Raw genomic sequence first — 122,563 nt, forward strand, 5'->3', positions numbered from 1 at the left:
CAGACATAGTTAGGTAACTAATCAAATCAAATCTCGATAAAAAATAGGGTTAATAAAAAGGGAAAAATTCTTAATGAATCAAAAAAGGGTTAAGTTGTAGGTTAACATTAAGGAGAAAATCAAGAAACAATAATTAAGGCTCAAAGGGGTTTACTAAGGGTCAAATATATGGGTAGGCTTTTTATAGAGTAAGTGGGTTAAAACCTAAGTGCCTTTATCATCTCAGTATATCAAATCAAAGGTGTGGTCTTGATATGCATAATCGAAGCAAGTTCTAGAAATAGCAAATCAATGTTGACACACTCATAATCAATAAAATAAGTGAACAAGGAAGATATATGCTCAAAAAGGCGCAAAATCTCACAAAAATTATGGGTATTTGATGTCAATCCTGTAAACTTAGAACTTTAAGATAATACCTCAATTCAGAGGAACAACCTAGCAATTTTAATTCTAAAAAATTTAACTTATCATGCTTGATTCTCTATTGCCTTAAAGTTAGACAATCAATGCACAATTACCTATGTTTTGATTCAAAACATATCAATAAAAATCAGAAATCAATCAAAATTCATTCTAATAGTGATATGAGGGAGTTATTTGAGAACAAGACAAAATTCAGGGATTTTCAAAGAATCATATAAATAACCTCCCCACACTTAAGATGTACATTGTCCTCAATGTACAAAGATAGATAACAAAAGACGCATAATATCATAAGAGAGGGAGAGAAGCGAAACTGCCCTGATTTTTTTGGATGGAATCCTTGGAATAATGAAAGTGAAAATCGTAGATATGGCCATTAATGTGCATGAGTTGGAGCTACTATTAAGAAAATAAACACAATTGTGAAGAGAATTAAAGGGTTACTCGATAATAACTATAAAGATAAACATAGTTTAAAAATATAAACGACAAGTCTTTAAAATAAACATAAAATAAAAATAAAAATAAAAATAAAGCGAAAAAATAAAAGATAAAAAATAAATGGACTCAAAAGTCCCCATCGGTAGATGGATCTTGAGGTGGAGGTGGTGGTGGAGGCGAGATGTTGAAGTGCTGGCAAATCTACTGCAGAGTCGCCTCGATGCTATCGAACCTCGTAAAATACTGTTGCTCGAAGTGAGTGAGTCAATCGGATATATCGGTCAAAGTAGCTGTAGGAGGTCGGTGACTCAGTGGTGGCAGTGGGTATGGGTCCTTGTGAGGGGGAGGGCTTATCCTAGTCATCAGAGTGAACGAGTCTGTACTGAGCGGGTTCGAATCCACGGCGACGCTCTATCATCCTCATGTGGATCATACTAGAAATTCCCTGAGGAGATATTTGGCCTACTAGTGTGAGTATTGATAACATCTCTAGAGTGTCGAAGAGGCCGAAGTGTCGAGTGAGGCGAGTCATGTAACACCCCTATCCCGTAACAATCGCCGGAATAGGTAAGGGGCATTACCAGATAGACAGAACATTTCAGAATCACATTTATCATAAAACATCATTTCATAAGCAATCATCTCTTAAGATTGTCTACGAGACCTGAAATATACTTTTAAGAATAGTCATCACTAAACCAAACCCATTCTAAAATTTCAAAACATAGAAAAATCTTTCAATTTTGTTGAGGTCACACGTCCATGTGACCAGGCCGTGTGCCTTACATGGGCATCAGACACACCCATGTGAACCAGCCGTGCCAAAACAAGGCACCCATACTGACTTTCACCCACGGCCAATAGGCACGCCCGTGTGCTATGGCCGTGTGATACTTAGCTAACTACTGACTTGAGCCCATGGACATATGACATGCCCGTGTCCCCTGACCGTGTGGTACAATGCAGGCTTGGTTTAAGCCAACTTGCCACCCCTATATGAGTCTTTCCTACTAGCAATGTTAAACAACATTCATACAACAATTTTCAACCAATTCCATGCTCAAAACATGCTTCATTACAACTAAATCATCATCAGTCAATAACCCATTCAAAACCATATCAAAACTTAACACATTCATACCATTTGCTAGCCAACTCTCATGGCATAACATATATTTACAAATCAAAACTTAATACATAAACCTTCTAGCCTATACATGCCATACTTTAAAATGTTTACACTTTCAAAAGTACCAAAATGAGTTTGATAGTATGGTGACGATCCTCAACTATCCCTGAGCCTTCAGTAGCTACTATAACTGTAAAACAGACATAAATCACACAGAGTAAGCTATAAAGAGCTTAGTAAGCCAAATACAATTGGTTTAACTTCTAAAGATTATAAGTACAATTCAACCATAAAGATTCATAACTATTTCATAGAATAAGTCATAAGCTTAACCATGCTCCTTTGTTTGCTTATATGTCATGCCTCATTTCCAAATTCCATACATATTTCACAGAGACAAAGTCTTTTATATTCAGAAATTTAATACGATACAAACGTACCTGTATAGGTTATACATACATTTCATATAATCATTCTCGTATTTCGTACTCTATCATCAGACAGTTCCGAAACGATACCGATACTCACAAACAAGTACAATACCAACGTCCCTAACGTGGTCTTACATTTAATTCAATATCGATACCTCTGTCCTAGCCAGGGTCTTACACGAAATCAGATACGATGCTGATGTCCTACATATAGTCTTATACGTAAATATCAATCGAGGCCTGTGTCCTAAACACTGTCTTACACGATATCTTAGATAGATGTCAACGTTCCTTTAAAAGCATACAGAGCTTTTCGGATACCAACATATTAACAGAATTTACTCAAAAGGTATTCATCAGGCTCTCAAGGCCATCTAATACAAATTAAAGTTTTTATATGCAGAATTTAGTCAGTTTAACACGTAATTGTAATTTCACTTACCTCGTACGAATTTCGGACGGAACGAGTCGACTATTCAACTATTTTGGACTTCCCTCAATCTAAGTCCGATTTTATTTGTTCTTGATCTAATACAATTCAAATTCAACCATTCAATCATTCATTTCACTCAAAATAATCCACGAACACATATTTAGGGCACTTTTCATTTTAGCCCTTACATTTTCACACTTTGACAATTTAGTCCATTTTTCAAAAAATCACAAATATGTAAAATTCACCAAGACTATAGCTTGGCCGAATATACATGGCTTCCATACCAGCCCAAATAACATATTTAATTCACAATTTAGTCCTTCAAAACCTCATTTTCACAAATTAGCCCAAATAGCTCTATTTTATCAAAATTCAAGGACAAAACTTATAAATCATCTACCAAGCCTTTATAATTCATCCAAAAACATCACAAAACTCATGATATCAATAATGGCATTTCATGAAATCTTTAATAGAAACAGAAATTCAGACGTGGGTTTTGAAGAACACAAAGCAACGATCACAGAAACGTAAAAATCATCAAAAATCAAGCAAAACAAGCTCACCTATTTAACCATGCACTAGCCGAACATCAAAATGCTTCAATGGCTTCTTCTTTCTCTTAATTTTTGGCTGAACAAGGTGATAATAATGCCACCTTTTGTTTTGTTTTTATTATAATTAACTTCTTTTCACCTTTTACCAATTTGCTCATGGCTTATACTATTAAATTTCTACCAACTAATGTCCATCATTTTCTGCCATTAATTTAAATGGAAAATTTGACATGCAAGGACCTTTATTTTAAAAGCCAAACCAAATAGGTTCTTTAACATTTAGCACTCAACTTTTACACTTTACGTGATTCAATCATTTTTCATAATTAAGCACAGAAACAGACAAATTAAATCACAAAAAATTCACAGATATAAATTCACATATCACAAACACAGAAAATAATATTAAAATATTTTTAGACTCGAATTTTTGGTCCCAAAATAACTATTCTGACTAGGGTCAAAATCAGACTGTTACAAGTCATATAGGGGCCAAGGCAGATGGTGCCCCGCCTATGGCAGTCTGTCTGGTGGCGAAAAGTAAGGGCAATAAAGTATGCCAAATCAAATACATGACCAGTCACCATGCTCCATAAGAAGTAAGCATCGGTGGTGCTAACGACGACGGTACTCTCTCTCCTCCCAGTCAGGGTGTGAGCCAAGATAGCATGGATGTAGCGTAGTGTTGGGGGAAGAGAAGTCAACTTTGAGCGACTTACATCATAGGGAACAGTACTCACCATAAGGTCAGTCCAACAGCAGAAGAGCGAGTGGTGTATGTGACAGTGAAGATGTAGAAAAACCTCGAAAGACATAAACTCCTCCGTGTAAAGGCCCAAAGTAGCTCCAAACTCCGATACACTCATGTGTCTTACGAGTCTACCAAGTATAAAAGTGATAGTACCGGCCTCGTCATGGGTATTCATCACATGCTGTAAATGGAAAGTAGTGCAAAACTCTAATGTAAGCTCCGAATAGATGGGCTCAATAATTGTAAAGAACCAATCCCACGGGGTAGTGGCGAGATGGAATCGAACAAGGTGGGCAAGTTGGACCTGCTCCAAGGTGGCCCAATCAATACAACGACCCCCACCTAATGGTCGTACTCGAAGAAGCTGAAACAAGTCGTCTTGTGGGCCTGAGGAAAATCGAAGCAGAGGGTGACGAGCTTCGGTTGAGGCGTTCGAGGAAGCTGTACTAGGACCTTTCCGCTTTTCTGAAGCGGGAACAGCTACTTTAGATTTTCCACTAGTGTTTGTCATTGTGTGCCTGCAAGAATAAAAGAGTTCATCAATAAATAAGCACCCAAACATGTAACTAAAAATCGAGTCTTGAAAAGTTAAAGTACTCCTAAATAGAAAATTTCTCCAAAACAGGGCGTACAAGTATCCAACTATGTACAACCAAAGCAAAGTCATCAAGAAACAAGGTGATGCAAATAAATTAAATGAAAAGTTCTGACCTATAGACAAATTCATGATGTTCTGGAGGCATCAATAATTATTTGAATAATCAATTCTAATACGAAGCATAAATCAATAGTAAGCACTATATTCTAAGAAACTAAACTAAGAGCATAACTATCCTAGTAGTTGAAAGTAATAATAAGTAAAACAGAAATAAATAACAGAAAGTTAATATACAAGTAATGATAAGAAGAAGTAAATAAAATAAAATAAATATGGAATAACATAGAAAAAAGAAAAGGGTAAAAGGGTATAAAAATCGGCAGTGGAAGAAGCGGTGGTTGGAAGTGGGGAGGTCACCGGGGTGGGGCAAGCTAGGGTGTGGGCTAGTAGAGGGCGTGTGTGAGTGAGATAGAGGTGTTGGTGGTTTTGGTGCAAATGGGTTAGGGGAAACAAGGGGATTCGGGTGGTTGGTTGGAGAGGAAGAAGAGGAGAGGGGTAAGAAAGGAAAGGAAGAGGGGGACAAGAGAAAAGAAAGAAGAAGAGAAGGGTGGTGGGGTGACGATGGAACGATGGGGAAAGGTGGCCTGAGTAGAGGGCTGCGGCGGTGGCTGGTTGGGAGAATGCGAGGAGAAAGAAAACAAAAGTAAGATTAGGTTTTGGGGGGTTAAATGGGACACGGTCGTGTGAGGCCCGTGTTGGGCCACACAGCCATATCACACGCCTGTGTAGCTCATGGTTTACCCGTGTTTGTCGCAAAAATTAAATGCTCATTCATCACACGGCCTGGGACATGCCCGTGTTGTCAGGCCATATGGTTCACATGGCCGTGTTGCACGACCATGTGCCATGTCCTTCGCTTCTCCCATGCCCGTGTGATATCCCACATACTCATGTGTCTAACTTGTTTAGAATTTGAAACTTTAAACTCCAGGTTTCACACGACCTAAGACACGCCCGTGTGTCCAGGCCATGTACTTTCTACGGTCATACGACTTATCGCAGACCGTGTGCGTGTTTATTTTAAAAAAATTTCAGCCCTGTTTTCATACGACCAAGGACACGCCCGTGTGTCCAGGCCGTGTGGGTCAATGTACTTGCATAAAAACACTAAAAATGGATAAAATAAAAAGGTTAGTGTTGTTAGTGCTCTGGTTGCCTCCGAGAAGTGCTTATTTATAGTCTAAGCTCGACTTACAACATATTTGCACCGTTATGGTGGTTCGAAGAGTTGAAACTCCTCATTTCTGCTATCAATCTTATCAAAATAAGGTTTTAGACGAGTACTATTTACCTTAAAAGTGCTGAATTTGGAATAAGTTACCTCGACTGTACCATTTAGGAAAACGTTGAGTACTACAAAAGGGATTGCTCCATTAGGTTCAAAAGTGGCAACACGAGGGTTTGCTTCATCTAACAGTACTTTGTCTCTGACCTTCAGTAGATTCGATTCACCTTTAAGTTTATCATGATATTACTTTGGTTCATCGTGTATTTTAGATTTCTTCTTAACTTTTGTTCGCCATTCATCTAGTTCATCGATTTGTAATCTTCGTTCCTCAAGAGTTGTTCTTGGCTCTATCACTTTATCTCTAGGGATTTCCTAGACAGAAGATTGAGCCAAGATGTTATTCTCATGAAAAGAATTCGTAATCTCATTTTGATCACTAGATAGTCTAACAGAATCACGAGCTTGAAGTTTAATCGTGTCATCGCCTACACGAAACGTTAGTTCTCCTGTACAAACATCAATTATAGTTCTAGCAGTTGCTAAAAACGGTCTACCCAGAATTAAGAGTACATCACTGTCCTTATCCATGTCTAAGACAAAAAAATTGGCTAAGAAAATAAATTTGTCAATTTTAACAAGCACATCTTCAACAATACCCCTAGGAAACCTAATAGTTTTATCTGCCAACAGTATACTCATACTAGTTTGTTGGGCTTCCCAAGACCTAGTTTCTTGAACATTTTATAGGGCATGACGTTAATACTCGCCCCTAAGTCGGCCAAAGTATTATTAGCAGCTAAACTACCAATTAAACAAGGAATAGTAAAACTTCCTGGATCCGTCAATTTACTGGGTAGTTTATTCTGCAAAATGGTCGAGCAAACTGCATTCAACTCTACATGTGATGAATCATCTAACTTCTATTTGTTCGCCAGAAGCTCCTTTAAAAATTTAACCGAGTTGGGCATCAACGAAAGAGCTTTAATAAACGGTAACTTAATATGTAACTTTTTTAAAATGTTAAGAAATTTACCAAATTGTTTGTTTGTTTGGTCTTTCTTTGTCGCTTTAGGGTATGACACGTGAGATGTGTATTCTCTACTTACTAGTTTTTATTTGTTCTGGCTTTCATCCACCTTTTCTTGACTTACCACTGCGTCTTACCTTGGTTCTGGTTTAAGCCCAACTAACCCTTCTTCATATTGAACAGTAATCGCATAAAGTTGCTCTTTTGGGTTAGCCTCGGTATTGTTGGGCAAGCTACATTGTAGTCTTTCTGAGATCAACTTAGCAAGCTGACCTATTTGAGTCTCGAGGACTTGAATTGACACTTGCTGATTTTTAAGAGTTGTTTCGGTGTTTTAGAAACGTGTTTCTGACATCGAGATAAATTTCGTTAGCATCTCTTCAAGGTTCGGCTTTTTCTCTTACTAGTAAGTTGGCTGAAAGCCTGGAGGGGGTGGTCTCTGATTTCCTTGGCCTCCCTATGAGAAGTTTGGGTGATCCCTCCAACCTGCAATGTAAGTGTTACTATAATGATTATTTTGAGGTCAATGATTATTACCCATATAATTTATTTGCTCCTCCTAGGTGCCAAGGTTGAAGGATGGATAATCTATGTTGTGCACTCTTCCTCCAATTGAATTACACCTCATCACTAAATGTACCTGAGTAGAACCATACAAATCATCAATCTTTTTATTTAAGAGTTCTACCTGATTTGATAACATGGTGACTGCATCTAGGTTGAAAACACTGGCTGATTTCGTTGGTTTTGTTCTAATGACTTGCCACTGATAGTTATTCATTGATATATCTTCAATAAATTCCTAAGCCTCGTCTGGTGTTTTGTTGTTTAAAGTTCCACCGACGGCTACATCGATCAGTTTCCTTGTTGAAGGGTTCACACCATTGTAAAAAGTCTGAACCTGTAGCCATAGAGGTAACCCATAGTGAGGGCACCTGTTCAATAAGTCCTTGTATCTCTCCCATGCATCAGATAGAATTTCTAAATCCATCTGCACAAAAGAAGAGATAGCATTCCTCAATTTAGCTGTTTTAGCCAGCGGGAAATATTTAAGTAAAAAATTTTCAGTCATTTGTTCCTAAGTAGTGATTGACCCTCGTGGTAACGAGTTCAACCATTGTTTAGCCTTATTCCTTAATGAAAAGGGAAACAACCGAAGTCGAATGGCATCGCCAGAAATGCCATTAATCTTAAATGTGTCGCAGAATCCCAGGAAATTTGCTAAATGAGTGTTTGGATCCTCGTCCTACAAACCATCAAACTAAACAAACTGTTGTATCATTTCAATAGTGTTAGGTTTTAGTTCAAAATTATTTGCAGCAACAGTAGGTCTAACTATACTCAATTCAGTTCCTGTTCAATTGGGCTTAGCATAGTCATACATAGTACGAGGAGCAAGATTCTAATTCACTAGATTCTGATTCACTTGATTTGTGGCAACCACAGGAGGCAGCGGATTATTTTGGTTTTCAGTCATCTCCTTGGTATTAGTGGTGTCGTTCTCATGCTCTTCCACTATATACCGTAAACTTCCCCTTATTTTTCTACAATTTTTACGAGCTGTGCTTTCAATTTCGCTGTCAAAAAGTAGAGGACCTGACGGGTTTCTTCTAGTCATAAACTATCAAAAACTTGCCAGAAGCAATAAAAAAATAGTAAGGAAAAATAAAAACAGAATTAAATTGCAATAAAAATAAAAATGGCTAAGGTAATAAAAATTAAGTGTTCTTAATATCTTAGTCCCCGGCAACGATGCCAAAAACTTGATGGTCGTTAAACTAACTAAAAACTCGACTAAGGCAAGCGCACCTATCGAATAGTAGTATAGTTATGGTGAGACCAGAAATATCGTATCCAAAAGGACTAAAAGTACTAGTAATTACTATCTTTTTATTATCTAGCCTAAGAATTAAAGGGATGTTTTTAAACTAAGACGAATTATCTAATTGACTTAAAAATACGACAGAGATGAAAGTTGAAAAATACTTTTGGAAAACAGATGGAGAACACAATATCCAAGGAAGAATCCACCTAGACTTCACTTATTACTTCTGAATTAGACGATTTATTCACTTGACTTAATCCGTAGAAATCCTTGATTTATGTTATTATTTCTCTCGAGATTAAAAACAACTGACTCTAGGTTGATTAACTGAAATCTCTTTCTAATTAAAACCCCTATTGTCGCATTAACTCGATCTAAGGATTCCCTTATTAGATTTGACTCTAATCCGGCAGATTTATGTCATCCTATCTCTAGGATTGCATGCAACTCCGCTTAATTATGGGAGATCTACTCTTAACAGGGACTTTTGCTCCACTGAATAAGCACATCAAAACCTGAATTAATATCCTGAAATATTAAAACAAGGATTAAAACTCACAATTAAGAATAAGAACAAGTATTTATCATATAATTCAAATAGTAATAAGATCTGTCTTAGGCTTCATCTCCCCTAGGTATTTAACGACTTTAGTTCATAATGATAGGGGAAAACATCTCAAAATTGGGAAAACAACAAAACATAAAGAAACCCAAAGAACTTCCAAGGAAATTGAATGGATCTTCAGTCTTAAAGTAGATCCTGCTTCCGAGCTGATTCCGATAGTTGTCTTTGAGTATTTTCTGCCTTCTACTCTACGTATCCCCTTTGATCCACTTCTAGGGTGTTTATATAGACTTTAGAATGCTTTAAAACCCTAAAAATTAGACTTTTCTAAGTAGAATTAGACTTGAGCTCGATCGGGACACTGCCGTGTGCCACGTCCGTGTGAAGATGCTCAAGTCGTGTGTAATTCTGAGTTGGTTTTTTGTCGACATGACCATGCTATACGGGCGTGTGGCATGCCCGTGTGTTTCACACAGGCTTGTGGTTTACCCGTGTGAAAGTGCCTAGGCCGTGTGAAATACTGAGATAAGCCTATTTTGTCTGTTTTTAGCTCGTTTCTTGCTCTTTTCACCTTCTTATGCTCACTTAAGTATAAAACTTGACTTTAAAGGATTAGTAGCATCAAATTCACTAAATCTTATAATAATTCATCCAAAAATATGCCAACCATAGGGTAAAAATATGTATATATTATGGTTTATCAAGTACATACTATGCAAATTTGGTAAGCCTCATACACTCATCATTAATAATGCACTCAATTTTTAGCCTCTACAATTAAAGGGTTTTACAAAATATTCATGTTAGCTCTAATACACACTTCTATAGCACATCCTCAAAACAAGCATTCAAACTAAAACAATCAACAAAAATATCTTCGCAACATTAGAGAAAAAGGCTTGATGAGGCTAAAGAAGTATCACTTGAAGAAGTTTTAGGCATCTTCTAGTCCTTACAAAAAACTACAATATAGGCCTCGAGATATATGCCACTTAACCTAGTTTATGACACAAAATAAGTCATACCGGTAGAAATAAAGATCAATACCTTAGTAACTAAGCACATTGCTATTCAGATCAACAATGGCAATCTACTAATCAACGTAGCTCTCATCAAGGAGACTAGAGAAAATTTGTATATAAGCTAGTTCAAGTGTAGCGACCTAATGTTTAATAGTGTCAAAAAATAAGTTTTGGGTTGGATTTCTTAAATCAATCATTTTGGGAAGTTAAATCGAGAGATTTTTGGGAATGGGTATGATAGTGGATTAGGGTGTCATTAGTTACTAATTAGGTAATAATAAGACTATTAAGAGGCTAATTTAAAGAGCTTAGCAATTAATTATGTTTATGGACTAAATTGTAAGGTTAGCAAAACTAGTGGGGTCAATCTATTAATATTAGAAAATATGGTTTAGCGTATTAAAGGTCTTTACATTGTAAATATCTCAAGTCCCTAATAGCAAAATTCCTATTTTTGACTTTGCAAGAGAGCGAACGACTAAGAGGAGTGATTTGTCATGATCATTTTCTCCAGACTTGCAAAAAAATTCTCTCTAACTTTTCCCTCAAAATTTAATCAATATTTGAGTATATTTCAAGATTTAAAATTTGGGAAGTTGATTTTCATTACAACCATTCATTTTAACAAGATTTCTAGATCAAATTTCAACATTTTCTTACTTCTCTTGTTAGTCACATTGGAGGTTTTAGAAGAATAGATGAGTTGAGTTTTTTTTTTATTTCTTTGCAACATTTTGATATTTCTAGTAAGGCAATGTGTTTTCTAACCTTAAATTATGATTTTAAATCACTTTATCTTGATTTTTTATTTTATCTATTTTTATTTTATTTTAAGCACTTTTCAAGTTAGTAAGAGAAAATTTTGATCCATTCATTTCTTTTCTTCTTTTTTTTTTAGCTTGAATCTTGTTAGAAATAAGTTTAGAATGGAGTGGAGTAGTTGAGACTTAAGTTAGAATAAAGTTTTGTTAAGGTTTTTTTGATATTCCATTATTGAGAGCTTGTAGAAATTTAGAGAAAGTTTGTGTAAGAGTTAGTGTTGCTAGTAAGTCTTGAGTAATTAGAAGGTCTTAAAAATGAGTCTAAGGTTAGATTTCATGTTTCAATAAGTTAGACTAGAGTTTTCTAAAGTTTCGACTAAAAGCGAGGAAGTGTCTTGCTATATTGAGATGCATATCTTGAGTAATATTAGGTTATTTTTCTGCTTAATGGTTTTTTTTCTAACTATATTTGTGACACCCAGTTTTGGCAGGTTCTAAATTCTGGCGAGTAGCTGAGAGTAATCTGTGGGGCAGAGCCTATCCGTCTAAATGTTGTCTTGGTGTGTAGGTCAAGTGCATAGTAAATATTAGAATATTATGTAAGGATTGTTCTTAGAATGTATTAAGTCGTAAAGAAGAAGAGTTTGGTAAGAGTGTTGAGACTTTGGTAAAAAGAGGGTTATTGCCAAAGGTATTGTACGCCAGTTCATTAAGTTGTTGTGCTAGTTACAATGTAAGTAAAGTAATTAAGGGCTTTGGTCAGGGTAACTGGATCTTGTCCATATTGAATTTATTTAATTATATTTTCAAGTAAAGCTGTAAGCCACTACAAAAGAAGTTTCTAGAGGAGAGTCATGTGCCTATTTTATCTCTCGACCTCACCGACTAACCCGAGACTCATCAAATTGGTGCCCAATAAAATCCCCTCTCTTTGGTGCCCAATAAAATCTCCTCTCTATCTTACTTATCTTGATTTTCCCTTAGGGGTGTCAATATTAAGTTTTTAAGTCTATTTGATTTAGTTTAATTTTGCAATTTAGTCCCCAAATCTACCTAACATTTCCATCAACCAACCCATAAATATTTAACTACTCATACTCATAGTGAAACCCATAATCAGCAAGGAATCAAATGAAAATGAAATTAACTTAAACCCTAAGAAAATAAATAAAAAACCAAGATTCCTTGCAAAAGTTTGGATACAACAACAATGACAATAAGAAAAGTAAACAAGAGCATTAAAGAAGTGATTTTTAACAAAGAAAATGTAATAAAGCAAAATGGCATTCGATTAATGGATTAGATTGTAACTAAAAAAGATTTTGAAGGAATAAATAAGGAAATAGATCCTAGCCACAATAGTAACTAACTTAACTAACAACAAGAAACTAAGAAACATTAGAAAAATAAGGAAGAAATAAAACCCTAGACTATAAAGAAGAAAACTAAACCCTAAGAGATGAAGAGCATAATCCAAAAAACCTAAAAATTAGAAGTGTATATTTTGTTTCAACCAATTTGGCATATTTCAACAGAGTTCACGCACAAAAATGTTTACCAAATTGCCCCTAAATATCTAATTTTGGTTGGGGGACATGTTGGATAAGGATTGCCCCTATAGTCATTTTTTGTCTCCCTCGATAATGATATCGCGATACCTGGGTATCCGATATTAGCTCAGTCTTGAAACGGGGGTTTTTAAGAGTCTTGTGTATCGCGATGCCACTATAGGTGGCTTTAGTTTCCTTGTTTCAACTATCAGGGGTATTACAACTTTCAGGCTTCGATATCATGATACCTCCCTTCTCGATGATGTTCTCGCTCCATTTGGGCCACCATGGGCTCCCTACATTATCCACCAATATCGTTAGATACTCAAGTTGCCAATTGGTTATCTCGGGTCTCAAAATAGCATAAAATACACACTAATCACTTATTTGTGCAAAAAATTGAAACTAAGTAAAAACACAGCAAAAACATATAAATTGCTCGAAAAGAAGCTCTTCAATTGTATTAAGGGACCTAATTTAACATATCAAATTATGACAAATCACACACATATATATATAGGATATTAAAAAAATGAGACATGTAGTGAAATTGAACTAAGCCACCAAGTTGTTAGGTTTTTCACACAGGAAGAAAAGCAGAACCAAATAATTCGGATGAAATATGAAGCTCTGTCTGAAAATAGAGCAACAAAGTAATAAAATCAGATAAAGTATGAAAGAAGATTGAGCTTCAAAGACTTGAGAATTGCAAAAGAGAACAACAGAAGCAAAAACAAATTGTTAAGGAAGAAAATGAATTTTCCTTTTTTTTATTTCATCCAGCAAAAGTATATATGTTACAATAAAATTGACAGTTACCTAACATAACAGCTCCCATAAATGCTTGTCAAAAGCTTAGCTAAAATTACAAACAAAATGTAGCTGACATACCAACTATCACATTCAAATATTGACCAAATCCGACTAACTTAAAATTTAAATTGCAAAGCAATCAAATCAAGTTACAAATAAGCAAAATGATTCTGCTTCATTTGGTTCAGCTCCAATGTTGGTTTGCATGCTGGTCTGATATTGCATTGCAGGCCAAACCTTAACACTCCTCATTGGATTGTATGCAACAAACTCTAAACTTTCTTCTTAAAGCATCAAATCGTGTAGCACCGAGAGACTTGGTTAAAATATTAGCAAACTAATTTTTTAAGCTGCAATGAACCAGATTTACCTCCCTGATTGTTCAGCCTCTCGAACAAAATGAAATTTAATCTTAAAATGTTAGGTCTTTCCATGAAAAATAGGATTTTTAGCTATAGCAACTGTTGACTGATTATTAACTCTGATCTCAGTAGCTTGAGTTTGTTCTTCATTTAAATCACACAACAACTTTCTAAGCCAAATAGCTTGATTAACAACTGCAGCAGCTGCAATATACTCTGCTTCAGTTGTTGATTGAGCAACAATTTGTTGTTTCTTTGAGCTCCAACAGAAAACCTCTGAGCCAAGAGTAAGAAAGTATCCTGAGGTGCTTTTCATGTCATCAATGGACCCTACCCAATCACTATCTGAATACCCTATTAGTTTGAGCACTTTTTCCTTCTCAAACTTCACTCCATGATCCAAAGTTCCCTTCACATATCTGAGAACTCTCTTTGCTGCTTTAAAATGAACAACATCGTAGCAATGCATAAACCTGGATAGAAGACTAACAGCATACATGATAACAGGCCTAGTAGCTGTTAAGTAAAGTAAGCAAACTACCAATCTTCTATACTCCTTCTCGTCAACCCTCTCTTGATTCCCACTACTAGTCAACTTCTCCCCTTGAGCCACTGGTGTGCTGACTGTTTTACATTTTGTCATCCAAAATCTGTTGTGAATCTTCAAAGTAAAGGCATGTTGGCTAATGAAGATGCCTTGATCAGATGGGTTCATTTCCATCCAAAGGAAGTATGTCATAACTCTCAAATCTGTCATTTCAAAAATTATTGCATTTGTACTTTAAATTCATTGATCAGCTCTTCCTTGCTTCCAGTTACAAGTAAGTCATCCACATAAAGTGAGACAATTAGAAGAGTTTCATATTTTGACTTATTTATAAAAAGTGTAGGTTCACTAGCACTTTTCTCGAACCTGAGCCTAGACAGGAATTCATCAACCCTATCATACCAGGCCCTTGGTGCCTGCTTCAGACCATACAAGGCCATCTTCAGCCTGTAGGCTTTTTCCTCTTCACCATGAACCATGAACCCTTCTAGTTGTTCAATAAAAATCTCTTCCTTAAGGAAGCCATTTAAGAATGTTGACTTGACATCGAGCTGGTGAATTCTCCATTGTTTCTGTGCAGCTAAGGCAAACAGAAGCTTAATTGTGTCTAGCCTTACTAGTGAAGCAAATGTCTCTATGAAATCAATGCCATATTACTGACTGTAGCCTTTCACCACAAGCCTTGCCTTGTGCTTGTTCAATGAACCATCAGCATTGTATTTGGCTCTAAACACCCACTTGACACTTATGACTTTCTTATGACCAGGTTTGTTAACCAATTCCCAAGTGTCATTCTTGTGGATCATATCTAATTCAGCTTCCATGGCCTTCTTCTAGCATTTTCCCCTGGTAGCCTCTTCAAAACCTGAAGGTTCAACTATTGTAACATCACATCTTTGGTAGATATCAGCAATAGTCCTTATCCCTCTCATAGGTGCTTCATCAAAATTATCATCAACTGGCCCTCCTTCAGCTAGTCCAAACTGTTGTCCAGCTGATCTTCTTCAATCAACCTTGCATTTGCATCATTCCCGCTCCAAACATTCTCTTCATCAAATCTAACATCCCTACTCACCAAATCTTCTTTGTCGAGGGATCATATACCCTGTAGCCCTTATTGGTGCTGCTGTAACCAACAAAGATCCCAGGCACAAAACTTTTATCTAGTTTGGTTCTCTTTTCAGTTGGAATAATAGTGTAGCAGATACAACCAAACACCTTTAGGTGTGACACTACTGGTTTGAGATCATGCCAAGCTTCAAAAGGAGTCTTTTCCTTCACAGCAGTAGTAGGAAGCCTGTTGAGCAGATACACTGAAGTATTGACAACCTCAACCCAGAATTTGCTTGGTAGCTTGCTCTCAAACAGTAAGCATCTAGCCATATCAAGCACTGATCGATTCTTCCTCTCACATACTCCATTTTGTTGAGGAGTATAGACTGTTGTTAGCTGATGATGAATTCCAGCTTGCTCACACAGCTTCTGAAACTTCTCAGAAAAATACTCAGCACCATTATCTGATCTTAAAGCCTTGATCTAGAAGCCTGATTGATTCTCAACTAAGGCTTTAAATTTGCTGAATACCTCAAATACTTATGACTGTTGCTTTAAAAAATAAACCCAGCAAAATCTATTGAAATCATTAATGAACAGCACAAAATACTTGTTGTCATTTAAGGAGGAAGACCTCATTGGTCTACAAATGTCAGTGTGAACTAATTCGAGCTTGCCTCGAGCTCTCCATGCCTTATTGACTGGAAAAGGCAGTCTTGCCTGCTTACCAAGCTGTCAAACTTTAGAAACATCATTACTGACTTCAATTTGGATATGCCTTCAACCAAATTCAATCTATCAAGCAAACCAAGTGATTTGTAACTGACATGGCCTAACCTCTTATGCCATAAACTAGCTAAGTCAGTAGCACTAGTATAGGCCTTCTTCTCTAGCTGATTAACATCCAGCATAAAATACCTATAAGTCATAGGCACTGTAACCAGTACTTGACCAAATGAATCCTCAACAACGCATGAGTTATTCTTGAAAACCAGTGAATAACCCTTCACAATTAGCTGACCAACACTAAGTAGGTTTTGATCTATGTCAAGCACATAAAATACATCAGAAATAACTTTATTACCTGAATGTGTGCTGATCACTGCATCTCTTTTGCCTCTGGCCTCAATAAGGTTGCCATTTCCAACTCTAACTTTGGAAGTAAACCTTCTGTCAAGATTCTTGAACAGCCTTTCATTTGAAGCCATATGGTGAGAACAACCACTGTCAACTAACCAGTTCTTGCTGATTTTGCGTGAGGTTGCATAACAAGATGTAGAGAACACATGCTCCTCCTGAGCATGAACATCCTCAACAGCTTGAGCTTGGTTTTGCTGCTAAGTTTGAGCCTTTCCTTTGGTCTTACGCACTTTCTTAACATGACCAAAATGTTTACATTTCCTGCACTAGACATCTAGCCTATACCAGTAAAACTTCTCCAAGTGTGTGATCTTCTTGCAATGAATGCATGGTGGAAACCTCTTATTACCAATATCTCTCTTTGATTTCTCCCTCTTATCGAGCCAAGATTTCTTCCCTTTTTGACTTGAACTTGAGCCTTCTTTGACCTTTGCTTAAAAAGATCCTTCAGGATGCTCTTCCTGCCTATTGGCCCTCATTTGCTCAAGTGCATACAAGGAATTTACCAACTCAGACAGTGAGATGGCTGATAAATCCCTCAAGTCCTTCAATGATGATATCTTTGACTCAAATTTTTTAGGGAAAGTTGTAATGACCTTTTCAACAACTCTGCTCTCACTGAAATCATCACCAAGGAGCCTAATGTTGTTGACTATGGCCATTATCCTATCAGAGTACTGCTTGATAGTCTCTGAATCTTTCATCTTCAAGTTTTTAGAGTCTCTCCTAAAGTTGATCAGTTGTTATTGTCTTGTTTTTTCTGACCCCATAAACTCCTCCTTTAGCTTCTCCCATGCTTGCTTTGGTGAGTCATAAGCCATTATCCTAGTAAAAATCACATCGGATACTCCATTTCGCAGGCAAGCCATAGCCTTATGCTTCTTGGCACAATCCTCACTATGTTGCCTTATCTGTGCAATGGTGGGATTGGCCCTCAATAGAGATGGTTCAACATCATTTTCTACAACATTCCACAAGTCGTGTGCTTAGAGGTATGTCTTCATCTTTAATACCAAGATGTGGTAGTTCCCTCCAGCAAACACAGGTGGTGGTGGTGTAAAACTCATCCTCACAGCAACCAAACAAACCAACAAAAAATAGCTTCTGCTTCTTTTCTCTTTAAGTTTTCTCCACAAAGAAAGATACCAACAACAGAGGCCCTCAAAGATGACAGGCTCTTGATACCATGTGTTGGGTTTTTCACACAGGAAGAAAAACAAAACCAAATAATCCAGATAAAATATGAAGCTCTGTCTGAAAATAGAGCAACAAAGTAATAAACCCAAATAAAGTATGAAAAAAGCTTGAGCTTCAAAAACTTGAGAATTGTAAGAAAGAACAACAGAAGTAAAAACAAATTGTTGAGGAAGAAAATGAATTTTCCTTTCTTTTCATTTCATCCAGCAAAAGTATATATGTTACAATAAAATTGACAGTTATCTAACATAATAGCTTCCATAAATGCTTGTCAAAAGCTTAGCTAAAATTACAAACAAAATGTAGCTGACATACCAGCTATCACATTCAAATCTTGACCAAATCCTACTAACTTAAAAGTTAAATTACAAAGCAACCAAATCAAATTACAAATAAACAAAATGATTCTGCTTCATTTGGTTTAGCTCCAATGCTAGTTTGCATGCTAGTTTGATGTTGCATTGCAGGCCAAAGCTTAACACAAGTGATAGAAATTTTCAAAGAGAGTTCAAAATCATGCACAAGTCACTTGTGCCAAACCTTTTTTCATTAAAAACAAACACTAGCTACAAACCATGTATCTCCACTAGATCATCACATGCCTTAGGAACCTACTTCAACCATCATTATATTTATATAACGTTTCTTCATATGATGCATTGACTGAACTATAATTAATCAAGGCCATTATTTCAAAAGGCTTCATATGCCATGACAATCCATTAGTCGCAATCACTACACATTTTCCCATCCAAAGAAAACCTCCACCTTTAAACAATAAATGAAACCATAATATATACATATTTTTACCCCATGCTTGGCATATTTTTGGATGAATTATCATAAGATTTAGTAAATTTGATGCTACTAAACCTTTAAAATTATGTTTTATACTTAGGTGAGCATAAGAAGTTGAAAAGAGCAAGAAACGGGCCAAAACAGACAAAATGGGCTTATCTTAGTATTTCACACGGCTAGGCACTTTCACACGGGTAAACCACACGCCTATGTGAGACCCACAGGCATTCTACACGCCCGTGTGGCATGGTCGTGTCAACTAAAAACCAACTCATGATTAAACATGGCTTGAGCACCTTCACACGGGCGTGGCACATGGCTTTGTCCCTGTTAAGCCCAAGTCTAATTCTACTCAGAAAAGGCTAATTTTTAGGGTTTTGAAGCATTCCAAACTCTATATAAACACCTTAGAAGAGGATCAAAAGGGGGATGTAGAGCAGAAGGTAGAAAATACTCGAAGACAGCCATCGGAATTAGCTCGGAAGCATGACCTACTTCAAGACTGAAGATCTCCATTCAATTTCCTTAGAATTTCTTTGGGTTTCTTTATGTTTGGTTGTTTTCCTAATTTTGAGATGTTTTCCCCTATTATTATGAACTAAACTCTTTAAATACCTAAGGGAGATGAAGCCTAAGACAGATCTTATTACTATTTGAATTATATGATAAATACTTGTTCTTATTCTTAATTGTGAGTTGTAATCCTTGTTTTAATATTTCAGGATATTAATTCAGGTTTTGATGTGCTTATTCAGTGGAGCAAAAGTCCCTGTTCAAGAGTAGATCCCCCATAATTAAGCGAAGTTGCATGCAATCCTAGAGATAGGACGACATAAATCTGCCGGATTAGAGTCAAATCTAATAAGGGAATCCATAGATCGAATTAATGCGACAATAGGGGTTTTAATTAGAAAGAGATTTCAGTTAATCAACCTAGAGTCAGTTGTTTTTAGTCTCGAGAGAGATAATAACATAAATCGGGGATTTCTACAGATTAAGTCAAGTGAATAAATCGTCTAATTCAGAAGTAATAAGTGAAGTCTAGGTGGATTCTTCCTTGGGTATTGTCTTCTCCATCGGTTTTCTAAGAGTATTTTTCAACTTTCATCTCTGTCATATTTTTAAGTCAATTAGATAGTTAGTCTTAGTTTAAAAACATCCTTTTAGTTCTTAGGCTAGATAATAAAAAGATAGTAATTACTAGTACTTTTAGTCCTTATGGATACGATATTTCCAGTCTCACCATAACTATACTACTGTTCGATAGGTGCGCTTGCCTTAGTCGAGTTTTTAGTTAGTTTAGCGACCATCAATAAAATAATATTAAACCCAAATCCCTAAAGGATGCAATCAAGGAAAACATTTTGACCCTTGAATATTTTCTTTCACTTAAATGATAAATCAAAATCCTTTGAAGGGTACAATTAGTCAAGTTAATTTTTTTTTAACTTGTACATATTTTCTCCCAATTTATGAGTAAGGCTAAATCCATCAGGAGATGCAATGAAAACAAGCATTTTAAGTTCCACAAATTTGCCCTCACTTAATTAATAAAGCCAAGTCCCTCAGGGGATGCAATCAAGTCAACAATTTGATTTCAGCTGACTTGCTCTCATTCAATTGGTAAAGCCAAATCTCTTAAAAGATGCAATCAAGTCAAACATTTTGATTTTCACATAGTTTCTCCCATTTAATTAGTAAAGCCAAATCCCTTAAAGGATGTAATCAAATTAAACACTTTGACTTTCACAAACTTGCTCTCACTTAATCGATAGAGCTAAACCCCTTAAGGGATACAATCAAGAAAAACCAATTCTGCTTGACATCTTAATGAATGTCACTGACTCAATTAATACAACCAAAAATCATTATTGTCAAAACCCTCAGGGGTGTAATTAAATATAATGTTTTAATAAGCCACTCTCTTTAAACAATTTGACAACTAGAACATCATTTAGTTGCCACCTTCCTACAAGTTTTTACTAGGTCACTTTATAACATGCCTCAAACCTAAGGGGGACGTATTGTTATACTAATCTAGAAAAATATACCTCATACTTAAAGAAACCAGCAGTCTTGAATGCCCAAACTCCATAAATGTTTAATTGATGCCAAACAAATGAATGGAAAATAGTTATCAATTCCCAATAGCAATACCTAATAAAAGTCAAGTGATCGGATCAACAAAATAACTAGAACTAGAGTCTTGTTGAACCAAAGACAAATGCCCTAGCCAACCACATGTAAAGGATATCTTGATCCCTATACACTCTCATGAAAACAACAACCTCAAAGACAACAAAAGAATGTAAAATGTCCAAATAGGTTTATCTAAAGGTATCTTCTCATTCACCTTACTACCCCTCTAAAAAATCCCTCGTTAGCCTCTTTCATCTCTTTATATTTAAGTATTATAAGGAGTCCTTAAACACACACTCTAACACTTCATAATGTTCATTTTGTTTTACAAATCTATCAACCTTTTAATATTTGGAAAAGACCTAAACAAACTTCATCAATTATAAATTCTTCAAAACATCCAAATTTTATTTACATGCAAATGATTTCATTTTCTTTCATCTAAAATTGAATCTTAAATTAATTGATATACTTACTATTATAACTATTATAAATATATGAGTTTTTTTTTTCAATTTGTTAAGAGAATGACTATGAATGAATAGTATAAAAATAATAAATGACATAACATAATTTTCCACAAAATTCTTCTTCTATTAAATACGAAAATAATTATGAAAAGAATCTTTTAAGCACCCATAGTTTTAGATTTTATCACCCACCGTTTGGATTTTTGAGTTCTACTTGATTGTTGGATGACTTTTATTTACTTATTCGTCTTGCACTTAATCATGAGATGACAATAATTATTATTTTTTTATTATATATTAACATACATCACACTTTAATTGTTACAATCAATCATCAAATCTTAATAATTGAAATTTAAAGTGCAATTTTTTTTATAATTATTCTTATTTATAAAAATATAATAATTATAGGGGAAAACTAAACGAAATTAGAAAAAAAAATAGAGATAAAATTAAATTATAATTTTTATGATTAGTAAAAATATAAGTTCACCATTTTTAATAGTCTATATTTTTATAATTTTAAAAGATTAAATTAAATTTTTATATTTTTTAGGAGGCCAAAGTATAATTTTATCTTTTCTAATTTAAATTTTTTTAAAAATCTAAATAAAATTTTTTTCTATTTTAAAGGGATTTGAACAACTACTAACCTCTAATTTCTGCCCTGGTAAAAATTATATATAAATAGATAAATATTTGTTTTTCAGTCTATAATAAAAAGTCAGAAACTAGAAATAAATAAAAAAATACAAATAGCATGATTCACAATCACACCTTTATATTTATAATAATTTATATATAAAACATCCAAGGGTGAAATTAAATTAATGTTGGATGGTCACAATGAAGTTGAAAATAATAAATGGTAGGACCCTCGATGCGTATCAAATTGCTTATCAAACAGCAGCCTAGATGCTTTGTTGATAGCAACCAACCGAAGGCTTTCTACTTATAGTGCCTATTGCTAGAGTTATCGAAAGGGTCATGTCTAGTTGCCTCTTCACGTTATAAATAGGGAACCAAAATTATTAGCTTAGAATAAAAATGGGATAAAATCAATTTTATTTTAATTGTGAAAATTAAGGAAAGGGAAAGAGATTTTTTTTTAAAGGAAAGAGAATAATACGGAGTAATTCACTTTTCACTTCAAATTAATGATAATAATAATACAAAGATTACGCTCTAACCTAATATCTATATTATTTATTAAGGTTTTCTAAATAAAAACTTATCCACAATAATATTTAAATCAAGTACATTATGCATATAAATTTTTTTATTTACCATTTGAATTAAAACAATTTTTAATTACTATTTTGATATGGAACATATTTGATGTGTTATTGTTAATTAATTTTAAATCATATTTTTTTATTATACAAACTTACATTTATATTCTAAATGCGTTATTTTCATACGCATACGCGTGTGATAAGATTTCTAGTATTTTATTAAAAAATTTTACTTACCATTATATATTTTATATGAGAAAAATGATAATCTTTGACACAACCACTTTTTATTTATGCTTGTTTTTTCATATGGTATTTATGCTTACTTTGAATGGTGATAACGTTGATATTTATGGAGAGAACAAAATTTTTTTTAATTGGTTTGGTGGTTAAATATTATTCAGAACACATTTAAATTTGAGTTTTTTTTGGAAAGTAATGATTAATTTTAATTCAGATAATTCTCAATTATCATGAATGATTTTAAAAATTAAAGAAGATATTATTCATACAATGTTTTCAATATGACTTCAACGTGTTTTTTTTTTTTGGACGAAATAAATGTGGATTTTGTTAATGAATGGACCAGGATTCAATGATTTAAGGTGGCAAAATTCAATATGCTTTTTGCATATGATGCTTGCAAATTTGAAATTTCACATATGATGCAACAAATCCGTTTACCATTTGTGGCCAATGGCTAGTCAGATTGGCAAAGGATGCGCAGACTTCTTTTTTTTTTTTTTGGGGGGGGGGGAGGAAGTTGGTGTGGAATCCCAATATGTAAGATAATAAACAAGAATAAAAATAAAAATTAATCTAATTAGAAAAGTAAGAAAAGAAAAGAAAATGATTAAATGATGTATTAATAAAAAATGATTGAAATTGTTGTCCCCAATTGAATAAAAGTTCAAATCAAATGATTCAAATATAAAAAGAAATAGAATAAATTAAAAGTAAAGTTAAACAAAAAAAGAATTAAAGATGATAAATAGAACAACTAACTAGAAATTTAAAAGATAGAACTATCTTAGGAATAAGAACATGCTCCTAAAAATATTAATAATTTGATAGATTTTTCCTATAAAGCCCCTAAAAGAAAATTCAATAATCCAGCTGTGAAGGTTGAAAACTCTACAACTTCAAAAAATTAAAAAATAATAAACTTCAAAAGAAAAATATTCTTTGCATTCCAAAAATGAAAAACTTCCAATGTTTTTATCTAATCCATTATATAAATACATTAAAACAACAACTAACTTATTAAAGTTTAAGATTATGAAATTGTAGAATTTGTATATATAAATTCAAATAAATTCATATATTATATATAGTTTGAAATTTAATATTGAGCTTTATTTAGATGTAGGACAATTTTGATTGTTATTATATCTCTTGATGAGAAAATTAGTTTAAAAATTTGAATTTTAGAGTAAATGATGTCAATATTGTTGTTCAAGCAATAAAATATCATTTGCGAATAGATTTATTTTTCACACATTTACTTAATTTTATAAGTTATTTTAAAGTTTTTTACTAGGTTTTTTTTTAACTAGACTAAAAAGATCAGTTCAACTGATCAAACCGAGAATCGGTTGGTATTCTAATTTGGAGTAAGAACAAGCTATTTCAGAAACTTGTTTGAGCTACGGTTCAATCATCAACCAGATGAATCGATAAAAGACAAATTGAATCGGCCTTTTATACCCAAACTGAAGAAAAAACATTTATTTAAGGCTTAAACCGGTGGCAAACTTAGCATCCAAAAAAGAAAGCACTACTCCTTTTCTTGCCTTATCTCAGTTAAAATTAAAATCCCCAATTTTTATTTATTTGCTAAAAACCCAAACTAGTTTACTAAACATTCTAATAGATGATGGTAACTATCTTAACGGATAGTAAATTGAATAAAGAGTTAACAAATATCCTCTCAAAGGTATTGTATGGGTTATGAAAATAGAGCACAATATTAGGTCATTTATTTGAGATAAATGATTTAATCATTATTGATATATCTAATGATCATTTTCATTATTAAAAATATAACGGAACATTGAAATAAAATGGATCAAACTAGGTGAACGGATATAGCCTTAAAAGATAATAGATATCCTATGAGAGTAACACATATACGACAAAGTCATTAGACTAAGGCTTTCAAATATTACTTCGTGATGATATATTATTGGGAGTTCAATTATAGTACTTTTACTGGTTTTACTTCATGATTAAATAACAATGTAATTAATAAAGAGTGTTAGAACTTAATTACATATTATTTTAACCCATATTATATATGTCTAATTAGTCTATTCATTAGCTCTGTGTAATTTTATTCATAATTCATGTTAAACAATGAATCAATGGATTAGAGAAAATAGATTATATGAATTATTAAACGTAGTAATTATGATTTTTTTTTGAAAAAGTAAGAGATGATGAAAGTTAATTTAAATTTTTTGAATTGTTATTTAATTGGATAAATAAATTAATTATTTGAGTTTTAAGTAAAAATTAAATTAAAAGGTGATCCCAGTTAATTTAATTCATAATTAAAACATTCCATAATAAAATAAGTTTACACATAAATTTTAATATTGTAAAATTTATTTAGTTTTAATGGGAATAGAATTTAGTTGTGTAACATATTTAACTATTAGAATGGGTAAATTACACAAATATTCACTTAACTTTCATAAATTTTCATTTTAGGTACCTAAAATAAAAAATTTACATTCTAGGCACCAAAATTTGGATTTATTCATTTTGGTCACTATGGATATAAGGGATAACAAAAATCCAAGCTGGCAAGCCAACTCATTTTTTTTCCACCTAAGATTTGCGTAATTAATAAATATTTTTTTACAATTTCCTCCCAATTTAAGAATTTCCAAATAGGCATTTGTTTTAAACCCAAAACAAAATTGAAATGGGTAGGATTTGGTAAATGTTTTCAATCGAACCATAAATCATGAATTGAAACAAGTTAATTGTTGATTTGTTTGATGCTTTGGTGAAAAATCAGTGCCTTTGCAGATAGTTTTTACTTCATTGTTCATTAAACTTGTTTGCTTGTTAACAAGAGCGCACTCTAAATCTGAAAGCAGCCCAATCCCTTTTTCACCATGGGCTGACATATTCTGACCAATGGCCTTGATGCCTTGTATAAACCTCGATACCTAGAAACACCCCCCCGCCCCCTTCATTGCTTGAAGACACTGTGCCAAGCCTAGTGTATTGGTCGAAGCTGTACCTTTTTGGTACAAAAACTGAATTTACCCTAATGGGTTTTGGGAGATGGAGTTGGGTATCACTGCAGGCTAATATTGTCTTTGCGTTATTCGGATTAGAGATGAATAAAATTCAATTCGATTTAAAAATAAAATTTAATTTTAAGTTAATTGAATCAAGTTATTCGTTTCGAGTTTTGAGTTCAAGTCGACTTGAATTTTACAATTTGAATATTTCGAATAATTTGAATAATAGATTGATGTAAATACCCTTTTGGTCCATGTTAATTTTGAAAATAAGAAATTGGTCTCTCTCAACAAAAATTACAAAAAATAAATCAAAATAATTTTTAAAATTAAAAATATTTATAAAAATTTCAAAATTTATATTTAAAAAATTATAAAAATTTTAAAATATATACAAAAAAGTTAAAATTTTAAAATTTTTCTAAAATAATAATTTTGGGACCTAATTTATGATACTCAATATCTTATCTTTTAATTATTTTGCTTTAAAAAATTTTCAAATGGAATTAGTTATACTGTAACAATATTTTTATTTGACATGTTAATTTTTTTAATTTAACTCAAACAATTTCACTTGATTCGATTCGACTCGAATTTCTTTTCACTCATTTTGAAAAAAAAAATTCAAATTGAATTAGGATGATAAAATAGAACTCGAACTCAATTAACTCGAAATTTTTTCACTCGATTCGATCGAGCACTCACCCCTATTTTGGATTTTGCTTGTTATTGCTTCATTTGCTATTGTTTCTCTTCTTCACTTGTTGAACTACTGGTCTTTTGATAGTTTCTTGTGGGTATTGGGGTTAATTCCTTGGCCTAGAAAGTTGTGAGTTTTCTATTCAGACGATTTAGGGTTCTTAACAAATAAATGAAACTATTTACTAAATCTTAAGTGGTTTCTGTTTTGTTTTGGATTTAAAAAAAAATGCTTACTTGGACATTCCTAAATTGGGTGGAAATTATGAAAATTATGTATTAATTACACAAATACTAGGTGAAAAAAAAAAGTTAAAATGCCAGCATGGATTTCCGTTACCTCTTATTCCCATAGTGACTAAAATGAAAATAGATCTAAATTTTAGTGCCTAAAATGCAAAAAAAATAGTACTTAAAATGAAAAGTTATAAAAGTTAGGTGACTATCTATAAATTTACCCCTAAAAGTAATATGAGGTGCTAATTAGTGATTGGGGTGGTGCTTTTGACCTAATTCAAGAGAGGATAACCCAGAGGTACTAGCGTATTACTTGTCCAACAAGCAAGGTCATATTTGGCCTAGGCAAGTTAGCTCAAGGGAGAAAAATACTCCCTTGCCGTCGTCTATAGGTGTTTTTATTGAAATATGGACTCTTCTATTTTGTTTTACTTTCAAAATCTGGATGAAAATTAAACTATTGCATATTATTCTTCTATAAATACATACATTGGTTGGCAACAATGCATACTCTTGTACTTTCGGAAAACTTTGTCAATATTTAGGAAGATTTATTTGTGCAACTTTTCATTAGTCATAAATAAATTCTAAATCCTTAAATTCTTGATTCTAGATTCTAGATTAGGAAGAGATTATAATTGCTAATTATCTAAGCACTTATAATTGAAGACCTAGTGATTTAAAGGTGCGACCAATTAGAGAAGTAGATTTCGAAATTCCCTTTTAAGTAGTTTTGATTTATCCTACGTTCAAAGTTTTTTATTTGAAGCCTACTCTTCCAGCATCCATGAATTTGAGAATTGGTGTAGAATGACAATGGTAACAAAATAATAATATTCAAAAAAGTTCAAAAGTCTTAGCCTTTCACCAATTAATGTAACTTACTCACAAGTATACAAGACCGTTGCCAAGTAAAAATTATATACAATGAAATAACTATGTTGAAAGAAGTATTTTGATGATTGAACTCAGAAAAACAACGATCAAGCTAACTACACTCAACTAATTAATCTAAACAATTAATAATAATCTACTCTTATGTACTAAAATATTAAAGTAAGTAATTTTAAAGATTAAACTAATCTAATTTAACTAAACTAAAGAACATGAGAACATATATGACTAAAGAATAATAATTTGAAGATCAAGATGTAGTTATTAGGAAAATCTTCAATTAAGGGCAACAAATAATCTATCTAAGCTAATACTCACTTTTAAGGGTCCTAATGTAGATGGACATCAAAGCTTAAATATCTGAGTTGGTGTATAACTTACAGGCATCTAAAGAATACCTAAATTCGTAAATAGCTTATAAGCATTAACTAAACCATTAGCCATCACTCTCATTAACCCCCTACTACCTAACTTTATGTACATCTTATAGGTTTCCCTAACAATTGATGTATACCTTAGCTAGGTTATAGTTAACTAGATCTTTCAAATAGCTAATATCTCGTTGCACTTTCTTCTAGTATTTTCATTAACCTATCTAGATTAACTATTAATAACTAATTGATTGCTTAATTTTATCAAGTTTTAAACTAATCATTAGCTTATTTCAATTACTTGGTGATAAGTGCTAAAAGTAATATGTTTTAATCTCATTCTTAATGCGCTTTTGGGTGTTTATTTGATGTTAATAGTGAATTTTATGTTTTTATGCTTAATAGAGCATTTGAGAGCCAAATTAGCAAAAAATGAGTGAAAATCAGAAAATCGAAGAAAGCTACAAGAGTTATACGGGCTGACTCATTCCACACGACCTGGCCACACAATTGTGTAACCCACACTAGATACCACACGGCCATGTGGTAGACCGTGCCGCTTGTACAGATTTACACACCGAATAGTAGGAAAATGTGATTTTTAGGTTTTTTTTGGGTATTTTAATATCTATATATGACAAACATAAGAAGATATGAGAGAGCCGTCATATAATACTCAAGAAAACAACTCAAAAAGCACCATTGAAACCAATTCTGAAGTAGATTTCCATGAAAATTGAAGATTCATAGTTGATTTCTTAGGAGATTATCATGATTTTCTTTATTTATTTAGGTCATACTGTCTCTGGGATGTTTTTATTTTCAACTATGAACTAATTTTCTAAATATCTAAGGAGATGAATCCTATGATTGATTCTGTCGTTTGATTTTTATTTTATGCAATAAATACTTAAATCTTATTCTCAATTATGTGTGCTTAATTCTTGGTTTGATATTTTTAGATTATTGATTCATGTTTGATGTACTTAAATCAGAGGAGGAATAGACCCTGTTTAAGAGTAGATCTAGCGTAATTGAGTGGAGTTGCATGCAATCCTAGAAATAAGATGACATAAATCTACTGGATTAAAGTCAAATCTAATAGCGGAATTCATTAATCGAATTAATGTGTTAATAAGGGTTTTAATTAAAAAGAAATTTCAATTAATCAACCTAAAATCAGTTGCTCTGGTGAATTATTTCCTGAGTATTATTTCAATTCTTGGTTGTTAATCGTTTATTTGCTTGTTTATTTGCTTGTTTTGTTCTTTGTCATGTTCGTTAGCAATTAATCTAGTTAATTTTAATTTTTAATCAATTATTTGAATCTATCGGTTAAATAATAGAATGACAATAATTACTAGTACTTTTAGTCTTTGTGGGAATAATATTTGTGCTTACTGTAGCTATGCTATTAATTGAGAAGTGCACTCGCATTTGTCAAAATTTTAATTAATTTTACAACACAACACTTAGAAAGTTAATTCATTTGAAAATTCAAATCAATAAAAAAAAAGAATGAATACATAATTAAAGAACAAAAATAGACGAGTATCTTTAATGGCAATGCAATAGTTAATTGAAAGACCGAAATAATCCAAGCAATCACCCCCAAAGTAAGAGAAGAAAAGTAAAAAAAATGGCTACCATAATAACTTTATTGCATCCTCCTTTAATTCTAATAAAAACTAGGTATTCAAATGTTTGCATAGTGATTTTGTTTGGCGTTAACCTCATACCCTACTCTCATTTTTGCAACATAGTCTTGTAGGTTTATAGAAAATCGGCATTTGATTCACCATCTAAATCAATATCAATCTCAGAATCAGTAGCATCAAGATTACTGACTTTAGAAGTAAACGTCACGTAATTGCTCACGAGCTCCTCATCTGGATCTGAGCTACTTGAAGAATCTCTATCACTCCAGGTTACACAGATTTTTTAGGGTATTGGCACATTTAACTTTTATGCGGCTAAATCCATGCCATTAATGGCATTGAATTCTTTTCTTTTTCTCCTTGTTAGATTCTTCACTAATTACCACTCCTTTTATCTTGTTTTTGGCTACATCAAACTTTTTGTTCTTTCTTGACAACTTCTTGAAGACTTTATTGAAGTTCCGAGTAAGTAGCACCATTTGCTCTTGTACGTCTTTGATAGCAGTGGTACCTTCAATTGGAATGGTGTTGTCACTTGAAAGCTATACTTTTCTCACCTTTGGACTTGCTTCTCAACTCATCTAGATTCATCTCAAAAAGTCTTCAATGACCCAATTACCTCATTGATTCTGATATTGACATTGTTTCTTGCCTCCTTAATGGTATTGACATTGATTACTAATCTCTGAGGCAGAGATCTGAGCACTTTCCTCACAAGTTTGGAATTGGAGTACTTGTAGGGCCCAAAATTTACCCGACCCAAACTACTAGGAGCCCAATAAAAGCAAACCCAAACCCAAAAAATAATACCTTACCCCAAACCCTAAATACCCATTTACAAACAGCCCAATTGGCCCACAAACACAACATATTTTTGGCAAGGGAAACCCTAGCAGCCTTTTGTGTCGTTTCAGCAAACCGAAGCAGTCCCTCCTCCGCACGTCACTCGCCTCCTCCGTGTTGTACGCCACTCCACCTCCACGTAAGAGGCGTGCTGGCCTACGAACCTGCAAACAAGCAACAAACGGTTGTAAATATTGGCTATAAAGCCAAATCAAAGCAATGTAAAAAAGGACTTTTTTTGCCCATTATATAAGTACAATAGCTGAAATTATACAGGGAGAAAATCAATAGTAAATCAAAATCGGGTCTAAGGTTTGAAAGGTGATTTTTCATTCTTCTTCCTGAAACTTTCTTTTTATTCGTATTTTTTTTCTTATTTTTTTTATAAACTGATTTTAAGTAAAAAGAAAGAAAGGGGGCTTACCTGGTCTTGCTCCGTGAACCGGCGGTGGGGTGGAGGTGTGTGGCATCGATGATCCTCCAGGGTGGCGCAAGGCTAGGTTGAAATTCTAGCAAAAAGGGAGAGGGAGCAGGGAAGAAGAAGCATTCTGTTTCTTTTTGAAAAAAACAATAGAAAAATGAATTTTGCAAAAAAAAAATAAAATGGGTTTTTTTTTTAAAAATGGCAGAATGCATTCAATGGTTTTTAAAGGGCAGGGGCCACACGTTTGACACAAAATGGGGGATTTGTGCATTGAGCCCCCTTTCTTTTGCACCTGCATTCAATCAGATCATATTCAAGTTTTTTTTTAATTCTTTTAAATTGCCCCTGGATCTTGCACGTCGTTCCGATTTAGCCCCCACCTGGGCACTGCGTTTTGGGGATTCGACACATTTGCGTTTTTGGCCCCGCGCATTTGCGTGCGTTTATGTTATGGTCCTTCATGCATTTTTCTATATTTATTAATTATCCCTTTGAGTCCGCTTTTCTTTCAATTAAGTTTTATTTCGCTAATACTAAGGTTTTAATTTTTTTTATTTTTTTAAATATTTTATAAATACTTTGAATTATTTTAATGGTTGGGCCATATGTTAATTTGTTTTTTATTTTTTTCCTAACTATTTAATTATATATTGCTTTTAAAATTCCTTTTACATAATATTATTTCAAAATTTTTGTATAATATTACATATAAATAATTCTTATTTGTTATTATACCTATATAATTTATGATAAAATTAGCTCTATTCCATATACATTATTTCTTTTCTTTTCATATTATTTTTTTTTGTAAATACCTTCTTTTATATTTGTTATATATATACATATTATTTTTCCTTTTCAAGTTTATTATATATGTGAATATTTTCTTTTCCCCTTTTAAATCTATTTATGCATAATTTCTTTTAAAGATTTTTTTCCGTATATTTTGATTGTTTTGAATACTTTCATATAATAAGGTCTTTGTATATATTATCTACATTTTTTTATATTTTATTTTATTTTTTTATTTCATTTGCAGACATATATCATTAAACAAATGAATTGGCTTTATTTGAAATCATGTTGTATGTTAGTTATTTCGAATTGCTTCTTCCATATTATATAATTTAATAATCATTTATATATTATCAGTCTCATGTACATATGAATTATTTCGAGTTCTAGCATGTGTTGCTCCTTTGTATATTTATTTAGAAGTTGTTAAATCGTTTTAGGCTATTTTGATTTCTAGTTTTTATGTGGTCTTGTGTATTATGTGCCATTTTTGGTTTTCATATTATATTCACACTTTATTGTTTCATGCATGTAATTATGTTTTATCTTTTGTCATTGCATCATGATTATAGTTCTCATATTCACTCAATGTCAATTGTCTTTTATTTTCAAACAAACCAAACAGGTATATCTTAACTCGATTTTCGTAATTGTAAACTTGAACCTTCTCAACATAAGGAAATATTTCGTGTTTGGGAGTTCTAGGGGTCCTGCCCGATCGTGCTGGGTTTCGATTTTTCGTTCAATTAAAATACAAAATATCCTTTGGAAATTTTGTCCATGTTTTTTTTAAATTAAAACGAGGCAATACTTCGTGTTTGAAAGTTTGGGAGGTCGTGCCCAATCGTGTTGGGCTTCAATTTTCTATTCAACTAAAATATGGAATATCCTTTTTTGAAATTTCATCCACATGTTCTTAAAATAAAACGAGGCAATATTTCATGTTTGGAAGTTTGGGAAGTCGTGCCCAATCGTGCTGGGCTTCAATTTTCCATTCGACTAAAATACAGAATATCCTTTTGAAATTTTATACGTGTTTTCTCAAATTAAAATGAGGCAATGTTTCAGATTTGGAAATTCGATAAATCGTGCCCAATCGTGCTGGGTTTTGATTTACTGTTTGGGCCGAATAGCCCAAATATCCTTTTTACATATTTTAAGTGCATGTGTTTTGGAAATCCTGATATGATCTTGTGTCGAGGGTTCAAAATATTGTATCCAATCGTGCTAGATGTAATGTTTTATTCCTTCTAAACGAGAGAATCTCGACATCAGTTCAAGTTATCTAAACATTTTAAAGGAATTGTATTTTAAATTATTTTTTTCAAATTTTCAACATTAGGACGTTAATTGATCAATACGGTACCAATTTTGGGAGTTGCGAGGGTGTTAATCCTTCCTCGCGCATAACCGACTCCCGAATCCGTTTTCTAGTTTTTCATAAACCAAAAATATTATTTTAATAAACCAAAATGCTTTATTAAAAAGATCGATCACAAGGTGACCCAATCACACCTATACAAAAAGGATTGGTGGCGACTCCATTTTCGTTTTAAAGTCGACCCCCGTTTTTCCAAAATAAAAATGGTTTCGATAGCTTGGCGACTCCACGAGAGACCAATAAGAGAGTCAAACCGTAAAACTGATCGTTTTCTGTCCTCTTGTCGGAAATTTGAAATTTGGTTTTTAACATATGATCCTTTCATTTGCATCTCGTGGGTTTAATGGTTTTCGTTATGTTATTTATATTTTTGAGTTTTGAGTTTTTATGTCCCCTTGCATTACATATTGTATAACCGTCATGGTTACACCTTTAAGTAGGAGTAAGAAACTATGCCTTTGTGAGGTTTTCACCTCCGCATGGGCTAGTGGACTGCTTCTAGGATACATTCGTACCTATGTCTTCGTGAGGTTTTCACCTCCGCATGGTCATAGGGAAAGGTATTCCTCTGAACCGAACTCGATCCGTATGAGCCTATAATGGGTGAAGGTTGAGGAATTTGCTGGTTCGAGTACCATTTTCTTTAGAATTGAGCCACATATAGTGAACCCTAGGAGTCCACCCTAGATAGAGCTATGTTGAACCTTAGCGATTTCTTAGATAAGTGTTTTACTATTTTCTATTTGCTTTGGATTTTATTATTCGGTACTAACTCATTGTATTTTGATGTGGCCATAATTGCATATCATTCCATATTTAGGAAGGTGTCGATTCTTATTCAGTTACTAAGTTAGAGAGCTTGCTATGAAGAATGAATTCCTTGATAAAGTTGAAGATAATGCGACTGTCCGTATATGATCAGAGAAGATGCAACTTGAAAAAGGGGATAGCCTGGCTGAGGGGTATACATCAGAGTTGTGGGACTTCACCTGGATTGATGTGACATAGAATGAGTTCCAGGAATTGAGGGATATATGGGCCAATTGGGGCGATGAGGATAAGTAACTATTCTATCAAAATTTCGGTGACCTACCCTACCTACTTGACGTTAAGGTAGACAAGAACTTGTTTCGGGCTATAACTCAGTTTTGGAATCCTACGTATAGTTGTTTCACTTTTGGGAAGGTGGACTTGGTGCCTACTATGGAAGAGTATACAGCTTTGCTTCGTTGTCCAAAGGTTCAAATCAATAGAGTGTATTTGAAGGCTGCTAATGCCCAACCTTTTGTAAAGAAATTGATGAGTATCACCGGAATGAGTGAACAGTGGGTTATTGCCCGAATACAGTAAAAATGTGAGGGTAAATGTATTCTTTGGGTGTGTTTGAGGGATCTGATCGTAGCACATCCAGACATAAAGAAGAGTGTTGACATCTTCGCCTTTAGTATCTATGGTTTGGTAATTTTCCTCAAGGCTTTAAGGCATATAGACGAAGCAGTAGCCGATTTATTTGATCAGCTTGGCAAAGAAGCCACACCGGTGCCAGCAATTCTAGTTGAGACGTTTAGGTCCTTGAGTGCATGTCGGAATGCAGGCAAAGGTAGATTTATAGGGTGCACGTAGTTATTGTCAGTATGGTTCTATAGCCATTTCTGAAATGTGGATAAAGTTTGTTATTGGGTTTTCTTCGAGAATTATTCCCCGCTAAAGGAGATAACAGCTACGCCCAGAAGAGACGATATATCAGAGGAGAATTAGATCACGCTCCTTCGAAATCTCCAGGAAGAAGACGTCGAGTGGAAAGCTTCCTGTTTAGTTCCTGATGAGATCCTCTATCGATGTGGGAGTTTTGATTGGTTACCTCTTCCTGGAATTTATGGAGCTATTGAATATGCCCATTTGCTCGTGTTGAGGCAATATAGATTGAGACAGTTTGTACCGATAACGTATGGGTTAGCTCAGAGTGAGTTCTCATATAGAGGGAGCTATTATAATAAGAGAATTCGAGATATTGTTGATGCCTGGAGACAGACACGTCAGATGAAGAGGTTGGCGGTAGGTTCGATGACAACCCCAGAATATGAGAGGTGGTTGCACAAAAGGATCAATGATAATATCCCTCAGCCAAGTTTAGGAGAAGTCAAATCAATGGATGAATACCTATAAGTAATTCCTTCCGAGCTAAAGATCATCAAGCAAGACTTCGGTGAGAGAAATTTAGAGTTAAGGAAGAAGATAGATCAGGTGGAAGAAGAAAGGGTGCATTTGAGGTTAGATGTCAATGTTCAGAAGCTCGAGGCCGAGAAGTTAAGAAAGAGAAAGAGAAAGGCCGAAGAGGACTTGGACGGTTTGAAGGCTGATTACAAAAAGCTGCATATGTCAATAAGAACAGCTGGATTGGGAAAGACATCAGAGCAGTGGCGACGAGAAGTTCAAGAGGAAAAGGCCAGAGCTGATTAATGGGAGAAGAGGTTGCACGATGCTCGAGCACGGGAAAGCGCCTTGAGGAAGAGTTTGATCGAAGGCCAAGATGAGAGGCAGATATTAGAAGCTCGGGTAGCGAAATTAGAAAGGATGTTGCATTAGAGTCGTGGTCATAACTTGGACATTGAACTAAGGGCAAGCTTGAGCAGGATCGAGGATTTGAAAGGAAGGGTAGAAGAGCTTGAGGCCGCATTACAGAATTGTGAGCATCGAATTGAATTCCTCGAGTCGAATAATGAGCAATTGAAGGAACAACTTCATCAATCGCAGGACCAGGTCAGGGATAGAGATCATATCATGAGCGAAGCTGTGGCACAGATTCGATCAGTGGCTGATTATTTACAAACTTTAGCGGTTCAGGCTGATGTGCTAAATGTGAAGTATGAGTTAGAGTCGGACCGGGGTTGTGAGCTGGCTTGCCTTCTTGAGAAAGTTAAAACTTTGAGCATTAGGGCAAAGTCGTATATATAGTCTGTTTTATGTAAAGGATTTTGTTTTCTAAGAAAGTTTCTAAATGGAATTGGATCAGAATCGACGCCCTTTTAGTTTTGCATTCATTTCATGCATTTGTATTTCATCGCATCACATGCATTAAGTGTCAAAAAACCCTTAATTAATCTAAAATTATATTATAGTTACCCTGGAACATCAATACTACACGTGCAAAAAAACTAAAGCTATGGATCAAAGGCTGGAAAAATTGGAACAAATGCAGAGAAAAATGTAAGAACGGCTGCAAGCACAGATGCAAGAGCAACTGGCCAATATTCAGCAGGATATGAAAGATCAGATGCAAGAATCACAAAAGGACATGATGAATCAGCTTACTCAGTTGTTGCTCGGAGGGCCAGGAAAAGGGAAGAGCCCTATAGTCAACCCAGATGGCGATAGCGAGATCCTTACTTACCCTCTAGGTTTCACCCAGTGAATACCCCAGTACCACCTCAAAGGGTGTCTGTTAATGTCAAACCCCAATATCAGCCGGTATTTCGGCACTAATGAATTTCCTGACAGGCTCGTGTTCTAAACTCGAGGATGATCGGGTAAATCCTTTAGTCCCCGAATTTGATGAGATGGCAGAGGTAGGAAAGGCAAAAGGAGAACTCCCAGAGTAGCTAAAAGTCCGATATAAATGGCTGGAAGAGAAATTCAAGGTGCTGGAAAGCACAGATTATCAATGCGGTATGGATGCTAAAGAGTTGAGTTTGGTTCCGGATCTAGTGCTCCCGCCGAAGTTCAAAATGCCGGAGTTTGAGAAATACAATTGAACCAGCTGCCCTGAGGCCCACATCATAATGTTTTGTCGGAGCATAACTAGTCATGCTATTAATGATCAGTTGCTCGTTCACTGTTTCCAGGATAGTCTGAATGGGGCTGCAGCCAAATGGTACAATCAGCTGAGTCGTACCCAAATTAAATTGTGGAGGGACCTAGCACAGGCCTTCATGAAGTAGTATGGCCATGTGATGGACATAGCGCCCGATCGGATCACGCTACAGAACATGGAGAAGAAGTCAAATGAGAGTTTTAGACAGTATGCTCAAAGGTGGAGGGAAGTCGCTATGCAAGTTCAACCGCCGCTCTTGGAAAATGAGACGACCATGCTTTTCATTAATACTTTGAAGGCACCTTTTATCAATCACATGCTGGGAAACGCGACAAAGAGTTTCACAGATATAGTGATGTCCGGTGAAATGATTGAGAATGCGATAAGGAGTGGAAAGATAGAGGCTGGGGAGAGCACCAGAAGGTCAGCCCCAAAAAAGAGAAAATGAGGTAGCAATGTCAGCATAGGAAATGTAAAACCAATCACAGTTACTTAATCAAGAACGAAGGTCATGGGCCAGCAAGATTTGTCAAGATAAGAACCCAATACAAAGTAGAATACGGAGAAGCCCCAGTTTACTCCCATTCTAATAACGTATCGGGAATTGTACAAAAATCTATTCGATGCACATGTTGTATCCCCGTTCTACTTAAAACCGTTGCAACCCCCATACCCTAAGTGGTATGATGTAAGTGCCCAATGTGAATATCATGCAGGTGTTACAGGATACTCGATCGAGAATTGCACTTTTTTCAAAAGAGTGGTCGAAAGGCTCATTAACGTGAGTGTTGTCAAGTTTGATGAAATGCCTAGCGTGGAAAACCCGTTACCCAATCATACTGTTAATGGGGTAAACGCGGTAGACAAGAATATGGGAAGGATAGTTAAGTTGGATATAGCGAAGGTTAGAACCTCGATGAGGGAGGTTCTAAAGAAGATGGTAGAAAGAGGTCTAATCATACAAGACTTTGGGAGCAAGTCTCGAGAACTATTGTGAGTTTCACAGAGATGAGGAACATGAGATAGAAACATGTAATGAATTCAGGGCCCTGGTACAGGGTCTAATGGACAACAAGGAGATAGAGTTCTTTGAGTTCGCTGAGGAGAAACATGTGTGCGCCTCAGAGGAGGGGCTAATAAAGAAGGTCTGTAAAGTCAATCACCTAGTGGTGATCATTTCACGACCGAGAACAAATGAAGCTGGAGCAAAAACGATGCCAAAAGTTGTGATTCAGAAACTGACAGCTTTTCTTTACAAGGATAACAAAATGGTGCCTTGGAGTTATAACTGTAATGTGATATTGCCAAGAGAGGGAAGGTTGGCTAGCACACCAGATACGAAAGTTGAGCCTGTAAAAGAGAAGTCTTTGATGTCGAAACGATGGGAGGAGAGGACAAAGCCACTGGTTAATGAACCAGTAACAGCAGATGGAGCTAAAGGATTTTTGAAGTTTCTAAAACACAGTGAGTATAGTGTTGTGGAGCAGTTGCACAAGCAGCCAGCTCCCACCTCGATACTAGTTTTACTTCAAAATTTGGAGGCACACTGTAATGCGTTGATGAAGGTGTTGAATGAAACCTATGTTGCTGAAGACATCTCGGTGAACAAACTGGACCAACTCGTCAACAATATTAGTGCTGATAACTTTATTTCTTTTAGCGATGATGAAATACCGCCAGGTGGCATGGGGTCCACTAAGGCTTTGCACATCACTACCCGATGCAAAGGGTATACACTACTGGGGGTATTGATTGACAATGGGTCGGCACTAAATGTCTTGCCCCTATCCACATTGAGCAGGTTACCCATAGATAGCTCTTATATGAAGACGTGTCAGAACATAGTGAGAGCGTTCGATGGCACCAAGAGGAAAGTAATAGGTAGGATTAAGATCCCTCTTTTGATCGGACCTAACACGTATGAGGTAGACTTTCTCGTGATGGACATCAGGCCTTCTTATAATTGTTCACTGGGGAGGCTTTAGATTTATTCAGCAGGAGCAGTAAAATCATCATTGCACCAGAAGCTGAAGCTAATGACGAAGGGTCGGCTGATAACCGTAAACGCAGAGGAAGATATTATCGCATCCGTTGCTAGTGATACACCATACATCGAGAGTGATGATGAAGCAATTGAATGTGCTTTCCGGTCATTAGAGTTCGTAAACGCAACTTTCATCATTGAAGGAGGCAAGATTTTAATGCCAGAGTTATCTGAAGCTACAAGGATGAGTTTACAATTGATGGTAGGAAAAGGAGCATTTTCAGGAAGGGGGCTCAGAAAATACCTCTACGGACGAGTCAAAGTACCGGTTTTGGTTGGTAAACGGGATCGTTTTGGCTTGGGACATAGGCCGGACGCCAAACAAAAAAAGGAAGAGCTAGTGAAGAAACAGGAGAGACGAAGGGCACGATTGAGTGGGGCAGAGGTTAAATAGGAGCCAATAACCTTCCCTTGTGTCAGGAAGAATTATTCATCTTGAGTCAGAGAGGACAAGAGAATAGACAGTTTAAGAGCTGATGGGAAGTTTAAGCATTAACGCCATATTGGAGGAGAATGCGATGGAAGGATACTTATCAAGCATTCGCCCCTATGAGCTTGGAAGTGTCCTGAATAACTAGACTGCGGAGGAAATTCCTATAGTTCTTAGAGCTAATACAGAGTAATATTCAGAACACACATATTGTTTTAAGCCTAGAAACAATAAGAATATTTTGTGAAATAGGCTCATGTTCAAACACTTTTATTTTTAATAAGAAATGCATTTTTTGTGTTTCATTCTGGGCAAATCTTTTTTCATATTCTCATCATATTCATAATCATGCCATACAAATAAGCCACCCTTAGATTCATTCTCTGGATATTTTTTCCATGTTATAATAGGTCTCTAGATATCGACGTCACGAGCAACACCGTTACGGACTCAGAATCTATTTTCGAGCCAGATATGTGTTTAGAGGGATCTTAAGATTTTGAAGATGACGAAGAATGTGGGTTATCTCTGGATTTGTTAAGGATGATAGAATGGGAAGAGAAACAAATTCTACCCCATAAAGAGACGACCGAGAATGTGATTTTGGAAGAAGAGAAACAAGTGAAAATCAGAACTTGCATAACTGAGGAAGCAATGCGAGACCTCGTTAAACTACTACAAGAGTTCAAAGATGTCTTCGCGTGGTCGTATCAAGATATGCCTAGGTTAAGCGCCGACACGCTAGTGGATAACATGGCGGCTTACTCATTATTCTCTTTCTTGGATGGTTTTTCTGGATACAATCAGATAAAAATGCATCATGCAGACATGGAAAAGACCACATTCATAACCTTGTGGGAAGCATTTTGCTATAAGGTGATGCCATTCGGGTTAAAAAATACGGGAGCAACGTATCAAAGAGCCATGGTGACCTTGTTTCACAACATGATGCATAAGGAGATTGAGGTTTACGTCGACGATATGATTGTAAAATCCCGAACAAAGAAAGAGCACATACAGGTTTTGAGAAAATTGTTCTTGAGGCTGAGAAAGTTCTAGCTAAAACTCAATTCAACAAAATGTACTTTCAGGGCTAGATTAGAAAGCTGTTCGGTTTCGTCGTCAGTGAAAAAGGAATCGAGGATGACCCCGACAAAGTCAAGGCTATACAACAATTGCCCTTGCCACGCACTCAGAAGGAAGTTCGAGGTTTTCTGGGAAGATTAAATTACATTGCCCGGTTTATTTCGCAACTAACTAAAAAATGCGATCCCATATTTCGTCTTCTCAATAAACACAACCGAGGTGTGTGGGATGAAGAATGTCAGAAGACTTTTGACAGAGTTAGACAATATTTGTCCAATCCCCTAATGTTAACACCACCTAGTCCGGGTAGACCGTTAATATTGTACTTGACCGTATTTAACCACTCGATGTGGTGTGTGCTTGGTCAACACGATGAGATAGGAAAGAAAGAAAATGCAATATACTACCTTAGTAAGAAATTTATTGAGTGTGAGATGAGGTATCCGCCAATTGAGAAGCTATGTTGTGCTTTGGTCTGGACAACTCAAAGATTAAGGCAGTACATGTTGTACCATACTACTTTGTTAATCTCGAAATTAGATCCTCTTAAGTACATGATAGAGTCAGCCGCTCTGAATGGAAGGATGGCCCGATGGCAAATTCTGCTTTTTGAATTCGATATAGTTTATGTGAATCAGAAGGCTGTAAAAGGGAGTGCAATAGCGGATTTCTTAGCCAGTAGCGCTTTAGAAGATTACGAGCCCTTGAACTTTGATTTTCCCAATGAAGATCTAATGTATGTGGCAGTCACTCAAGAAGACACTCTAGAAGATCGTCCCTGGAAACTGAATTTTGACGGAGCATCAAATGCCGTTGGTAATAGAATTGGGGCAGTCTTGATATCCCCAAATGGAGATCACTATCCATTTACTTGCAGTTTGGATTTTGATTGCACAAATAATATGGAAAAGTATGAAGCATGTATCATGGGCATCCGTGCAGCTGTAGAACACAAAATCAAGGTGTTAGAGGTGTACGAGGATTCCGCACTAGTGATCTATCAGCTCAAGGGTGAATGGGAAATAAGAGACTCAAAGTTGATCAATTACCGAGAGCTGGTTCTGGACTTAATCAGGGTGTTTGATGATATCACTTTCCATTATCTCCCACGTGATGAAAATCAGATGGCTGATGCCCTGGCTACGTTAGGTTCCATGTTTAGAGCGAATAAACAAGAGGACATGAAGCTGATCTAGATGAGTATTTATGATGCTCCAGCTTATTGCTGCAGTATCGACGAAGAGGAAAAGAGGGATGATCATCCTTGGTACCAGGATATTTTTCGATATGTGAAAAATCATGTATATCCTGATCAGGCAACCGAAAATGATAAAAGAACATTGAGGAGGCTGGCCGGTGACTATATCTTAGACGGTGAAATCCTGTATAAAAGAAGAAAAGACCAAGTGCTGCTAAGATATGTTAACGCTGTTGAAGCAAAGAAAATCCTAAAAGAAGTCCATGAAGGTGTCTGCAGGACACATGCCAATGGGTTTACAATGGCCAGGCAAATCATGAGATTCGAGTATTACTGGTCTACAATGGAAGGAGATTGCATCAACTATGCCAAGAAATGTCATAAGTGCCAAATCTATGGTGGCAAGATCCATGTGCCTCCTTCACCTCTTCATGTCATGACTTCCTTATGGCCTTTCTCAATGTGAGGCATGGACGTCATTGGGCCGATTTCACCGAAGGCTTCTAACGGACATCGTTTTATCTTTGTGGCTATTGATTATTTCACCAAGTGGGTGGAGGTTGTTTCATACGCCAACAACACGAAGTCGGCAGTCAGCAAGTTATTGAAGAATGAAATTATATGCCGATATGGCATGCCAGAGAGGATCATATCTAACAACGCGTTAAATTTAAATAACAGCGTGATAGTGGATGTCTACAGTCAATTCAAAATTAAACACCACAACTCGTTACCGTATCGCCCGAAAATGAATGGGGCAATTGAGGCAGCTAATAAAAATATAAAGAGGATCGTGGGGAAAATGGCTGAGACCTACAAGGATTGGCATGAAAAGTTACCATTTGCTCTCTATCCTATCCAATGTCAGTCAGAACTTCTACCAAGGTAGCACATTTCTCGTTGGTTTATGGGATGGGGGCAGTTTTTCCTATTAAATTTGAGATTCCTTCTCTCCGGGTTTTATCTAAATTGAAGCTAGATGAAGCAGAATGGGTTCAATCCCAGTACGATCAGCTTAACTTGTTTGAAGGAAAGAGGCTGAAAGCTATCCGTTATGGTCAAATGTACCAGAAACGAATGATGCAAGCTTACAACAAGAAAGTTCGCCCAAGGGTATTCCAGGAAGGGGACTTAGTATTGAAAAAGATTCTCCCTATGCAAAAGGATTTCAGAGGGAAATGGATGCCAAACTGGGAGAGACCTTATTAGTGAAAAAGGCCTTCTCTGGAGGGGCACTAATATTAGCAGAAATAGACGGCAAAAGCTTTCCCAACCCGATAAATTCAGATTCGGTCAAGAAGTACTTCACTTGAAAAAGAAGAGGCCAAAGCGAAAACCTGCAAAGGGCGCTTTGAAAAAAAATGGAGAGGTCAAGGCGAAAACCCGCAAATGGCGCTTTGAGACCAAAAGGGTTTTGAGTTGAAAACCCTAAAAAAGGGCAGCTCAAATTGTGAACAAGGATGGGTCATGTTGCGACCTTGTTCTACTAGAATTAACAAGAAGGAGGAGCATTACATCTTGGAAGCATCAACGAAATATCTCAGGCCTTCTAAACACACATCTGGCCTTCAAGGGTTTTCGAACAATCCGAATAGAGGAGCTCACGTTGCGATATCTAGGGCACCAATTTTCCATCTCATATATCTTTTGTATCTTAGCAAAATTTGTTGTCTTGATTAATATTTTACTTCGAGTTTCACTCTCAATAAAGTTTCATCTTATCCATTCTGATAGCCTTCTTCAAGCATTATTTATTTAAATATTTGGCTAATGGACTAACAACATTTTCGCAAAAGGGGTTCTACATATTACTCTAGAAGCTTCTAAGTAGTGCAACAACCCGAAACAGGTCAATTATTCATAACCCACCAAGCCTAAGGGTCAGAGTTACTTGAGAGGTAAAAAGTTTAAGTGAAGACTATTGCTTCAGATATATGTCAGTTAAACAAGAAGAAATACGTCAAGAGCAAACGACAATCAATAACAACTTAAACCGTAAGGAAAAAGAGAAAAAGAAAAAAGAATACATTTCTCATGACATTCAGCATTCATACCAATGTCATTCATAATACATCTAGTTAGGAGCACTTGATTCATTTTGATCATAGCATCCTAATTATTTGACATAAGCATCACATCTAGCTAGGAACACTTGGATTATTTCGATCATAGCATCCTAGTTATTTGGCATAAGCATAGATACATGAAACCGAGTCTATAGGGCATGTCTCAAAGGACGGTGTAGTAACATTGGTGAAGGCAGATATTATTTCCTTGAAGTTGCAGCGGAATAGATCGAAGATTACAAGTCTTATCTCCCTGAAGTTGCAGTGGAGCAGACTGAAGATAGCAAGTCTTATCTTCTTAAAGTTTCAGGAAGCAGACTGAAAGTTACAGATCTTATCTCCATGTATCGACTATGGAACAGATCAGAAATGACGAGTCTTATCTCCATGTATCGGCTATAGAGCAGATTTTAGCAAGTCTTATCTTCCTGAAGTTGCAGGAAGCAAACTAAAAATTACAGATCTTATCTCTATGTATCGGCTATGGAGTAGATCGAAAATGACAAGTCTTATCTCCCTGAAGTTGTAGTGGAGCAGACTGAAGATAGCAAGTCTTATCTTCCTGAAGTTGTAGGAGGCAGACTGAAAATTTACAGATCTTATCTCCATATATCTGCTATGGAGCAGATCGAAAATGTCAAGTCTTATCTCCCTGAAGTTGCAGTGGAGCAGACTGAAAATAGCAAGTCTTATCTTCCTGAAGTTGCAGGAAGCAGACTGAAAATTACAGATCTTATCTCTATGTATCGGCTATGGAGCAGATCGAAAATGGCGAGTCTTATCTTCCTGAAGTTGCAGGAAGCAGACTGAAAATTTATAGATCTTATCTCCATGTATCGACTATGGAGCAGATCGAAATGACAAGTCTTATCTCCCTGAAGTTGCAGTGGAGCAGACTGAAGATAGCAAGTCTTATCTTCCTGAAGTTGCAGGAAGCAGACTGAAAATTATAGATCTTATCTCCATGTATCGGCTATGGAGTAGATAAAAAATGGCGAGTCCTATCTCCATGTATCGACTATGGAGCAGATTTCAGCCACCAGCCTTATCTCCCTGAAGTTGCAGTGGAGCAGACTAAAGATACTAAGTCTTGTCTCTCTGAAGTTGTAGTAGAGCAAACTAAAGATAGTAAGTCTTATCTCCCTGAAGTTGCAGTGGAGCAGACTGAAGATAGCAGGTCTTATCTTCCTGAAGTTGCAGGAAGCAGACTGAAAATTACAGATCTTATCTCCATATATCAACTATGGAGCAGATCTTAGTTACTAGTCTTATCTTCCTGAAGTTGCAGGAAGTAGACTGAAAATTACAGATCTTATCTCCATGTATCGGCAATGGAACAGATCAGAAATGGCGAGTCTTATCTCCATATATCGGCTATGGAGTAGAGTTTAGCTGCCGCCATTATCCCTCTGAAGTAGCGGAGCAAACCGAAGACGAGTTCCTAGACCTCTAGAGATGTAGTGGTTTAAAGTAAAGCTGCTTGAAGTGGCCAAAAGAAAGCAAGACTCGACAGGTCCAGGCAATTTTGGGCCTTTAGAAGTCTTTGCTCCGTTCTCGTTACACAACAATGAGCAAAGAGGGGCAGCTATAGAGCCCAAAATTTGCCCGGCCCAGACTACTAGGAGCCCAATAAAAGTAGACCCAAACCCAAAAAATAATACCTTACCCCAAACCCTAAATACCCATTTACAAACGGCCCAATTGGCCCACAAACACAACATATTTTTGGCAAGGGAAACCCTAGCAGCCCTTTTGTATCGTTTCAGCAAACCAAAGCAATCCCTCCTCCGCACGTCACTCGCCTCCTCCGTGTTGTACGCCACTCCACCTCCACATCAGAGGCTTACTCGCCTACGAACCTGCAAACAAGCAAAAAACGGTTGTAAATATTGACTATAAAGCCAAATCAAAGCAATGTAAAAAGGGACCTTTTTTCCCATTATATAAGTACAATAGCAGAAATTATACAGGGAGAAAATCAATAGTAAATCAAAAATCGGGTCTAAGGTTTGAAAAGTGATTTTTCATTCTTCTTCCTGAAACTTTCTTTTGATTCGTATTTCTTTTTTTCTTTTTTTTATAAACTAATTTTAAGTAAAAAGAAAGAAAGGGGGTTACCTGGTCTTGCTCTGTGAACCGGCGGTGGGGTGGAGGTGCGTGGCACCGATGATCCTCCAGGGTGGCGCAAGGCTAGGTTGAAATTCTAGCAAAAAGGGAGAGGGGGCAGGGAAGAAGAAGCATTTTGTTTCTTTTTGAAAAAAACAATAGAAAAATGAGTTTTTCAAAAAAAAAAAGGGTCTTTTTAAAAAAATGGCAGAATGCATTCAATGGTTTTTAAATGGCAGGGGCCCACACGTTTGACTCAAAATGGGGGATTTTGCATTGAGCCCCTTTTCTTTTGCACTTGCGTTCAATCAGACCATATTCAAGTTTTTTTTTTAATTCTTTTAAATTGCCCTTGGATCTTGCGCGTCGTTCCGATTTAGCCCGCACCTGGGCACTGCGTTTTGGGGATTCGGTACATTTGCGTTTTCGGTCTCGCGCATTTGCGTGCATTTATGTTTTGGTCCTTGATGCATTTTTCTATATTTATTAATTATCCCTTTGAGTTCGCTTTTCTTTCAATTAAGTTTTATTTCGCTAATACTAAGATTTTAATTTTATTATTATTATTATTTTAAAATCTTTTATAAATACTTTGAATTATTTTAATGGTTGGGCCGTATGTTAATTTGTTTTTTATTTTTTTTCCTAACTATTTAATTATATATTGCTTTTAAAATTCCTTTTACATAATATTATTTCAAAATTTTTGTATAATATTACATATAAATAATTCTTATTTGTTATTATACCTATATAATTTATAATAAAATTAGCTTTATTCCATATACATTATTTCTTTTCTTTTCATATCACTTTTTTTTTTGTAAATACCTTCTTTTATATTTGTTATATATATACATATTATTTTTCCTTTTCAAGTTTATTATATATGTGAATATTTTCTTTTCCCCTTTTAAATCTATTTTTGCATAATTTTTTTAAAGATTTTTTTTCGTAAATTTTGATTGTTTTGAATACTTTCATATAATAGGGTCTTTGTATATATTATCTACATTTTTTTTATATTTTATTTTATTTTTTTATTTCATTTGCATACATATATCATTAGACAAATGAATTGGCTTTATTTGAAATCATGTTGTATGTTAGTTATTTCGAATTGCTTCTTGCATATTATATAATTTAATAATCGTTTATATATTATCAGTCTCATGTACATATGAATTATTTCGAGTTCTAGCATGTGTTGCTCCTTTGTATATTTATTTAGAAGTTGTTAAATCGTTTTAGGCTATATTGATTTCTAGTTTTTATGTGGTCTTGTGTATTATGTGTCATTTTCGGTTTTCATATTATATTCACACTTTATTGTTTCATGCATGTAATTATGTTTTATCTCTTGTCATTTGCATCATGATTATAGTTATCATATTCACTCAATGCCGATTGTCTTTTATTTTCAAACAAACCAAACAAGCATATCTTAACTCGGTTTTCGTAATTGTAAACTTGAGCCTTCTCAACATAAGAAAATATTTCGTGTTTGGGAGTTCGAGGGGTTGTGCCCGATCGTGCTGGGTTTCGATTTTTCGTTCAGCTAAAATACAAAATATCCTTTGGAAATTTTGTCCATGTTTTTTTAAAATTAAAACGAGGCAATACTTCGTGTTTGGAAGTTTGGGAGGCCGTGCCCAATCGTGCTAGGCTTCAATTTTCTATTCGACTAAAATATGAAATATCCTTTTTTGAAATTTCATCCACATGTTCTTAAAATAAAACGAGGCAATATTTCGTGTTTGGAAGTTTGGGAAATCGTGCCCAATTGTGCTGGGCTTCAATTTTCCAGTTGACTAAAATACAGAATATCCTTTTGAAATTTCATACGTGTTTTCTCAAATTAAAATGAGGCAATGTTTCGTATTTGAAAATTCGATAAATCGTGCCCAATCTGCTGGGTTTCGATTTACCGTTTGGGCCGAATAGCCCAAATATCCTTTTTACATGTTTTAAGTGCATGTGTTTTATTCCTTCTGAACGAGAGAATCTCGACATCCAGTTCAAGTTATCTAAACGTTTTAAAGAAATTGTATTTTAAATTTTTTTTTAAATTTTCAACATTAGGACGTTAATTGATCAATACGGTACCAATTTTGGGCGTTGCGAGGGTGTTATTCCTTCCTCGCGCGTAACCAACTCCCGAATCCGTTTTCTAGTTTTTCATAGACCAAAAACATTGTTTTAATAAACCAAAATGCTTTATTAAAATGATCGATCACAAGGTGACCCAATCACACCTAAACAAAAAGGATTGGTGGCGACTCCATTTTCGTTTTAAAGTCGACCCCCATTTTTCCAAAATAAAAATGGTTTCGACAGTACTCTTTGGCAAGAGAAAAAACTTAATTGGACAAATCTCATAGCTTTGCATAAAACTCTTCAATGGTTTCCTCCTATGTTTTAAGAGTTTTGAACTTAGTGACCAGCATTTACATCTTAGACTATTTTACTATGGTTTTTTCTTTCATGGGCTATCTCAAGAATATCCGACGCGTCTTAGCAGTTGTGCACTTGGATATTCTTTTGAATTCCTGGCCATCCACTCTTCAAAATATCACATTCAATTTCTTTGAATTAGCATTCGCCAGCTTCTCCTCTGTGTTCAATTCTATCTTACGTACTTTCACTTCAAATGTTTCAACTACAGGGACTCCTAGCCAATGATTACAGCACATCATGATTTTTCTCCATTAGTTTGATAAATGCCTTTATCTTAGCCTTCAATAGGCGTAGTTGGAGCTATCCAATATTGGGCCACAAGGAACAGAAAAACCTTTCATTTCAAGCAAAAATCGTCCCAGGAATACCATTTTTATGTCAAGTGCAAGGCTTTGATAATAAATTGAAAGAAAGTCGATAATTGCAAGAATCGAGGAGCATTTATTGAAGCAGTTATAGCTGCTAGTTTAACTGTAATGAACAACAATGAACACAATACAATTGTTTATGCAATTCATTTTAGTTACATTTGCGAGGCTTTATTTAAAGAGATAATCCACTGTTTTTGACCTCGTACAAACAATGTTTTAATTCCTATCACACATTGGTATAGCAACCTGACTTTTACATCTAAGATTAAAATTCTTTCCACTAAATTTTTCTTTGAAACTTAATTTGTAAATCAAGTGACTCACTTGTTTATTTACAAATTATACTCATAATAATGAATTCCCAATAAATAGATTACTTGCTAAACTCTTAAAACCTAATACCATATGCAAGTTTCGAACATAAAGCATTTTGATCTTGTTAACATAAGGATCAATCGCAATCAATTGCAATCAATCTTCCCACCAAAGCAACAATGAAAACAACATAATGAATATAAGTCTAGGTTATTTTAATAATATCCAATATCAGTCTTTAAAGTAGTCAATCTAATCTCCTTAAATCGAGAGATCTAACTTTTTTGATCCAATGTTCAAAGATTTATTGCTCCAAGTAATTGGTCTTCAAAGATGAGCCAACATACATCCAACATATAAGCAAAAGTTAATCTTTGTAAACAAGGCAAAATTTACAATTTGAATAATCTAAATGCAATTATAATTATTCGTGTTACTATTTAAAAATTGACCTCCACAAATATCACTATAAATGTCATGTCTTTTTGAAAGAAAAAAAATTGCACTTTGGCTGCGCCAACTAAATCGTTTTTCTATTTCCAACGGCCCGCACATCATGCATATTCAAGGGCTGAAGAATAATAGAGAACACAGAAGGATTGAAAGTGAAAATTACAAGTTTCTTGTGAAAACCAATAAATCTGGCAGAATTTCACGAAACTCTCTTCGATGTGAATTTTGGAAATCTACTTATTAGATTTAATCAAGCGTCCTTCAGGTACTCAAAGTGGAGTTCTACAACCTGCCATAAGATTGTTTTACGAAAACAGTGCAAATAGCTTACAAAATACGTAAAAACAGTGCAAATCTAAATAGCTTACAAATTTGGACGTGACACATTTAAATACAAAATCATTGATGATTTATATTTTTAACTAGCCTTGTGGATAACGAACTCGTTTCCAACAATGTGGATAATCAAGATGGTAGGGTTTGATTATGAACTGGTATTCACAAGTGGTTCTTCCAATGCAATAGCTGATGAATTGTCTCTGCAAGTTGCTGCTAGTATCAATGCCAGCTCAACTATCACTAATGACTTTATTGTCTCCTATTCAACATTCTTGGATTCAAGAGGCTGTTTGGTGCATTTAATACACATGGTTAAGAACAATTCTGCTATGGCCTATGGGAAAGGGTTAAAGAAAGATGTGAAGATATGAATTCAATAAGGCTCCATTTGTCAATAAAACAAATATATCCAGGCTTACTCCAACCCTTACCAATTCCACAAGTTGAGTGAACTGAAATTCCGATGGACTTAATTCAAAGATTACAAAAATCCTTTGGGAAGAATGTCGTCTTCGTGGTATTTTATCGACTTACCAAATATGCCCATTTTGGTAGTCTCTATTCTCAGTTACCAAAGTTATTTAGAAACATGAAAGAAGTAGAAACATGAAAGAAGTTGCAGAAACTTGTTTAATTTTTTTACCAACAATAAAGAAACAGGAAAAGAAATCAAATGGATGTTAATAAAACGACATCTTTAGCAACTTGTACAAAATCTAACTAAAGTTACACACACTGTGGCTTCTTCAAAGCTTGACTTCCACATCCACCCCAGCAGGAAGGTCTAGTTGCATCAAAGAATCAATTGTTTGAGCAGTTGGGTAGAGAATATCGATAAGGCGCTGGTGAGTCCGGATCTCAAAGTGGAACCTAGCATCCTTATGCACGTGTGGGGATTTAAGAACACAATAGATCCTTTTCTTGGTCGGTAACGGCACCGGACCCATGGTCTTGGCATTCGTAGTCCGTGCAGCATCTATTATCTGCTTGCAAGAGTCCTCAATCAAGGGGACCCAATATGACCTAAGTTTAATCCTAATCTTTTGCTTAGGTGCTGCCTGTGAAAACAAATGTGAATATCAATCTCCATTTTCTAATAGAACCAACAGAAAACAATATACTGATCTCCAGTAATTTGGATTTCTTGTATGCCATTTGAAATCCCCCTAGATAAACCGCATAGATAACAGCCAGTCCCAAGTAATTACAGTTAATTATTCTTCCAAAGAAGAATTTCATGATCTTGACATCATACAGGCAATAAATTTCAACATAGAAGAGGTTCCCCCTCGTACCGTTTTGACAATGAAAATGTTTCTAAGCAGACATTCGGAGGGAAAAGTAGACGCCAATCAGGCTAAGATTAACTCAGATCTAATTGATGGTATACTTGACCAATCACGATGTGCAAAGGGAGGAGAGCAATAAAAACATATTGTGCCTGCTGTGGTTTTGTGAGCAATAAAAGAAACCATTTGACATATGTAAAAAATAAGCTGACAACGAAGTTACTGGTAAAGAGTGTAAGCCTATTATCAAACTCTCATAGAGCCATTGTATGCTATAAAACTGGAAGAAAGAAAAAATAAGCTTCAAATTTGTCATTTAACCTTCCTAGTACTAGCATCCATGGAATCGTATCAGAAAATAGATAATGCACTTCCTTGTATCAATAGTTTCTATAATGTTCCCTATGTCTCCAAATAAGCATTGGAGAGAGTTAAGTGATGATAAACAACAAGGTTAAACTCCATAACTAATTTCAACTTCAGTGCCAAATATAACATTGAAGCTTTGAAATAGTTTCACAAACTCAAAAACAGCTAGAAAGATACCTTGTCTGCTTCTGCAACATAGGAAGAACTGGGTACCTCAGAAACTCCTACCTGCAAGACAAAGAAACCTAAATTCAAACAAATAAAAAGGAATTTAATTTTCGAACTAAGCTCAATTTTTTTGGTGTTCAGGGGTTTCAACTTTAACTATAACAGTAATAAAATAGGCTCATACGAACAAGAAATGGCGAAAGTTCCTTTTTTTTCCCTCTCACGTTTCTTAGGAAAGAAACAAAGAATTATCCAATTGCAGTTAAAAGAACTCACCCCCATCAAGCCAAAAGACAATCTTTTTCATTAAAATTTCCTTAAAAGGAAAAAAACAAGAAAAAAGAAGCAAAATTTCCAAACCTCAGGCGTGTCTTCCAAAGCTTCAGGGGAAGCAAAAAGCTTGGTGGGTGATTGTGAAAGTTGGGAGTTATTGCAGAGCTTCAAGTGGTTGAAAGATAGTGGTGGAGAATGAGAAAGAAAAGTGAACTTTACTTTGGGTGAAGAAGCATTTTGGATCGGTAAAGAAGGAATTAGAGTAGAAGAGATTGATGAAACCGCCATTGCAATTTCCCAGTGTCAACAGTATTCCCTGTGTGTTATCCAAAACCAAAAGCTTTTTACCTTTCGGTTCTTCTGTTTTTGATAAGATGTTGCTGGGCCTAAGGGAAAGCCCAAAATAGACCTGATTTGAATACTTCTGTCTATGATGTTCATAAACGAGGTTTATTAAAAATTTCATCAATTTTTACTATTAAAAATTAGTTTAAGTAAAAAAATAATTAGACAACTATATATGATACACCGTATATACTTTATTTTGACGTGTATGAACTAGTTTTAAAAAAAAATTTCTTCTTTCTAATTTTTAGATCTTTCCATTTATTACCTGTGAGGTCTTCTTTTAATTTTTTTCATTATACCACCAAATAATCGATAAAAATTCACAAATCTAGATCAGCTAATTATTCTCGAATAATCGGTATAAATTTTGCGACTTCGAAATGTATCGAAACCTTAAGTAGTAAAAAAAATAGGATATTACATTTCCAGAATTAAATTTCATATTCCAATGAACCTCATAATCACAATAAAATAGATTTTTCAAGGATGGGCTTAGCAAAAGAAAAATTAGAATAGGGCTCCATGGGATCTCCTCAAAATCAGACATAAGAGTTTCCTCTCATCCGTCTCAATGAAAGAAGTTTTAAACAAAATGATTAGTTTGTTTTTTTATCTAATATACATAAATTAATTTACCTATTTTTTAATAAATAAAAAAATAAATTACAATTTAACTCTTAACACAACAACTTCTATAATCCATTTTAGTGCAATTGTATTGAAGGAAAAAATATAATAGAATATGGAGCTTAATTACATGTAGTTTAACAACACTTAGCCATGGCTTCCAATCCATCCAAACACCAGGACAAAAACCTTTTAGCTAATCCTATAAAATTGTTTGTCTCCAAAAGTTTCAATTTTGGCTTAAGATGTTGTCATGTAAAGATCTAGGAATGGTTTCTTTGTTGCATGCCATTGTGATGTTGCCATTCTTTCTAGCTCTATAAATATGATTTTTTTTACATTTATAAGAAAATATGACAATACAACAGTTTTAACCTTTATCCCATAATGTAAATAAGGGAGTCTCAACCATTGTTTTAAAAGGGTGTTGAACTCAGTTACGCTTATATATATTCGAAATTATTGGAAAAAGGATACCTAGTAAACTATATCATAAAATTATATTTGAAAAATGACATCTTGTAAATTTGGTGTTTTTTTTTATCCCTAAATTATGGTCTCAAAAAAAAGTGGTGAATTACCATTAGTATGTGATGCTACATTTTGATCCAACTTGCCAAAGAAAAGCAATATGAGTTTTAAACGAACCCTCATCAAAAGAGGCTGGTTTTTATATATAATCCCATTGAAAAATTCAAGAGTGTTTTCTTTTTCAGTTTTCAGCTAAAAGATGCATAAACTGCTGTTTTGCTCCACAATATCTTTTTAACTACTCATCAAAGAAACCACTTTCTCCATGTTCTAAAGAAGCTCCCAATTAACACATTTTAAAGACTCTTTTTAACTTCCTCCTTTCTTTTTCCGTTTTGGCCATGCACAAAACTCTCATGAACTTCCTTTTTTTTTTTTTCTGAATTGGGTTCTTCCATTCTTTACAGCTTTAAACTCTTCCCCTCTCTTTGTACTTGGTTAATCTATTATGATCAAACTTCATTTAATTTCAGTTCTTCAATGATTCTTGCAAGCTTTAACTTTCTTGCTACTGTTACTTTTTTGAGTTATGCAAAATGACTCTAATGCACACTACTTTACGCTCCTTTTATTTATTATTCTCACCTCTTTCACACTCTTTCAACTTCACATACTGTAACTACTAGAATTCCAACGACAATATAAATTCTAGATAGCCAACGAAACATGGGATTATCTTGGTTTCTGGTTTTTCTATGCCAAAGCTTTGACAGAATCTAAATTATGGAATACAACTGCTCCTTGGTTACGGTTGTGGTTGTTTTTCTATGCGGTTTTCGAGTCTGTTTTTCACTGACTAGTGAAGTGCATGTGAAGAATTTCATCAGTTGGGATGACATAAAAGTGGATGAACATCAAACAAGGTTGAGTGACTCAAGAGTTAATCATAATCGAAGCCGAGTTATTGTAGTGAATAAGAATGGTGGAGCAGATTCTCTCACTGTTCAAGGAGCAATAGATATGATTCCTGAAAATAATACTCGAAGAGTTAAGATTTATATTCTTCCAGGAATTTACAGGTTTGTATGTATAATTTACAGGCCGCACTTTGTTGTTGGATGTCAAGTATGGGACATTGGAATCAATTAAATAACATAGTGGTTGTCCTCAATCTGATAGATGAGAGTGGCAGTTGACAAACTTTAATCATGCTTTTAATTTGATAAATATTTATAATCCATGGAATTGATCATTTTTTGCAGGGAGAAAGTAACAGTGCCAAAATGCAAGCCATATATATCCTTTGTTGGGAATGCAGGTCAAATGTCCAACACCATAATTTCTTGGAACGATAAAGCATCTGATAAAGATAGCAATGGAATTAACCTGGGAACATATAGATCAGCATCTGTCACCATTGAATCCGATTACTTTTGTGCAACTGATATCACATTTGAGGTGATAACCTTCTCTTTTTTATTCTTTCAAAGCTAGTGAACAAGTAAAAACTGAATCAATGCTTCACTGCAGAATACAGTAGTTCAAACTCCTGGAGAACCTGGGATGCAAGCTGTGGCCCTTAGGATTTCAGGTGAGAAGGCAATGTTCTACAAGGTCAAGGTTGTTGGGACTCAGGACACACTCTTGGATGAAATTGGATCACATTACTTCTACCAGTGCCACATTCAAGGCAGTGTTGACTTCATCTTCGGTAAATCCAGATCACTCTATCAGGTAAAATGTTGGTTTTTCTTTTGAGATTGGCAGTTTCCATTGATAACAATGATATCAAAGATTCTTTGAAACAGGATTGCGTGATTGAGTCCACTGCTGTAAGGTCTGGTGCAATTGCAGCTCACCGCAGGGATTCACCAGATGATGATACAGGGTTTTCATTTGTAAATTGCAAAATCAATGGAACTGGTAGAATTTACTTGGGAAGAGCTTGGGGAAACTATTCAAGAGCCATCTATTCTAACTGTTACTTTGACAATATCATAAATCCTGCTGGATGGACCGACTGGAATGACCCCTTGAGGCAAAAGTATAATCTCCATTCCTAGAAAAAAAGGTTTGATAAATTGCCTTCCTAAGTTGAATGCAGAAATCTGATATAAATACTTCAATCTTTTTTTTCATATGAAGGACCGTAGTATTTGGGGAATTCCAGTGCCGCGGAACAGGAGCAAATACAACCGGCCGGGTGCCATGGTCGAAGAAATTAAGCTTTGAGGAAGCAAAACCATTTCTGGACATGAAATTTATAGATGGACCACAGTGGCTGAGACTATAATTCTTTCTCAATATTCATTAGGCCAAGCCGTCTCTCCCATATACCTCACCAAACTTCTACATTTTCTCATTTAAAGAACATGGTAGTATTTTCTTTGAAATGTATGTATAGCACATTTCAATGGGGAAAAATGTGTTAATATGTCTTTCCTTAATGTCCCCAATGAAATCAAACTGTTTATATTTCTTTACTAGATGCCCTTTCTTCAAGGGTTAAATTACTTTACCGTAAATATTAAATGGAAAACAATGGCGCTTATAGGCTTTACCAGTAAGCAAGAACAATATAGAGAAAATATGATAATTCTCATTATAAGAGAACACAGAACTGGTGTTACAAGAGTCGAGCAAAGTCCCATGACTAAGACTCTGAGGAAGAACTAACTCCATTTTAGTGGATGCCCTAACCAAAGATCTTCAAATGCAAATCCTATCTCTGATACAAAACAATTACTACAACAAAAACAACAGAATACTAACCTTGTTTCTGTACACCGACCAAGGTTACCACGTCAAGCACAAACGGCAACAACTTTTGCACTATGACTGCATCACTATTTACAGGTCTGAACTTCAACCGAAATCATGTTAGTTAACATTAGTGCCAACATCCCCATTATAAAAATCTGTTGCGCCAGAAGCATTCTAGATTGCTGCTTCCATGAGTTCCATACTTTTAGAGTTCTGCTCCTTGCCATCTTCCACCTCTATTTTGCCTTCCTTGTCATCATCATTATTGTTGATTTCATCATTACCATCCATACCATTTAGTTTATCATGAATGGTACTGGCATCATCAGCATCATCATTTTTTCCATTTTCTGATGGTGGAGGCTTCTTACAATCACTTGCATCCCCATCCTTTTCATCTTTTGATGATGCAGGCTCCTTACAATCAGCGTCTTCTACAAGGTTATCAAAACAGTCCTGAAAAGCTAACTCAGGTTTCTCCCCTTCAGCAATAATTTTGGCAGCAACAGCTTCAACTGGCATTGTACCCCCATCATGCTTGGCATCCATGACAATAGTAGTGGACATGGAAACTTTCGTGTCCATATCTGGGCTAATGACATCAGATATCAAGGAGAGAATATCCGGTCTTGCATCAATATCAATCCAGTGGTCCCCATCCCAATCTCTGGAAATTCTTAGACCTTTCTTGTGTATGTTCATTGATAAATTTTCACCTAACACCAAAAGAACAACCATTTAAGTGGTAAAAGAGGACACACCAATTGGATCACAATAAACAACGAGGAAATGCCACATATTCAGTTCAAAATAAACATACCAGGAAAGTAAACTTGAAAATTATCATCACCACTGCTGTTAACCCCAGTTACAACCCCTTCCCACCAGCCATCACTCCACCATGCATCAACAGAAACCCCAAGCTCCACAGCAAGTTCTTTTTTGGAGCTAGGAGGAGCTGGTCGTACTGTTTGGCGGCCTGAGTACCTCATGCCAAGTTTGTCAGGCATAGCAAGCTTGAAAATTGGGACCCATTCCTACACATGGAGAAGGCATTGGCTTTCATTTCAAAGAGAAGAACAAACACACTTATGAGAAAAGAAAATGAGATTTATTAAAATTGAACCCGTTTTAAAACCTAGAATGTCTAAACAGAGATTCAGTCTGCAGCTCTGCAAAGTGATAAAGCAGGTCAAACCATGAACTGGAATCACCAATGTTTTCTGACGAATCTCCTATGGAAATTTGTTCTTTACATTCTATATTATTTGTGGAGATCAAATGATGGGGAAGACAAACCAATACAAGTTTTTTTTTTTTTTGGTCATAACCAGGGTATCTACTGTCGGCAACAGTGACAATTCCCCTCGCCGCGGGTGCTCTCCAAAGACGTAAACGGCTGACCATGAAATGTGCTCCATTCCCATGAGTAGGGATTGAATCCCCGACCATATGGTTAAGAGATGAGGTGAGAAACCACAAACCAGAACAAGTTTTAAAATGCCTAAAACATACCTCAAGGTTACCATATCCATCTTCATCCTGCACATCATCATATTGGACCTTCATCTGTTTTCTTGATACTTGTAAGACCGTACATCTGAACCAGCAACCTCGGATTCCACTATCCTGGCACAGCAACTCTATCTTTTCATCAACCTTGAAAAGTGATCCATAACAATATTGACTGTCAGCATGCTTGAGGGAGGGCAATCTCTTTCCAGACAAAGCATATTTTATTTTCTTGTATGAAGTTTCATAAGTCACCAAGTGGTTACTAGAAGTCCTGTTATTAGTTCTGGTCCTCTTATTTCCCAGCTTTACATTTGCACCAGCGCTTTGTTCTTCCTCTTCTTCATTTAGGCCATGGCTCATGGATTCAGGCTCAGAGGACAAAGTAGAACTCAAACAAGAGAGAACCGGTTGATCAAAATAGCCACGCAATTTACTCAAATCAAATGGCTTCACTTTATTACTTCTGAACTGCCTAGAGCATACATGCACTCTAGCTAACCAAGCATCAGGGAAAACAGCTGAGCATTTCTCATAGTGCTCACGAGTTAAGACACTTGCAAGACCATCAACACACTCTGCACTAATGACCTGCGAATAAGGAGTGATGAAAACTTCTTTTGGATGAGGATTCCTTACAGGAATGACACCCTTAACCTCTTTAGTATGGTGAAACCACCTCACTTTGACCTTCTTCTGCCCACGTTTGTCCTCGTACATATCCTCCAAGTAAGCAAGATAGTGATTCTCTCCTTTAGCCATGACAAAGACAAAAGATTGAACCTAAGCATCAGATTGAAAAGTAAAAATCAGTCAATAAAAGAACAGATAAAAGATTCGCAACCAATGCATAATGCCTGGTCTCAAAGAGAAATGAAATAATGATATTGTTAAAACCCACAAAGGCCGAAAAGTCAATGCTCCCTTCATCAGGATAAGGATGAGCTAGCATCATATTAAATAATTATGGCCATATGCAACTAACTATATCGAAGCACTTCGAGATTAGCAACTTGTTTTAATTGCACCGATTTTCTTTTCTCATTCTACCAACTAAATTTAAGAAAAAAAGACTGCATTGGCATGTGATTAAAGTTTAGGCAAGCAGATCTATGCATTTCATTACATTTATAGAAATCCAACATCCCAAACCCTTGCCACCTTTCTTTTCTTTACGCGTCAATGCTTACCGCTATTGTGGTCCCACTGCGGCAAAATGCTGGGAAATGTTTCAGGTGTTTACCACATGTCCATGCAGAGCCTGACCACACAATATCTGAACTTTTTCCATTCAAATTTCTTGAAAAATGGCTCTGTAATACAGAAGTTGGTGTCAGAGAAAATCAAAGAAAGAAAAAGGAACTGAACTAGTAGAAAATCAAGATGAAATACCATATCATCCTGTAGGGCCTTCCGAGCACTAATCTCAATCATTGCACCATCGGGAGATCGCAAAGCTAGCAGTGTGTCATGTTTCGGAGACTCTGTCATTGAAGATATAAAAACTATAATTTTCAGAGATATTCAGTGTAGTGTTCTCTTTCCAAGGAGGCATGGGTTCTAAAGGTTAATGACTTGGCCCGGTTTATTGCTTCAACCATAAGTGGTAGGAACAAGTAGACCATTAAAAAATAACTGAAAATAAAATAATTTAATGCCAAGAAAATAACATAATATAAAGCCCAAAAGGTTAGATACATACTACATCGATCTCCCTCAAGATGCTGCTTTGAGAGCATAGATGTAAGCCAATCCACAACCTCCCTTCTTGACCTCCATTTGAAACCAGCATGAATTGAATGCTCAGCACCATATACCTTCACAAACTCCTCAGCAACAATATAAAACATGTGCCTAACACTCCTCTCAGTACCAATAACAGCACGGATAGATTCCCCAGCGGAATCCTTCAAGAAATAGTGAACAACACGATTACCACGCTCCTGTGAAACAAATTCCTCCTTCCACTCGACAAAACAATGGCCATTTCCAGACATTTTGACATAAAGCACCAAGAGGAGATTTATGATACAGAATCTGCTTAACTACTATTCACATAGCTAAAGTTGAAAAAAAAAATTGGATAAAGGATTCTGACAAAGGTAAATTAGCTGCCAAAGAGGCAACCACCATACAATCGTACAGAAACAGCTTGAATATGGCAATCAAGCTTATTCTTTTAAAAGGATCCCTCTAAGCAAAGCAAAAAAAAAAGAGAGAGGAATGACTAGGTAAGAAGAATAAGAGCTAGGTATCTCACAAAACAGACTAAAATTCACAGATACTAAATGTTTGACTATCTATTAATCTAAAAGATCAGCAACTACAACTACCAGGCAACAGATTCCTCAAATAAGGAATGGTTGAATAGAAAATACCCAGCTGACTTGGCCACCTTCAAAATGAACAATAGAGAAGCTTTTTGCATTCAATTAAAGCTACAAATAACTGATACTAACCCCCAAAGATGCCACCATGAATCTCCAGCTGAATTTTTCAAAAAATTATACCAAAGGAGAGAGGGGAAATAGAAAAAACTGACCAGAACTCAGAAAAAGCTAAGCCTTGAAGATCTGCAAGTAGATCAGAGAGAAACCGGAGAAAACTAAAGTCCAAGCTTGAAAGAACCAAAAAGGGCCGACATATGGCTTTGACTGACTGAACTAAGAGAATCATCAAGAAGAAAAGGCAAATGGGCACTTTCCTTTACACCTAAACATGCAGTATTTAGCATCAAAGCAGGATCCTTTTGGGAAAATTCAGGTTTTTTCAAGGGTTCAAGAAAAAGGTGAAAGCTGAAGACTTTGTCTTTGTTTTGATGTAAGGAACAAGAGAAAGTGAAGGAAAAGAGAGATGACAAAAGCAGATGGGGAAAGCAGTGAAAAAAGGGAGCCAACAAAGGACATTTTGAAGGGTAGTTTGGAAGTTGCAGAGGTTTGGCATGCAGCTGCTGATGATAGATGAAAAACCAGAAAAATGGTAGGAGAAGAACAGCAAAAATATATTATTAAAAATAAATGAAAGAAACAATATTTTGTAGCTTTGTAAATTGGGGCTGAGTCCATCACCCATTTTGATAGGCCTTTTAGGTCCATGGGCCCTCAGAATATCATGTTTTTTCTGACATTACTACAGTTCGGACATAGTGGGGTTTTTCCCCCTTCTCTTTTATGTTTTGTAATAATTCCAAAATGCCTCGGTTTCATTATCACCATTGTCAAATAAGAAATTAGTATTGGTGACTGAATTTTCAAAATGATCTGTGGGTGTGAAAAGATGATTGCTATGACTTTCAATTTCCCATTTTTCTCCACTTTTGTTTGCTTCAACAAAGTCAAAAGCAAATGATATATATCTCTAATATCTGGATTTGTTAAAATCCCCATATAATGAATTTTTTAAATATTTCTCATTCCACATGCATTGAATTCTCTAATGACCTCTTTTTTAGTGCTAGGGAAGCTACTATTACAAGCTTCTTTAAACTGTAACAGATACAAAAACTAGTGAGCTTGGAGGGTGTTCTATAGTTGAAGCAAATGTTTTCCCCTTTCCAATGTATGCACTCATTCATCACCACGTCCATTGATTAACAATTCAAGCTCTTAACATAAGGTGCTAAGTTCTAACTGAAATAAAAAATTAACTGGGAATCACACCATTTTTGCATTAAAAAACAAGAATATTTTTTTATTAAGTAGTTGGGTTGTTGTTACTTGTAGTGTTCTACAAAATTAATGCTAGCACCGTGTATTCAATGGGAATGGTGTTGGTCCCCAATAGCTGATTGATGATTATCACATGGAAAGTCAGTGACTCCCATGACCATTATTTTTGTGATTAGAAACTTGTAAAAGCATACCCTAACCCAAATAACCATTTATGGAATCATTTGTAGCATTTTTTTCAAATATTTCGTAGATTACCTAATTCTGTATTGGCTTGGTTTCACTTTGCTTCTTTGTTTAGAGACTTAATGGGGGATACCTACCAACCTTATATTTAAAACACAGATCAAGAAAGTTTTGGTGAGAAAAAGGGGGAAACTATAAAACCCCCTCTTTAAGTTCATTAAAAAAATAAACGAATTTATGGCTTTTTTTTGGCAGATATGCATGCATTTTATCTCTATTTAGCAACTACAAGATGGTGCATTATTTGTTTACACTCAACTACAAGAAATCATACAAGACACTCATGTGTTTGGAGTTTCTTGAAGCATATATCTTTCTCTCTCAATCTATGCCTTAATTCACTGTCTTGGTCTCCTTAAACATGATTTTTCAATAAATTCGGAGAAGTTTATATTACCTTAAACTTGAGACTAATTTATATCCGCCAAATTACAAATTTAACATGTCTTTTATTATCAAAGTGAAACCTAAAAATAAGTTTTTTTTTTGTGTGTGCATAAACTGCATTAAATAATATTAAGTTGAGATAAAACATTGGAACTAAATTATTAATTTGAGGTGAAATGAAAAATCATAATATTTTTAGAATTGATTCACAATTGAACCAATCAAATCAAATCATTATCGGTTGGTTGCTAATTTAACTACTCCAATTTCAACAACTTTGAAAAGAAATATTTTTTTGGCAAAAAAAAATTATCCTTAATAGAATTTCCTACAAAATAGTATAAGCATAATATCTATAACTTTATATGGGTGTCCTTTGATAGAAAAAAAAAAGGTGAAAAAGATAGAAGAAGAAAAATTAGAGTATATATTCATCCCCGTAGTCATAGATGCATGCTGCTAGTTCTTTTATCTCTGTGGCGTGGCGTTGCTCTTCGTTTTTGGAGCCAATTTAACCCTGACGAATGCCACGGCCATGGTTCAGCAATAGTTGTAAGAGAAATTGAGATTGTGAGGGAGGGACTGAGGACAAACCATCAGAATCTTGTTGTTAAGAGAGAGAAAAGAGTAATAAAGAAAAGGCCTGGGAATCCTAACGTGGGAAATGCTACATATGGCTTCTAACTGTCCGCATGGAATATCAACTGATTTTCTCAAGGGAGGTGGAGCCAAGTGAATATCTCTTCCATGATCACACCACCTGAGCATTTATGTAGTTTCACGCTGTTCTTGGAGGTACAAAACTTGTAGGACCAAAGTTTGTAGTAGCTACCAATGTGTCTGGGCTTTTTTGAGCAGCACACTTCACGTTTGTATCACAAAGCTTCTTTTTGGATGCCCAGTTAGACTCCAATGAAAGCAGGTTTGTTGTTGATTTTGGTGCATGAGAGTCAATCAAAGTTTACTAGGACTACCTATACTATTATATAAAGTTGGTTTTAGTTTTCTAACATATTAAAATTTTATTTTTAAGTTAATCATAAAAAAACCACAAAAAAATAATTAATGTATTTTAAATTAGGGTAACCTACATCCATAATCACTCTAAAATAGGGTCTATCTTATTTTAGTTATTCTAATTTTTTTTAATTTGATCACTATAAATAAAATATTTGTATGAATTAGTCACTGTAGTTAAAATTTCCGTTTTCTTTTAACAGATTACTGACATGGCACATTAGCCCATTAAATGATTGACATGTGGCATTCCATTCCGTTTTAAATGCCAGCTTTATGGAATTACCAATGGAACTATGGCATTTAATTATTTCTTTATTTGTTTATGTACATATTTCGTATATATTTGTATTAATTTACATGCAATTACATTAAAATTTTGAAATAAATACATACTTAAATATTTATTTTTAAAATTAATAATATATATCTTTTACAATCTATTCGTATTTATATGAATTTTATTTTTAATCATTTTATTTGCCAACAGTTATAAAGATTAAAATTTATTTTAATAAATATATATAATAAATTTGAGTTTCACACAAGATAAAAATTTAATTTATTTATATATTTAGTTTTTTTAACACGCTATAACTAGAGGTGATCATGGGCCGGGCCGGGTTCGGGCCGGATCCAAATAAAATTTTAGGCCCGTCTACTTGGCTTAGCCCGGTTTGAAATAAAATTACTAAGCCCGAGCCCGGCCCGGCTCGACCCATATTAAATTTTATTTATTTATTTCATTAAATAAAAAATTTTAAAAATATAATAAATCAAATATATTTAAAAACATAAAAATAAATATTAAAACAAATAAAAATAATACTAAAACAATTCTTAAAACAATACATAAATTGACAATATAATAAAAAAATAGTTATATTAAAATTTAAAATGATTAAAAATAAAATAAAAAATATATTAATATATAATTCGGGCCGGGCCTGGCCAGGCCCGGGCCAAAAACTCTTACCCGAGAAAACGGGCCTCATTTTTTTGCCCAAATCTATTTTTCGAGCCTATATTTTTACCCAAACCCTCTTATTTTTCGGGAAGACTTTCGAGCCGAACTGGTTTTAATTTTTATTACTGATCATGATCAACTCTAGGCTATAACTCTAAATACATATTTTATTACTGATTTTAATTTTTTCTATTTTTAATTTCATATCCAAAGAAAGGCTAATGATTAGATATATTGAAGACTTTCGAGCCCATGATCAACTCTAGCTATAACTCTAAATACATATTTTATTACTGATTTTAATTTTTTCTATTTTTAATTTCATATCCAAAGAAAGGCTAATGATTAGATATATTGAATCAATGGCATTGCCACTTGGCATCCAATGTAAGGGCTAAGCCCATGTAATATTTGAGCCTTGCTTCCTTGATTCTTCGGAACCAATCAATACCCCGCACGAAAAATAAAAATAGAAAAATCAAATCTCTCCCTCTCCCACTTGGGTCAAATTTGCATATTTTAATTTTACATATTTCGAGTAAAATTCTAAATTTCTCTTCTCCTTACAAAAACACACATTTTAATACATACAAAAAATTAGATTTCGGGTCATGAAGTTTTTTTCAACTTTCTCAACATGAAATATATAAAAAAAATATTTTTAAAAAATCAAGTCAATAATGAAAGCGGAGTTAAAAGGACCGGCAAGGACTCGACCACCTTGAAATGAAATTTTCACTTAAAAAATTATAAAGATATAGACTATAAAAAATGATAAAATTTTACTTTTACTATCGTAAAGATATATAATTTAATTTCAGCCCCTAAAACTTTTTTGACTTCGCTTATGGTCAATAACTTAAATCTAAATAATTGGTTTCCAAGAACTTAAGATTTCAAAGTTTCCTAAACCTCAATATTACCAATCAAGATAAGATATAATTGATTAGTTAAATCAAGATTTTAACTATTTATATTAATTAATGATATTGAAAATAAAGGTATAAATTATATTAAATTAAAATATAAACGAAACACAGGGAGTAAAACAGAATTTAACCAGTCTCTAACCTTTGCTTTAATAATAAAAAAAATGTGTGATCCAAAAAATAATAATAATAAAAAGTTAAAAGCCAACCCCCTCAAAGGCTCAACTTTCCCGAAGAAAACCAAAAGGCAGAAAACAATTTGAACTGATCATTGCTATGATGATGATATAAGCCAAAGTGGGTCTGTTTCATTTGTTGTTTCGAGCTGCATATTGAAGATTAACGATGGCGGGAATAGCAATATTACTAGATCTATACAAGAAAAAACCAAGCTTTTGTTCTCCACAAAGCTTCCACTCTTCTGGGTTATTCTCTGCCTCCGCTGCCGCCGCATCGGCCGCCGCTACCGTCGCTGCTGGAACCCCTTTTGCCTCCAGGTTTCTTTTTGGGTATGTTTATATCAAGGTTTATGTTTACTTCGTTGTTAATGGTAATTTGCCTAAGTTTATGGCTTTTGATGGTATTTCGGCAGCTATATTTACTGTAAATCAGTGTTCATGTTATTTGTGTATGTGGATGCAATGGCTGAACTTGATTTTGGTATTGCTCAGTGAGCAGTGCTGATTGGATTGGATTGGATAATGTGTATTGCTTGTGTTTGATTTGATTTTGATTTGTCCAGGATCGGGTTTATGTTAGAGTGGTTTCAATAGTTTCAAATTTTGCCTTCTATCACTACATTAGGCAATTGGGTTTGGTTTTGAGGGCTAAGTACTGATTGTTTAGTTAATTATTGTAGAAAAATTTTCCTTTCGTTTGCTCATGGAGTTGACCAGGGTTTCTTCTTGTTTACATTATGGCTTAATAATTAATAACAATCTATTACTAGCTTAGGATGATGATTTGGGTAAATGGTTTGACAGTAGAATTAGAAAATTTATAATATTTAATCCATAGTGATTGTGATGCAGTTATCCCAAGGTTTCACATTGTGATGCTGGTGCTGTACTGCCTGAACATTACATTTCAAATACCCAAAGATCATCTGAAGATTTCTTTAAGAATGATGCTCTCAAATACAGTGTGAAGGAGTATAAGATTGAGCTGAAGCCTCTGTTTTCTGCTTTTGAATTGAGGCCATTTGCTTTGACAACCTTGAGGTCATTTCTGTTGTTCTATTTGCCTCTATTGGAGCCTTCACTAAACATAGAAGAGGATGAGGAGGACTTCCCGCAAGACTCTCCAGAGGAGCGCCGTGTTGATTTAGTTGTTCCCTTAAAAAAATCAGTGAAGCAAATAATTCGTGAGGTGAGTTCTGCCATTTGCCAGTTTCTCCATATGTTCTTCTGCCTGTCTCTATTGTTTAGATTATGAAATTCTGATATGCCTTTTCAATGAGAGTCAAGCAAAAATTCTAATATTTGTATAATTCATCTCTGTAAGCAGTTAATATAGATAACAGTTTATGAAGTTAACTAATTTAGATGCTAATTAGATTCATATCTGCACATGATTTGTGTTCATTAAATCTTAGCTCCAATCCGTTGATATGTCCATATTTGTTGCGCTTCGCTCTGCTATTGAGACAATCCTTTGCTATTTAAGGAACAGCTTTAACTTTACTATGTTTTATGCCTTCTCAGACCACTGTTGTAACTACAAGACGGATTCTTGAAAGACTTGCTGTTATCTATGTTTCACAACGCATGGCGTGGAAACTCCTTAAAGGTACTTTATGTTTTTACAGTCATGGTGATGAATAAGTGGTTGTACTTTAAGTTGCCGGTGAATGTCAAAAGGGAACAACGCATTTGGTATTATTACTGTAAGCTATTGATGAGTTTGGTCAACATATGCAGATGTCCCAAAATCAGCTGTCAGAAAATCCCAAAGGGGAATGCCTGCAACAGTGTATTTCTTCAGAGTTAGCAGAACAACTTTCAGAGGTCGAAACTATTATCAATATGTATACTCCGTTAGTAAATAGTTGCTTTAGCTTTCTTACATCCTTGTCTTTTTCCCAATGTTTATTCAGGTCACCTTCTTGGAGTCACGGCTGCATGGATTGTCCAAACCGGTATTGAAATCTACCGAAGCTTTTCTCGCATAACGAACTCTGATGAGAGTAATGAGGCCAATGTAACAGTTCGAGCTAAACTTCTTGGAAAGAAGATTTCTGGTATTACCATCAGGTGTGGAGCATCATTGATTTTTGCTTCCATAGGAGCTGGGATTTGTGCTACTCTTTTCCGCCCGTCAGTTGGTCAGTGGATTGGTAAGTTACTAACCTATATGCATCAATTTACACTGTACTACATAATATAGCCAATAATTACCTGTTATTGACATACCGAATCGGTGTGTGAGTTTAACCGACATACAGCGGCATCATTTAAGCTCTGAAATTTTTTTTCTACAGGCTGTGCTGCCGGAGACTTGGCCGGGCCCATCATAGTATCAGTTTGCCTTGAGAAAGTTTTTCATGTGTACCTATAGAGCATTTTATAGTACTCAACTACTTCAAATTTCAAATTTGTAGTTAGCAGCTTAGTTTAATGAAATTTTACCAATAAGAACACTCTATCATTGTAGTTTTTCTGAAACAGAAATGCTTCTCAAGCTGCTGATATGAATTTTCCACTTTTTGGGAAATCCTTTTTTTTTCTTGGGATTTTTACCAATTAACTTTTCAATGTATTAGATGAACAGATGTTTTCTCCTACCCTTCTGACAGCATTGTATAATTCCTCTTAGTACATGGATCATGAATGAGATTTAGTCCATCAATATTTATTGGTCAGATAAACTTTGAGAAATCAGGCCAAAAAGTTGAATATACTTTCAAGTGTCCCAGATCATTACTACAGCGATCACCCCAACACCTAACAAGACAGACAAAAACTTGTGATGGGGTCTGTCAACTGAAACCATCTTCTGGGGTGCGTAGCCTTTAGCCAGCAGATGGTTTATCGATACGTAGATGAACACTCCACAGGCTAACCCCATTGATATGGCAAAGATCCAGTCTGCTACAGCACCCTGAGTTGTGGCATCTATTACGATCCCAATGGCTACCCCAACAGGACTTGAAATGGCAAATGCAAATGCATAGGCGATGCACGACAACAATGGACGATCCGGGATCATTCGGAGCAGTGCTATCCCCATTGCGATCGCCGCAAATATCTTGTGCAAGGAGATTGTCCACAAGGCTTTCCAAGCATCAGCTTCAGTTTCTGCAACTCCAACTGCTATGCCCTCAAAGACTGAATGGAAGCACAATGCAATGATCAACAGAACACTATCCCCGAAAGAACTTGCAGATGTGAGAGATGAAGACTGCGCACATTTTGTATCAGTGCCATTACCAACCTAGAAGACGCACAAAATGCTCTAAAATATAAACATAAATCAGTTCTAAAAAGTGGAATAGTTGTTCAGGCTATTTAGCTTACTGGCGGATCGCCTTGACCATGAGGATTCGTTTTGCTCTGCTCAGCCCCTGTAATTCATTTCAGAGAGTAAATTATGAGGTAAGAAAATGAATTGTCCCCACTTTAGGGCTCTTGGTACCTACTTTCGATTTTATTCAAACAATAGAAGTGAAACAATTAGTAAAATTACAACGTTCCAAGTCTATTGCTGTCTAAGGTAACCTGTTTCTATTATTGGAGGTAGGGTTGATTCCATTTCTTTTAAGGTTATATTTTCCCCATTGTATATGTCCATATGCAAAAGGGTTGACAATACAGCAAATTATATCAACGAAATATTCTACTATGAATAGAGTAATATGTTGCAGTAATATCAATTTCAATAGATATAAATAGTGATTTTAATCCATTAGTGCTAGTAACTTTTGGCTGAAAAAACTAGTAGAACATTAAATATTTTAAAGAACTTCCCACAACTACTTCTAACTATCAAAAAGTTGCAAAGTTTACAAGCAAACTCTATTGCCTTAGTCCTAAAGTATTACCCAAACAGAAATCCCAGACTTTGAAAGCAACCAAAAATGGTTGCTCATCTTTTCCGATGCCCTTTTTTATCTGACAAATTAATCAAACAAGACAAGACATGTGAAGTTTTCTTGTCTCACTTAACAGATATTATTTATACTTAATATAGATTATTTATTACGTGGGTCCTGAATTAACTTTGGATTCATCGTCTTTTATCCCATGAACTGGAATTCCAAACGAAGCTGGATCTCTTCTCAATTTCCCATAATTTCTCCAATTCTTAAACAAACATTACGACAACGCAAAAATTTAAAATTCATGAAAGAGAATAATATGAAAACGTTTGCTTACCTTGAAGCTCCAAATCACCATTGTTACATGAATTCTTCCCTTTCCCGTACACATAAGAGATCACACAATCAGCTAGCATAGTCAACAAATATCCAGCACATGCCAACATAAAGGCGAAAGGGTATTCTTTACTCGTCAAGTCTTCAAAAGTTTCATTCGCATCACTCAAGAAATGCATCATGGCTGTCCCAAGAAAAACCCCACCGGCGAACTGTGTTCCCAGCACCAAAAAACCCTGGTTCCACTTTAGAAAATAGGGTGACACACCACCTACGAACGTCCCTACAAACACTAGAATCAAGCACCATACCTTGACCAAAATCAAGGATTTGGATCGTAGGTCATAAGGTTCATTCCTTTCACCTGCCTTGTCATCATCATCATCAGCGCCAGCATGACTGCCCCCGTGGCAGGTGACAGAGATGAAAAGAGAGAGGCAGAGAAAGAAGTAAAAGAGAAAACGTGAGAGCTTCATTGAGAGACTGTGTTTGAGTTCAGTTTTGTACGGTTATATAGAAACTAAAAAGAGAAGGATAAAAGGGAGGGTTTTCTCATTGTTGTACTGCAAAATACAACGGGAAGTACGGGGACGTAGTTGACGTAACGAGGGGTAAACTAAACTAGCCACTAAATTATGAGTTTTTTTCATTTAATTAAAAATAATTATAATTTTATTTAAGTTATTTTTTAATTCAACCAGTGAATTTTAGGCGATGATTCAACTATTACTATAATAAATCTATATTTATCAACAAGTAAAAGAATAAATATTAAATCCATATCGATTTGACGATTAGTGTTATATATTAAAAAAAAATTGTTTCAATTTTAGTTAACAAATTCATTATGTTTAAAGCTATTTCATAAAAAAAATTGAACTATAAAATAGAAGGAAAAAGAAAATTTTCAATTGTAGGAAGTGCAAAAAAAAAGCCATATAACATCTATTTTAATAGTTTATTAATTTAAATAAAAATATTTAAATAATTTAATAACCAAATTATAGCTTTCTGATAAAATGAAAATTACCTATTAATGACTAATGGTAATAATCAATAATGGCAATAAAACAACACAATGCTCTTTTCTAGATATATTTTCACAGTGGATTTGTCAGTAATCTAGGATAATCCATCATTGATGATCGTAACTCATGTAATGGGAAGTAGATATTTGAATTAAGAAGCAAAATAAGTAAAAAGGAAAGGATCAGCAATGGAATATTTGATATTTATAATTTGGAATTATTGGCGTAATGGTAAAAGATTAAAAGAAATGATGGCGTGCCGTTGGCTGTGGAAGGAAAGCAACATGACCCGTTGTGATTAAAAACACACAAGTCAATCAAAGTCAAGTAGGATCCACCTTTCCAATTTGCTTTGCCGTGACGTCGGGTCCGACCGCGTAGACTTCACCGTTCATACTTCGAAGTCGTTGGCTAAAAGTGATGTGTGAACCAACCATAGGACGGCCATTTGCATCAATATGTCAATCCCTCAACTTAGGATACGTAGAAAAGTACAAGTAGAATGATAAGTTAAAAAACTAAATTAAATATGTATTTTACAAGGCTTTCTTTTTTTTATTTTTCTTTTATTTTCTAACTCTATAAAGAAAATAACTTAATAATAAATTTAACCACTAACATTTACATAATTTTTCAAAATAACCTTAATTATATTTTTAAATCTTTTTTTACTATCAACATTTGTTTTTTTTTCAATATACTTTTTTTAACAATTTTAATGAAAATACCATTAAAAAGTTAACAAAAAATGATGTAAAATTTCATGTGAAATATTTTTAATTAGATGTAATTTATTAGTTAGATAATCCAATAAGATAATTACATGTAAAAAAATAGTAAAATAAATAAATAATACATTAAATTAAAAAAATAAACGTTTAACTCAATAGAAAAACTTCTTAATAAACAAAGGTACAAAAAATTAAAACCTTAAACTTATTCATTAAATCTGTTAAAATATGTAATTTGAACAAAAAAAATCAAAAGTTAATGGCAAAAAAGAACTCAAAAATACAATTAAGACTATTTTGACAAAACATGCAAACACTAGTAGCCAAATTTATCATTAAACCAAAAAAATTACCTTATCCTTTCCCTTTTTTCCTAACAAGCATACAAATGAATTTATATAATAATTTTGTTCCTTTTTTTTCTTCTTCTTTTCAATTTTTTCTACCCTACCAAGCAAATCCTTTGAGATAGAATAACAGAATATTGCAAGAAAGAATACCCTTAAAATCAGCTGTGGAGTGGAAGCTTGCCTACATCTCGGCAAAAAGAAGAGAGAAAAAAATAGTCCTTTGGTCAGACATTTAAATGATGCAGTTAATCAATTTAATTTATGATCTTCATCAGAAAATGGCTTCTTTACTGGCAAAATTGGAGGGGTGGAAACTAGATTGTCTTTCACATTCTTCGGATTCATCCTGCAGAATGATTTCTGAAAATCCAGAACCATCAACTATACATAACTCCATCCTATGATTTCTGAAATCCACAATCATCGACTATACATGATCCTCTCCTCATCTCCACCAGAAACGACCTTGCTGCCTTTGTCCTTGCATTCGCCTGTCCCATCATTCATTACTCCAAATCAAAATGTTTTCAACAATATTTTAATATGAATCAGATTAGCAACTATTGATGTTATAATCAACTGTACAAATGGCGTATTTGGGTCAGATTTGACATGACAACGCACAAAGGGAAGAAAACACTTCACCTCTGATACTCTTTAGAACGCTCAAGAAACTCTTTCGCAACATCTTTTCTTTCATAAGATTGCAAGACTTGTCTGATATCAGCTGGACTATTGCGCGCCACATCTGTAGACAGCCAAAACAGATGGTACTACAATCAACAAAAGAACATAGACCCTAACAATTATATTAGTTGGGCACATGTCATGTAAAATTCGAACCAAGACAACAAGGAAAGGGAAAAAACAACAAAAGACTCACATTCAAGAAACGGAATAAGATCCAAAAGTGCTGTATCATCTGCCTCAAGTTTGTACGGCTTAATAGGGACACAGTTTTCTGGTTGAAGGCTGGATTCAAACGCATGAGCACTCACATACAATATCTTGGCTGGATCCCTGTTAAGCTTTGAAAGATCCTGCCAACGGGAACTATTTGTTACAACTGTCTCATACATTAACAAGAATAATGCACTTATTCTAGCAGAAAAACAGAAGGGAAACCCAAAATAGAAGTGCTTCAAAGGAAAGTGATTAACTTTAACATACTCTATAGTGCTTGCCATCCTGATATTTAGTAGCACCCCTTGATAGCCTATATCGTATATAATGGTTAGGGTCCAGCCTCTCGCAAACAGGATCCACATACTACCCAAGTCAAAACAAACAAATAAGTAAATTAAGGCAACATCGGTTGTCAAATACTTATATATATTGAATGGTTGTCACAATGACAAAATATCAAATTACCATATTCATCTGGTCAGAATAGACAACAATTTCGTAAAACTTTGCCATATGTTCAAAAAAAGCATCAACTCCAGGTCTTTTGAAGGTACGCCAGCCTCTCTCTCGCTTTGCCAACCAAAAAGGGAAAGAAGAAAGAAAAAGAATAACAAACAATTTAACATGAGCTTCAATAATAAAAAATACCGGATAAATAGTTCAAAATTTATAAAGGAAAGCGGAAATTAGTTTATGTGAAAACTCATACCTTCCAATCTGTATAAAGTAATGTCTCATTCAGATCTAGGACAAGTGTGAAAACATGTTGTTCTTGGGGATGCAAATCAGGAAGAAGCTTATCTGAGGTTGGTTCAGTAAATTCCTGCAATCCGAGATAAAGTGAAAAAATAGAAAAAACAAAAATGCTAATATAAAGAAAAAAAAAACAAAAGATAGGCAGGCAATACTGAAAAACCAGAAACTAGAGCAATAAGAATGGCCCTCACCATCACATGTTCTTCCACCATCTTCCTGAGATCCAGGTAAGATTCAAGTGCTTTAGCTGGAACTGGAATGTTACAAGAGAAGAAGCCATGAGAAAATGGGGGTGGAAGCAGAACATGTAAACAAGTCACTCTTAAATAAGTTGACAGAAAGCAATGGTTCCTCCCCCCCCCCCTTTTTTTTTGCTGGCTTAACAAATCCTTTTGTAATGAAGTTGCCCAATTTCTCTAAAAGACACTAAACTAGAACCGCTTATCCAAATGCAAACTTAGCTCACTGTGATGCAAATGGTCAATGTATAGAATAAAGAGTGGAGATTGTAGCTATGAAAAAAAAAAAAGAAATACGGAGAAATAAGAGATCCAGAAACGAAGTAAGGTCATCACCTGTCATTGCAGCAGAGTAGAGCATGCCTCTATATTTCTGAAAAATAAAACGGAAAACAAAACATAACTACTTACATTTCTGATTCTTTCATAGGACCAATTTAACAATGACTGTATCACATTATTAATTCTTAGCTAAGGCATCACACGTGTGCATTCAAATGCATAAGGGCATTAACATACATGATTGCATAACTGATATTGATGCATTCATCATAGCATTACAGCCATTAATCATACAGGAATCAGTTAGGAAGCTCTATGATGGACAGGTTTTATGTGATTTTGAACTGATATGAGCAGCTAAATCACTTTCCTATAGACTGTAAAAGAAATTATAGAAAAATTTACCAACAACTTGAACAGCAATGCAGCTAGCATTACTGCCATCCAACCACATCATAACACATTAATCTCATATGAATGAGAATCAATTTATACCCAAATCAACTATACGTCTTAAACAATTTGAACATCACTCAATCAAACAACTAAAGTAAAAAGAGAAATTCTTTTTAAAAAAAATCCAAACGAACTAAAACTTACTTCAACAGCAGCTGCATCTTCACTAGGAGTATAACTCGCTGCAGCCCGCAATGACTTTGCCTTCTGCTCTACTTCCTCATATGAACACACTGCAAATCAAATTTATTAAAAAATTAAACATTTTTAAACATATAAAAACCCACATTTTAAATAAGATTTTAAAATAAGACTTACTGTAAGAGAGATAACCAGCATAGCCAATAGCACCAGTTACAGTTGCGAGAAGTCCGTACTTGAGAAAGGTCCAGGATTTCCTTCCCGAAACCTGCGTGGAAGCTTCTGGCGCTGGTGGAGGAGGAGTAGGAGGTGCCGGGTTGTCGGAGAGAATGGATTGTGAAGGAATGATCGTTTCTTTAGAAGGATTTGAAGAGGAGGAGGAGGAGAAAGAAACCACTCCTGAACTTAAAACCCTTCGGTAAATGATCTTAGAACTGCAATCATTTGAAACTATTCGGGATCTAAGAACAATTGAAGACATTTTGATTGAGGTTTTGATTTGGTGGTAGTTCTGTCTGATGGAGTTCTAGTTATTTTCTAGGGCTTTACAGATGGAAAGTGTGAATCAGATGCTGAGATTTTATTAGGGGTGTTTGGAAGTCGGTTTTGCCTAGTTTCCCTGTAGACTATGGAATGGGAATAAGCTGACTTTTTTTTTTTTGGGCTAAACTTTATAAAAGTTCACCCAATTACTATTGTTTTGGTCACTTAAAGTTTAATATTTACTGTTTTAGTAATAGTTATTGACATTGTAGAAATTTAATATTTTAATCACTTGTCCTATAAATCATTAACAGAATATCAATATGATTTTTTTATTGGCATAATAATAAATTTAATTCTCTAATATTTATAAATTCTACTAATTTGATTTTAATTCTAAAAAATAAATAAATTTCTCTAATATTTATAAATTCTATCAATTTAGTCCTAATTCTAAAAAATAAATAAATTTAACCCTCAACGTTACACATTCTATCAAATTTTAATTTTGATTCTAAAAAAATTTAAATTTAAAATTGTAACACCCCTATCCTGTAACCGTTGTCGGAATAGGAAAGGGGTATTACCAGACTTGTAACTCATGTCAGAACAGTAAAATTTTAAACTTTTTCTTGAAATAAAGATCATTCATTTAGATAAATGCTAAATACAGCCAGGGATAAAATTAAACTTCTATAAGTACACATTTAAAAGATGCCATTTTCGCATGGCTTATATACATTAACCAGAATATTATTCCGCTATTAGTCTATTCTATACATGCCATAAAATAATCCAAAACATAGCAGTACCAAACAGTGGATAGTGATAGTGTGACGAGTTGTTGACGATCCCCGAGCAAAGGCCAAATTTGATAATCTATAAAACAGAAAAACGTAACAACAGAGTAAGCTTTCAAGGCTTAGTAAGTCTTAAGTAAAACAATTAACTTTGCTGGATTAAATACATTTATAACTTACACAAAATCCAAGTGAAGTCTCGGTGGGCTTAATAAGCCTACACAAGTACATAATACATACCTGGCCAACTTAATGTGCTGAACATCCGTAATTGTTGATTTATTACTAAGTCGCTTAAGATTAGGCCTTACACAAATCACGTTTTGAAATGTCAAGATATATCACCATTCGGTCAAATAGATTAAACCCTATGTATGCACATGTAATTCATCTATTTCATCCCAATTTAAGAGTATATACCCCTTCGCATTTATAAACATCAATGCTACTTTTAGTTTAATCAGTCGAACTAAAACATAACACTATAATCACATTCGGTTTCCATATTTGGAAGCACATATTCATGTTTTCATCTTACATAAACAATTTGATAGAGTCAATACTCGTTGAATATAACTTATAACCATCTCATAAGTGATTCCCCAAGTACATTTGTAATACAAACGAAATCGAGTTCACATAGCAAGTAAGTATCACTTACCATATACTTAACCTTTGTACACTTACCGTTTCCATAGTTACCAATTACCAATTCAATCTTTCAAAACCTCTAACCACTTAATCATATGCACTCATTTCGTACACATACATAAATGTATATATGTATTTAGGAGCTTAGTTCTTTAGTTCATATTCACATTAATATTTCAAATAATCAAATCATGACAAGTATTAAAGTTTCGTATACGTATATAAAGGACCAAACATATTCCTTATCACATATACATAAATGACCAAACGCAATCCATAAACTTGTATTTGCACATCCTGCCGAATACAACTCAAATTAGTAAATTTTTATGAAACTAATTAAATCCTTATCTTAAAATATACAAATGGTCTTCGGTTTGAAATAATTCAAGGCACTTAGCCATAGTCTGCTAGGTTTAAAAGAAAATCCGAATCCAGTTACCAATACCAAGCCTGTGGGACTTTAAGCCCGGATATATCATCATAGTTAATTCACAAAGTTGTATACACATCAATTCACATACCTTCGATCTTTCCAACACGGGAACACATTAATAAGGTATCACTTCATTCGAACTTATTCGTATCTCAATATAGCTAGTCTCATTTCACAAGAGCCATTAGGCCACATCACGTAGTCAGCGAGTCTTAACCCAGATACTTTCCAAATTCCATGTATATTTAATCACATGTTACCACATTTCACACAACCTATCACCATTGTAATTCATTAACCTCATTCGAATATAAGCATATAGCATGTACCTTAACTTCATGTCATAATATCATTCGACTTTAATACATATTTATATATATATCCCTTTCAATAAACTTCCAACTAAATAAAAAAATACACACATGACTTACATTCTTCTCATGACAACCATTCGGCTAAACAACATATAAGTCACTACACCTTCAATTTATAAAACTATCAACACATATTACATATACATTGCATACGTTTATAAAATAGCCATTCGGATAACTTGCACACATTTAAATGTTAGCCATTTTGGCCTCACCACCTATATATTTATCTTGGACATCAATTCAGCAATAGCTTATAAGCAACTCAATTAGTTTCATCAATGTTTACAACAAAATCACAGATTCACTACAAGCTGTTTTCTTGAGCAACAATCATTAAATTATTTGTAACTGGAGCTACGAAACTCCAAATGAAGTATCGTAAATTTTCCCCGAAAATCGACTCATATATCTTCTATCCATAAAATTTTCAGGATTTTTGGTTTGGCCAATCAAAACCAGAATTTTCTTAAAGTTTCCCCTATTTCACTGTTTGACTATACTGACCACTCTTCACTACGAATCAAATTTCTCATTGTACAGATTTCAAAATATGTTCTTGTTTATTTCATTTGAAACTAGACTCATTAAGGAGTCTAAGAATATAAATTTTATCTTATAACAATTTTTTTACTATTTATAATGATTTTCTAAAAACAGAACAGGGGATTTCAGATTCATTCCGACACTGTCACACACAACTTTAAATATCTCTCTATAGGAAATTCCTTTGCTTGCACTGTTTATTTTATAAGAAACTAGACTCATTGAGCTTTGATTACACATTTTATTCAGTCTCTAATTTCACTCCAACAATTTATGGTGATTTTCAAAAATCACGCTACTGCTGCTGTCCTAAGCAGATTATTACAATTTGCTCTTAAATTTCCAAGTCCAAACACTTAAGAACTTACCATTTGAGTTTAAAACATATCTATCATATATAAGTACTTCTTATTATCACATACAAATCATAATTTAAATATCACTTTTCTAATAACCAATCGGCTAAGGCTCATAGAAGTAACTTATTCCTTATCATTTTACTATAGGTAATTACACCAATTCATAGTCCCATCTTTACCCGTATTCCATATCATTCTTCATTATAACTAAACTTATATGCTAGAAACTTACCTTAAGAGTTGTCGACGACTATAATTCTACGGCTATTCGCTTAGTTTTGCCTTCCCTTTTTCCGACTTTTGTCCTCGATGCTCTTGAGCTGATGATTAACAAATTTACAAATTAAAAAATTCTACCATGACAATTATAGCCGAATAACATAGACTAAGAAATTAATGTACATATAAAACATATACATATATAATTAGCTCAACCTTCAATAATTCAATTTGCTAATTAAAACATAGAAATTTATAACCAATTCAAAATTCCTTAACAATGGCCGAATATCAAAAGGGCTATCAAAGGACATCATCAACTAACTAACAAGCTTCAATTGTAATTCAATACTTAAGTTCACATTCGGCCATTATAAGCAAAACAATCATTCAAAGCTCACTTCAATTATTTAACAAATAATACTAATGTTTAATACTATCTCCCAATTTGGTATGAGTTACCGAATGAAATTAAACTCCTAATTCATGCACTAAAATCACATTCGGCACAAGCAAACTTCATTTCAATTATGTCACTCTTAAACTTATCCATAATACCCTAAGTTCATTTAGTAGCTAGGCAACAATTATACAAAAACAACAAGCATTTAACAACAATGTACTTAACCAATTCCTTAAGCATACATTCGGCAATATATATATTAATGACTAAAACACTTAGGCCGATTCTAAAACATCCATAAATCTTCACAATAGCACATGTAACTAGCTCAAATCTCAAACCATCTAATATACTATCAAAATATATATAATATTACAACCAATTTACCATTCCTTAATATGACCGAAGGTAAGCTTTGCATGAACTTTGAAAATCCTTATAAACATCACTTATTTCTTAAAATTAAAACTCAATTCTACCAATTCAAAACTCCATTCAGCAATTAAACATGAATTACGAGCTTTAAAACAAAATTTCCACATTTCTCTTAAATGGTCGAATGCCCTATGATCACTTAATCTAGAATTAAAATCATGGGTTATCTACCACATGTCATTAACAACCAAATTTCATAATCAATTTGACAAAATCACATTACATACCTTTAGAATTAGATCTATGCATATGGCCGATTATTTGAGCTTCACTCCCTTATTCTTTCTTTACCACGGCAATGAAGAAGAAGAATGAACCAAACTTTTTTTTTTCACCCCAAAATATTTTATTTATCTTTTTCTTTATAAATTAAGGCCATATAATATTAATATACTTACTTAAATTCATTTTCTATGCACCCTAATCATTATGGCCGGCCACTACTTCTTAAAATGGGGTATTTGACATGCAAGTCCCCATTTTGAGAATCATGCACTAATTAGTCTTCAAATTAATTCATCACTTCTTTTTTTTTTTTTGTTTCTCGCATAAGCTCTTTAACTAAAATTCACATTCAACTAACAGAATTTAAGCATCAAAATTTCACACATGCACTATCACACATAGTAGATATGAATTTTAATATTTAATAAATTTTATAACTCGATTTTGTGGTCCCAAAACCACATCTCGACTAGGGTCAAATTAGGGATGTCACAAAAATTTAAAAATAAAAAATTTTATTTAACTATTTATTTTTTGATAAAATGCATAAAAAGTTATATAGATAAGTGAATACTTTTTTTTTGCCTTTTTTCTAACATAAATTTTTTTATTAAAATAATAATTTTTTCATTAAAAAAAACCCACAAACAAGACTTAAACTAGATCAAAACTTTTCACTCTCTTTTTTTTAGTTTTATTTTATAAAAAATAATTTATTTATCATATGTCTGACTTATTCCTTATTCCTCACCAAATTTGTTGAGAGTTGAGTGGCTTTCGCCCACAACCACCAGCCCCGATAACCCTTACTCTGAGCTTCTCAATTTCCACATCCTCTATTGTCATGCCACTATACTAGGAATCGTTTGTGGAGTTGCCGGCATGACCTTCCACTTAATAGATTTCCAAGACTTTATCCTCATCTGTACATCCCCAATCAAGTCTGCCCTCAAACCCAATCTCAAACCAACAAACTTGCTCTAGGCATCAACCTAAAGACATTAATTCTTATCCTTTTTGGCCTCAAGCTATAGACTTTAACTCAACTTAAACATTATGGTTGTTAATGTTGAAAAAAAAATTGAAGTTACTCAAGTCTTCTTCATGGTTAAATTTTTATTTATAAATTTATTATTTTAATAAATAAATGTCATGTTAGAAAATGTAAAAAAATAACTATTCATTTATTTATAAATATTTTTATAATTTTGTATGTATTTTAATAAAAATCTTTATGTATTTTATCATAAAATAACTTTTAAATAAATTTCATTTCATTTTTTTATTTTTTAAAATTAAGAATAAATTGATAGAATGTGTAAAGTTTAGAATAATATTTGGTGAATTTGAAACTAAGACCAAATTGACAGAATTTGTAAATATCAAGACTAAATTTATTATTATGACAATAAAATAGGTCATGCCAACATTCCATTAGTAATTTGACGGGGAAGTAATCAAAATATTAAAATTTGATAATATTAATAATTAAAATAAAAAAATTTAATCTTAAATGAGCAAGACAAGAAATCATTAATAATTAGTTAGCCATTTATATATAGTTTAGCCTAACTCTTTTGGAAAGCAAGAAGAATATTAACATAATTGTCATCATTAATAAATATATTTTTATTCGGGATGTCTAGAAATCCGCGTTGGCCAATTTCTCCTAAAGAGTTAGAAAAGAATAGTAGCACTCCCTGTCCCTGATCCCTGTTTGGCAGCTTAAAAATGTTGGGTACATTTTGATTTACCTCATCAATGTGATCCTACAGCATCTATATTGTTTAAGAGAATGAATCTGATATCAATTTAACTAAAATTACTTGTATCCCATCTAACTTATCATTGCATAATTGACAATATTTTTAGTTACACTCATACTAAGGAATCACAATAATAAAAATATGACATGATTACTTGAAAAGAAAAAGGCATGACATGATATTTTTGCGACCAATGAAATTTGACATGCAACACTTTGATTATACTTTGAAGAAAGAAATCAAAAACAATAAAATGTTAAAAGAATATAAAATAAAAAATTAATATGTTTTTCTCTAAAAGGAAAGGAAAAAAAATAAATTTTAAAAAATAAAAATCCAGAAAAAACTAGAATATATACATTTTTTTTATTTTATCTTTTCCTAAATTTTAAGATCTATACAAAATATATACTTTTTATGTTTAAAAATTTGAAAAAAATTGAATTTTCTGATAATATCATTTTCCTTTAATTTTTTCCTCATATTTTTAAAATTTATTTTCTTGATTTTTCATTTTTTTAAAAAAATCAGATTTAGAAAAATGGAATTTTTATGTTCCGCTTTTAAAAATGTTGTTCTTTCTTTAAATTTAAATATTAAAACTATACGTAAACTTGAATTTAATGAACAATTTGATAAATAAACTTTGATCGTGGATCAAATGTATACATAAAGCTTTAATTTTGATTCAATTATACATTTTCAAAAAAATAAATATATCAAGTGTTTTTTTTCATATTTTATAAATATAATTATTTTTATATGCAATATGTAAACATAAAATAGTATTAGATCATTAATTGTGTTTGCAATTTATGAAAATTAAATCAAATTAAAATTTCATTTATAATATTATTTATTTGTAGTATTGAAATTTATTCATTTAACATTTTAAATATAAACTTTTTAAAATTTTCTATTTTCATATTTTTAGAACTTTTTTCTTTCTTTCAGGTGTAGTGGTAGTGCATGTCATAAAAGTACCATGTCACACTTTTGTCATGACTAGCGTAAAAGTTTCTAATGCACTTAAATTATAAGTTTGAAATTGAGAAATTTTTTAAGTATTATATTTGTATGATTCAAGATATTGTTTAACATCAACTCAGTTAACAACTTATCAAATGATTAAATTGTTAAAATAAATATCATATGTTAAATGGGTTAAATAAGTAAATTAACTTATTTTTAAAAATAAAAATAAAAGATCACTCCTTAAAATTTTGGATTTGAGTGCAGAAGAATATTACCAACAATCAAAATTTAATTAACAACATTATTGATTTATTTACTTTTTTTCCTACTTTTATTTTGTTGCCCAACCAAGTGAAATAGCATTTGTCAAGAGAGGTTTCTGCTGCCTGATCAAATTTGAAATATGTTATATATTTCATATTTTTGGTTTTTGTGCTTTATAATTAATTATCCCTTGTTTGGAAGTCTATGCATAATTAAGGGTTGGTTTTATGGAAAAGTCTTCTAATGCCAATGAAACTACTAAATTTGTCTAAATACACCGGCATAATTGAGTTCGAATCTGCTAAGGATATATACTGCAACTTTCTAATAGTCAAAGTTGTGATTAGTACACTTAAGGTTAAATGTAGTTGCAAATTATCAAACCTGACAAATAGATTTTATTTCTTGAATCTTACCTGGAATATAGACCTCAGTCAAGAAAGAAAGTGAGTGAACCGATAATGCTTCAATCTCGAATTTAGTTCCTCTTTGCAACATCAACTCTAGTTCCGATCTTCAACATGCAGGAAGAGCAAAAGAGAGGCCCCACTTCTTAATTCTATGATTCAATAAATCATCCATAAATAGTAAATACTTTAAGAAAAATGTTAGGAAATTCTACCTCCAATCTGGCACTTCTTGGTGAAGGTAGCATCTCTGTAACATGGCTTCCGTTTTCCTCTTATCTGGCAGTCAGGAGATGCTGGAATTTAAAAATAAAAATAAAAAAGGAATAGTAAACTCAACCGGTTATGGTAACACCCCAATCCCACAAACAGTATCAAGACCAACAATACCTCGTAAGTTAAGTTTTGATACCTTTTGAGGAGACCCACACTCAATCCCCAAGGCATTGGCTGTTTTGACTTGAAAGTCTCACTGTAATTTTTACATTATATCATAGGATATGATATCCTCGAAATTCCTCGACATGGGATTGGGGTGTTACAGGAATTATGAGGGTGCCGATGGCAGCCACTGATCTTTACTCTATGTATCACCTTCTATTGTCAAAGGCAATAGACATCGCTTAGGAAGATCATAGTTCTCAGAATCTGAAGGAAAAGCTCCAAGCCATTGGATCTGTGGGACTCGTAGAAATTTGGCATCATATGCCATTTGCTAAGAAACAGATTCCATAAGAAAGGATTCATATCATAATGCTGAAATGAATGACTAAAGGCCATCGACAATCTGATGAAAACTAATCTACTTGTCTGTTACTTGAGTAAAAACTTTTTCTAGGAAATCAATAACATACCATAGAACCAAACCTGTAAGTAGCCAGGATGTCAAAGCCATATGGATCACAATCAACCAAGCAATAGACAGGAAGACCTAACTTGTCCACGAGCAGTCGCAAAAACCTGAAAGAGTAGCATGTCCAGTAATTGATAAATGCAGAACGATGCCCGCACAAAGAATTTTTAATCCCCGTTTCCTTCTAAATACTTGGGACATTATTTTTTATTTTTCTTTTAATCTTTCCTTCACCTTCTTGTGGGAACATCCGGATAGCCTCTTCCCTGAAGAAAGAATTTTGACAAAAATTTAGCCAAATATTAAGCAATTTAAATGAAGGTCACGTGATCTAAGTTAATGCTTACTGTGATGACAATGCAACGGTTTTTGCTGCAAAACTTGTCATTTTCTAATCGTTGAAAGACTTCATTCATGCCAACCATTCAACAATGAAGGTTTAATCTACATATATTTTGGCCATTCATCTGCTCTGCAACATGATTATTGCCAAAAAGAGTTCACCTGATTCTTTCTCTACAACAAGTATATACAGGGCAGCGCTTACAAGATCTGCATGTGGTAACCAACGGAAGCTTAAATCTGACGACATTCATCTTCTTGCTCATATGTGATAGTTATAAATATTATCCTTAGCTTAACATTTATTAGTTACCTTTAACATCCTCAACAAGCACAGGAATTGTATGGGCCTGCATTTGAAATAGATACCAACATATAAAAAATGAATTAGATATCTATGATGCTATGAACTCGGAGACCGTTCTCCCATTCTTACACTGTTGGGGCTATTTATGCAATCAAATTTCCTTCCAGCTTCAAAGAACCTTAACCATCCCATTACCAACCTATAACAGTTATAAAAAAGATAGATATCAGAATAATTAATCTTTGAGAAAGGCAAATATGAGCAATGAGACAATGGTGATAAAAGCTGACTCCAAAATTAAATGAATGAAACAAAGGCTTCCAGCTGAAAGTAAGTCGAAACAGGCAGCTACCTTTTATTTATTTATCTAACCATTACAACCAGTTCACTATCCATCAGTTCTTGAGCCCATTTTTACCTCTGTTAGTCAATGAAATACTGATAAAATTGCGCAATAGATCTCACTGTCATAAGTTACTTCAGATTTTTGCAAACAAGTGTACAGGAATGGTTCATTCAGTTTACGACAACTCATTTAACTTATCAAATTCTAAGGTTTAAACAACTCATGTTTGACATGCTAACAGCTTGAACTAATGACCAAGGAACGAAAATGCCTAGCATTTACTAATCAATAACATACATAAATTGAATGACTAAAGAACTTGAAATGCATTATTTGAAGATAAATTTGCCAGAAACATGTTATATAGTTTCTTCAGTCTTCCTCACCCATTTCCAACAGAAACCTGCCAAAAGAATATGTGTCAAATGTCTCGAATAAAGTAGATCTCTATTCACTAGTTTAGATATCTCTAAAGTTTCAGAGCCTTCTTTTTTGTGCGTACAAAAACTAGCAGAAGAAAGTCAACTCTGGAATGTGATACATGAGATTAGAATTTTAATGTCTCTTTCTAACTTCTACTATATGTTCTACCCACCCCACATTTCTCATTAACAGTACAGGTTACCAACCACGTTTAGATTGTGCCGACTGCATTGCAGAAGGATGCATATGTCATTAATTGCTCTGTCTACAACAGACTGATCTGCATCACAATACATGAACAACCCCCAAAAGAAAAGTGTATTAAATCTTTAAATTGCACAAGTTAAACAGAATTGTCATCACTGTCCTCTGAAGTAGCAAAGATCATTGCAAATCAATAGAATTGAGCAAATTGTCACCAATAACAGTAGAGAAGTAAGAACAACGTCTAAACAAGTCCCTGTCCTCTGATTCAAACAAGCAGATCTTTCAATGCAGTAACGAAATTGGACCTGAAAATAATAATGAATGCATGTAATATATATCTCTCTTTGACGCATGTTTGTTTTCTTGAAGAAGTTGTTGAACTATCAATAACACCCTCAATAACACATCTGAAAAAGATTAAAACCAACAAATAAAATTTTTCCACTTGAAAGTCAAATATAGACAAAAAAGATCTGGAAATCGAAATGTAAGCAACTTTTTTAACTTAAATACCAATTCTATGGACGTGGCTTTCCTTCTGAAATGTAAGAACTTCATGCCCACTGGGCTTATTAGATCTGCAACTGCTGCATTCAACACAGTACTAGCAATGTATTCAACCTTCCTTTTTTCTTTTTCTCTCTCAAAAAGATAATTCAAATTAAAGAATATTTGCAAAACAATTAACAAATATTCTTATTAAATCTCATATTTAGATTAGATAAGCTCGCGCAAAACGAGAATAAAAGAACGCATAAATTCAAGAAGGAAAAAAACGTAAAATTTATTTCAAACCAAATTGAATCAAGATTGGTGCAGTAGGTTCTGAAGCTTTGGATGAAAATCAACGGAGATCGTCCTTCGCTCAAATCCTCCAAGATCGACAGCGTAAACTCTGCAAACAAAGGAAAGGTTATTTTGAATTTTCAGAGAAAATTAACCAAAAAGAAAGGAAAGAATCAAAGAAATTTGGAAACCAGATAATTATATTGAAGATTTGGTTAACGAAAAACCTTTTATTTTTCTTAGCAGATCTCTAGAGCGAGTACTTGAGTGAATTCCCTCCATTTTTTTCTTTCTTTCTGCTTTTGGATTTGAGAAGTTTAAAAAATAGGAGTATTTATAGTCGTAAGATTTGTTTTCTATTCGGGTCGGACCCAATGTTGTCGGTTTTGTTACGCCTTCTTTTGAGCTCTCTTTTAATTAATCAGGGTCATTCCTTTTTATCGTAGGGGAGAAATTTATTTAAATATACCGGGTCATACAGAGGAGTACTAATAGAGTCGGTTTTAACAACGGGTAAATTTTAAAATAGTCACTTCTGTTTGTCTCAGCTTACATTTTAGTCATTTATATTTGAAATATTACGTTTTAGTCACTTATGTTATCATATTGTAACATTTTAGTCACTGAGTGTTAATTGCCGTTAATAGTATAACGGTAAGCTGACGTAGCACGTTAAATCATCTTTTCAAACAAAACTTTTAAGTTAAATTATACAATTGATCCTTATATTTCTTTCGTTTTGAGCAATTTAATTTTTTCTTTTAGATTAAAAGAGATGGAGAAGGGAGGAAAATAGGGAGAGAAACTAAAGAAAACTAAAAAAAAAAAGAAAGTTAAAAGAACATAAAAGGAAAAAATTAAATTACTCAAAACAACAAAATATGGAATCCAATTGTACAATTTAACCTAAAATTTTTATTTAGAATGATGATTTAATGTGTTACATCAGCTTACCGTTATACTAGTCATGGCAATTAACAGTTTAATAATTAAAATGTTACAACATGTTAACGTAAGTGGTTAATACGTAACATTTCAAGTATAAATTATTAAAATATAACTTGAGGGAAACAAAATAACTATTTTAATAGTTTACCATAAATTTTAATTACATAAAATTCATTAGCGGTCCTAACATTAGACAAGAGACTAGATTAAATACACTTTTAGCTCGAGCCATAGCGTCGACACAATAAGTGGTCTCCCGTTATAATGGAATCTAGTCAATAAAATCCTGCAATCATGTAATAGAGGTTTGAGTAAAACAATAATATTAAAAGAACACTTAAATGAGATCAAGAACAAACATGTGGGTGATATTCATTCTTCGAGCAAACATAAGACAATCCGGTGTGTGGTGAGTTTAACTTCATAACAGGAGATCAATTTAAGGGAGTACAGATAAGTAATATATTTATATATTAATAATGAAACGACAAACGTTGGTTGAATTTGCGAGCACCCATACCTAGTAATGTGTGTTTTAAATACTCAGATCCCATCCCATCGGTTTCCCACAAATAATAAATACACTAGGATACATTTAAAATGCAATCCTCCACATAAAACAAGGTTCTGTTAGCGTCCCATACTTAAACCTCTATCTTTCTCCTTCAACCAATCAGACGCTCAGCTAAGTTTTAGCTAAAAAGTAGCGACAAAACATCAGCACTCCACTCATAGAAACTTCGGATTGGATCTTCTACCAAATTCTAAGGTAAGTTTCCAATAATACTTTGTATTATTTTCAGCTTTGGTTCTCAGCTTTGTATGAAAAATATGAGCTTTAAACTTATAAAAGGTCTCATAGATCTTGGCCAGTCCTGAATCTTTCACATTGGAGTCATTAATCCCAAGTTTCACTTTTGGTTCTACTAGCTACTTACTGTTCTTCCATCTTTGTTTTCGGGATGCTTCAGTGATCAGTGATAAAGGGATTTATGGAGTGAAATTTCAGGTTTGGTTTAAGAACATCAACTGCATTGGGATGAATTTATTTGTAATTGAAACAAACTTTAAGAACATCATAAGAGCCCCTTGTCCCTTGACTCAAGTCGTCTACTTCATGACACATAAATTTGATCACTTGGTTTACTTTAATTTTCTGAATATTGCAGAGTTCCTGGTAGTGAGTAGTTACTTGTTTCTGCTGAACCTTCCTAATGGCCTCAAACCAGCCTTTGGTATCGGGATCGGTGACTCTCAAAACTCAAACCAGCAATGTGGATAGACCAAAGAAAAGGAGGGTTCGACGTGCTCGAAGTGCCCCTTTAGCACATTTTGTTCCTACTGATGCTAATGGAGATGATGATGCACTTCTACGTTCCGAGTCTATTTTCGGGCGACTTAATCCAACTCTTAAGAAGGTAGCACTGTCTTTGACGGTAATAGTATACATGGGTTTAGGCACAATTTGCTTTTATACAATCAGGAACCAAATCAAAGGGAAGAAAACAAATGCAATTCTTGATGCTCTTTATTTCTGTGTTGTTACAATGACCACTGTTGGATATGGAGACCTTGTTCCTAACAGCAACCTAGCAAAACTACTAGCCTGTGCTTTTGTCTTCACAGGAATGGCGCTAATTGGACTTATACTGGCCAAAGCTGCTGACTATTTGGTGGAGAAGCAAGAAAAATTGCTGTTTAGAGCGTTACATATGTACAAAATAGATGGTGAAATTGAGGTTCTAAAGGAGGTTGAGCATAACAGGGTGAAATACAAGTTTTACACAACATCGATCCTTCTTGTCGTGTTTGTAGTAACTGGTACCATCTTCCAATATAAAGTAGAGAAATTGGACCTAGTCGATGCATTCTACTGCGTTTGTTCTACCATTACAACCTTGGGGTATGGAGATATAAGCTTTTCAAGCAAAGGGGGTCGTGTTTTTGCTGTGTTTTGGATATTAACAGGCACTATATGCGTGGCTAAGTTTTTTCTCTACGTTGCTGAGGTAAACACAGAGAACAGACAAAGAGCACTGGTGAAATGGGTTCTTAGTCGAAGAACGACAAGTTTAGATTTGGAGGCTGCTGATCTTGATAATGATGGAGTTGTTGGGTAAGGATTTGCAGATGCTATCTTTCTTGTTTCCTAATGCTTTCTTTTTATCAGCTCAACGTGTTAGTGGCTTTATTTTATGCAGAGCTGCTGAGTTTGTTCTATTCAAACTTAAAGAAATGGGGAAGATTTGCCAACAGGATATTTCAGTTATAATGGAGGAATTCGAGGAACTAGACTTGGACCAGTCTGGGACCTTGACAGTATCTGATATAGCTCTAGCTCAATCTGTTGAAACCAGGAGTTCATAGCAACATGACATATAACGACATCTATCGGAGGAAGGAGGTGAATGATGTTAATCTTAGAGCTATTCTCTAAACCTGTAATACCAACTTTTAATCATTTATAGATGGCTGTTTTGAGTTATTGAATTGAACCTCTTTTCCTCTGTGTATATGAATAACAAGTAATAGCCTACTAGTTATGGAAGTTTTCTGAACTTTTTATGGTCAGAAATGTATGTACGAAGGCTTGATGATTAAAGTTCCTCCTTGTGTGAAGGCATCCAATCAAACAGTTCTGATTAAAACATCCACTTTTTTCTTTATTTGTTTCTCATAACTTTTGAATAAAATAAAATAAAAAAGGTGTTTAATTAAAAACAATCCTAATTTAATCTTTGTTTGACATATGTCATGGACTTTAGTGGGCAATGGTATGAATTATGATGGCTTGCTAATTGATTTTTGGGTTATTAGCTAATGACGGGTCAGTGGATACAATCACTTAGTTTTTATGCTCCTTTTCTATGAGAAGAAAATGGCCACGTGTTGACTCTACATTAAAAAAAATCTCTAATGGCTGATTGCTCAACACGTGGCTAACTTTCTAAAAATAAATTTCAAAGTTATTTGTTTTGTTTTTAAATTTTAGATTTGTTTTTTTTTAAATTTACATTTTATATTCATGGTGTATGCTTTATATTTAAATGATGTTCTAGAAATAATTAGTTCACATATTTATTCTTACGGATTATTTTTCAAATAAATCATTTTTCTGAAATATTCTTTTATTTCTTATTTTTTTACAATCTTGTTGTATTTTTAAAAGGTGAGTCAACGTGTTAACTTATTTCCATATTATTGATTAAGTGTTTTATTAAGTTGACATTACTTTTAACCTGATCACCAACTTGATTAAGAAAATTATAAAAATATTATCTGTAATTATTTTAGTCTTTTCATTTTAACAAAAATTAATAAAAAATATGCACATGGTGAGATTTGAACTCGTGTCAATTGTTGGATTAATAAAAGGGTTCAACCATATTTTGGGGTTTCAACTTGATAACTTTTGTTCAGACCCTGGAAAATTTATCAAGTTCAAACCCCAATATAGAGAAAGTTACCAAGTTTAAACCCCAAATAGTTCTTTAACCCTTGATAAAATTTACCACTCAACCAAAGCTTCATTTTGATGTGTATATATATATTAATATACACAATTTATTATCTCTATCAGGTGTTTATTAAATGTTTTACTAAGTTGGGGTCACTCTCACTGAGCCGCCAACTCGGTTAAGAAATGATAGAAATGCCCTTCTATAATTAAAATAAGTAATACTATTTGAGGGTATTTTAGTCTTTTTGTTTTAACAAAAATGAAATTTATCACTTAACCAAAACTTCATTTTGATATATATTATACATTTTTATTTTAATATGCACAAGCTATTATCTTCATTAGTTGTATTTATACTTACTTTTTATTAAGTGTTTTATTAAGTTTGCGTCACTCTCAACGGGTCACCAATAAAAATAAGTTATATTATTCAAGGGTATTTTAGTCTTTTTATTTTAACAAAAATCAATAAAAATATGCATATCGTAGAATTTGAACCCACATTAGTTGTTATTAAATTAATAAAATCCTAAATTTACCACTCAACAAAAACTTTAATTTTATATATTTATTGTAATATGCATATTAAAATATATTAAAATGAAGATTGGGTTGAGTGATAAATTTAAAGTTTTATTAATCTAATTAATGCGGGTTCAAATCCTAGTATAACTTATTTTAATTATGGAATGGTATTTTCGTAATTTCCTAATCAAATTGATGACTCGGTTGAGGGTGACACTACCAACTCAGTATAACACTTAATAAATAGTATAGATAATACTAGAAAATAACATATAATAAATAATGAAATGTATGGTTTGAAACTAATTAATCATAAAAATACATTAAATATGTATGATATTAAAATAAAAAATAGATTAAATTATGAGTAAAATGAAATTTAAATAGATGAATACATCAAATAAATAATACTAAATGCACTACAATTATTTATCATGGTTTTGTTATCAATTGTGAGTTAGTATCAAGTCAACTTGTAATACCAACTCAATTAACAATATTATTAATATATAAAATTGATGAAGATAATAAATTATGCACATTAAAATAAAAATGTATAAAACATATTAAAATTAAATTTTGGTTGAGTGATAAAATTAAAATTTTAATAATTCAATTGTTGCAAGTTCAACTATATGTGTATTTTTATTAAAATACCCAACAATGTGATAAGGAAATTTTTAGTTCACATAATGTAAGATTGGTAAGACGATTATCAAAATATAATATTCTTTAATATATTATCTAATATGTTATATTATTTTATTTGGTTGATTTGAATGACGAAATGTTATATTATTTAAAAGAATAATTTATACTAAATTATCCTCAAAAATCTTTTATTGTTTATTATGAAAATGTTGAAGCTTATAATATTTTATTTTGTGGATAAATGAATACATTTTTCTATTAAACTAATTTTATATGGAAAAATGAAATTGAAGAGAAACGATAAACAACTAAGACTTCTTTTTTATAAGAAAAGAAAGAAGAAAAACACTTCAGTTTTATAGTTAAAGATAAATTTGATTAAAATGATAAAAAGGAATGGTAAATTATTACAAGAGTAGTATTTTAGGTAGAATGAGATAGATATAATATAATATAATATAATATAATATAATATAATATAATAAATTAAATTAAATGTTAATTTTCTTAAACTTATAATAAATAAAGATAGTTGAAATGTTGTTTGAATAATATATCAAAAAACTAATTAACTTGATTCATTATATTATATTATTATTTGGTTGCAGCTTAAATTAAATGAATCAAAGTTGTTACAAATGGAATAAAATTGTTAAAAATGTCAATGTAAGATTGTATGAGGAAGAGTTAGTATTGAGATTATCACTTATATTCTCGTGTATTTAGACACTTTTAGAAATATAAGAATATCTATTCAAGATAATATTAGAAATTCAAATGTGAAAACTTTATGCTAGAATCTCACATTATTTTTGTGAATGTTATATTCTTTGAACTAAAAGCACACTAAGTAATTTTAGATCCCGATAATCCTATTACTAAGGTATTCTTGCATCTAATGAATCAAATGACACTTTTATATTATTTTGACATATTTGAAACTTCAAATTATTTTTAAATTTTTTAGAATTGAATGGGTAGTCAAAATGATCAGATCACTAGTTCTCGATCTGGCGATTTGTTTAGTTTAATTGAATAAATTATTTAAAAAATCACAAATATTACAAAAAACGGGTTCAATCAATTTTTTAATTTGATTCAACTAGTTTACAAGGAAATCGGTCCAACCTGTTTATTCCTAATCAGTATCTCAATTAATACTAGATTCAACCAATCTGATACTGAAAACAGTGATTATTTTTATATGATGTTAGTATTCTTATTATCTAGTATAAATTAATTTAGAAAATATTTTGTGTGTTAATGCTTATATTTTACATAATTTTGTTATAACGATAAAATTTAGAGAAAATTTTATCTTATATATTTAGTGGTGCACAACTTTTGCACACTTACAATATTATGAATGTAGATACGTTTTTACAGATGGATAATTTACCTTATACAATTTTTAATGTATTTGTATGATGTTGAAATTATTTTTAATTATTTTAAAATTTTTATATTATATCCGATTTATCTCATATTTCATATCTGTTATATAATAATTTAAATTTATCTAAACTGACTCTTTGCATTGTACATATTTTTTCGATGAAACGCATTCACATTCATATCTTTCCCCTTCTATCACTCAACGCAGTGCAGTGCCACGTTTTGGCCAAAAAATAGCCACAATAAACGACAAAAACACCAACAGTCAAACTGATAGAAACATGGGATTTGGATCTTCTTACAAATTCCAAAAGCTTCTGCTATCCTAATTCTTCTCCACCCATTTGCTTCCAAGAACCCGTTCTCCAAGGTATGTCTCTACTAATATCTCATTTTCCTGCTGCTTCTTTGTTTGTATTGGTTCTCAGCTTCTGTCATACATAATTTGCATGAAAAACATGACCTTGAAACATAGATCTCATAGATCTTGGCCAGTCCACAGTGTTTCACATTGAACTCAATGCGGATAATTCTCTCAAGTTTCAATTTCGGTTCTTCTAGTTACTTAATTGGAATTCATCTTTCTTCCTGGTTGTATAAGAGTGAAATTCCAGATTCGGTGTATGAACATGGAAACAAAAACTATAAAAGAGATCACACAATAATCTGCAAATCAAAGATTCTCTTCTCCCTTGACTCTCCTTTGGTTACTTTAAAGTTATTGTTTTGGCTATTGCAGGGTTTCTGGTAGTGATCTATGTCTGCTGAATCTTCCTAATGGCCTGTAACGATGAAAACGAGCCTTTGCTATCAGGATTAGCGACTCCAAGAACTCAAAAGACTAATGGGGATAGACCAAAGAAGAGAAGGTTTCGACGTGTTAGGAGTGCTCCTTTTGCAGATTTTGTTCCGACTGATGGTAATAGAGAAGCTGCAGTTCCACGTTCCGGGTCCATTTTCGGGAGACTTAATCCGAGTCTTAAGAAGGTAGCTCTATTTTTGACGTTATACATGGGTTTAGGCACCATTTGCTTTTATACAACCAGGACCCAAATCAAAGGGGACAAAACAAATGGAATTCTTGATGCTCTTTATTTTTGTGTTGTTACAATGACCACTGTTGGATATGGAGACCTTGTTCCTAACAGCGACCTCGCAAAACTACTAGCCTGTGCCTTTGTCTTCACAGGAATGGCTCTGGTCGGACTTGTACTGACCAAAGCTGCTGACTACTTGGCTGAGAAGCAAGAAATATTGCTGGTTAAAGCTTTACACATGAATCAAAAAGTTGGTGAACTTCAAGTTCTTAAGGAGATTGAAACTAATAGGGTGAAATACAAGTTTTATACAACACTAATCATTCTTGTTGTGCTTATATTATCCGGGACCATCTTCCTATATAAAGTTGAGAATTTAGGCCTAGTTGATTCGTTCTACTGCGTTTGTTCTACCATTACAACCTTGGGATATGGCGATAAAAGCTTCTCAACCGAAGGAGGTCGTATTTTTGCTGTGTTTTGGATATTAGCTAGCACTATCTGCTTGGCTCAGTTTTTTCTCTATGTTGCTGAGGTAAATACAGAGAACAGACAAAGAGCACTGGTGAAATGGGTTCTTGGTCGAAGAACAACAAATGTAGATTTGGAGGCTGCTGATATTGATGATAATGGAGTTGTTGGGTATGTATTTGCAGATTATTAACTCAGATTCTGTGATCTGATCTCCTGTTTGCAAATTCTCATTTCCTAATGCTTTCTTTTTGCAGAGCTGCTGAGTTTGTTCTATTCAAACTTAAAGAAATGGGGAAGATTTGCCAACAAGATATCTCAGTTATCATGGAGGAATTCGAGAATCTAGATGTCGACCAGTCCGGAACCTTGTCTGTATCTGATATATCTGAAGCTCAAATCTGTTGAAACTAGGATGCCATAGAAAAATTACATAGAATGAGATGTTACTATTAGCCAACAACTAGTATTAGGAGGAAGGAGGCGAATGATTTTAATCTTACGACTATTATCTAAACCTGTAATACCGACTTTTAATCATTTATAGATCGCTTTTTGAGTTATTGAAGTTGGTTGTTGCGTAAATCAAAAATTGTTATTTAAACAAGAGACTAACCTATACAAGTTCTTAAACTTATAAGGCAAGCTATTTCATGCTCTGAAATGTGTATGACAAGCAATGTTTCAATTATTCAACTTCAATAACACAGCTCAAGCAATTGTGATCGAGAATAAACCTTTTTGTTTGTGTATTTTAAGTCTGAAGAGTTACCTCTGATCAGCATATTTGCGGCTAATATCCTTCGCAGAAACATAAATTTGTAGATTAATTTCAATCACCTTTTATATATGTAGACTTGGGTTACACTCATCAAATGTACAACATTTACTGTATAGTTTTGTTTAAATGGGAAAACAAAAAATTTAACGAACAATTGAAATTTCCCATTTTGGATGTGCATATGAAATTTCCCATAACCTAAGCACATAAATAAAAGAAGGGAAAACAAACAAAAAGAATTTATATCCATGCAACAGCAAACGACATCAGCTTGGATCTTCCAGGAATTTTCCAGTGTATTTTTGAACCAAATTCCCTCTACATATAAGCACTTTTATATTGACTTGCAAACTAACTTCCCTCTGGTAAGTCTCTTCTTTCTCCCTTGAACATTCCGAGGTCTTCGTTTTGAGCTTGTTAGTGATGAACCTAAGCTTAATACCAGATTAGTTTCAATAGCTAAATGTTATGTTTACTGATAATTTTCTATGTGATTTCATTATAACAATGAAATTTTATGTTCTAATGCTTCTTGCAGGTAGTAGTCTTCATGCTGGATCACTTCTACTCAATCATTTCGATGACTTCCAATGACGAAAAGGCTTCCAAGAAAAGAAGCATTCAGGGCTGCAAAACTACTTTGGTAGCCGCAAAATGTACCCCTCCAGATGCCCTCCGGGCCGGTTTCCCTGATCTTAAGCGGCTTGGCACGTACTTTGGTATCTACTTGGGTGTTGGAACTGTAATCTTTTACGCATTGAAGAATGACATCAGAGGCCATAAAACAATCGATTTCATTGATTCACTTTACTTATGTGTGGTGACAATGACCACAGTTGGTTACGGAGACCTTGTCCCTCACAGTTACAATGCACAACTAGTATGCATTTTTTTCATAACCGTAGGGATGTGTCTGTTCGGAATAGCAGTGAAAATCGCTGCAAAGTACTTGGTTGTGAAACAACAAATGGTGATGGTCAATGCCCTTCGCATGTCACGAAAAATCGGTCCGTTGGAAGCCCTTAAAGAGATTGAAAGCGTCAAAATAGACTACAATAAGCTCAAGATCTCCTTGATCGCTATGGCGGGGCATTATGTCATTGGGATCTTTGTTCTACTCACCATCGAAGGAATGGACTTCACCGATGCCATCTACTGTGCATTTACAACCATGACAACCACAGGCTTCGGAGACGAGACCTTCCAAGAACCATTCGGTCGTATGTTTGCTGTATTTTGGATTTCGACCGGAACTTCCTGTGTAGGCCAGCTATTTCTCTACATTGCAGAGATATACACCGATATCGAAACAAGGAAACTGGCGAAACAGGTAATTAGCAACAACATTATAGCCAAGACAGACCTGGAGGCAGCTGATGATATTAAGGATGGCAAGGTTTATGGGTAAGATTTACTTAATTGCTGAAAGAATTCCCCATAAAATCACTTCAATAACACAAAGTAACATTTGCTTATTAATTTATTTTTGACAGGGCTGCTGATATGATCTTATATAAGCTAAAAGAAAGAGGAAAGATCAAACAAGATGATATTTCAGTTGCCATGAAGGATCTGGATGATGTGATCAAGGATGTTGATGTTGATGATGTAACTCCACCAAAATCAGCTGAAGAGAAGTGATTATAATGACATCAAAGACAAGACAATATTGTATTAGTGGTATTTGGAATAATGTTCCCAAGTAATTTGATTGAATAATAAATATAATGATGGATTTATACTATAATCCAATACAGCCAAGCCAAAAGTTGAATGATTGAATGAGTTAAAAGAAAAGGGACACATATCTATACAGTGGGTCCCAATAACTTTGAATTTTCTGGTGGTCTCAACAACCGGGGAGGGGACCTTAATGCTTCCCAGTTAACCCCATAAACAAACCTTCCATATTTGGCCCAACGATAGGGAACATAATAAGAACGATAGAGCTAGGTCGTATAATATAATCGTCCCGGACCCACGTGAAAGCATCAACGTCCCAAATTAAACGTTATGGAATATTAGAGTACACTTAAATGGTGTATTTTACTATATGCTGTAGTGCTGCAATAATGGAAGTCCTTGCTTGCCATTTGCCAAGAGAATCTAGCACATGGTTTTTGTTAAAGAGTCATTACCCTAATGCTAAACAGTAGATGAGTTCTGATTTAGGTTCTCCTTTAACACTTAAATCGCATAAGTTCAAATCTGTTCATATTCAACTAAACAAAAAACAAGTTACAGCAACTAGCAACTAGCAATTAGTTTATTATTATTTTCCTCCCAAACTTTACAGTTCGCAGGATAGGAAATAAAAGAAAAGGGAAAAGAGGTGAAGTTACAGCAGCAGAGAGAGAGAGAGTTAGAGATTACAGTAAAGGCTTGAAAGTTCTACTCAGGCTTGTAACTGGTGTCAACAGCAAGTTGGGGTTGGCCAGCAACGTAGTCAAGGAGGACTTCACCGGCCTTATCTGCCGGATCGGAGTCAGACGCAGCGGTATGAGCAGACGTTTTCCCAAAGAAGATGACAGCAACTAAGAAGAGGGCCGTGGAAAGCAAAAGAGGCCAAAAGTAGGCTAAAATGGTGAGAAAAGAAGGTGCAAAAATGATGAGGGCTGAAAGGGTAAGTGAAATAGTGAGTATTATGATTATGGGGTACTTCAACTTTAGCAGCTTTTCCGTGATCTCCATGGTCTGAAAGATATGGAAGAATATAAAAAGATAATAAAAGGGGCTTTTTTTTGCTGTTGTTTTCAGGGGGAGAGGAGGAAGTGGTGAGTGGTGACTCGAGTGATAGATTCTCTCAAGCGGAAAAATAGTGTTTTCCTTTTCAGAGGGAGGAGAATGTGGTTAATGTAAAACTTTGGGCTTATTAAGGAAGTTATATGAAAACTTATTAAATATGATGGTATTGAATAGTTTTTGCATTTAAATATTCAAGAATTTTTTTATTATTTTTATTAAGGGTAAATTACACTAAGTAGTCACTCAATTTTTTTTATTTTTGTCACCTAATTATGTAAAATTACAAAATGATCATCTAACTATTTAATTTTATCTTCTAACTATTTAATTTTATCTTTTTTGTTAATGGGCTAGAGCTTTTAAAATTGGTATAATAACAACTTTAACCCTCAATATTTATATATTGTGTTAACTTAGTCTTAATTCTAAAAAGTTGAATAGTTGGATGTCCATTTTGTAACTTTAAAAGCTGCCACTATTAGCCACTAGTGACTAAAAAAGAAAAAATTGAATAATTGAGTGTCTATTTTGTAATTTTTTATAGTTGGGTGATCGAAAAAGAGATTTACTTATAGTTGGGTGACTACTAGTGTTGTTTACCCATTTATTAAAATAAGCTTAGGAGAATGTTATTTTTTAAAAGGCTTAATGGTATTATAAGCCTTCAAACTTTTTCAAAAAATTCAATTAACCCTTCAAACATTTTGCATCTCAATTGAGCTGTTAAACTAACAAAGCTGACTAAATAGGACCTTTGACTACCATTGACTGTTAATATTTAATAATAACGCAAATGCAACTATTAATAGATGCCATGTTAGCACATTTATTAATATAGCAATGCCATGTCATCGTCAAATGCTGATGTGGTAATGCAATATCATCATTGACTGCCACATCACCATCAATTCAAAAAATAAAAAATTATTTTAAAAATATGTACACAACGAATCTGAAAAAATTATTGTCCAAATACATTATGAAGTTATAAAAAAAATTAAAAAAATTATTATTAGAATTTAATTAAAAAACATAAAGTTTATAAAAGATTATTATTTTTATATTTTAAATAAAAATAACATCAACAACTTATATCATAAAATCAAGATTAATAAATTTTTTTTGTTATATTTTATCTTTCATTTTTCATTTCGCGCAAGTTATATTAGTCAAGTAATTTAATAAAAAATAAAAAAAATATTTTTTTATGAAATTTTATAAAAAATATTTTTTATGAAATTTTATAAAAAAATAATTTCTTTTTTTTATAAAAAATTTATGGTTTTTAATTAATTTATAACAATTTTTATAAATTATTTTTATAATTTTTATGGCTTTTAATAAATTACTTTTATAAAATTCTATGATTTTTAATTAATTTCTAATAATTATTATAAATTTTAAGAAATTTTAATGATTTTCTTATAATTTTTATAAAAATTTTATACTTTTTTTATTATTCTAAAATTTGTCTAGATTCATTGTGTACTTATTTTAAAATAATTTTAAATATATATTATTTTTAATTATTTTATGATGTGATGTTTGTTAACAACCATGTCAGCATTGTTGTTAAATAGTAACAGTCAACGTCAATCAAATGGTTTATTTGGCCATTTTTATTAATTAGGGGCTAAATTGAGTGCAAAAAAATTTGGAGGGACTTAATTGATTTATTTTTGAAAAAAATTGAGGGCTTATTTTACTAATAATAAACCTTTTAAAAGAAATTGGGAGAGATATCTTGATACTCATGAGAATTTAGTTTAGTGTTTTATTTTGCATTGTCATGCTTTTTATGCTTAATTGGAGTTAGGATAATTGTTATGAAATAATTAAAGCACCAAGACACATATGAATGTTGAGATAGTGTAAAATATTTAAATTTTAAACTCTAACAATATATTTTTATTTTCTTACGTATGTGGATAACATTTAAACAAAACTCGAAACCGATATATGTTTTGTTTTGTTTAAATTTTTTTAAAATGTAGATAATGTTCTATAACTGATTATTTGAAGGGAGAATGAAAATTAAATTTAACTTCACTACCAGTGGGTGTTAAGGTTTCTTACAAATCCTAACAAAACCCTAATTTTAAAAACCTATAAATAGTCTATCCAATTTCATAGTTTTTCACAAAAGAAAAACCCAAAGCATTCCTCTACATCCTATTCTATGTTATCCTCCATATTTAAGAATTTTTAAATTCTAATTTCTAAATACCTCAAGATATTCAGCATCATACTAGAGTATTTTCTAAAAAATTCAACACCTAAAGATATTCAACATCATACTGTTGGATAATTACTATTGCTAAACAAAGATGTTAACACTGACAAGTATAAAAAATAAGGAAAAATAAATAAATAAATACTGCATCGTGGATAACCACTGCATTAGAAGTAATTTCGTTCTAATCGATATGATCAGAAATGGACGTCGCTCCCAAGGTTAACACAGTGCAACCAAATTCGTTCACCCGAATGATAAAGATAAAATACAATTGGTATTGCTCTTCTTAAATTTACGAGAAATAAGATCAAAAATAATTTTAAATGTGGTTGGAAAATTTGTCTAGAAAAATAAAACCACACTAGGATCAATTCCCAGGAAAGTTTAGAGGAGTCACAGACGGTCCCGCTTAAAACCCAAACTCCTAGACAAAACTTCCTCTAATGTAATTTTTAGTAAAATAACAAATAAGGATCAAGGAGATGAGAAGAGTGATAGAAGCTTTGATTTTTGTTGTGTGAAATATGAAGAAGATAGCCTCCTATTTATAGGATTCTCAAAGGGACAAAATGGTCCAAAAATTCAACGGCCATATTGCAACAGTTAGATTCCAATGGTCATACGGCCATATTGTAACAGTCAGATTCCAATGACTATATTGTAACGGTAATATTTTTTCATTACCAATATTCCCTCACTAATGTAAAAGAAATAAAGAATTTTTAAAAGATGGGACAAAGAGCAATAACAAAATTAGTCGTTTAAGTACAAGTATCTATTAGATTGAACTAATACATAGTGAAATAAGAAATTCTTCTCTTATCAAGTGAACGAATTTGGAACTTGTTAAAATAAGAGTAAACTCATAACACACGACTAATCTTAAGTCTAATCGTGTTTCGTAATAGATCAAAAATTTAGCCAATATACCACGGGATGCTGGTAAATGCTCTAGAAAAATGACCCAACGTCTTTCATAGAAGGTGCCTAATTCTTCACACTGGCTATGTGATTCCATCAAGTCTATCTCAATATAGACCATTCGGACCAATGCTATGAAATCATTAAGAGCATTTAATAAGCTTAATCTCTCAATTTAAAGATTTGGTAAATTAATCAATTCTGTCTCATTAAGACCACCTAAATCTTATGATATGAATCCATTAAGAACATTTAGTGGCTCATCCTATAAATTCGGTAGGTTCATCAAGTCCGTCTCAATTGGACCACCCAAATCTTGTGTAGCACCTCGAATTTTGGGGCTAGAAGTTTTGAGTTTTGTGGTTAGGGTTAGTAAGAAGGTTGCGCTATTGTGTTTAGTTGTGCGTTTAAGTGACAAAATGGGCCTACTGGTCTGGTGGTTAAGTGATTGTTAGTGAACCTTAAGGTTCTGGGTTCATGTCTTTGTATGAGTGTTTTGGAGAAGTATTATTATTTTGTTTTGTTTGTTAAATAGTAGTTTTGTTTTAAGTTAAATTACTTAACCATTTATATTTTATTTTATTCTTTTTCCTTTTTCTTTCTCTTTTTCTCTAGACGTTTTTGTCTTCCCCTTCTTTGGGTTTCTTTTATTTTTCTTTTGAACATGGTTTTTGTTGACGAATTTTGGGAGAATTCACTCCTTGTCTTCGAGTTAGTGCTGGGATGTTGTTAATCGCGAGTCAAGTGTTGGATTCAAACCTCTTTTAATATACTTGCGTATTGTTGATTTAAAGTGGAATTCGATAATCTTTTTGTGTGTTCCGGTAAATGAGCAATTAAGGTTCGTGTTGTCAATAATCTCTTGAAAAATAGAGTGTTTTAACTGGAGGTCGATTTAATGACTGGAAAAGCTTAATTTTTAGGCTGTTTATGGGTGTTTTCATGGCTACACCAGCGTGTGCCAGTTCACATGACCGTGTGGAGTTAGGAGTTAGGGTTTCTGGGTAAAATTTGGTGCCACACGGTTGTGTGTCCGATTTAGGGATTTTTGTTAATTTCCACACGACTGTGTCCCTTGGGTACACAAGCGTGTGTATTTGGGAATTAGGGATTTAGTGATCTGGTGCCACACGGCCTGGCCACACTGTAACACCTCTAACCCATATCCGTCACCGGAATAGGGTTACGAGGCATTATCGAATTTATACACTAACATTTATACAAAACCGAGTTATAAATATGCATTTCAAATCAATTCTTTTCAAATCCTCAACTTAAAGTCCATAATATGGGCTTACGGGGCCCAATACATGCTTTGGAAATGGTTCGGGACTAAATCGACAACTTTGAAAATTTTTCTTTGAAAATAAGGGCACACACCCGTGTGGCTTCGAACATGGCCGTGTTGTGACACCCCTAAAGTGACCCTAGTCGGAAAGTGGTTTCGGGACCACTAAACCGAGTCATAAAGATAATTAACCGTCATAGTTGATGCTCATTATATGTACATATGCATGTGTGAAAATTTCATGTTTGAATTTTGTTAATAGTAAGTGAATTTTATCAAATAGGACTTATGTGAGAAAATTTTGAAATGTGATAGGTCAAAGCATAAGGATCTATTAGTGCATGAAATAAAAAGGGGGGACTTGCATGTCAATTTCCCCCCCTAATTAGTAGTGGCCGGCCATGACAAGTATGGTAGACCAAGTGTGATGGGCAAGAACATGTCATAAACATGTTAAGTTAGTGTTTCATGGGAAGTATGATAAAATAAGGAGCATGGGAATAAAATAATGAAAGGGAATATGATGAAAACAAAAAAAAAAGTGTGTGGTTGTTCCCCTATTTTGTCGAAACTAGAAAAAAAAAAAGAGAAAGGCTTCATCCTTTGGTTCTTCTTGGCCGGTTTGAAAGGAGTAAGAGGAGAGGTTTCGGTCACCTTGAGCTTAAGGGGAGGTTAGTATGTTGTGTTAAATTCTTAAGTTTTAAACTTGTTTCTAGTTAATTAGCAAATTTCTTACACAAACCATGGCAAAATTTCGAAATCTCAGTGATGGCTTGAGCATTCGGTTTTGGTTGTTGAAAGGAATGGGTTGGAGGTTGGATCATGCTAAGATTCGGCCTTGTACATAAACATTAAGAGTTTGATGTTTTTGCGATTTTTGGAAGGTAAATAAGGTTATACACAAGATAAATACTAAGATTTTGGTTGACTTGTTTTAGTGAGGTTCGGCCAAGGACCTTATGTGCAAGTTTATTCGGTTTAAGTAGAGAAAACGTGACGGATAGATATGAAGTAATGTGTATATTGGTTCGGCTGCTAAGCAAGGAAATAATTGTTAGTAACATAGTATCTATGCACTTATGTATATATATGTATGTACAAATAACCTATTTAGCTATGGATATCTAAGGTGTTAAATAATGAAATTCTTGATGACTTGGGTTAAATAGCATTCGGCCAATGACTATATGGGCTTGTTAATTCGGTTTAAGTGAAGAAACTATGATAGAGAAATATGACTAAATTGTGGACTTTGACAATTTAAATGATGCATTTGACTTGTGTACCGACCTAGGACGATATGTGTTTCTATATGAAGTTAGATAGTGTTGATGAAGTTCGGTAATGCATGATGTTTAAATAGTATTGAGCAAGGTCAGTGTACTTAAATTGTATGACATACATGTATTGAATGGACTTGCCCAAGTGAAAATATTAAATGAATTTATTTGTTTAAATTAAGCTCAAGAGCAAAGGGGATCTAAATTCGATAAAGGGAAGGAAAAAGTGATCGAATAGCCGCCGAAATCGTTCGACCACATCCGAGGTAAGTTTTAAGTGATTAAACGTTGAGTAAATTCAGTCATAATAGGACATAATGAGTTGATTTAATAAGATATGATGTGGCCATGATATGTCTTAAACTCAAATGGTAAGTTCATAAGTGTTTGGACTTGGAAATTTAAGAGCAAATTGTAATAATTTGCTTTGGACAGCAGCAGTAACGTGATTTTAGAAAATCACTATAAATTGTTGGTGTAGAATTATAGGCTGAATAAAATATGTAATCAAATCTTATTTAGTCTAGTTTCTTATAAAAGAGACCGTGGAAGCAAAGAAATTTCCTATAAAGAGATATTTAAAGTTGTGTGAGACGGTGTCAGAATGACTCCGAAATCCCCTGTTCTATTTTTAGAAAATCATTATAAATTGTAAAAAAATGGTTATAAGATAAAATTTATACGCTTAGACTCCTTAATGAGTCTAGTTTCAAATAAAATCAAATACAACACATTTTGAATTCTGTAAAATTATAAATTTGATTCGTAGTGAAGAGTGGTCAGATTAGTCAAACAGTGAAACAGGGGAAACCTTAAGAAAAATCTGGTATTGATTGGCCAAACCTAAAATTCTGAAAATTTTATGGACGGAAGATATATGAGTCTATATTCAGGGAAAATTAACTGCAAGTGATTTGAATTTTTATAGCTCCAGTTATAAATAATTTAGTGACTACTGCTCAGAAAAACAGCTCGTTGTGAATATGTGATTTTGTTGTAAACATGGATAAAACTTGTTTTAGTTACTCATAAGCTATTGATTAAACCCATAGGTGAATTCTAAATCGTGATATTGTAAAACGATACATGAGTGTTAGATGGATCTTTGATGTTAAAATTTGTGAAATTGTAAGTTTATGAGTATTCGAATATGAAATGATAGTATGGCGTGAAATTGAATTATTCATTGGGAAATGATTAATGTAGATTCGGCCAAGACAAAGTGTATACATGATAGTATATGTGATATGTGAAGTATATTTGGATAATTGTGATGTGAATGTATATATATGTGATAAGGCCTAATAGCCGATGTGATGAATGTGAAAGTGTATATATGTGATAAGGCCTAATGGCCGATGTGATGAATGTGAAAGTGTATATATATGTGATAAGGCCTAATGGCCGATGTGATGAATGTGAAAGTGTATATATGTGATAAGGCCTAATAGCCGATGTGATGAATGTGAAAGTGTATATATGTGATGAGGCCTAATGGCCGATGTGATGAATGTGAAAGTGTATATATATGTGATAAGGCCTAATGGCCGATGTGATGAATGTGAAAGTGTATATATGTGATAAGGCCTAATAGCCGATGTGATGAATGTGAAAGTGTATATATGTGACAGGGCCGAGTGGCCAACGTGATGGATGTGAAAGTGTATAAATGTGATAAGTCCCGAAGGGCAATTGTGTCAGTACTATATCCGGGTTAAAACCCCGCAGGCTTTATGCGAGAGTATTATCCTGATTAATGTCCGTAGGCTTCATGCTCGTACTATATCCGAGCTTTAAAGACCCGACGGCTAAATGCTAGGATTCAAGTAAGACTTTGATATTGAGTATCTACATTAAGTTACCATCAAATAAGTATTATGTATTCAAGATGTTCAGGTACGTATTACTTACTCATCGGTGGAGTGATTTCGAGGTGAATTATCAGTATCAAAGAGGTAGGTAAATGTGATTAATATTATAACTCCAAATGTGAGAATGTGCTTGGAAATATTTGACCATCTAGGTCATTATTATTCGAAAGTATATATGTGGCAGCCAAGTGTTGCGCTTAATGATATTATAGATCGAGATGAAGCTCTAGATTAACTTCATCGAACAGTTGAAATGAATGACCAATAATAGTGATTGAGAACACTTTGTCTTGCTTAAAACTTACTAAGCATTAAATGCTTACTCCGTTCTTTGAATCTCTGTTTTATAGATTTTGGTTCGTCAGCTATCGGACTCGGGATTATTGAAGTCGAAGTCGCCCACACTATCAAAGCCCTTTTGGTACACTTTTGGTTGAACTCTGAAAATGGCATGTATAGGACTACCCTTTTTGTAGTGGGTCATGGACCCTTTGGATTTGTATAATTTTGGATAGCCATGCGAAAATGGCTTATATATGTTTGAGCATAATGTTATAATCATTTGGTATGGATATGGTTATTGAGAGGTGTGGATATGCTTAACAAGGATTGGCCATGGGAATGGTTAATCACTATCATAATTTGTGCTATTTATGCTAAAAGGGCTAGTTGAATCATGGAAACTATGAAATAGGTAAAGTCTACCTTAAAGGCAGATGCTGACAGCAGCAGTGATGTAGATTTGGAAAATCACTAAAAATAGTAGAAATAGAATTAAATAGTGAATAAATTATTTAAATGAACCTTGATGAATCCACTTTCATATGGAAGAAACGAAACGGTCATATGAGTGGTATGTTAAGAGATAATTAGGTGTTCGTGAGACAGGGCCAGAACGGTTTCTGGATTCCCTGTTCCGACTTTGGAAATTCATTATAAATTAACCAGAGATAATTAGGAGTCATGCCATATATAGATAGATTCCACTGTGAGTCTAGTTTCTATAGAAACAAACGGCATCAGTATTGAATCCCTGTACAGGGAGATATCCAAGTCGTAATGTGCAAAGGTCAGTGTAGTCGATCCCTGTAACATGTGAGACTTTGACTAATAAACTGTACTAATTGGCCTGACCAAAAATTCTAGAAAAAAATTTGTAGATGCATATATAAGTCTAGTTTCAGGGAAAAATCACGAAGCTGATTTTCGAGTTGTGAAAATTAGGATATGATTTTTAAGGTGACAGTGACGCAGTTAGCCAGCTTGCCTGGAAAATTTAAAATGGACTGCAATAGTAAGCGAATTTAGTCTGTGAACCCCTCGTGTCCGACTCCAGCAACGGACTCGGGTACAGGGTGTTACAATTTTATTGGTATCAGAGCTACGGTTTAGTCGATTCTAGGACTACCGTAATACGTTTGGGTCTAGCTATACATGCCATTATGTGATTATTTGATAGTGTGGTGATTTCTGACAATTGAAAATGTGTTTATTTATTGTAATGAATTCCGATCCCGATCGAGCTGTAGCAGATGGTATTGAGAGGACTAAGACATGCTTATGATGTGTCAATATTGAGAAGGGTATAACATAAGTAAGTTTTGAGTAATTGAATTTGGTATTTAACTTAAAATGCCATGATATACATGTATGATAGATGAATGATGTCCCATTGTCCTTATCATAATAAGGTTATTAGAGAAATGAACAAAGGAAGAGATTGGGGATATATGCTTTTGTGTGATTGCTTATTGAGCTGAAAGTTTAGTAAAAGAAGCATACATGTATTAGATTTGAATGATAATTATGACTTAAAGTCAAGAATCATGTTATATGTTTACATGTGAATGAATTGATTAAATTATAAATGTGATTTGTGCCATGTGAAACATGATAACATGTGAATAAATATGTATGAGACTCAGTGATGTGAATCCGAGTTTAAAGTCCCGCTGACTATATGAAGAGATTATGTCCGGGTAAAGAACCGATGGCTATGTACAGAGATTATGTCTGGATTAAAATTCGCTGGCATTGTGTGGAGATTTCATCCGAGCTAAAGGTCTCGACGATGATCCGGGCTAAGTCCCGAAGAGCATTCGTGCTAGTGATGTATCCGGGCTAAGTCCCGAAGAGCATTCATGCTAGTGATGTACCCAGGCTAAGTCCCGAAGAGCATTCGTGCTAGTGATGTATCCGGGCTAAGTCCCGAAGAGCATTCGTGCTAGTGATGTACCCGGGCTAAGTCCCGAAGAGCATTCGTGCTAGTGATGTACCCGGGCTAAGTCTCGAAGAGTATTCGTGCTAGTGATGTACCCGGGCTAAGTCCCGAAGAGCATTCGTGCTAGTGATGTACCCGGGCTAAGTCCCGAAGAGCATTCGTGCTAGTGATGTATCCGGGCTAAGTCCCGAAGAGCATTCGTGCTAGTGATGTATCCGGGCTAAGTCCCGAAGAGCATTCATGCTAGTGATGTACCCGGGCTAAGTCCCGAAGAGCATTCATGCTAGTGATGTACCCGGGCTAAGTCCCGAAGAGCATTCATGCTAGTGATGTACCCGGGCTAAGTCCCGAAGAGCATTCGTGCTACTGATGTATCCGGGCTAAGTCTCGAAGAGCATTCGTGCTAGTGATGTATCCGGACTAAGTTCCGAAGAGCATTCGTGCTAGTGATATATCCGTGCTAAACCCCGAAGAGCATTCGTGCTGGTGTTATATTCGGGCTAGGTCCCGAAGAGCAATCATGCTAGTGACGTGTATTCGGGCCTTCGTGCCTAGTAGGCTTCGTGCCGATAATTTGAGCAAAGTTTAAGTATTCATTACTATACGAATTCAAATTTAAATGAGATGATATGTTTAAAAGTGTACATACATGATGTTTATAGACTTGGTTAAGTCATTTCAATGTGTAATAACGAATGATTAGAGGCACTGTGTGTGTGCGAATTCCTTTAATCGAGCACTATGAGTGCGAGATCGGTCAGTGGGCACTAAGTGTGTGAAGTGGAATTCATGTAAGACCTCGTCTGGGACGAAGGCATTGATTTGAGATAGTGTGTAAGACCATGTCTAGGACATGGCATCGGCTCGATATGTGAGCATATGTAAGACCATATCTAGGACATGGCATTGTAAGAGCTATATGTGCTTAATGAGTATCCGTAATGATTTCGAATGATTCAACGGGTATATTAAAGATGATAAATAAAGTAAGATCAAAATAAGTGATACAGGTATGTACGGAAGGTATGTGAAAATCAAATGAAAGTAAAAAAAAAAAAAATTGTGAGTTCATATTATATTATGTTATGTATACTAAATAAGTTGAATAGTGAGATATGATGGAGTTATTAAGGATATTTATTGGGATGTTTGAGTATATGTGTACTTTTGGTCAGATTACAGCTTATACATGAATGAAAATGTGGGTTACAAATATGTGGGTTGATGATGTGAATTATACATGTTAATATGTGCTTAATATGTGTTTGAAATGCATTTGTGAATTAAATTAAGTGATTATTGCTTATGAAATCAAGAAAATGAGATATATGTGCATACTTGTAGAAATGTTTATGTATTTGTTTTAAGATAAGAAAATGATTTTATGGATCGATGCGAAATCAGTAATGAATTACAATTGCTATCGATGAGCTAATGTTTATATGGATATAATTCAATAAGAGGACGTTATCCTAAACTATGCATCGGTAGAAATTTTCGAGGACGAAAATCCCTAAAGGGGGGAAGAGTTGTGACACCCCTAAAGTGACCCTAGTTGGAAAGTGGTTTTGGGACCACTAAACCGAGTCATAAAGATAATTAACCGTCATAGTTGATGCTCATTATATGTACATATGCATGTGTGAAAATTTCATGTTTGAATTTTGTTAATAGTAAGTGAATTTTATCAAATAGGACTTATGTGAGAAAATTTTGAAATGTGATAGGTCAAAGCATAAGGATCTATTAGTGCATGAAATAAAAAGGGGGGACTTGCATGTCAATTTCCCCCCTAATTAGTAGTGGCCGGCCATGACAAGTATGGTAGACCAAGTGTGATGGGCAAGAACATGTCATAAACATGTTAAGTTAGTGTTTCATGGGAAGTATGATAAAATAAGGAGCATGGGAATAAAATAATGAAAGGGAATATGATGAAAACAAAAAAAAAAGTGTGTGGTTGTTCCCCCATTTTGCCGAAACTAGAAAAAAAAGAGAAAGGCTTCATCCTTTGGTTCTTCTTGGCCGGTTTGAAAGGAGGAAGAGGAGAGGTTTCGGTCACCTTGAGCTTAAGGGGAGGTTAGTATGTTGTGTTAAATTCTTAAGTTTTAAACTTGTTTCTAGTTAATTAGCAAATTTCTTACACAAACCATGGCAAAATTTCGAAATCTCGGTGATGGCTTGAGCATTCGGTTTTGGTTGTTGAAAGGAATGAGTTGGAGGTTGGATCATGCTAAGATTCGGCCTTGTACATAAACATTAAGAGTTTGATGTTTTTGCGATTTTTGGAAGGTAAATAAGGTTATACACAAGATAAATACTAAGATTTTGGTTGACTTGTTTTAGTGAGGTTCGGCCAAGGACCTTATGTGCAAGTTTATTCGGTTTAAGTAGAGAAAACGTGACGGATAGATATGAAGTAATGTGTATATTGGTTCGGCTGCTAAGCAAGGAAATAATTGTTAGTAACATAGTATCTATGCACTTATGTATATATATGTATGTACAAATAACCTATTTAGCTATGGATATCTAAGGTGTTAAATAATGAAATTCTTGATGACTTGGGTTAAATAGCATTCGGCCAAGGACTATATGGGCTTGTTAATTCGGTTTAAGTGAAGAAACTATGATAGAGAAATATGACTAAATTGTGGACTTTGACAATTTAAATGATGCATTTGACTTGTGTACTGACCTAGGACGATATGTGTTTCTATATGAAGTTAGATGGTGTTGATGAAGTTCGGTAATGCATGATGTTTAAATAGTATTGAGCAAGGTCATTGTACTTAAATTGTATGACATACATGTATTGAATGGAATTGCCCAAGTGAAAATATTAAATGAATTTATTTGTTTAAATTAAGCTCAAGAGCAAAGGGGATCTAAATCCGATAAAGGGAAGGAAAAAGTGATCGAATAGCCGCCGAAATCGTTCGACCACATCCGAGGTAAGTTTTAAGTGATTAAACGTTGAGTAAATTCAGTCATAATAGGACATAATGAGTTGATTTAATAAGATATGATGTTGCCATGATATGTCTTAAACTCAAATGGTAAGTTCATAAGTGTTTGGACTTGGAAATTTAAGAGCAAATTGTAATAATTTGCTTTGGACAGCAGCAGTAACGTGATTTTAGAAAATCACTATAAATTGTTGGTGTGGAATTATAGGCTGAATAAAATATGTAATCAAAGCTTATTTAGTTTAGTTTCTTATAAAAGAGACCGTGGAAGCAAAGAAATTTCCTATAAAGAGATATTTAAAGTTGTGTGAGACGGTGTCAGAATGACTCCAAAATCCCCTGTTCTGTTTTTAGAAAATCATTATAAATTGTACAAAAATGGTTATAAGATAAAATTTATATGCTTAGACTCCTTAATGAGTCTAGTTTCAAATGAAATCAAATACAACACATTTTGAATTCTGTAAAATGAGAAATTTGATTCGTAGTGAAGAGTGGTCAGATTAGTCAAACAGTGAAACAGGGGAAACCTTAAGAAAAATCTGGTATTGATTGGCCAAACCTAAAATTCTGAAAATTTTATGGATGGAAGATATACGAGTCTATATTCAGGGAAAATTAACGGCAAGTGATTTGGAGTTTTGTAGCTCCAGTTATAAATAATTTAGTGACTACTGCTCAGGAAAATAGCTCGTAGTGAATATGTGATTTTGTTGTAAACATGGATAAAACTTGTTTTAGTTACTCATAAGCTATTGATTAAACCCATACGTGAATTCTAAATCGTGATATTGTAAAACGATACATGAGTGTTAGATGGATCTTTGATATTAAAATTTGTGAAATTGTAAGTTTATGAGTATTCGAATATGAAATGATAGTATGGCGTGAAATTGAATTATTCATTGGGAAATGATTAATGTAGATTCGGCCAAGACAAAGTGTATACATGATAGTATATGTGATATGTGAAGTATATTTGGATAATTGTGATGTGAATGTATATATATGTGATAAGGCCTAATGGCCGATGTGATGAATGTGAAAGTGTATATATATGATAAGGCCTAATGGCCGATGTGATGAATGTGAAAGTTTATATATGTGATAAGGCCGAATGGCCAATGTGATGAATGTGAAAGTGTATATATATGTGATAAGGCCTAATGGCCGATGTGATGAATGTGAAAGTGTATATATGTGATGAGGCCTAATGGCCGATGTGATGAATGTGAAAGTGTATATATATGTGATAAGGCCTAATGGCCGATGTGATGAATGTGAAAGTGTATATATGTGATAAGGCCTAATAGCCGATGTGATGAATGTGAAAGTGTATATATGTGACAGGGCCGAGTGGCCAACGTGATGGATGTGAAAGTGTATAAATGTGATAAGTCCCGAAGGGCAATTGTGTCAGTACTATATCCGGGTTAAAACCCCGCAGGCTTTATGCGAGAGTATTATCCTGATTAATGTCCGTAGGCTTCATGCTCGTACTATATCCGAGCTTTAAAGACCCGACGGCTAAATGCTAGGATTCAAGTAAGACTTTGATATTGAGTATCTGCATTAAGTTACCATCAAATAAGTATTATGTATTCAAGATGTTCAGGTACGTATTACTTACTCATCGGTGGAGTGATTTCGAGGTGAATTATCAGTATCAAAGAGGTAGGTAAATGTGATTAATATTATAACTCCAAATGTGAGAATGTGCTTGGAAATATTTGACCATCTAGGTCATTATTATTCGAAAGTATATATGTGGCAGCCAAGTGTTGCGCTTAATGATATTATAGATCGAGATGAAGCTCTAGATTAACTTCATCGAACAGTTGAAATGAATGACCAATAATAGTGATTGAGAACACTTTGTCTTGCTTAAAACTTATCGGACTCGGGATTATTGAAGTCGAAGTCGCCCACACTATCAAAGCCCTTTTGGTACACTTTTGGTTGAACTCTGAAAATGGCATGTATAGGACTACCCTTTTTGTAGTGGGTCATGGACCCTTTGGATTTGTATAATTTTGGATAGCCATGCGAAAATGGCTTATATATGTTTGAGCATAATGTTATAATCATTTGGTATGGATATGGTTATTGAGAGGTGTGGATATGCTTAACAAGGATTGGCCATGGGAATGGTTAATCACTATCATAATTTGTGCTATTTATGCTAAAAGGGCTAGTTGAATCATGGAAACTATGAAATAGGTAAAGTCTACCTTAAAGGCAGATGCTGACAGCAGCAGTGATGTAGATTTGGAAAATCACTAAAAATAGTATGAATAGAATTAAATAGTGAATAAATTATTTAAATGAACCTTGATGAATCCAATTTCATATGGAAGAAACGAAACGGTCATATGAGTGGTATGTTAAGAGATAATTAGGTTTTCGTGAGACAGGACCAGAACGGTTTCTGGATTCCCTGTTCCGACTTTGGAAATTCATTATAAATTAACCAGAGATAATTAGGAGTCATTCCATATATGTATAGATTCCTCTATGAGTGTAGTTTCTATAGAAACAAACGGAATCAGTATTGAAGCCCTGTACAGGGAGATATCCAAGTCGTAATGCGCAAAGGTCAGTGTAGTTGATCCCTGTAACATGGGAGACTTTGACTAATAAACTGTACTAATTGGCCTGACCAAAAATTTTAGAAAAAAATTTGTAGATGCATATATGAGTCTAGTTTCAGGGAAAAATCACGAAGCTGATTTTCGAGTTGTGAAACTCAGGATATGATTTTTAAGGTGACAGTGACGCAGTTAGCCAGCTTGCCTGGAAAATTTAAAATGGACTGCAATAGTAAGCGAATTTAGTCTGTGAACCCCTCGTGTCCGACTCCGGCGACGGACTCGGGTACGGGGTGTTACACGTGTAGCCAACCCGTGTTGAATTCTGACTTGCAATTTCTTAAGTATTAGAGGGGCATACGGCCTGGGCACACTCCCATGTGGCTAGGCTGTGCGGCACATTGATTTTTCACCATTTTTAAACCATTTTTACACGGTTTTGACACACGGCCATGCTTGAAACCCGTGTCTTCACACGACCAAGACACACGTCCGTGTCTTCTGCCTGTGTACTATCCTGACTTCATATTTAAAGATACAGGGGACACACGGTCTAGACACACACCCGTGTGTCTTACCGTGTGGATGAAATAAAGCCATTTCCTAACCCTATTTCTCACCCATGCTTAACTATTTTCCTGCATGAAAACTTATAAATATATACCATCCATTTCAACCAATTTCCATCATTCAGTCTAGCATTTCCAACTTTTAAACATACTTTAAAGCTTACTTTTACATTGGTTTGTAAATCAAGTTTTATGGCAGGTAATTTGTATCTTATTGAACATGAACATACCGCATTACCGCAAAATACATATTACTAGCCATTCCAATGGCTTAGTTGTAAACAAACATATTACATCATCATTTGGCCTTAGTAGCCTATACATGCCATTATATCAAAATGAGTTTATCGTTTATACCAATATTAAGGAGTTGATAATGTGATGATAATCCGACCCGATCTAACCTTCACGAGCTTCGAGCACTATAAAACAGGGAAAAATAAACCTAGTAAGCATTATATGCTTAGTAAGTTCATATAACCAAACTACACTTACCACTCATATATAACAAGTAAATCACATATAAAGCAATTTATCCATCAATTTAGCAAACTAGCAAATATGACATTTACACAATCATTCAACCAAAATTAGTTAGTACAAAAACATTATTATGCATAGATGAGCTCATCATGTCATTTCTTCTTATTTCACTTGTTAATACATTTCCGTTGAATTTTTGAATTTCTGATCGACTTTTCCTTTTATAATTGTACACTCGAGGTGCACATTCCCTTTTCAAGTGGTACACACAAAGTGTACATACCCTTTTCAATTTGTACACTCAAAGTGCACATAACCTTTTCAAGGGTACGCATATAGTGTACCTTTCCTTTTCAAGTGGTATACACAAAGTATACCTTTCCTTTTCATATGGTATACACAAAGTATACCTTTCATTTTCATATGTTATACACAAAGTATACCTTTCCTTTCCAAGTGTACACACAAAGTGTACATAGCCTTTTCAAGTTGTACCATTTGGGTACATAAATCCTTTTCAAGTATCACCATTTCAGGTTACATTCCTTTTTATAATGAGATCAAAAGATTATCCCTTTCGAAACAACCTTTACTGCAACATATGCAGGATCTCATATACACGGTAATCACTTGTCCAATCGGAAATCAATATTCAAACGGATTCATGTAATATTTCATCATTTACATATAAATCACAAATCAAGATTGATTTATTACATGTACATACCAATTACAAATCATAATGCACAATATTCAACAATCAATTCAACACATTTACATTCTTAATTTAGTTATACGGACTTATCTCGACAATTGATCTTATCTACTAATCCGAAACTTTTTCTTTCCCTCGATCTTTTTCTTTGTTCGACACTTCCGGATCTATATAAATAAATTTAATCATCAATTCTATGATTTTTTACATTCAATCAAGCCCACTTCACATTTTAGGCAAAAATACCATTTTGCCCCTAAACTTTTGGTTAATTTCAATTTCATCCCTGGGCTCGGAAATTGAAATTCATGCAATGTACTCCTTATTCCAAGCTTATTCAAAATTTCAATATAACTTTTACAGTACATGTATTTCATAATTTTTAGAATTTTTCCAAGAATTTCACTACTTTGCAATTTAGTCCCTACACTTATTTTCAGTAAAAATCACCTTGTAAAAATGATTTATCTATCAATAATCTTTCATTTTCTATCAAAAACTTTCAATTTACAGCATGTTCATCCATGGGTAATTTTCTAAACTTTGATTTTCTTTCAATTTAATCACCCAAATAAAGAAATTAAGCTTTTTCGATTTAAAAAATATAAAAATCACTAAAAACGGGACATAGAACTTACCAAATCAAGCTTGAGAAATTTCCTTTATCTCTTCTAGGGTTTCCATGTATTTTATGAAGAAAAAGATGATATAAAATGGATTTAATTCTATTTAATCATACATCATACTTTATTTAATTCAATTTTCCAATTTAGTCCTTGACCTTTTTTATTTTTTCCATGGATGACTCATTAAAAATATCTACATGTTTTTCATCAATGGTCTAATTGCCATATAAGGACTTCTCATTTTTAATTCTATAGCTATTTAATCCTTATAACTACTAGAATTCAACTTTGTCATTTATTCAATTTAGTCCTTTTTTGCAATTAGACACATAATTGATAAAATTTTTCGATAAAAATTTTCATACAATATTCCTATCATAATACCTATCATTTTATAAAATTTAAATAATTTCATTTTTCAGACTCGGATTTGTGGTCCCGAAACCACTATTTCGATTTCACTAAAATTAGACTGTTACACACCACATAGGCATGTGTTTTGGGCACACGATAGTGTCTGGTGGGCACACGAGCATGTGATAGTGTCGAGGGGCGTTTAACATGCCACACGGCCTAAGCATTTCCACACGACCAAAGCACACACCCGTGTGGTCCTAAGACACCAAAACTTTAGTTTGTATATGTTTTGATTTGAAAATGTGTCTGTGTATTCTGTGTAATAGCCCGATTTTAGGCTTAGTCGGAATAGTGGTTTCGGGACCACAAATCCGACGAAAAAAAATGTAATGGCTTGAATTTTCAGAGGTGTCGGAACGGTGATTCGAGATCACTAAATTCGACAAATGGGTAGAAAATATTATTAATTTAGTAAGTATAAGTTAAATATGAAGTTAGGAAAATTTTTGAAATAGTGAATAGTGCACTAGAAATAAATATTAAAATAATTAAAATCGAAATGAGGTATCAAGACCTCGGGGATTTTAAACTGAGCCATAAATATTTTTATAAATATTTATGGAGTGTTAAAAAGTTAGTATTAAAGTTTCGTTAAGAAATTTTAAAGTTCCGATAATTAATTGAACAAAAAGAACTAAATTGTAACAAATGCAAAATTTGGGAAATAATTAAATAGCTTAAATGATAAAAGGAAGAGGGCTTAAAAGGCAAATAGACCCAAGGTCTATTTGGACTGGACGTTAGAGGCATGAAATCAGCAAGAAAGTAAGGAGAATTAAGGGCAAAATTGGAAAATTGCAAAATTGCTTAATAAAGTTAGGACCCAAGTGGAATTATCTAGATTTCTCTTCATTTTTCTGAATTCTCATCAGCTAAAACACCATGGAAGGGCTTCTTCAAGCTGGTTCTTCATATTTTTATTACAAGTAAGTTCAATTCTTGACTATTTCTTGAAATTTTTGTATTTTTATGACTTTTACAACTAGGTCCACTTGTTAAATCCATTAGTTTTTGATTTTATGAAAGAAGTTGAAAGTTGATATGAATATGTGCTGGAAGTATATGATGATTTAGCATGAAATTAGAGTTTTAAATTGTTCATATGCTGATTTTATTGAAAGAATTGAATAGAAAGTGAATGTTTGGGACCTAATAGTAAAAGAGTTTGAAGATAGAGTTATATGTGGAAATTCTGAATTTCAATAGTTGTGTAACAACTTATAATGTCTAGTAAAGTACTAATTGAGAAAATTAGATTAATTGAGGGTTAATTGAGAAAGGACCGAATTGTATAAACTGTGAAATTTGGGGCAAAATGGAAATCAACATTTTGCACTAAAGCAGTTTTGGACAGCAGCAGTAGTGTAACTTTGAAAAATCACCAAAAATTGTAGAGATTGAATTAGAGGATGAATAAAATATGAAACTAAAGCTTATTGAGTCTAGTTTCTTATAAAAGAAATGATGTGAGCAATGGAATTGTAAATCATGAGATATAATAGATTTTGTGAGACAAGGTCAGAATGAATTCGGGTTCCCCTGTTCTGACTTTGGAAAATCATTAAAAATTGTACAAAAATGATTATGAGTTATAGTTTATATGGTTAGAATCCTTAATGAGTCTATTTTTAGAAGAAACAAGCTAAAACATCATCCGAATTCTGTACAATGAGATAATTAATTTTTAGTGAAGAGTGGTCGGAACTGTCAGACAGCGAAACAGGGGAAACTTTAAAGAATAAACTGTACTATTTGGCTGAACCAAAAATTATGAAAATTTTATGGTATGAATATATGTGAGTCTAGTTTCAGGGAAAATTAACGGATCTTAATTTGGAGCTCTTTAGCTCCGGATAAAAATAATTTAGTGACTCTAACTCGGATAAACAACTTTGAATATACATGTTAGTGAATATTGAAATTATGGTTAATGTTGTTTAAGTGTGTTATACACATTAAGGATGTGGAATGGAGAGGAGGAGGAGGAAAATTGGGAAATATATGATTTGGCATGAAATAATACCATGAATGGTTTATGAATTAACACATGTTGGTAAGCCTGATATATGAATAAATGATCAAATTGAGCGGAACGCCGGATTTGAGTACTTCTGATCAAGTGACAAAGTGATAAGTGGTAGCTTTAGCTACACTTATCTGATCAAGTGACAAGTGGAAAGTGATAAGTAATAGCTTCGGCTATACTTATCTGATCAAGTGACAAAGTGATAAGTGATAGCTTCGGCTACACTTATCTGATCAAGTGACAAGTGAAAAGTGATAAGTGATAGCTTCGGCTATACTTATCTGATCAAGAGACAAAGTGATAAGTGGCTACACTTATCTGATCAAGAAACAAAGTGATAAGTGGCTACACTTATCTGATCAAGAAACAAAGTGATAGGTGGCTACACTTATCTGATCAGGGACAAGTGATAAGTGATCATACGTAAGACCATAGTTATACTATGGCAAAGTGAAAGTGAAGTACTCAATTTTCTGTGACCGTTCCGTAATTTGATTAAGGATGGTAAGTGACAAATGGGCCCAAAAGAATTAAAGTAAATGGATAAGTGGTAGTGTATTTATATCGGGACGATGTTGTTATTCAAACTAAAGTGATATTTTCATTGCTAAATTGAGAATTACATAAATGTGTTATTGAATGGTATAATCAATAAACATTGAGTTAAATGGTAAATACGTTTTAGTTTTGAATTTGATGTCATTGAATTGTACGTGAATTAAATGGAAATTGCTAGTGATATGATTTAAATTATGAGCATGAGAAATTGCGAATTGAATGAAATGGAAATGAAGCATTAAATTGCATGAGTATGTATCGGGTCTCGCAGGCCCTAATTATTATGACTATAATATTTTGAGGATATATTGTGAAAAGTTATAGAAACATGTTAATTATTTTGAAAGTTTTAATTTTGATGAAATTTTATAACTCGGTTAAATACGTTTACAAGTGTATGTGTTTTGGTAATGCCTCGTACCTTATTCCGGTGTTGGATACGGGTAAGGGGTGTTACATTTAGTGGTATCAGAGCTACGGTTTAGTCGGTTCTCGGACCAAATGTAGCATATGTGAGCCTAGCTATACATGCCACGTTATTACTCTTGATGATGTGATATCTCCGGGCTCTAACGAAATTGCTTTGTTAAGACAGAGATGATTTTCAATCGAGCTATTTTCGATAATGCTAAAAATGATATTGAGATAAATGAAATATGCTCACGTTATGTTGGAATTTGGAAAGGTAAGTATAAAAATTTGTGATATGGATGTGTTCATGTATGAAAAGAGATGACTATAAGTTAAAAAAAAAAAAAGTTTATGTTGTGACAAGCTCATCCAAGTATGTTGGTGATTATATAATGCTATGTGCTCAACATATTTGATTAAGTGAATATGATAAGCAAATTTACTTAAATAGATGGAACGTGTGTATGTACATCTGCTTGAATAAGTGAAATTAGTATGTTCATATGATAGAATCTTATGTTTAATTGTTAAATTAAAGATAATAAGATATTTTGTTTTATGTCTAAACCATGAATATTATAATAGTATGAAAAATTGAATTCGAAGTCAAATTGAGTAGAACGCAGGAATGAGTACTTTCGTTCAGTGATATGTGATGAATTGACGGAAAAGACCATGGTTTGACCATGGCAACATGTGAACATGTGATTATGTGATTCCGTGTAAGACCATAGCTGGGCTATGGCATCGGTAAGTGATATGTGTGATATGTGATTCCGTGTAAGACCATAGCTGGGCTATGGCATCGGTAAGTGATATGTGATTTCGTGTAAGACATAGTTGGGCTATGGCATCGGTATGTGATTTGTGATTACGTGTAAGACCATAGTTGGACTATGGCATCGAGAAAACGAAGTACTCAATTCCGTAAGACGTTCTCTAATTTGGCAAATGTCGGTAAGTAAAATAGAAGCCAAGTATTGGAATTTAATTAGATATTAACGTTGAGCTTGAGTAAGTAAATTCGTTGTGTGAAATTGTGAGTGACAGAAAACATTTGTAATAAATAGATGTGTTAATTTGCTTGGAATGAATTATGTGGTTATGATGGTATTACATTGATGATGAATACAAAATCATATATATATGTATCTATGAGAGCAAGTTGAAAGATTTATGACTTCACCATCACCCCCTTATCAGTATTGTTCTATGACGAAAATTATCTTGATGAGACAAATATGTTTTTCAACTGAGTTAATTCTAATAGTATAGAAATAAATACTAAAATGTTTGAGTGAAAATGTATTGATTATGAGTTGAAACTCATAAAGGTATGGATCAAAGAATAAAACATTTTTTTTATTGATGAATGTTATAATTATACAAGCATATGAGTTATGATATTGGATTATGATGCTATATAGAAATTTTGATTGTGAATTAGTGATTTGAGTTAGAATTTTGTGTTGAGAACAAAAGTGATTAAAAGCAAATGTTTATTAAATGCTTTGAGAATGTGAACTTAGTAATGAATTGGCTATTTGTGATGGTATGTGTTATGCGCATTTATGTGTAAGATAAATTTGAGGCTTTACTACACTCACCCCCATATTAGTAAAATGTTACAATGAAATTTGTGAGATTTTGGTTGAATAAGCTTACGAGTGTAGTGTTACAGAAGTTCGTGTACGGGAGAATAATAATGTGGTCGGAAAAGTGAATGAATTAGAAAATGAGGACAATATAAAAAGAGAGAAATATTTGATAGTTCTGAAAACTACTCAGGTTATCAAAATGGATATCATTCTATATGGATTGTAATTTTTCGATACTTTGTGTAGCTTCAGATGCTGAAATATCGCTATCCTGATTTTCTTATGAATCTATGTGATTATCTGTAAAAGATATGAAAATCCAAAATCATGTGTGAATTTGAAATATACTGTGGAAGTAAATCATTAACCTACCATCTGGTAAGATTTTCGGGGACGAAATCCCTAAAGGGGGGGGGAGAGTTGTAATAGCCCGATTTTAGGCTTAGTCGGAACAGTGGTTTCGGGACCACAAATCCGACGAAAAAAAAATGTAATGGCTTGAATTTTCAGAGGTGTCGGAACGGTGATTCGAGATCACTAAATTCGACAAATGGGTAGAAAATATTATTAATTTAGTAAGTATAAGTTAAATATGAAGTTAGGAAAATTTTTGAAATAGTGAATAGTGCACTAGAAATAAATATTAAATAATTAAAATCGAAATGAGGTATCAAGACCTCGGGGATTTTAAACTGAGCCATAAATATTTTTATAAATATTTATGGAGTGTTAAAAAGTTAGTATTAAAGTTTCGTTAAGAAATTTTAAAGTTCCGATAATTAATTGAACAAAAAGGACTAAATTGTAACAAATGCAAAATTTGGGAAATAATTAAATAGCTTAAATGATAAAAGGAAGAGGCTTAAAAGGCAAATAGACCCAAGGTCTATTTGGGCTGGACGTCAGAGGCATGAAATCAGCAAGAAAGTAAGGAGAATTAAGGGCAAATTGGAAAATTGCAAAATTTGCTTAATAAAGTTAGGACCCAAGTGGAATTATCTAGATTCTCTTCATTTTTCTGAATTCTCATCAGCTAAAACACCATGGAAGGGCTTCTTCAAGCTGGTTCTTCATATTTTTATTACAAGTAAGTTCAATTCTTGACTATTTCTTGAAATTTTTGTATTTTTATGACTTTTACAACTAGGTCCACTTGTTAAATCATTAGTTTTGATTTTATGAAAGAAGTTGAAAGTTGATATGAATATGTGCTGGAAGTATATGATGATTTAGCATGAAATTAGAGTTTTAAATTGTTCATATGCTGATTTATTGAAAGAATTGAATAGAAAGTGAATGTTTGGGACCTAATAGTAAAAGAGTTTGAAGATAGAGTTATATGTGGAAATTCTGAATTTCAATAGTTGTGTAACAACTTATAATGTCTAGTAAAGTACTAATTGAGAAAATTAGATTAATTGAGGGTTAATTGAGAAAGGACCGAATTGTATAAACTGTGAAATTTGGGGCAAAATGGAAATCAACATTTTGCACTAAAGCAGTTTTGGACAGCAGCAGTAGTGTAACTTTGAAAAATCACCAAAAATTGTAGAGATTGAATTAGAGGATGAATAAAATATGAAACTAAAGCTTATTGAGTCTAGTTTCTTATAAAAGAAATGATGTGAGCAATGGAATTGTAAATCATGAGATATAATAGATTTTGTGAGACAAGGTCAGAATGAATTCGGGTTCCCCTGTTCTGACTTTGGAAAATCATTAAAAATTGTACAAAAATGATTATGAGTTATAGTTTATATGGTTAGAATCCTTAATGAGTCTATTTTTAGAAGAAACAAGCTAAAACATCATCCGAATTCTGTACAATGAGATAATTAATTTTTAGTGAAGAGTGGTCGGAACTGTCAGACAGCGAAACAGGGGAAACTTTAAAGAATAAACTGTACTATTTGGCTGAACCAAAAATTATGAAAATTTTATGGTATGAGTTTAAAGAATAAACTGTACTATTTGGCTGTACTATCTGACTCAAAAGCAGATTTCCATCAAGATTGAAGATCTCCTTTGGATTTCTTTGAATTTTATTATGAGTTTAATTATTTCTTGTGGTTAAT

General features: G+C 33.8%; 13 protein-coding genes, 2 long non-coding RNA genes and 1 other non-coding gene across 22 annotated transcripts; 7 read left to right on the forward strand and 9 right to left on the reverse strand.

Moving 5' to 3' along the window:
- The first annotated feature begins 8,001 nt into the window (after nt 1–8,001).
- Nucleotides 8,002–8,108, forward strand: LOC121207649 (small nucleolar RNA R71). Its single transcript, XR_005902749.1, has one exon. It is a non-coding gene; the product is annotated as a small nucleolar RNA R71 (small nucleolar RNA).
- A 5,932-nt stretch (nt 8,109–14,040) lies between these two features.
- On the reverse strand, nt 14,041–14,739 carry LOC107917301 (secreted RxLR effector protein 161-like). Its single transcript, XM_016846667.1, has one exon. It carries the CDS (start codon nt 14,737–14,739, stop codon nt 14,041–14,043), a length of 699 nt encoding a protein of 232 aa, XP_016702156.1.
- Nucleotides 14,740–15,362: 623 nt separating this feature from the next.
- Nucleotides 15,363–16,790, reverse strand: LOC107917300 (uncharacterized). Its single transcript, XM_016846665.1, has 3 exons — nt 16,260–16,790; nt 15,634–16,017; nt 15,363–15,512 (listed from the first exon to the last, which is right to left on the reverse strand). The coding sequence occupies exons 1-3, from the start codon at nt 16,788–16,790 to the stop codon at nt 15,363–15,365; spliced, it is 1,065 nt and encodes a 354-aa protein (XP_016702154.1).
- Nucleotides 16,791–29,650: 12,860 nt separating this feature from the next.
- LOC107916794 (uncharacterized) lies at nt 29,651–31,631 on the reverse strand. The gene is made up of 2 exons (XR_001689605.2): nt 30,945–31,631; nt 29,651–30,684 (listed from the first exon to the last, which is right to left on the reverse strand). It is a non-coding gene; the product is annotated as an uncharacterized lncRNA (long non-coding RNA).
- Nucleotides 31,632–37,106: 5,475 nt separating this feature from the next.
- On the forward strand, nt 37,107–39,369 carry LOC121209811 (uncharacterized). The gene is made up of 3 exons (XM_041081393.1): nt 37,107–37,354; nt 37,938–38,812; nt 38,930–39,369. Exons 1-3 carry the CDS (start codon nt 37,107–37,109, stop codon nt 39,367–39,369), a joined length of 1,563 nt encoding a protein of 520 aa, XP_040937327.1.
- An 11,043-nt stretch (nt 39,370–50,412) lies between these two features.
- On the reverse strand, nt 50,413–52,325 carry LOC107916868 (30S ribosomal protein S10, chloroplastic). Its single transcript, XM_016846238.2, has 3 exons — nt 51,983–52,325; nt 51,632–51,682; nt 50,413–50,854 (listed from the first exon to the last, which is right to left on the reverse strand). The coding sequence occupies exons 1-3, from the start codon at nt 52,181–52,183 to the stop codon at nt 50,543–50,545; spliced, it is 564 nt and encodes a 187-aa protein (XP_016701727.1). The 5' UTR covers nt 52,184–52,325; the 3' UTR covers nt 50,413–50,542.
- Nucleotides 52,326–53,936: 1,611 nt separating this feature from the next.
- LOC107917839 (pectinesterase QRT1) lies at nt 53,937–55,827 on the forward strand. Its single transcript, XM_016847188.2, has 5 exons — nt 53,937–54,420; nt 54,604–54,799; nt 54,872–55,075; nt 55,150–55,385; nt 55,487–55,827. Exons 1-5 carry the CDS (start codon nt 54,125–54,127, stop codon nt 55,632–55,634), a joined length of 1,080 nt encoding a protein of 359 aa, XP_016702677.1. The 5' UTR covers nt 53,937–54,124; the 3' UTR covers nt 55,635–55,827.
- Nucleotides 55,828–55,920: 93 nt separating this feature from the next.
- LOC107917838 (uncharacterized) lies at nt 55,921–60,657 on the reverse strand. Its single transcript, XM_016847186.2, has 6 exons — nt 59,319–60,657; nt 59,009–59,100; nt 58,807–58,929; nt 57,620–58,399; nt 56,925–57,141; nt 55,921–56,820 (listed from the first exon to the last, which is right to left on the reverse strand). Exons 1-6 carry the CDS (start codon nt 59,611–59,613, stop codon nt 56,279–56,281), a joined length of 2,049 nt encoding a protein of 682 aa, XP_016702675.1. The 5' UTR covers nt 59,614–60,657; the 3' UTR covers nt 55,921–56,278.
- A 4,324-nt stretch (nt 60,658–64,981) lies between these two features.
- Nucleotides 64,982–67,542, forward strand: LOC107917837 (uncharacterized). The gene is made up of 6 exons (XM_016847185.2): nt 64,982–65,339; nt 65,862–66,198; nt 66,534–66,618; nt 66,750–66,836; nt 66,926–67,165; nt 67,310–67,542. Exons 1-6 carry the CDS (start codon nt 65,176–65,178, stop codon nt 67,384–67,386), a joined length of 990 nt encoding a protein of 329 aa, XP_016702674.1. The 5' UTR covers nt 64,982–65,175; the 3' UTR covers nt 67,387–67,542.
- Nucleotides 67,543–67,697: 155 nt separating this feature from the next.
- Nucleotides 67,698–69,800, reverse strand: LOC107917836 (zinc transporter 11). Of its 2 annotated transcripts, none has more exons than XM_016847184.2 (3): nt 69,204–69,800; nt 68,346–68,392; nt 67,698–68,229 (listed from the first exon to the last, which is right to left on the reverse strand). In XM_016847184.2, the coding sequence occupies exons 1-3, from the start codon at nt 69,676–69,678 to the stop codon at nt 67,732–67,734; spliced, it is 1,020 nt and encodes a 339-aa protein (XP_016702673.1). In that variant the 5' UTR covers nt 69,679–69,800; the 3' UTR covers nt 67,698–67,731. The 2 variants fall into 2 exon arrangements, with proteins under 2 accessions (XP_016702673.1, XP_016702672.1); XM_016847183.2 differs by having other exon boundaries at nt 67,698–68,262.
- A 1,456-nt stretch (nt 69,801–71,256) lies between these two features.
- On the reverse strand, nt 71,257–74,732 carry LOC107916827 (mitochondrial import inner membrane translocase subunit TIM50). Its single transcript, XM_016846202.2, has 10 exons — nt 74,269–74,732; nt 74,095–74,183; nt 73,549–73,585; nt 73,165–73,226; nt 72,927–73,040; nt 72,683–72,787; nt 72,482–72,580; nt 72,195–72,351; nt 71,957–72,059; nt 71,257–71,802 (listed from the first exon to the last, which is right to left on the reverse strand). Exons 1-10 carry the CDS (start codon nt 74,570–74,572, stop codon nt 71,757–71,759), a joined length of 1,116 nt encoding a protein of 371 aa, XP_016701691.1. The 5' UTR covers nt 74,573–74,732; the 3' UTR covers nt 71,257–71,756.
- A 448-nt stretch (nt 74,733–75,180) lies between these two features.
- Nucleotides 75,181–86,103, reverse strand: LOC107917587 (meiotic recombination protein SPO11-1). Of its 5 annotated transcripts, XM_041076589.1 has the most exons (17): nt 85,926–86,103; nt 85,708–85,807; nt 85,426–85,499; nt 85,218–85,319; nt 84,912–84,985; nt 84,669–84,685; nt 84,066–84,135; nt 83,943–83,979; nt 83,792–83,839; nt 83,635–83,693; nt 83,522–83,553; nt 83,289–83,394; nt 83,029–83,149; nt 82,650–82,713; nt 82,444–82,541; nt 77,973–78,060; nt 75,181–75,453 (listed from the first exon to the last, which is right to left on the reverse strand). In XM_041076589.1, the coding sequence occupies exons 1-16, from the start codon at nt 85,978–85,980 to the stop codon at nt 78,005–78,007; spliced, it is 1,113 nt and encodes a 370-aa protein (XP_040932523.1). In that variant the 5' UTR covers nt 85,981–86,103; the 3' UTR covers nt 75,181–75,453; nt 77,973–78,004. The 5 variants fall into 5 exon arrangements, 2 of the variants coding, with proteins under 2 accessions (XP_040932523.1, XP_040932527.1); XM_041076593.1 differs by lacking the exon at nt 75,181–75,453 and having other exon boundaries at nt 77,849–78,060; nt 85,426–85,496; XR_005901161.1 differs by lacking the exons at nt 75,181–75,453; nt 77,973–78,060 and having other exon boundaries at nt 82,458–82,541; nt 82,650–82,730; nt 82,847–83,149; nt 83,302–83,394.
- Nucleotides 86,104–87,268: 1,165 nt separating this feature from the next.
- On the forward strand, nt 87,269–89,136 carry LOC107917149 (two-pore potassium channel 1). Of its 2 annotated transcripts, none has more exons than XM_016846530.2 (3): nt 87,269–87,415; nt 87,816–88,762; nt 88,848–89,136. In XM_016846530.2, exons 2-3 carry the CDS (start codon nt 87,861–87,863, stop codon nt 89,011–89,013), a joined length of 1,068 nt encoding a protein of 355 aa, XP_016702019.1. In that variant the 5' UTR covers nt 87,269–87,415; nt 87,816–87,860; the 3' UTR covers nt 89,014–89,136. The 2 variants fall into 2 exon arrangements, with proteins under 2 accessions (XP_016702019.1, XP_016702020.1); XM_016846531.2 differs by lacking the exon at nt 87,269–87,415 and adding an exon at nt 87,422–87,655.
- Nucleotides 89,137–92,813: 3,677 nt separating this feature from the next.
- On the forward strand, nt 92,814–94,753 carry LOC107918219 (two-pore potassium channel 1). Its single transcript, XM_016847758.2, has 3 exons — nt 92,814–93,047; nt 93,417–94,356; nt 94,443–94,753. Exons 2-3 carry the CDS (start codon nt 93,455–93,457, stop codon nt 94,591–94,593), a joined length of 1,053 nt encoding a protein of 350 aa, XP_016703247.1. The 5' UTR covers nt 92,814–93,047; nt 93,417–93,454; the 3' UTR covers nt 94,594–94,753.
- A 446-nt stretch (nt 94,754–95,199) lies between these two features.
- Nucleotides 95,200–96,713, forward strand: LOC107917998 (two-pore potassium channel 1). The gene is made up of 3 exons (XM_016847474.2): nt 95,200–95,331; nt 95,505–96,370; nt 96,460–96,713. The coding sequence occupies exons 1-3, from the start codon at nt 95,215–95,217 to the stop codon at nt 96,605–96,607; spliced, it is 1,131 nt and encodes a 376-aa protein (XP_016702963.1). The 5' UTR covers nt 95,200–95,214; the 3' UTR covers nt 96,608–96,713.
- On the reverse strand, nt 96,419–97,940 carry LOC107917999 (uncharacterized). The gene is made up of 2 exons (XR_001689874.2): nt 97,340–97,940; nt 96,419–96,593 (listed from the first exon to the last, which is right to left on the reverse strand). It is a non-coding gene; the product is annotated as an uncharacterized lncRNA (long non-coding RNA).
- Between the last annotated feature and the right edge of the window lie 24,623 nt (nt 97,941–122,563).

Source organism: Gossypium hirsutum, chromosome A01 (assembly GCF_007990345.1).
Source record: "Gossypium hirsutum isolate 1008001.06 chromosome A01, Gossypium_hirsutum_v2.1, whole genome shotgun sequence".
Lineage (NCBI taxonomy): Eukaryota > Viridiplantae > Streptophyta > Magnoliopsida > Malvales > Malvaceae > Gossypium > Gossypium hirsutum.

Excerpts from the sequence above, each read along its gene's own strand:
- LOC107917301 (XM_016846667.1), bottom strand. The coding sequence starts at position 14,739 with ATGACAGATTTGAGAGTTATGACATACTTCCTTTGGATGGAAATGAAC.
- LOC107917300 (XM_016846665.1), bottom strand. The coding sequence starts at position 16,790 with ATGGCTTCAAATGAAAGGCTGTTCAAGAATCTTGACAGAAGGTTTACT. Across the intron at positions 16,018-16,259 it reads TAAGGCATGGAGAGCTCGAG|TTTCAGAAGCTGTGTGAGCA; the intron begins GCAAGCTCGAAT and ends TTTTCTGAGAAG. Across the intron at positions 15,513-15,633 it reads GCACCAATAAGGGCTACAGG|TTTGGACTAGCTGAAGGAGG; the intron begins GTATATGATCCC and ends GCTGGACAACAG.
- LOC121209811 (XM_041081393.1), top strand. The coding sequence starts at position 37,107 with ATGGAGAAGAAGTCAAATGAGAGTTTTAGACAGTATGCTCAAAGGTGG. Across the intron at positions 37,355-37,937 it reads GCTGGGGAGAGCACCAGAAG|AGATGAGGAACATGAGATAG; the intron begins GTCAGCCCCAAA and ends TGAGTTTCACAG. Across the intron at positions 38,813-38,929 it reads CACCAAGAGGAAAGTAATAG|GAGCAGTAAAATCATCATTG; the intron begins GTAGGATTAAGA and ends TTTATTCAGCAG.
- LOC107916868 (XM_016846238.2), bottom strand. The coding sequence starts at position 52,183 with ATGGCGGTTTCATCAATCTCTTCTACTCTAATTCCTTCTTTACCGATC. Across the intron at positions 51,683-51,982 it reads CTTTGGAAGACACGCCTGAG|GTAGGAGTTTCTGAGGTACC; the intron begins GTTTGGAAATTT and ends TTTGTCTTGCAG. Across the intron at positions 50,855-51,631 it reads ATGTTGCAGAAGCAGACAAG|GCAGCACCTAAGCAAAAGAT; the intron begins GTATCTTTCTAG and ends TTGTTTTCACAG.
- LOC107917839 (XM_016847188.2), top strand. The coding sequence starts at position 54,125 with ATGGAATACAACTGCTCCTTGGTTACGGTTGTGGTTGTTTTTCTATGC. Across the intron at positions 54,421-54,603 it reads ATTCTTCCAGGAATTTACAG|GGAGAAAGTAACAGTGCCAA; the intron begins GTTTGTATGTAT and ends CATTTTTTGCAG. Across the intron at positions 54,800-54,871 it reads CAACTGATATCACATTTGAG|AATACAGTAGTTCAAACTCC; the intron begins GTGATAACCTTC and ends GCTTCACTGCAG.
- LOC107917838 (XM_016847186.2), bottom strand. The coding sequence starts at position 59,613 with ATGTCTGGAAATGGCCATTGTTTTGTCGAGTGGAAGGAGGAATTTGTT. Across the intron at positions 59,101-59,318 it reads TCTTGAGGGAGATCGATGTA|AGTCTCCGAAACATGACACA; the intron begins GTATGTATCTAA and ends CTTCAATGACAG. Across the intron at positions 58,400-58,806 it reads GCAGTGGGACCACAATAGCG|GTTCAATCTTTTGTCTTTGT; the intron begins GTAAGCATTGAC and ends TCTGATGCTTAG.
- LOC107917837 (XM_016847185.2), top strand. The coding sequence starts at position 65,176 with ATGGCGGGAATAGCAATATTACTAGATCTATACAAGAAAAAACCAAGC. Across the intron at positions 66,619-66,749 it reads GGCGTGGAAACTCCTTAAAG|ATGTCCCAAAATCAGCTGTC; the intron begins GTACTTTATGTT and ends CAACATATGCAG. Across the intron at positions 66,837-66,925 it reads TAGCAGAACAACTTTCAGAG|GTCACCTTCTTGGAGTCACG; the intron begins GTCGAAACTATT and ends ATGTTTATTCAG.
- LOC107917836 (XM_016847183.2), bottom strand. The coding sequence starts at position 69,678 with ATGAAGCTCTCACGTTTTCTCTTTTACTTCTTTCTCTGCCTCTCTCTT. Across the intron at positions 68,393-69,203 it reads TGGTGATTTGGAGCTTCAAG|GGGCTGAGCAGAGCAAAACG; the intron begins GTAAGCAAACGT and ends AATGAATTACAG. Across the intron at positions 68,263-68,345 it reads ATGGTCAAGGCGATCCGCCA|GTTGGTAATGGCACTGATAC; the intron begins GTAAGCTAAATA and ends TGCGTCTTCTAG.
- LOC107916827 (XM_016846202.2), bottom strand. The coding sequence starts at position 74,572 with ATGTCTTCAATTGTTCTTAGATCCCGAATAGTTTCAAATGATTGCAGT. Across the intron at positions 73,586-74,094 it reads AAGATGCAGCTGCTGTTGAA|AAATATAGAGGCATGCTCTA; the intron begins GTAAGTTTTAGT and ends TTTATTTTTCAG. Across the intron at positions 73,227-73,548 it reads CTACTCTGCTGCAATGACAG|TTCCAGCTAAAGCACTTGAA; the intron begins GTGATGACCTTA and ends GTAACATTCCAG.
- LOC107917587 (XM_041076589.1), bottom strand. The coding sequence starts at position 85,980 with ATGGAGGGAATTCACTCAAGTACTCGCTCTAGAGATCTGCTAAGAAAA. Across the intron at positions 83,694-83,791 it reads TGTTGTAGAGAAAGAATCAG|TCTTTCAACGATTAGAAAAT; the intron begins GTGAACTCTTTT and ends GCATGAATGAAG. Across the intron at positions 83,150-83,288 it reads CTTACAGGTTTGGTTCTATG|CAAATGGCATATGATGCCAA; the intron begins GTATGTTATTGA and ends TCTGTTTCTTAG.
- LOC107917149 (XM_016846530.2), top strand. The coding sequence starts at position 87,861 with ATGGCCTCAAACCAGCCTTTGGTATCGGGATCGGTGACTCTCAAAACT. Across the intron at positions 88,763-88,847 it reads GATAATGATGGAGTTGTTGG|AGCTGCTGAGTTTGTTCTAT; the intron begins GTAAGGATTTGC and ends TATTTTATGCAG.
- LOC107918219 (XM_016847758.2), top strand. The coding sequence starts at position 93,455 with ATGGCCTGTAACGATGAAAACGAGCCTTTGCTATCAGGATTAGCGACT. Across the intron at positions 94,357-94,442 it reads GATGATAATGGAGTTGTTGG|AGCTGCTGAGTTTGTTCTAT; the intron begins GTATGTATTTGC and ends TTCTTTTTGCAG.
- LOC107917998 (XM_016847474.2), top strand. The coding sequence starts at position 95,215 with ATGCAACAGCAAACGACATCAGCTTGGATCTTCCAGGAATTTTCCAGT. Across the intron at positions 95,332-95,504 it reads TGCAAACTAACTTCCCTCTG|GTAGTAGTCTTCATGCTGGA; the intron begins GTAAGTCTCTTC and ends TGCTTCTTGCAG. Across the intron at positions 96,371-96,459 it reads AAGGATGGCAAGGTTTATGG|GGCTGCTGATATGATCTTAT; the intron begins GTAAGATTTACT and ends TATTTTTGACAG.